Raw genomic sequence first — 144,179 nt, 5'->3', positions numbered from 1 at the left:
CCATATAAACCAAAAAAAGACACCACAAATAGAGACAACAAAGGATCACAAGATCATACTTTAAAAAAAAATCATAAAAAAGGTTATTTTTTATTGAATAAACCAAATGTTTTTTTTTTCTTTTTTTATGGATAAACCAAATGAATGTTGCATCAGCAAACTGTGGCGTTCATTTGACTGGGCGGGATTCGTCTTGCTTCAATAGACTCAACCCTCTGCCCATTAGAGAGAAGGGAGAGAGATATATAACCCCACTCACTGTTTACTGGTGTGAATTGATTCTCTTTGACTGTTTGGGACCCGAGCCGTTTTTCTTCTACAGTCAAGCCTAATAGCCTAATAGACAAGTAGTCTCTGTTACTCTTAATTGCATCTCTAATCAAACATCAAACATTTGAAAATGGGTTTAGCTTCTAAAACCTTAGTTGTTCTTCTCTTCTTCTGCACCTTCTTTCTCTCTCGCTGGGATGGTCAAATCTCGTAATTGCTTTCATTGTCTTTCATGTTCTTTCCTCTCAGTAACTTTCAATAATCTACATTCTACACTACCTCCCCTTCTTCGTCTCTACTCTCAGCAGCATAAACCCCGACGTTTGCTCTCTCTCCCTAGTGGCTAGTGCCAACATAAACTTAGAACCATATTTGCTCTCCTTCGCTCTCTTAAGCTGCAAACATGAGCTCACAGGCTTCCAAACAGTTAAAACCCTCTAAACCTCCAAACCTCTCGACAACATCTGCATCATCACCTTCATCAACTTCGAGATCCCCCTCCTCTATTTCCTCCCATTTCGCCATTATTGAACTCAAGCAGCGAATTCTCAACTCTCTCTCCAAGCTCTCCGACCGAGACACCCAACAGATAGCTGTAGAAGAGCTTGAAAAGATTATCCAAACCCTATCTCCTGATGGCGTCTCAATGCTCCTCAATTGCCTTTACGATGTTTCTAATGATCCCAAATCCGCTGTCAAGAGGGAAGCACTACGCCTTCTCGCTTTCCTGTGCACTTCTCACACCGAGTCCGCATCGACCCACCTCACTAAAATCATTGCCCACATCGTTAAGAGGCTCAAAGACTCCGATTCTGCCGTTCGGGACTCTTGTCGTGATGCCATCGGGGTGCTATCGTCGCAATACCTTCGAGGCGATGGTGATAGTGGGAATCTTGGGCCAGTCGTGTCATTGTTCGTGAAGCCTTTGTTTGAAGCAATGGGCGAGCAGAACAAGACGCTCCAGGCTGGGTCAGCAATGTGTATGGCCAGGATGGTGGAGTGTGCTGGAGACCCACCTATTGGCGCATTCCAGAAGCTCTGTCCCAGGATCTGCAAGTACCTCAACAGTCAGAACTTCCTCGCTAAGGCCGCGCTCTTGCCTGTTGTGGCAAGTATATCTCAGGTTTGGTTGAAATATGTTAGTTATTGAGTATCGTGAATCAACAATTCTCATTTTTGGGTGATCCAGTTTCTAAGATTGATAGTAGAATATTGTTTGGTGAATTGACTTTGACCTTTTTAGCATCTGCTAAGAAAATTCTTGTTTTCACAAGGCTATAGAACTTGATCGAATAAACTTAGACATTATAGGTAGAAGACAACAAGACTTGCAAGCAGATTCCTGTTATAAGAGAATCACTGGTGAGATGTATTTGGACAAACCAAGAAGAAGTCTCTGTACCCTCCATGATTGATTACTTTTCTGTATTTATTTTTTTTTTCCATTTTGTTTTTGCCGATATAATGATTTTTATATATACATATGGCTTGTATTATCTTGTATGCACCAAAGGGTGGTTGATAACAGTTAAATCTAAGGTACTTCCAGTGGTAACTGCAATTATATAACAGAGGAATGATTAAATCTAATGAAATGCACAATGAGATGACTAAAGCATATCAAGGAAACAGAGTTGCCATTTCTGATATCCTTTAATATGTTTTGCAGGTGGGAGCAATCGCACCTCAAAGCTTGCCAGTAATGCTTCAAAGCATTAATGAGTGCCTTGAGAGTGCAGACTGGGCAACACGTAAGGCTGCAGCTGATACATTGACTGCCTTGGCATCTCACTCAAGCCAATTGGTTGCAGATGGGACCACATCTACAATAGCATTACTTGAAGCATGTCGCTTTGATAAGGTACTCTAATCAAGCTATTGTACTTGATTAGCTATGATGATTACATTACGCAATTGAAACACTTCTGTTTTGTTCAACATTTCCTCTATTAAGATATATTACACTTATAAAAATGTACTTAGCTTATAAGTTCTGGTGATCTTATTATAAAAATGTATTTAGCTTAATCAACTCAACTCAAGTTAACTCAGCCTTAATCCCAACTATTTGGGGTGGGCTATATGATCCTGTCCTACCATTTTGCTCTATCAAGAGTCATGATTTTTGTCAAATTATATTCCTTTAAATCATTGTTTTAACATTTTCTGTTATAGAGCCTTATAATTGTATGAATTCTCTCCTCACTAGTGTAGTCATTGGTCATCTATATACATGACCAAATCATCTCAGTCAACTTTCCCTTGTACTGTCGGCTTGCCACTAATTGTGTCTACTCTTAAGACCTCTCTAGTGTGCTCATTTCTGATTCTGTGCCTTGTAATCTTGCCAATCGTCCATCTGAGCATCCTCATTTCAGCTAAACTCATTTTCTGAACATGTTGTTTCTTAATTGTCCAACACTCTGTCACATATCGCAATGCTGGTCTTAAACTGTTTATAGAGTTTTATGCTTAATTTCATTGGTACCTGTTGGTCATACAGCACACAGAATGCACCATCTCTTGATTCAACTATAATGCTATAATTTTATGGGTAGCATACTCTTTAGTTTCTCCTTCATTGTAGATGATTGATCCAAGGTACTATAGTTGTTTGGGGTATCTACTGATCATCAATCTTTACTGCACATTTGCACTACAACTATTACTAATGTTTTTATCAAAATTGCAAGAAATGTATTTTGTCTTAGACTCTTATCTGACTTGTCTTGAAACCTTTTGATTCCAAAGAACCTCTCAATTGTTCTAGCTCTGCATTTAACTCATCTTCAGTCTTATCATTCAAAAGTAATCAACCTACAGAATTGGACCTCCTCCTTTAGTGGCTGCATTCAGCCCATTTTTTTTCATTTTTTTATTGTAAAACTTTACATTTTAATATATTTAAATAGAATGGATGAGGATACCCAGTGCGCACATCAGGATATTAGTAGTTGCCAAGATGTGAAAAAGAAAGAAAGAATACAACAACAGGACCGCCCCAGAACCTAGTGTAAATGTCTTGACTCATAGCGACAAAGCGCCTGTTTAGGTGATTAGGCGTCCACCTAGGTGACAAAAATGACAAGGTGGGTACCTTATTAGAATATCATTCATATTACTAAATCTTACTAATATGTGTGCTAATACATTTCATATATATAATGGAATGGATTAATGTTTTACTATTGATTTTAAAAGATCAAAGGTTCTGAGAAGAGGTAAAATAGAATGTAAATTTGTATATGTAGTTTCCAATACTATTGAAATTCCTCTTACGTATCAACAAAAAATATAAAGGTTTTGAGAAGAGAAAAAGAAGAAAATAATAGAAATATAAAGAGGACTCTTTTTTGTTCAGGATAGTTCACATGGTCTTGGGAGATAAACTGTTCTCTTAGTGTTGTTTGGATTGGAAGATGGGCTAAAGCTCTTAGTCATATGTGCTAACATATAGACTCAACATTTGATGGCTCCTAAGAAAGTAATCTCTTGAGGAAAAATTGGTCAGGCTTGTTTTTCTTAATGTTCAAATCCAATTTACTTATTCAGTTATTTGGATTGTTGAAAAATGTACACTGATCAACCTGAAGGAAGATGATTAAAGTCAACTGATTATGTCAATCTTGGCCAAAAAAATATCCTTGCTTACAGCTACAAGTAATAGCTATCAGATACAAGGAGAATGGCTTATTTCCATCTTTATGTTAGTAATCTATATTTTCTGATAAGCAAGTGATAGTTTATAAAACAAAATTTACTTATTTGGATGGTTGAAAAATGTACACTGATCAACCTGAAGGAAGATGATTAAAGTCAATTGATTACATCAATCTTGACCGAAAAAATATCCTTGCTTACAGCTACGTAATAGCTATTATATACAGGGAGAATGGCTTCTTTCCATCTTTATGTTAGTAATTTATATTTTCTGATAAGCAAGTGATAGTTATAAAACACAGTATCTTAAGCATAACGAGTCCTCCTTAACTTCCAGTGAATGTCAATTAACTGGAGCAGATATAAAATTAAAAATTCCTGGTTAGGCAATATATGTAGAATATTTCCATTTACCCAGTTTTGAAACAAAATTACAATTGTTAGTTTGGTCTTCAGGTGAAACCTGTTAGAGATAGCATGACAGAGGCACTGCAGCTGTGGAAGAAGATTGCAGGAAAAGGAGGTGATGGAATTCAGGATGAACTGAAAGCTAGATCTCATGGCAAATACAGAAATTAAATTGTCTTCTCAAAGAAACTTCTTCAATTTTTCTCCTTTCACCTTCCATCTTTCTCTCTTTGATTTATTAATTTATTTTGTTAATACTCCAGATGGAAAAAGTTCAGAACTAGTTGAGTTGGCAGACAAGCCAAACCTGAAAAAGACAAATCCTGGTGAGAGAATGGTGGAACCTTCGTCAAGGGAGACTTCTAATTGCTCTTCCCCTTCTTTTGATTCTCTTTCCAAAGTGAAGGGTAGTATCTCTGACAAAACAGTTGGAATACTGAAGAAGAAAGCACCTGCATTAACTGACAAAGAGTTGAACCTGGAATTCTTCCAGAAACTTGAAGCAAGGGGCTCAGGTGATTTGCCTGTGGAAGTGGTTGTTCCCCGTAAATGTCCTAATTCTTCCAACTCACAAGATGAGGAAGAATCAGACCCAAATGATAAAGATTCTAGAGGCAGGTCAAATCACTATGGTAACATTGATTCTGATGATATTCATGGATCTGGCAGTGTTAAATTCCAAAACATGGGGAGAGGAACTGTTGGTATGTCTGCTAAACAACAAAACTTTGATGATGCTGCACAGGATAAATGGACTGAACAAAGAGTAATGAGGGGAAAAGACTTGAAAGCAAGAGGTTGTAATGCTGATGATAGTACTGACATTAGTCAAAAGGACAATTCCAGTGCCCATTTGACTTCCCCTGGAACTGATGACCATTCTGAAGGTCCTTTCATAAATAACAAAGGAAACTGGTTAGCTATCCAAAGACAGTTGACACAACTAGAGAGGCAACAAACTCATCTCATGGACATGTTACAGGTTGGTTGAGTAACTTCTGTTTGAGAAATGCTTTTTTGAACTGGTTTTCAATATTCACTAAAATATTTCCATATTGCAGGACTTCATGGGCGGGTCCCATGACAGCATGATTACTTTAGAGAATAGAGTTAGGGGTCTTGAGAGAATTGTTGAAGACATGGCACAGGATCTGACAGTGTCATCAGGCAGGAAAGGTAGTACTTTTATGGTGGGTTATGACGGATCCTCTGCTAGGTTGGTTGGCAAGTATAATGGGCTCTCTGATTACTCTAGTAGCAAGTTGGGCAGGGGTGGCAATGGATGGATTCCATTTGCAGAGAGGTCCCTTTCATCTGATTGTGGTGTTTCAGGAGTGAGGGGAAGGGATCCACCTTGGCGATCTGATGTGTTTGATGCTTGGGATTCTTGTGCATATGTTTCTTCAGGAAATGGGCATATCAGTTCTAGAAGAGCTCTAGGTGGTGATGATAGGTCATCTAGAGAAGAACATGACAGTGATCAGGTTGGCAACACAAGAGCTTGGAATAAGGGACAAGGATCTGTTAGGCTTGGTGAGGGGCCTTCTGCAAGAAGTGTCTGGCAAGCATCAAAAGATGAGGCTACTCTGGAAGCAATTCGAGTGGCTGGGGAAGATAATGAAACATCACGAGCTGCTGCAAGAGTTGCTATTCCTGAATTAACTGCTGAAGCTTTGGGCAATGAGATTATGGAGCAGGACCGGGACCCAATCTGGGCTTCTTGGAGCAATGTTATGGATGCGCTTAATGTAGGTGATATTGATTCAGCATATGCTGAAGTTCTATCTACAGGGGATGATCTTTTGCTTGTGAAGCTGATGGGTAGATCAGGTCCAGTACTGGATCAAGTCTCTAATGAGACAGCAAGTGAGGTTCTGCATGCTGTAGGACAGTTTTTACTGGAGCAGAACTTGTTTGATATTGGTTTGTCCTGGGTCCAACAGGTATGGATATCAAATATATTCAATTTCTCCAATAATCTGTTTCAAGTTTGTTTATTTTTTCACTTATGCTCACATGATTTAATGATCATTGTGATATGATCAAGGATCAAAGTATTGGTATCGGATATCATATTGGACAGTTTGGATACAGATACAGATATGGATATGCTTTGGAGACGCATGGATATGGACGAAAGATATGAAAATACATGGATATGTTATGAAAATTATACAAATTTTGTAAGTACATCAATTACACTAATTTTAAACGTCAAAATAACCACAAATAAAGCATAAATACATAAAGAAACATATTACTAATATAACAAGATACATAAATATCTTACAATTCTGTTGATAATCCAATAATCAAGAGTTCAGTACTCATATTATATAGTTTTTACAAGGTAAAACATGCACAAAACACCATTATTATGTTAATTTCTACAAGTCCAAGATACAAAACATATGCAATTATTATATTTTAATTGCTATAACAATTATTTTATATTTTTACTTTTCAACATTAACAAAAAGTTCAATTAAATATTAAATTTTGAAATGTTTGATGATATCAAAATTACTATCATATGAAATTTATAATTTTTCTAAGGTACATATTTATTATCATATTTTTACTTTTAATCTTAACTAAAAGTATATCAAAATTATTAAAATTTCTAAGATACATATTATTGAAATTCATAATTTTTAATTATTAAAGTAACGATTCCATTATTAACATTTTTATTTCCTATAGTTTTTTCTGAAATAACAAATCATTTTTTATATAAATTTAAATTAGTGGATTTGATAAATTCAATTTAATATTATATCCTTAAATATTTTGTAAACATTTTTTTTATTTTTTGTAAATAATAAATATGTTATTTTTAGTATAAATTAAAATATCAATGAATAATTTATTAACAAATATATAGAATTTGAAGATACATATAATGTACAAATTTATGAAATTTAAGTACTAAAATAATTATCTATTATTAATATTTTTATTTGTATAAATTTATTGAAAGTAAAAAACAATTTTTGATATAAATCTAAATTTGGTAGATTGTTTAATTTATTAATGTTTATAAAGTAGTGATTTTTAATATTATTTATTTATTTTAAGTTAGAATTATTGAACATAAACATATAGTATCTTGTATTTGTTTAGGTTCATATTAATGATAAAGTTAATAAAATGTATTTTAGTTCAATTAGTATCACAAATTGAATGCTAGCATAGTGGCTTAGAGTCATAGCACATAGTTGCATGTGTGCACTGAGGCTTGAGTTCGAATCCTCGTAGCGTCGCTTTTTAGACAAGATAATAGATGCGTGCGTGTATCCGCGTGTATCGATTCGTATCGGTCTGTATCGGCCAATACGGTGCGGTACACACCGATACACAAGGATACGGTGTTGATACGCACGACTGGACGTGTATCATACCATTCGTAGTGTATCTTGTATCCGTTCTTATGGATACCGATACGATACGCCCTGTATCGGGCGTATCGTGTCGATATTTTAATCCTTGGATATGATTCAATGACCTGAAATCTTTTTTTATTATTCATAAGTATAAACATACTCTTTCTGGATGTTTATACATACTTATAATATATCAGATTGATGCTGAGCTATGATTTTAGAAGAGTTTATAGAAAACTAAAAGCCTAGTTTATAATTTTTAACTTTTTTTTATCAGCAAAATAAATTCATTTATTAATGTTTGAGGTAAATACAATGTTTGCTACACTTTGTAGCCCAGTAAACTCCTCACAATGTAGCTCGCTCATACTTTTTAATTTCTCATCCCTTTTTACTACTACAGATTACATCATTGCCCAAAATAAAGTGGATCTATCAGCTCCTTATTTTGTTAGGATATCTGCCATCACATATCCCATTTTCTGTCTTTATAACCCAGCCAAAACTTGAGTTACAGATCTTGGCAGGAGAATCAATGTTTATAATTTTAAAATTTTAACTGGTTGGTTTCAGTAATAGTTTTAGTTGGTATTTAAAATAATGCATATATTTATTCTTCTATGATGGGCAATAGTTATGAACTAATTATTACAGTTAAATCATCCATCTTCAATGACACTTGATTAATTGTCTAGTAGTTATTATTTATTAATTATGCAGATATCTATGTTTACTTGAAGCATTAGATATTTTTCAAATGGTTTATAAAAATGAGACACAACTCATTAAAAATAATAAAAGATAAAACAAAAAGTAATTAAACCTAACAAAAGAAATAAAAGATAAAACAAAAAGTAATTAAACCTATCAAAAAAATAAAAGATAAACACAATATCTATGTAAGAGTCAGACAAAATTGTTCTCTTCTCTTTACAAGATGGAAATTTTACAAGGGAAGTGACATGAAGATTAGGAGTGGTCATGGACCACCGGCCTAATATATAGGACAGGCTTGGTTAGAACTTTTGTTCCATCCAAAGCCCAGGCCCAGAAATTTGTTGGCCAGACAGACAGACCAGGCTAGAAATGTCACCCCTAATCAAGATTAGGGACTGAAACTCCTCATGACAGACATGGTACAGGATTTACAATATATCTCTTGTTTCCAACTATTAGCAATGTGTTGCTTCTATAACTTTCATGCACTTGCACCTTACAAGTATCTTTTGCAGTACAGTGCAACTAGACTATGTTAAAAACATAACTTGTAATATATGGAATAGACTGCAAAAATGTTCAGTGTGAAAAGAAATGGATTTTTGACACTTAAGAGCAAGAAATACCATTGCTGACCTCAGCATGGCAAGGATGACATGCCGTATGATGATTGAGCAGCTCGAGGGAAGGGATCTGTATGGACTCTATTGAGAGGATGGTCCTCGGTGGCTAGCTACTCCCATAGAAGACAGTAGGTAATGCGAACATGGACAATATGTCAACAGTGGAGTTGGGAAGACTTAAAGCCAAGCTTTTATGGGAGCTGTGCTGTTAACACAAGCTCTTCAGGGATTGGTGGTGTTTTTAGAAATCAGACAGGAATTATTATACTTAACTATTCAAGTACAGTAGGTAAAGGAGCTTCCCGGAGGCCTGAATTGTTTGCCCTCCAACAGGGGTTACAACTGACTTATTGCTTGATTGTCAAAGGAGACTGCCAAGTAGTGTTTGATGGCTATCCTCAAGGGATTGATAAGCAAAAGGCTATCCTCAAGGACATAAGGCCCCTGGCTCCTTGGACACTTGATGAGTCAATGAGAATTTGGCAACCAGGTGACCAACATGAACTGCTCATTCAGGTGGGTTTTTGAATCTGCTAATAGCCTTATTGACCCTCTAGCAAGGACAGTGTTGAGTATAGAAGAACTAGCTTGGGGGCGGCAAACTTGGGGTTGTATTTGTGAACCCATAATGTATTTTGATGCTTGTATATGTTTGCCCATTGGTGCTTTTACTAGGCCTTCATTCTAGTCTCTTTGGAATGTTGGACACATTCTTCCATTGCTTTAATAAAATCAGTGATTGATGTTACTGATAGCCTATTTGAAACACCCAAACTTGCATATCGGGTGTTTCAAATGGCATGCTCCTCTATTATTTTTAGCTTTTTTCTTTTCAAAATTTGATAGGGGGGTCAGTCATACACTAGCCTATAGTGATGTGTAGACCTGTTCATGGGTCGAGCTCGGGCTTGGCTTTTACCAAAATTTGAATGGGGCCCGACCTGAGGCCTAAGCCCGACAAAGTGTAAGTCAGGCCCAAAGCCCAACCCGTGAATAGGTCTAGTGATGTGTAAGGAGGATATGAGAGGTGATGGACTTGCCCCCTTCAGGTTTGAGAATATGTGGTTGATCCATCCGGGCTTTATTGAGAAAATCAGAGAATGGTGGGAGCAATTTAATTCGTCAGTAGAATGGGAGGATATGAGATTCCACAAGAAGCTTCAATTCCTAAAATCCCAGATAAAGGAGTGGAACCATTTGGAGTTTGGAAGATTGGAGGAAAGAAAGCAGATCTTGTTGGAGAAGATAGAGTAATTGGATTTGAAGGAAGAAAGGGGATCTTTTGGAGAGGAAGACAAGGAAAGTAGATGGAGTTTGAAGAGGTAGATGGAGGATCACTTGCTTAAGAAGGAAATAAGCTGGAGACAAAAATCCAGGTGTAAATGGTTAAAGGAGGGAGACAGAAACACTAGGTTTTTCCATTCTGTGGCAAATGGTAGGAGAAGAAAGAACTTCATCTCAAAATTGGAGGTTGAAAGTGCAGTCATATCCCACCCGGAAGAAATAGCATAGGCCTTTGTAAATCATTTTAAATCTACTTTTAGAAGGCCTTTAAATGAGAGGGTTTGGAATGGCCAACTCGTAATGTAGAGAACAAAAAGTGGTTAGAGAAGAATTCTGATTTGGAGGAGATAAAGGAAGTAGTGTTCTCAATGAATAAGGCAAAAGCTCCAGGCCCAGATGGCTTCATAATGGCATTTTATCAGGATTGTTGGGATATTGTGAAGTAGGATCTTGTGTCAATTTTGAGGAGTTTCACAGAAAGGGAATAATTAATCCAAGTCTGAACTTCACATTTATTGCTTTGGTCCCAAAGAAGAAAGAGGCTTCACAACGAAGGGGTTTTAGACCTATTAGCTTGGTAAATAGTCAGTACAAAATAATTCCAAAAGTGTTGTCTCTAAGGATAAAGAAAGCTCTTCCTACCATTGTTGCACCCAACCAAGGAGCTTTTGTGAAGGAAAGGCAGATCACAGATCAAATATTGACTGTAAATGAGAGTCTGGAGAGCTTTAGGAAATCCAAGAGGGAGTGATCTGCAAATTAGACTTAGAGAAGGCTTATGACCTAGTTGATTGGTCCTTCTTGGTGGAGGTGTTGAGAAGTTTTGGCTTTGGAGACAGATGGTATAAATGGATCTGGGGTTGTGTTAGGAGTTGCCACTATTCTATCTTGGTGAATGGAACTATGATAGACTTCTTTCCTGCCTGGAGAGGAACAAGACAAGGAGATCCACTTTCTCCCTTTCTATTCACTTTGATTGCAGATGTCCTAGGGAGACTGATTCATAGAGTTGACTTAAGGAACTTAATAAAAGGATGGAGAGTATGAGGGGAGGAATTACCACTTACACACTTGTAGTTTGCATATGACACAATTCTGTTCTGTGAAGGTGGGGACATAAATTTGGATCGGGAATTTAAAATTGGCAATACAACTCTTTGAGCAGATGTCTAATCTCAAGGTGAACTTTGATAAGAGTTGTATGGTGGGAGCAAATTTGGAGGAGAGGGAAGTGAATATGCAGATGTGTTAGGCCATGCAATCTCAGATTGGCCTTTCAGTTACTTAGGCCTCCCCTTAGGAGATAATCCCAAGAAGGAAAGCTTTTGGAACCCAATATTGGAGAGATTTGAGAAAAGGCTTGCTTCTTGGAGGAAAAATCATCTCTTCTTAGGGGGGAGAATCACTTTGATTAGGTTTACATTAGCTAACCTTCTTATTTACTTCCTGTCAGTGTTTAAAATTCCCACAAAGGTTTCTAACACTGTGGAAAAGTTAATGAGGGATTTTTTGTGGGAGCCAAGAGAGGAGAAGAAAGATCATAGGGTGAGTTGGGATGTGGTAACTAGAGGTAAGAAACTAGGAGGTCTTGGGATTGGGAATATCAAGAAAAGAAACATGGCATTGTTGGGGAAATGGTTGTGGAGGTTTCCGCTTGAAAGGGACAAACTGTGGAACAAGATAGTGGCTAGCATACATGGGTTGGAAGACAGCGGCTGGGATCCTGGAATTATGGCAAGTGCTACAGCTGCTTCTCCTTGGAAAGCCATTAATGATCTGCTTCCAATTTTCTCCCCTTGGATCAGGTATGATTTGAACTCAGGTAATCAAATAAAGTTTTGGGAGCAACCTTGGGTTGGGGACTTACCTTTGAAAAATGAACCTATCTCCTCTTTCTTAGTTCCTTCAGAATCTACTTATGGTTTTGGGTGGAACATGGGCCTGAGAAAGGCAATTAGGGATACAAACTTGGGTTGTATTTCGTCTTTGTTAGCCATCCTTGAAAATGTTTTCTTGGACCCTAATAAGGAAGACACCAGATTTTGGACCCCTTCCTCCTTTGGTTCTTTCTCTTGTGCCTTGTTTTTTTTCAGCTTCTTGTTACTCTTGGGTTGTCCTTCCCTATTAAAGAGATTTGAAGCAAGCCCATTCCTCCTCGGGTTGGTAGTTTTTATTGGGAAACTTTCCTGGAAAGAATTAAAACAAATGGCTTGTTTCAGAGAAAGACCCAACTCTTGTTTACTTCCCAATAGGTGTACTCTTTGCAAAGTTGATGGGGAAACGGGTTACCACCTTATGGTTACTTGTCCAGTTACTAAAATTGTTTGGGAGTGGGCTTTTTCCCTTTTTGGATGTACTTGGCATCCCCCCTGTGAGTGTGCAAAGTTTGTTCTCTCCTTTGTTCTTTAGATGGCCTAAGAAAAGAGGGAAGATTATGTGGAGAAGCATTAGAGCAGAAGTATGTTAGTCCGTATGGGAAGAGAGAAACTCACGAATCTTTTCAGAGAAGGAAAGAACCACAGAAAACTTATTAGAACTGATACACTCAAGGGTAGCTCACTGGCTGAAATCTATGTAGTTGTTCTCAGATTATTCCATGGCTGACTTATTGAGAAATTGGAAGAGATAGCTACCTCTGCCCAATGTAAGAGGACTCCTAGGCCCTCTTGGTCCCCTCCTCCCTCTTGATTTATAAAACTGAATTTTGATGGTAGTAGCTTAAGGAATCCAGGACCTTCTGGGATTGGGGGAGTGTTCAGGAATGAGGATGGAGTTATTACTGCCATGTTCTCAGGCCCAATTGGAGAGGGTGACTCTCTTAGGACTGAGATTTTTGCAGTTCTGGAAGGGATCCAAAAAGCAAGAGAATTAAGCATCATATGTTTGGTCCTTGAAGGGGACTCAGAGGTGGTGATTAGGTGGCTGAAGGGAGACAACAGTGGTTTGTGGAGCTTCAACAATGAAAAGAAAAAATTTAAATGGCTGAGTAGGGATATTGAGGTGAAGTATAGCTGGGTGAAGAGAAGTGCTAACGCAATTGCTGATGGGTTAGCCAAGCAAGAGGCATTTAGGGAATCTCCATTTTGGGCTAATTTTTAGTTTCTTTCTTTTTTTTTTCTTTTTGTTGTGGGGGAGTTAAGACAGTTTACCTCCCCCATTGTAATTAAAGTATCACAAAACTTCTTCATTAATAAAGCTTATTGTTATTGATCGGGAAAAAAAAAAAAACACCCAATATGGGGTGTATCTTATCAATACTGTGAACTTTGCTGTCAACACAAGACAGTCACATTTGTTGCTGTCCTTTTTTGGTGTACAACGTCTTTAGATGCATTAGGCACCTGCCTACTTTTAGGGCCATTGTTACCCCCGTGTGTGAAATGGCTGCCAACAGTTCAGGTGGGAACAAGTGTCTGGCACATAACCTCTAGCAATCATGGCTTGGGAACTCCATTTCAATAATAAAATAGATTATTAAAGATCAAAAAGGAACTTCAGGAATCAAATTGTTGCACTGGTAGATCTTACTTGTTCATTAGACTTTGCCTAGGAATTCTAATTGCTAATAATTTTTTCTGACTTAAATTTGGAGTATGTGATGCTAAGAGTTGTGCCAAGTTTATTCATCAAAAAAAAAAAAGAGTTGTGCCAAGTTTTAGAACAGTGAGATTCCTTGGTTTTGAGATATCCTGATAAATGGTAACACTGTCAGACTTCATCTCGAGTGTTGGCTGTTGCAAAGGTTGTAAGCATCCTTGTACCACAGTTTTACACCTTAGCTTCCAGAGTTTTGCCATATTACACTCTTAAGAACTGAAATGCTGGAGAAAACTATATAAACAATTAGAGTCCCAAACAGGTTAAGGGGGAAAAAGGAACTACCTGAATACCATATATATACACCGATATATTTTCCTTGAGTGAAAAGAAAGATATGCCAAATATATCCACTTGGCTTTATGCTTGTTGAATTGGACGGGGATTTCCTGGTGTCATTGGGTAATTGTGAGACAGTGTGGATCATCCATGGAATCTGAGACATTTCATTAGGGACAATCAAGGCAAATACTCAATCAGATGGATGCCTAGGTCCACCAACCTGCTGTCAAACAATTTCACTATACAGGTGTTTCAAGTTCCATTTTGGACCTGATATTCTAGAGTAAACAATTGGTTTATCTTGTCCTATTTGTATGGTGTTGTTGCCCTACTGAAACTGCCCAAGTCTACTTTTTTAGGGTTATAGGAACCCATACTCTTTATTCTACTTTTTTTTGGGTTGTTGAAAAATAGAAGACAAACCAACATCCTTGTGCATTTACATGTTTGAGGCTACTGTCTCTGTAGTAGTGCCACCTTGAACCAAAGGTAATCTCAATTTATTATCTTGTGCTTAATTTTTAGGATTTTGCTTGAGGGCTTCATCTATGAATATTGAAATGTAGAACATATCTAGCAAGTAACTGAAATATGGTGAATGCTTTTTTATTTGCAGTCTTCATTCCATTATGAATGACCATACTTTCCTAATGAAACCTTCCTGTTATAACAGACAATAGTGAAAATATAGCAGCTTTTTCTTTCTAGCTTTTGGCTTGTGGAATTGAAGATCCAAACTGGCTTCTTATTACTTTCAGATGAATATCTTTTAGGAGCATAATATAGCTTTTCCTTACATTTATTTGTTTATTGCTACAGCATAGGCCATGCATATATTGATGGCCGGCCATATGCTCTGCTTTGAAGTATTGATACACCCGATATGCACGAACATATGTATTGGGTGTTTCAAGACTTCATATATTGATGGCCGGCCATATGCTCTGCTTTGAAGTATTGATACACCTGATATGCACGAATATGTATTGGGTGTTTCAAGACTTCATATTTTGACCAGGGGCCAGTTTAAATGTTATTTAACATTTAAAAATGCCAGATTTTGGAAAAGGTGTAAAGAAGGCATACTGTTTACCTGATATGATATGGTGCGTCCAATATGGGGCATACCCAATCGAAATTTTGAATCTTAGCCATATTTCCATATTTCATAACTTGCATTATTTCATTTTTTCATAGACAAACAACTAATCCAGCTCTAATCAACTTCCTGTCACCTTTGAATTTTTGAAGTTGGTGGATCTGGTGATTGACAACGGAGCTGATAGCTTGGGCATTCCAATGGAAGTCAAGAGAGTACTTTTGCAAAGTTTGCATGAGGCCTCTTCAGCAATCGACTCATCTGAGGACTGGGAAGGCTCCACACCTGACCGGCTAATGTTGCAGTTAGCATCCGCTTGGGGAATTGATTTGCTACAGCTTGACAAATAGAGTTCTGCAGCTGAGTGGTCTCTCAGCTTGGTGCTTGTATTTTTTTTTTTTTTGTTACTATTATGTCTATATCATTACTTGTAAATTTGGATTTACTTCATGTGTTTCATACATAATTTTAATAAGAGTGAGACAAGAAATGAAAAGGATTTTCACCAAATAACCATCGAAAATATGAAGATTCGTGCAAACCAAAAGCACCAAACAACCATTAAAAAAAAAAAAAAAACTAGCAATGACTTCTTAGTCTCATGACAAACCCTGCAACTAAGCTTCAAAGTATCAACACTTATCGGCCGATACGTCTGAACGGTTCAGTGGATAGAGGATACCTAAACTGGCCCCCTGAACCGGTTGCAAAAATAAATAAATAAAAAAGACTCAAAACACTTTGTCAATTCGCTCGATATGCCCATACCGGCATATCGGGCATATCAAAATTTTGAACCTAGCCTGCAAATTCAGAAATAGTTACTATATTTGGTGTGCTAATGTTTTATAAAATAGAGTGCTCAAGCTGATTCTCGTTGTAAGATAACATTACTAACTGCGTATGTTAAGAGTAAGACAAGATGTGCGATCTCATAAATCAATAACAAGAATTGAGTTGTCCTCCTTGGTTAAAGAAATTTAGAGCAAGTCCATTCTTCTTCGGATTGGTAGTTTTTGTTGAAATTTTTTCATGAAAAAAATTAACACGACTGATTTACTTCGAAAAAAGAGACCCACTCTATGTAAAGATGATGGGAAAACTAGTTACCACCTTATGGTTTCTTGTAAGGTTACTAAAACTGTATGAGAGTGGGTTCTCTCCCTCTTTAGGTGTTCTTGGAATCCCCCCAAAAGTGTCCAAAGTCTATTCTCTCCTATGTTTTTCAGATGGCCTAAAAAGAGAGGGAAGATTATGTGGAGGAGCATTAAGGCAGCTATGTGTTGGTCCCTGTGGGAAAAAAGAAACGAATTTTCTCAAACAATAAAAGAACCCTGGAAGAACTATTGGACCTAATACTTTTTAAGAGCTATCCACTGGCTAAAATGGATGAAGCTATTCTCAGACTTTCCTGTGGCTGACTTATTAAGAAATTGGAAAAAGCCAGCCACCTCTACTTTGTGTAAGAGACTCTAGTTCTTCTTAGTCCCCTCCTCCCTCTGGATTTATAAAACTAAATTTCGATGACAGTAGTTTGAGGAATCCAGAGCCTTCTGGGATTGGGGGAGTATTCAAGAGTGACGAATGAAGTTTTATTGCTTTATTCTCAGGCCCCATTGGAGGAGACTCTCTTAGGGCCGAGATCCTTGCAGCTCTGGAAGGAATACAAAGAGAGAGAACTAAATATAAGACATTTGGTCCTGGAAGGTGACTTGAAGGTGGTGATTAGTTCACTGAAGGAAGAGGATAGTGGTATTTCACAAATCCTCACATCATTAATAAAGTTTTGTTACTGATCATATATATATAACAGGAATAAATGTCACATATTCTAAACGCCGGTCGATGAGAATCGATCATGAGAGATTAAACCACGCTGAGGATAACAGATCATGAAATGATTGACAAACGCCATTAATCGATAGGATGACGAAGAATTTCACAAGGTTCGCTGCAAAAAAGCATTCGCCCATCAATCCATAGGAAGGCAAATGCCAGTACAAAATGATTGTACACCACCCTAGCCCTATTCTGATGATTAGGAAAATCCTAGCTTGCATGATGCTATTGCTATGGCGAATTTGCTGGTTTGACACCCTGATCAGGTTGATATATGTAGGGAACTATCTAGGTGCAGCATTTATGATGCACGAAAGCGCGAACGAGAAACAGTTGATAATGACCTTGGAACCTGGAAATATGTGTTCGCAGCAACTGAGATACACTTGAAAGCAACTCATATATACATTGTGGTTCTTCCCTATCCTCTTCAAACTGGCTAGAAGAATTACAAAATGCCATCAACGTGGCAAACTACCACATGAATTACAACATGCTGCAATTAAAGTGAATCAACCCCCAATACTACAACACCCAACTAACTCAGGACTAACACGGGCTCGAAGACAACTTTCTGTCTGATCCAATGATGCCAACAGAGCAGAACGCCTTAAAATGACAGATGCAATCATGGCAGTAGAAGTTGGTCTTCAACAATCCCAGCTCCATGTCACATCCTGATTCCATATCTGATCCCAGAAGAGGATTTCGGGGGGGGGGGGGGGGGCGTTCCTGAAATGAAATCCATTAACAGAAGCATTTTCTACTTTGCAGCATACCAATTCTGTGCACACTTAGCATCAACTGAAAGGTCAACTTTGAGAAAATTGATGCCATAGAACGGTTTGGACATGCACTCAACTACTATGCCCCTGGCCGCCTCTGCTGATTCGCTTGGTCCTTCCAGTATGACTTCATCATGAACCTACTTTTAGTAGAATGTCAGTCCAAGTCATTTTTGCCAAGAAATAACTATTCGACGACTACTAATGTTTCCACCATCTCAATTGTGCTTGGTATGCAAGTCTGGGCCGAAGGATGGGCATGGCCCTCATAATACATGTCAAAATCATACTTTCTAATATCCAAATAAATACAATATTTAATCTGACTTTTTTGGAAAAAAATGTATTTTAGACAGGTCCCATCCAATGGTGGGCCCACACATCAACTTGGCAGGTTACATGGGCTCTAATCCATCCTGCTTTCATACACCATATGATCTCAACCACATAATGTTGAGCCCAGTTGTGTAAGCAGCCACAATGGAATTGGTGCCACTTACCAGAGATTCCAAGTTGGGAAAAACATAATAAGTTCCATGGACGCAACACTGAAATAAAATAAAAATGCTTCGAAGTATGTAAAAACATCATTACAGTATTGGTTTGTGGTTACTGTAACAAAAATCTAAGATGTTGATCTCAGCATCACATGCAAGTTTGGGAAAATTGGGCAGGATATAAGACATGACAAAATAGGGTCCAGGCACCCAACATTCCAAACTATTGTGCATACAACATGAGTACACAGGTTTGCATGTGCTGCACCAAAAATGTTGAGTATCTAAAGAAACTATTAGTGGCGCTAATTTAATTAAATGCACCGCCTAAGCTCCTTGTATTTGGGCGGGGGGAAGAGGGAATTAACTCACCTGTAAAAGAAGTCTCCATCCAAGCTCCTCCAGGCGAGCATTTCTTGATATTTCTAACATAGCACACATGGCAACATCAGCGGCACTACCCTGTTGCAGTAACTAAAATTATCAGTTGAATCAAATGCTACATACGCACACAAGAGAGAGAGAGATGCTCTATTGAAGAAGCTGTGAATATTTGTCAGCATGAAACCTAGAGATGCAGAAGATAGAGAACCTGCACTGGGGTGTTGATTGCTGCTCGTTCAATGTGGCCACGTTGAGAGTTACTAACATTAGCCATGGATGGGAAGCAGCGAGCCCGTCCAAGCAATGTGTGAACACGCCTCTCTGTCTGAGCTTCCTGTTTACGTTTTTCTTGCCAACGCAAGACTTCCTGTCTTTCTTTATACCAGAGGTTTACTGTTTCTTTTGCTTCCTTGACAGAAACCTGAGAATGGATAGGAGGGATAGCTATGTTAATCATTTACACTTCATTAAAATTAGGAATTTCTCATTATCTCCAAGTTCACAGAAAGCTCACTTTCCAATCTCGAGCAAGACCAACTGGAGTTTTCCCATATGCAATAGAAAAGTTAAGCATTTTTGCTTTCCTTCTCTCAGAAGCAAAGGCATCCTGAAATGAGCATTCATAAGTAGACAAACTGATGATTTACAATAGGACTTGATTATTAAAATAGCTTCAGTTATTTCAAAAGTTCACATATATAGTTTGAGATATTCTTCAGCAAAAACAGACAGAAAAAGTAAGAAAAAACTATTTACAAGTTAAAAAGAACCAATTTATAATTATAAAACATTTTAAGATCCACACCATTAAATATGTTAACCCTGATGGACAACCTTGGGATAGTCCTACAAGTCCCTATCTATCTAATGACCAAGGTACAGAGGTTCACTTGGATTTAGAATGGGAAAACGGGTAAAAGAGGCTGTTAGTACTCAGGCAGGCAGAGTTGGGATGAAATTAGCTAAAAATAATCAAACACAAAGAACCAAATTAGAACTATAAAACATTCTGAGACCTAATTATTAAATCTGTTAACACTAAGAAGGACAAAATTAAGATAGTCCTACAAGTCCCTCCTAGCCAACAAACAAAGCAATAGTAAAGCTAAAAGAGATTGCTAGAACTCAGAATGGAAGATTTGGGATGAAATAAAAAAATAATAAATCACTAACAGCACCATCTGTGTTTCTTCCCCATCTCCTCTACCCACTCTTGAACATTTGACTCAATGTTTTAAAAGCGAGAAAATACAAAGGCTTTCTAGTGCAAGAGACAGATGCAAGGCAGAACAGGAACCTGAACAAAGCAATAGATAAAGAATATGCAAATTTGATTTTTAAAAAAATGTAGTAGCTCATCGAAATACTTTTCTTTTTGAAAAAGGATATCACAACATATAAAACAATTCAAATTCAAAGTAAAACCAAACAAATATGGATCATACCAAAGTGCTTCGAGCACCTAGCAAATCAATCATGTGAAGTTCTCAATGAGAATGAGTAAGCCCTTCAAGTAGCTTGTGTGATGTTAGATATTTTGCATTCCTAAATCCTAATCTTGGGAGATTGGGGCCTTTACTGAGGCAGAAGACCAAGAGGCCCAGAGGTTTGAGGACAGCAACTCAGACTCAACTTATTGGCCCGTAAATTAATGGGTTGGTTTTGTTATTTTGGTTATTTGGTGACAGGTCATTTTATTTTAACATCAAGGATCAGAGATTAGTTGTATTCTTATTACTTGTTTAGTGGAAATTTTGCTGCCTAAGATCCTATCTGCAACAAATAGGACTTTTTTATTGTTCCGCAACAACTAGTGTTATGTGCCTTAGGAGAACTCACCCCTAAAAGCTAGCTGTTAGAGGGAGGGAACCCAAGCACATATATACCCCACAACAGCTTCCCATACTACTGATGTGCGATACCTCACATTAGCACCCCATATTACCAACATGGGACAAATGGATCGTAACATCCCACCAACGCTCCACAGTCACGGCACCCAGGCAGGCTGGCTTTGCACTAGTCCACCTAGTCCCGGCTGAACACTGCAATACCAACGTCATCACCTGCGCCGCACGATTGCAACTGGGAGGCATAGTGTAGGCTCTGATACCATTTGTTATCTGCCATAGGAGAACTCACCCCTAAAAGCTAGATGTTAGAGGGAGAGAGCCCAAGCACATATATACCCCACAACAGCATCCCATACTACCGATGTGGGATACCTCACATTAGCATCCCATATTACCAACATGGGACAAATGGATCGTAACATAGAGCTTTAGATATTCAAAAGGTCATTGTTTTTCGTTTCTTTTAAAAAATAATAGATCATTACTAGTGTACCAGTGCCAATAAAAGGTTATTTAGAAGTTAAGAAATTATTACAAAGGATAAAAACATAGAATAATGTACCAAAAAACACATTTAGAAAAGCTGCTGCCTGTGTCACCTTACACCTCAGCCCAGGCATGCCTTATAATGCATTATGCACCTTGCCCGTGCACCTAGGTGTGCCTTGACCTTTCAGAGAATAACATGTTCCTCACTAAAAATGCTACAAGAGAGTAAATTATTGACTAACCCTGAACAATACAGCTTATGGGTTTTTGAAGATTAAGAAAGGGCCTGGATTTTGATCCTATGAATCTAGAACAAGTGGCGAGTTCAAGGGCCACAGAAAGAGTTACCAGTCCTGTGGCCCCATATCCAAGCATTTTTTCCATTTTAAAATATTTTTAATTTTTTATTTGAAAAAATATTGTATTCTAACATAGCCAGTAGCCTGAGAAAGGGCTACATGCTACAACACAATAACAATCCAGTATTCCAGTGTCAAAATACTATGACGTGTCATAATTTCATTGCAAGCTCCTATCAAAAAAAAAATTCATTGCAAGCATAAAACACATCTTTCAGGGAAGATACTAGTTTGCCATCCTGCTCCTTTTCTCACTCATCTCTCCTTCCATCACTTCTAATATTTTATATAAATAAAAGACATGCCAAATATGTCCTATACGTTTATATCTATTGCATAAACCTGCTGCATATGCCTATACTGTGATACCAAAGTTGATTTCTTATTGTCAATTTGTGAAGTAATTTTTTTCCAGATGACTATGGCAGTTTTCACTAAAATGGATTTTGTATTACCTTCAATAGAGGAACAGGTGGTTTCTCTTCACCAGGCTGAGGATGCCACTCTAGAAGAACACGCTTGTTTTCTACTGCTTCACGAATATGTGGATACATATTCATTGCTGTCCTTGAATGGAAATCTCCTCCAGCTTTGAAGGCATCCAACATGCTCTTACAATTTGCAAGATGTGCTAGAATTCTAAGCTCCAGCTGTGATTTAAAAAAAAAAAAAGTAATATTTCAATCATCATATTCATATGAATAATTACATATCATGAAAAGTATGTAGGTAGTTAATAAGTGGAACCTGTCCATAATCAGCAACAATGAGAGAGTTTCCAGGTGCAGCTATAAAAGCCTGCCTGATTTTGTAGCGGTCCTTCTCCAATGCAGGCTGGTTCTGATTTACAATAAACAGAAATTTGATGACATAACATATGGGAATCAAAGGGAGAGTAGATTTTCCTTTGTTTTATCTTGGTGAGAACAACAAGGATGATTATGGAGCAGGGAATTAGGAATATCAAGTGGAGACTCAAGATAGATTGTGCAATCCACACTTCAAACCAGAAGAGTCAAGATGCATCTTGATTTTAAAACTTGAATAATTTGTTTTAATGTAATCCAGCATTCAGAGACATGCTGGTCATTTCTAAGGAGAGCTACTCTCTATTTTGGAATTTTTGTTCTGGGAATAAGATAAACAGAAATTCAGAAAGTAAAGTTCTGTATTTTGCTAATGTCAGTCACTAATACTCCATAAATAGAAAAAAAATTAAAAAAACTAATAGAGTATTTTTCTGTAAATAAATAAAATAGAAAAATAGAGTATTAGTAAAATCCCACTCAAAATAGGCATGTGACTCATGAGTTCAATAGGCATAGAACATTCCATCATACTTTATACTTTTATAGCTTAAAATAAAGTTCAGTCAAAATGTTTCAAAATTCGACCAAATTTTCATTTAAAGTGAAATCATAAACACCTCTGCATTTGTCTACCACTCAGCACTCATTCCTCTCATTCTAATATCAAGTTCTTAATTACTACTAAGCAACAAGCAAGGGAAACAGCATGAACCTGCAAATTTGGTCTCCTGGCCGATAAACGCCCAGTCTCGGTATTGATATTTAATGAACAATGGATACGCCCATTCTTTCCTGATATGTGACTGCCCTGCAATCAAAAAACAGTATCATCACTAACCACCTCATGCACTGAAGTTAGAAACTTCCTACATAAGCGAAAATAAGAAACAGTAAGGCAAAAATGAAACATAAAGAGGTTAGAGATCTAATGGGGTTCAGAGAGAGAGTGAGAGATGCTGCCAAAATTATAATTAGGTCCAGGTTTTGTCCTTGATCAAGGTTCAACACTATGCCTCTAAAATAAATATGCCCTTCAATCATTGCTTTCAAGGACAATATCTGGTTCCCAAAAGAATTCTTGATGCAGCGCTTCATCCCTAATGCTGAGATTTTCCTAGTAAATGACAGCAACAAATAAAAGTAAAGGCTTATAGATTGATAAGTGATCACCTAGATGTGAAATCTGCATGAATCCTCAACCACATGCTTATACCAAAAATTGGGATCAGCATTCATTTATTTACTATGGAAAGCTTGGAATTTGAAATACTGGAAAATGGCTATAGGACCTTAAAGGGGCATTTTTAGTCAAATTATTTTAACTCCCTCATTGAGAGAAGAAAAGCTTCAATTTTCTTTGATAAATAAAGAAAACTTCAAATTTCCCTCATTCACCTATTCACTCGTTCAGAAGCCCCTGGTGCCTAAAATAGATCTAATCTTATTGGCAAGTGCAAAGACTATGGAATATTACAGCTAGGTTGACTTGGGTTTTTTTCTATCGAAGTAATGAAAAACTTTGGCTTTGGTGAGCAATGGTGCAAATGGATTATGGGGTATGTTAGGACCTGCCATTACTCAATCTTGGTGAATGGAATGGTGGTGGATCATTTTCCAGCCCTCAAAGGTTTAAGTCAAGGAAATCCTCTTTCACCGTTCCTTTTTACTTTAATTGCTGATGTACTTGGGAGACTAATTATGAGGGCGGACTCTAGAGGTTTGGTAAGGGGGTAGAGAGCAAACAAGGATGAAGTACAAATCATTCATCTGCAATTTGCTAATGATATAATCATATTCTGTGAAGGAAGAAACTTGAGCTGTGTGAGGAATCTAAAGAAGGTTGTACAAGTATTTGAGAAGATGTCCAACTTGAAAACAAACTTTGAAAAAAGTTGCATTATGGAAAAGAAGGAAATAATAGAACGGGCACAAATTTTGGGCTGTGTGGTTTCTCATTGACCTATGAATTATTTGGACTTACCCATGGGGGACAGTCCAAGAGATGGCAACTTTTGGAATCCAGTGGTAGAAAGATTTAATAAGAAATTCGCTTCTTAGAAAAGCAGTTACTTCTTACTTTGGGAGGAAGGATCACCTTGATTAGGTCCACTTTAACAAATCTTCCAATTTATTTCATGTCAGTGTTAACAATTCCACAAGGGGTTAGCAAAAGCCTAGAAAATTTTGATGAGGGACTTTTTATGGGAGCCAGGGGGAGAAAAAAAGGATCATAGGGTTAGTTGGAAGATGGTCTATAGGAGTAAGAAGTGTGGTGGCTTAGGTATTGGAAATATTCAGGAAAGCAATATTGCTTTGTTAGGTAAATGGCTGTAGAGATTGCCAAACGATAGAGACAAACTGTGGGCAAAGGTGGTCATTAGCATTCATGGACTTGCTGTTAAACCACTGAAGGTTGGGACTCTGGAGTTCAGACTAGGTTCAAAAAGAGCTTCTCCTTAGAAATCCATTCATGCCATTCTTCCATCTTTCTTGCCTCTTATCAAGTATAATCCTGGCCTTGGAAAACCTTGTCAAATTTTGGGAACATGTCTGGTTGGGCAATTCACCCCTAAGGGAACAATTCCCATCTCTATTTGCCTTCTCAAACCGTAGGGGTGAACATTCTTTCTTGGTTCTTTTTTTTTATCAATAACAGATTCATTATTTCTTGATTCATTCCAACTCAAGGTCTGGTCTTGGGTGGAATTTGGGTTTTAGAAGAGGCCTTCATGAGTCATAAATAAGTAATGTTTTGTCTCTTCTTCGAAGTCTTGAGAGAGTGATCTTGAATCCTTCAAAAAGAGATAGTCAAGTATGGACTCTTTCTTCCTCGGGTTCTTTCACATGTGCTTCATTCTTTAGGTCCTTAATACAACCGAGCAATAGCCTTGGAATATCTTTTCCCGTTAAAGAGGTGTGGAGTAAAACTGTTCCACCTAGAATAGGAGGTTTTTGCTAGGAAGTGTATCTAGAAAGAAATAACACCTGTGATTTGCTCCAAAGAGAGCTAATTGGTTATTATCCCCACACCGATGTTCTCTCAATAAAGCTGAGGTTGAATCTTGCTATCACTTATTAATCTCCTGCCCCTTATCTTATTCAATTTGGGAATGGTTTCTCTCTTTGCTTGAGCATAGGTGGAACCCCCCCACCTAATGTACAAAACTTGTTTACCTCTAACTTTGTTTGTTGGCTAAGGAAAAGGGGGAGAACCCTTTGGAGGTACACAAAGGTGGCTGTGTGTTAGACGATTTGGGAAGAAAGGAATCAAAGAATCTTCTCAAGAATTGAGAGAAGCAGGGGTGCCTTAATTGAAACCATTACTGTTAGAGTGGTAATTTGGGTTAATTTTTTGAAACTCTTCGAAGACACTTCTGCTGGTGACTTGATGAGGAAGTGATTTGAAATTGCTTGCTCGTCTTCCTTTAAAGTTATGATTAGGTCTTCTTAATCCCCATCTAATGAGGGTCTCGTAAAGGTAAATTTTGATGGAAGTAGTGAAGGAAATCCTGGTCCTTCAGGTATACAAGGAGTATTTAGGGACGAGGAGGAAAGAGTTATTGTTCTCTTTCAGATCCAACTGGTGTGGATGACTCTTTGAGGGCTGAAACAATGGTTGTGTTGAAAGGAGTGACTTGAAATACAGATACAGCAGTCCTAGGTTTAGTTCAAAACCTGTTCAAGAGAAGAAGAAGAAAAGAATAAGGAATGAGAGAAAGAGAGAGCGGAATGAATAGGTTCTGCCCCCCCCCCCCCCTCATTGGCTTTTATATAACTCAATAAAAAGATGATACAATGACAAAAATACCCCTGTCAACTGTGACAGAGAGAAAAAAAAACAAGTACAGCAGCCTGAAACAAAAACAAATAAAGATGGGAAGAACATTTCTGCATCTAAAAAGCATATAAAAACAACTAGGTATCCCTGTCTACCTCTACAGAGTGCGAAAGGCTAAGGAATTGCTTATCCACAAATTGGTGATTGAAGGGGACTCCAAGTTGGTTATAAATTAGTTGTAAAAAAAGGAGGATGCTGATTGGTGGGGCTACATCTATGAGAAAAGGAGAATAGAAGATTGTTACAAGGCATGGAGGTCATACTACGATGAGTGAAAAGAGATGCTAATCATTTGTTAACTTTTAGGCAATATTGTCATCTTTTTTTCTTTCTAGGGAGAGCTAAGAGTGTTTCTCTCTCCCTATTCTGATCCTTGTACTCCTTTGTTTTTATTATATGAATTCGGCTCTGATTGATCAAAAAAAGATTATGGAATATTACTCTGATGTTGTAATTGATCAAAAAATTCAGATATTGTTTTTCCATATTAATAGTGATTCCAAAATAAGTAAATGATATCAGCATGATATTTCCAATTCCCAAACCTTGTTCCTAGTGGGCAGATCCTATGGAAGAACAGAATTCAAGAATAGCCAATGAAATAGGGAGGAAGGAGAAAGAGGTGGATGGTAAAGAAATAGCTATATTACACCATTATATAACCATTCTGCCAGACTTGTAAAGAACTAAGGATATAGGTCATGTCCAAGAGGGAAGGGAAAAAGAAAAAGGACAAAGTAAGTCAAAGATGATGAAGTTGAACATGTTTTCACATCAACCTTGAAGATGAAGAGAATGTATCACTTGGTATCAAACCTAGAATTATTTTCTGAGCAGTCACCACTACTTAAATTGTTCTAAAAGAGAAAAACAGGAATAAGGAACAGAAAACTTATATTTAAGTGGAAAAATGATTACCTACAATAATATGGCCACCCACATATTTGATAAGTAATGATATAAAACAGAGAGGAATCATTTAAATGATATGCTGATACCCATTTACATATGTCATGTTTGAAGATATCAATGCCTTCATTATTATAGAGGGATGACAATACTAATTTATAGTACGTATCATCTATAAGACTAGGTAGGATTCTAGGTATCAGCTTTATGATAAAATAATTAAGTGTAAAAACATTTCAGTAACAATTCTAAAATTAAAATTCTGGGTTAGATAGCACTTTGCTACAAGGCACTAATGTTTGTATATTACACCTATTCTTTTCATACATATTAATGACATTTTTCATAGTTAACCATAAAATATACATTTCAGTATTTATCACTTATCATAGGACAGTTTCAACTTTCAAGTAGCTGTGGGCCTGTGCATGCATGCAATTTCATCTGTAGGACCTTGGAATATGAGACACTTCATAACAGAGGTTAAATCTTTCTCTACCTGCCAGATTGAACAAATCATTCACATGGGTTCCATAGACTAGCCAAATACATTATAAGAGAGCTTAAAATGGAGTGACTAAATATGAGTTTCACCATAGTCTCCCTACTAAAAGAGTGTGGATTGAGTGTATGCTTTTCTTCCCAGTGTCCCATAACCTTGCTGATCATTTTTCTAATAAGTTGAGGAACAGGTATTGTCAGCAATTGTACTGCCATAGATATTTATTTATTTATCTTGATAAGCATCACAACTGAAATGACTGATTTGACATTACAGTATATTTTTACTCAAAGCTAAATGCCATATCTGAACCCGAATTAGTCTTATATCCCTTCTCAAAACACAACAGATTTGGTAAGAAAAATGAAATTTGACCAACAATGGATCAAATATTCCCTCAATCAAGGAACCACAATCCTTTTTCATACGTACTGTATTTCATGCAAAGAGTGCTAACTGGTAATATGTATATAGGGATCAAAGTACAAATGGTGGAATAAATCACCTGCAATGGAAGAATGAAATTGGAAATCAAAGAATCAATAGAGCAGACTTCACATAACGCAGCAATGGCATGGCAAGCCTCCCTCCCCTCCTTTCCCCCTCCAAATGCAGAGTAAGCTGTTCCATAAGCAGATGCTTTTTCATTAACTGCATTATCTGTTTCTTCGAGTGGAGTTTCACTGCTTTCATCAGACTGAAAGCCATAACTATCATCAGTCAGTTCATATTCTGCTGAGACTTTTCCAGAAAGGTTTTTAAGAGCATCCCCACTAATTGAGGGCCAACCTGTGGCTGTATACATATCAGTTTGCATTTCATCCCCAATTTTAAATAGTGTAATATTACGAAATTTTGAGGGAGCCTTCTTGCCCTCTTCAATCACTTTGTCAACATTAGGCACTCTAAAAGTCCTCTTGACTGGAAGAAACTCATTATAGTCCTTTCTGTAATGCGGAAAAAAAAAAAAAAAAAAAAAGATGTGCCCAAGTAAATATTTCTCAAAAGCAGAAGTTTTACACAGATTATTAGCAAGACACACAGGCAGAACCTATATGTAGCCAGCAAGACAACAGGCATACTTTCACAAAAACAACATAGATCTTTCCATTGTATGGTATAGTAAATTACCATTTAATCACATTCAAAATATATTTTAACAATCAAATCAGCAAGGTTGTAAGAAATATCTATTTTTTCCAAAGCCTGGCTTTGATGACCTAGTACACATTCGCAGATGGGAGAGTTAAGTGCATAAAACTAATCAGTATCAATAAAGATGCCACTCTGGTGGAATTAACCATGGCTTTTACACTAGTGGGTTTGGATTTTCAGATTCTAGGACCTGGACCTGAAAAGTTGGTCTTGAACTAAACCTGGGAAGGGTTTGGACTGAGAACTTGGTAATCCTTGCTTGGAACAATGAACAATCCAACATGAGCCCAAACCAACCTGATGTTTACACTATGATTTGTGTGTTTGTGTCTCTATATAGCCTACCTAGTCAGGTAGGGTTGGGCATTGCGTCAGGCTAGCCCAACCTAGCCTACCTAGTCAGGTCCATACCCCATTGAAACTAGAGTTGGGCCTAGGCCAAAATATAGGCCCAATGGAGTTTGAACTAGGCTAAGGTCGACCCAGACCCAGCCTAAGATATGATGTATTTATGCTTTTTATTGGTATACATATATATACACATATTACACCTCAGTTCCCACGTTGCACTTCTCAAGTGACTTTGAATAAGAATTGAGATGTAAACTAGGGGTGATGATCATATATTAGAATATTTTAATAGTCTCATAGAATATGAATATTTGCAAATGCCTTTTTATTTGTCCAAATATTTTTAATACTTACATCTAATCACAGTTGAGACATTTAAATAAGTACAAAGTATAGTTCAAGTTTAATATCTTTTCAACCTTCTGCAAAATATAAATGTATTTTCAAAATTCAAAAATCTAATTGCTTATAGGACCAAAACCAGGCCCATCCCAGCCTGAGATCAGGATCCAAGCTGGGCCCAAGGCCTTAAGGAGGTTTAGATCTAGCATATGGCTCAGAATCACTTGGCCAAACCTGGGCCCAAACTCAGCCCAAAGTACCCAACCACAATACATATTTCAGGCCTTGGGCCAAGATCAGGCTGAGAATATTCTGAGGGCACTCTCTTGGAAAAGAAATTTTTGCAGACAGCCTTTTAATCCTCTATCTTGGCACAGTCTTGAAGAATTAAGTTTGCAGAGTTCAAGATGCACTATGTTAGGATCATTTTGAACACATTTGATGTTGTTTCTTAATCTTTTGTCATAGTTGAGGAATGTTTCTAACCATCTATGTCTTTTTTTAGATATATGGTGTTTCACCTATTCGCAAATATCAATAAATGACTTCTTAATTAGAGCAAATTAAATCAAGAAATTGCATACCTGTTAACAATACCACCAAAAAAGAGTTGGCGCAATTGTGTATCACTTCCTACATTCATGTACATAGCATCAGGGCAATACCCAGATGCCCACTTGCGAAATCTTTTCGCAGCAACTTGTTGCTCTTCTATGGCCACCTTCTCAATTTCTGCAAGATATGTTCGATCAACCAGCATTCCCTCAGTTTCCATTTTCACTAGAAGTTCACCAAATGGCCGCCAATATTCCTCATAGAAGTCATACATGGTTCCTCTTGTAAACCCATCTAGAACCCACTTCATTTTCTGTAGTTTTACTTTCAAGCTTTCGAAAAGCTTTAGGGTACTAATTGAATCCAAAGCAGAATAACAAATCCATGGTATCCTTTCTTCCCTCTGAAGCTCTTCAACAGGAGCGATCATGACAATCTTGCCTTCTGACCCATCTTTCTTTATTTTTCTCTTGCCAAAGATTGTCTTCATTGATATCTTACCAATCAGTTCTCCTTCTGTGCATTGTTGAGCCCCAGACATGACTTTTGGGTCTTTTGTAAGTGCTTCAAGAGAATATCCACCTTCTGTCCGTCTTGAAGAATCCCAAAGCCGTGCCATATGCATTGTGTCAGCATGGAAGCCAGATATCTTAATCCCATAGTTCTCTATAACATGACTGTCAAAGCTATAGTTATGCCAGACCTACAAAAAGGGATACCACACCATTGTATCATATTTGAATATCATCACCATCATCATCATCATCATCATCAAAGCCCCGTCCCATCTATATATGATCAGCTACATGAATCTTGCATAACCATTTTGTTATTGTAAATTATGAGTGCATACTTCATGCTTGCAGATGCTAGGAGCAAATACAAAAGACTAGCTTAGGGGCCATTTGATAACAACTGAAGTGACTGAACTGAATTGACTTGTCGCTTTGTCTGTTAGTTGACAAAATAATTAAAAAATAAATATTCCAGTGTATAATAATCAACCTATTTTCAGTTTCAGCCATTAAGGAGCTTACAAGTTACAACCCCCTTGATAACTTATTCACAAAAAGGCAAATCAATAATCCATTCGGTTCAGCCACTTCAACTGCTATCAAATGGCCAGCTCTTTAGCGAAAGAGCATGTGAAACTCTTGCTGGAGGGTCTAAAATGAAAACATGAAACTATGATGCAGGTATGAGTGTCAGAGTTAGCACAATTATGAGGCAATAAATTTGCCAATACCAAATAAAATAGGATCGAGGGGCTATCAGTGGGTATATTTTATATTTCAATTTAATTATGCTTTATGGTTGCTCAATTATAAATATTTACACTATATAACATAATAATCGATAGAAAAGAGAGTGGCTGCAATCTAGTAAGTTGGGAGCCTGGATTTATAGATAGCCCATAAGGGAAATCTTCAATATAACAAGGGAGATTGGTGCATGCTTCAAATGGACAAGAAGATCAGCTAATGGTTTAGCTGACACGTTGGCTAAACAAGGGACTGTGAGGGAGAGTATGTTCTGGGCAGTTTTGTAAGAAAGATTACTGGGGGGCTCAACACCCACTTAGGGGTTGACATCTGTACTTAAATCTGGAAAGTTATTTTTAAAGTTATATTAATGAAGTTACCGTTTCCAATCAAAAAAAAAAGAAAGAGAGAGAGAGAGAGAGAGAGAATGAACTATATGCAAAAGCCAATAAAACTGAATTAAAAAACTTTCATAATCTTTGAAAAAAAAGACTTAATAATTGACTATATGAAATTTATCAAGTGCTAAAAATTTAGAAATAAAAAATAGGGTAAATTACTTGAATTACCCCTGGGGTTTCTGACAAATACTTAAAGTACCCAAAGGTTTCAAAAAATAACTTTTTTTATGGGAAATGGTAACTTTCATTAATTCTTTAAAAACTTGGTACAAACCGCCACCTTCAAAAACAAGGTGACCCCTCATTAAAATTACAAACAGGCCCAAAAAAGGTTCTACCTACTAAGTACTAACTCCTTGCTTTGCTAAAGTATCAACCATTGCATTGGCTGATCTCCTAGTCCATTTAAACCAGACTTCAAGCTCCCTTGTTAATTGCATAATCTCCCTTATAAGTTGTCTAAGGGACCAGGCACCTAAGTTGTTTGCTTGCATCCAACCTATTACCAGTTTCAAATCTCCCTCCACTTCCAACTGCTGAAAACCCAGCCGTTTAGCCAATTTAAGCCCCTATAGGAGTGCCAGAACTTCTGCTCTAAGAGAGTCCCCCAAGCCTATCGGACCAAAGTAAAGGGCCAGCACTTTTCCTCCCCCATCTCTAAAGAAACCCCCAATTCCAAAGGGGCCTGGATTACCTACAGAGCTGCCATCAAAGTTTAGCTTAACAGCCACACATAAAGGGGGTGACCAGTCCTCTTGAATAGCTAAAGAGGGGCAGGAAGAAGTTGCTACTGTGCTCCATCCTTTAATCAAGTCATCTAAAGAGAAGTCCTTGAACAGATCCAGCGGTATCAGCCAATGTATAACCTTGATGGTGATTCCTTCTATGACTTCATGTGCTGATTTTTTTCCCTTGAAAGATTATGTTATTTCTCCCTTCCCTCACTGCCCAAACAACTACTGCCCTCGTTGTTCTCCACATAACCCTTCCTCTTTTCCTTGGCTGACAAAAAAGGCTAGATTCAAAAAGATCCACCATGCTTGTAGGAGAAACCCAACTGCACCCAAAGAGAGAGGAGAACCAATCCCAAATAAGAGTAACAAAAGGACAAGAGATTGGTAGATGATTTACCATCTCACCACTCTTCAAGCAAAGGCTACAAACATGAGGGGATAAGGACCAATTTGGTCTTTTTTTTTTCTGAAGCAAGTCCTAAGTGTTGATTTTTTTGGAGAACCACTTCCAATCAAAAAGCCCTCACCTTTGGAGCTGTACAAGAGCTAGAGCACTCCACACTTCTTTTACAGGAAGAGAGTAAACTAAATTGGAAGAGTGCACTAAAGCATTGAAGAAAGAAGACCAAGAAAAACAACCTAAGGACTCTTTAAACAAAATTCTATTATCAAGACAAGATTGGCCCAAAAATACCGAGTTTATAAGAGATAAAAGATCATCTACCAACCCGATTTCTGACTCCCTCAACCCTCTCCTGAACCCTAGATCCCATGACTCTCCAAAAACACGAAAGGTAGAGATGACTTTAAATTTGTTCAAGGACAAGGAGTAGAGGGTCGGGAACCTATCCTCAAGAGACTAGTCCCCGATCCAAACGTCCTCCCAAAAAAGGACCTTATTACCCGAAAAAGCATCATACTTGATGAAAGGAGAAAAGGCGGGCAAGATAACAACAATGTCTTTCCACGGAGAGGAGCGAGAAGCCCTTGGGTTGAGCCTAGCATCCCATCCATTAGTTGCAAACCCATGTATGCTTTCTATCACTCTATGCCATAAACTTTCTTGCACCTTGGGAAACCTCCACAACCGCTTACCTAAGAGTGTTGTGTTTATTAATCAAACATTTCCAATCCCTAAACCCCCTTTGTCTTTTGTCCTAGAGACCACTTCCCACTTCACTAGGTGATCCTTTTTTGACTCCCCAAGTTCCCCGAGGAAATCTCCCAACTTTTTCCAACTAATTTGCAACCTTAGCAGACACTTTGAAGGTAGACAAGAAGTACACTGGCAAATTTGCTAGTGTTGCCTTAATTAAAGTGATTCTACCTCCTAAAGAGATGTAACTCCTCTTCCACCCTGTTAGCCTCTTTGTGAATCTTTCCAAGACTAGGTACCAGAAAATTTCTGACTTAGGTTTCCTCCCAGAGGTAAACCCAAGTACTTTGCAGGCCAATGACTCCACTCACAAACAAACATCCTAGCCAAGGAAGACACCTCCTAATCTGACCTATTAATCCCAGCCACAGAACTTGTATTCCAATTCACTCTCAAATTAGAGACCTGTTCAAAACCTTCTACCAACAATTTCAGATTGACCATCTCCTCAAGCTCTCCCTTACAAAAGAGAATTATATCATCTGCAAATTGCAAATGAGTGACCACTACTTCTTGCCTCTCTACTATCCACCCACTAAAAAGATTTCTAGAGTCAGCGCTAGAGATCATATCACTCAAAACATCCACTATTAAGGTAAAAAGGGAGAGAGAGGATCCCCTTGTCTTAGACCTCTATTTGCTAGGAAAAAATCCTTGGCTCCCCATTCACCAAAATAGAGTAGTGCCTAGTGGCACTTGGCATGAAGCCACAAAACCTTTGATCCATCTACACCACCTTTCCCCAAAACCTTTGTTTCTCAAAACTTCCTGAAAAAAGTCTCAATATACCAAGTCATAAGACTTTTCCAAATCAAGTTTGCAAATCAGCCCCTTCTCTCCTTTTCTCTTTCTGTAGTCAACACACTCATTGGCAATAAGGATTTGGTCCACCATTTGTTTCTCATACACAAAGGCTCCCTGGTTTGGAGAAATCAGATAAGGAAGTACCTTTTTAATTCTTGAGGCTAACACCTTAGAGATGATCTTATACATGCTGCCAATTAAACTAATGGGTCTAAAATCCTTTGGGTGTCTTGCATCCATCTTTTTGGGAATCAAAGCTATAAAAGTAGCATTGACACCCGAGTTAATCCTACCTCTCTCAAAGAATTCTAGAAACACCTCCATTAAATCCCCACCTATGATTTCCCATCAATCTTGGTAAAAGGCCATCGTGAAGCCATTTGGACTCGGGGCTTTAGATCTTTCCATTGAGAAAGCAGCATCTTTGATTCTTGGATTTCAAAAAATCACTTTTTCTTAAATCTTGCCATTAAATTGAACAAAAAAGACTCCTTTGCCCTTAACTATTCTTCAAATTTTCAAAATATACTTCCATAACAGTCATGATTTCAAACGCAAAGGTGTAGATTTAGAAAATTCCCTGTATCAAGAAACTAAACGTCCACAGATCAATGTGTTGTGATATTCCAATAATCTCAAGTATGTTGTTGCTGTAGGAGCTGAACCAGGGGAAAGACTCAAAAAGTGATTTTTTTTTCATCTATGATTTACCTCTAAATAGACTATGGAGAGGTCCTCCATTTAAGGCCTTCATTTGGGGCTTAAAGCTTTAGGATTTAATAGCTTAACTGAGGCTTTCACCCTCAGACCCTGATTCAAGATGCAGATCAAAGTATGTTTCGGCTTGGATCCCAGATCTAAGTTCTGTAAATGGGAACGCATGCTTCATTAACAAGAATGGTATTTGAACCATTTTTTAAGCCATCATGTAGTTAGCTTTTAAACCTTTTGTTCTTCCATATTCATTTTCAATGTGGGTTTACATGGTTGAATGGATGCAGCAAATGTTATTGTGTTTGGTTCTGTTCAATTCACAGTAACTTGATGTTGTAGACTTGTAGTTCTCTCAGACCTCTGCTTCTGTCAATCTCTCTTTCCATCACTAGATTTTCAGAACGATGCAAATCTGTGAATTTAACATAACAGGGTGTGTTATGAGATCATAAAATTGCATGAGGTATGCAACCAATGCTTCTCTTCTCCAGAGATAGAAGGCCCAGCATGAGGGGTGACCTGTAAAGCTTGTTCACTAAATCCCATGTTCTGGACAGAGGCCAGACAGTCCAGACCCACTACGGAATGAGTGCCATACTGCCATTTAATTACTCCATTGAGAGCAGTTTCATGGTATACATGGAAACTAACAAACTTTTATTTTGGGAGAAAAAAAAAAAGATTTGTTTAAATAAAGGGCAAAATTGTGTTTTTGAAACATTAAAAGAGTCATGTGATGTCACATGCAAACAGAATGTGCGGGACAACTAATGAAGGGGCAGTATTTGTCATATTATAAGGATCTTTAAGTAGGTTTTGAAACCTTAAGACTGTGTTTGGTTTAAAGGAAAATGTAGGGAAAGGAAGGGAAAGGTTGGGAAACCTTTACAAATATTATATAGGCTTCCCTTCCTTTCCCTACCTTTTTCTTCAAACCAAACATAGCCTAAGGGTACTTTAAGTATTTTGTCAGAAACCTCTAGGTCGGGGGTTCTTTAAGTAATTTGTCCAAAAAATATATTAGCCTGGGAGTTGGGAATATTATAGGTTCACATCATGAACTCAATAAGGAGACAAGTCACATCAAGTTTCGAGGATAACCATGATGAGAATTTTGGATGCAATTTTCTGTTCTAGTTTTTCAATTGATTCCCAGGATTAATTAGCCAAATGCATACATCTAACACAGAGAATTAGAATCAAGTGCAATCTATAAGTATATATTAAGACAGAAGGGTGTTACGTGGCCTTCATCTTTTTTCTCCTTTTTTATAATTTTTTGTTTTTCTAATGGAAACTTAGTGAGTCATTTAATGAGGGTATAAATGACCCACTTTTTTTGAATTCTTTTGATATAGGAGGGTGCGTTTTTTGGTTTTTGTGTGATAGGTGGGTGTTATTTTTTCAAAAAGTCCTTAGCCTGTATTAGAGGGTAGTAATAATTACTTTTTGTAGTATAAGGATAATTTACTACTCATATATAATCAAATCAAGTATTATTAATGAGTTACACTTATTAAAAATATTGTTCATAAAACATAATATGATAATTATTTTATTTATAAATAAAGTATATAATTAAGTATAACTTAATTGATAATATAACATGAATTATCAAAACTTTTTAGTAAATTAAAATTAAACAAAATTTTAAATTTTAAATTAATATTTATTAATTTAAAATTCACTTAGCCTTAGGGGGTGATCACTTTCAGCCTAGCCCTGTCTGGGCCCATATATACATATTATATGACATTTTTATATACATATTATATGACATATAATATAAAATATTATATATACACTATTTTATACAGAAAATTCATAGGCTCGAATTTATGCCCAGACATATTCAGGCCTAAGCTATACCCCTTATTACAATTGCTAAGCCTAGGCTAGGCTCATGTAGGACTAGGTATGGCTGTACGGGCTTATGTTCTTGGCCTAGAACCTAGGTCTAGCCAAGCTTGGGCCATAACCATATGTTAAGCCCAGCCTCGGGCCAACTTGGCTTTGCTCATGATCATTGTTACTTAGCTTCCGTCCATTTTATTTCTAATTAATACAAGTTTAAAAAACAAAAAATATTAGTAAGAAATTATTAATTCTGAAATTAATTTTTATAATTTAATATCCATTCAAATTGCATTTATTAATAAAAATAATAAATATATTTTAAAAACTTTTATTGACTTTAAAATCAATTTAAAAATAGCAACATTAAATTAAAAGTTCTAATATAAAATAATAAAACTTAGTAAAAAATAATAAAACTAAATGCTACTATAAATTTATTAATGAAATTAATAAAGTAAGAAAAAATTAGTTTTAATTTTTTAATTAACAAAAATTAATTTTAACACTAATTTATCCAAATACATTATCAAAAATAAAATATTTGGATTGGACTCAATCTTACTTGACCTAATTGGGATTGTTGCAAGGCTCCTTTTACCACAATTACTTTTAATAAAGCTCGTGCATCACACAGGTCCCAACTAGTTGATTCTAAAAACAAACATCTTAGAACAATAAACAATTTCTTCTCCAAACACATGTCAAAATATAGCTTATATCCCCAAGCCAGGTCCATTTGTTTCAGGCTCTGGATTAAAAGCTTTAACCTAATTTGTGTGGCCAAGAAACATTTATCTACTTGTACAACCATTTTATTATTCACTAGTTCTATCAACCCCACCAGATGGTATAAATTAATTAAATGTTAAATCATACTAGTCAATATCCTACTGTTGCATATATATTTTGGGCTCAAATGTAATTTGTATCGGGACAGCTTCTAAAGCTGGTTTTCTTTCACAACTTCTTGTTGTAATCCTGTTTTCTTCTAATCTTCTAATTAATGAAATTATTTTTTTTCTGTGTTGCTCATTAAAAAAAATGTCCTACTGTTGCATATAAAGAGAATCTTGATAGAAGTTTTACCTTTTTAATGGAAGGATCTTCAAAGAATGGAGCAAATTCCATCAAAATATCCCTACCACCACCATCAAGAACATCTACCCAGATACAAGACTTCCCATTTCCAAAATCCACTTCTGGTCCAGAATAGATACTGAAACATATCACTTCCCCATGATCAACAGGTGTCTCCTCCTTTACATCGATATTGGCTACCTGTAAGTTTGAAAACATCAGCCAAAAAGACAACGTGTATAAGCTCAGATATGAATAGTTTCAATAATTTGGGAATATGAATGTGCTTTACAATTATATATCCATGTATAGACAGAACATTTAAATATATACTTGGGCATAGAAAACGTACCTCTGTGTCACATGCATGGACAAAATCCTTGTACCGTGTTGTAAGCATTCCAACAATTTCCTTTGCAACTGCAATACTGTCAACAACAAGAACCTTTTCATAGATGCGGGTAAGCCTCTCACGATGGTCTGCCATGCGAATATCAGATTCCCCTCCTGATTTTATTGGTCCACCAGGGATTTGAACTGGTTTCTTAGTGACAGTAGGAAATCCACCATTGGATGCACCGCTTTTAATTGCACCATCATGTTGTTGCCCTGCTAATTTGGAAGATTTTTCTTTACTTTGCTCCAAAGGCTTCTGGGAGAGTGATTCGTTAAACTGAACTTCCTTTGTCGCAACTTGTGTTGAAGATAAATTAATTTGAGTTGAATTAGCCAATTTAAGATTATAAATATTAGTAACAGCAATGTTGTTCTGGACTCTATTTTCTGGTTCATTTGGACCTTTCAATTGCAAATTGTGGTCAAACTCTGAGGTTGTCTTGCCACCACCCTTTACAGTACATGTTTCCCTTTCAATTGGTTCAAGAAGTGGGTTATGAGATGGTATATTATCCAAGACCATGCTCTCTACGTAAACTGAACCTTCTCCATGGAGAGGATCTAGGGGGGAATCTAACTTCTCAGAAGAACCCCCATCACTCAAGGCCTCAAGCTCAATTCTTTTAAGAACGTTCAATCTTGTTTCCCTCACTTTTCGGCTTTCTTCAATCCAGAGATGCTTATCACTGAACACTGTGGGTCCTGTAGCCCTAAAATTGGTAGTCCTATTATCATTGGGCCTACAAGGTGGAGTAACTCCCACTCCTTTTAACATTAACCCATAAAGGTTTCCAGGAGTTTGCTTCTCTCCTCCCTCTACTCCTGGCATTTTAGCCAGTCCCCCTGACAAAACTTTTCCCTCTGAACCAAACTGATTTGGGTGGTGAGGGTGAATCCGAGCTGGTGAAACAAAGGGGTTCTGCATTTGATATTTCCAGTGAGAATATGTATATGGGTAGTAATGTTTTCTTCCATCAAGATCAAATATACATGTATCATCCTTTCTAGCATATGGTCCAGATGAATTACTCAAGCCTCGTTTAAATTGATGATAATTACTGGTGATATTGCAAAAGCAACCATTCTCATGCTGGAGAGAGAAATTTTCCTTCCTGTCATCCAAAATAACATGACACTATGAGAGATTGATACATATGTTCAAAAAACACAGGAGAGAGATAGAGAGAGCACTAGCTAGTGAGTGACTAGATAACTGAAAGTATCTAGAAACCACTCCCTTTCTATCAGCAGATTTGCTGTTTCGAAGCTTCTTGTGCATGACATGTTACCCAGCTCAGTTCTTTATTTGTCCTTTTAACTAAAACAATATTGGTTGCAAATACTCTTTTACACCACACCCATGGTAACATGTCGTGCACAGGAAGCTTCAAAACAGCCCAGGCTGTTTTTTATGCCTATTAATTTCCTATTTCACTTTCACTTCAATCCACAGCCACTATAAGAAGTTAATTACAATTATCAAATTCCAGTTTATCTGTTCTAACTCCTTTATCTAGAAAGCTAGATACTTATATGTACAATTGAATGCCTAAGCCCCACTAGGTGGAATGGAAAGCACTATTTATTGGCATCATGGATTGAAGCCGATTAGCCAGCAAAACTGGAGGAATTTAATTGACTGTCATGTGGTTATTTCATGGCTTTTTTCTTTTGAAAGAAAGGTAGCAAATCAATTCAAGAAGCCATCCTTCTAGGAAGCCATCTGAACTGATAGTTCCAGTTGGCTGATTCCTTGGCAAAAGCAAGTGCCTTGAGGCAAAATTTTTGTCTGGGCCCTGGAGAACCCCAGGGCCAGGGAATGGTTGTAAATTTTATCCTAATTATGGTTGTATTTACGTAGCAGTTTTTAGCTGTTTTTGTATCATCAATGCTGTCAATCTTGTGACGGTGTTGTCTTCTCTCTTTCTATATCATGAATGAAATCCATTTCATTTATCCATCTTTTTTTATAAGCCATTTCAGTTATCTATGAAATAATAATAATAATAATAATAATAATAATAATAATAATAACTATCTATCAAAAAATTAATAGCAGTAACTACCAACCTCCTAATTGTTTACAACCAGCTGGAAACAGTTGCAAACAACAACACCAATAGCACCAAACCTGGGATCATTCCTTACACGTCACTTTAGCCCCAACTTCTTGTATGGACATTCTGATTGATGTAATGCTAGACTTGATAACTATCCTTTACCTAGTCTAGAATCAAATTTCTTTCAGATCAAATAGACAACTACATATCACCCAGAATTATCTTCCTGTAAATTATTCCACTTACATCCTTCCAGCAACTACGAGTTTATCATGACTTCTGATTCTACCTCGCATTATAAATGCCATGCCTCTCCTCGAACCGACAGTAACAAAAGGAAATTCGGCCTCAACTAAAACTCCATAATCACCAGAACGAAAATAGGAAAAATAACTACTTTTCCAAAGTAAACACAACTTGCAACCGTTCCAAGACGCAATCAACTAACCGAACATCAGAGAGACAGATGAAAGAGAAAAGAAAAGAAATTTGATAGAATAAAACAGGGGGAAAAAGAGTCTTTCTACGGTGGAACAGCATTTTTTTTAACTGATTTCCCCGGGAAAGCCCGCGAACCCACCTCATAATCGAACTTCAGAAAACCAAAAGAGTCCAACAAAAAGAACCAAAATGACGGAAAACGAACAGAAAATAAGTTTGAAACAAGACGGAAACCAAACCTATGTAAAGCTTTACTGGAAGCCGAGAAAGCGCGAGGGGAGGAAGCCATCGAAGTAAAGCGACGATAAGACGGAGATAACCAGGAAGGAGGAGGGAAACAGGGCTTCAAAGAGCCACTCTGAGTGGAAACCCCCATTGCCATCGCCTCTGCAACTCTCCCCAGTTTATTACAACCACTGATACAGGGAGCCGTCTTGGACTATTGTTAAAGCTCTGTAAATATTCTGCGCTTACAAGAGTTTACTCCCGCTCTGCGACTTTCTCTTGGTCTCTAGCAAGTAGAAAGCAGATGGTGGGGAAGGGAGGGAAGGTGAGAGAAGTGAGAACGATGCTCGTCGGAGGGGAGGAGCACGAAAGGCTAAAACCCTTCCCTCACTCCGAAAAACCCCAAAATACGAACATTTTTTTGGGGTTTTTATTGTTCCGTCCACCTCATAATTTTTTTTATGGCCGACAAAAATACTTGTATTTCGTGTTTTCTATTTATTATTTTGGGGTTTTTATGCCTCAGAATGTGGGCTTGTCAATGAGAAAAATAACGGCCATGCCATTATTATTACGAGTAACGAACTAACGATGGGGTGGGGTCACCCACGGGCCACGGGTGAATCACCCGTGATCTGACGACTGACGTGGTTAAATTTTTTCCCACGTTATAAATCAGAACCGTTCATACTGACGTAGCGACGTTCTTACTCTGCACTATGAAGTAATGAAATCTGAATAGGCTTTATCGGGGGAAAATGACGGTTCAGTCCAAGTTCAGAATTTTTAAGCTCAAAGTATAATTGGGGTGGGTGTCCGTTCGGAATTGATGCCAAGTCATGGACGCATTGATGTATAGAATGGGGATTTTTGACATTTTAAATGTTTATAGCACTGTATCAAAAATTTGCATTGGGCCTGTCTATACATCTGACAAAGGCTCCGTTTGGTTTGGCATGGCTCTGTGTTCGAAGCACGTTGCATTAACTAAGCGGCAGGTGATAAAGGCTTTAGCCTATGCCTAGGCGCGGCCCGGCCAAGCCTGTACCCCAAGCCTGGATTGCAAGTCTAAGATTATGGGCTTTTTGGGACTATTAAATCTAATGAAAGTTTACTTATTTAAAAAATTTTAAATTAAATAACATATATTACATGAAAAATATTGCACAACTCTATGCTTGATTGGACTTGGCCAGATTTAGCTTATGGTGCACAAAATAAGTTATGGGCCTATTTTAATTCTTAGGCTTATCTTGGTTTGGCTTACATATCCTTTTATAGATATTCCCACTCTTGAGTGATGTGGGACACTGAATAATACTCAATAGTGGCAAATCCCAAATTGCTCAAAAATGAGAATGGTCTTGTTTTCATATATATATAAAGCCTTGTTTTTAAGGGTGTAAATGGATCGAATTTGAATCAAATCAGTCAATATCTTAATTCGAATCCGATTAAAAAATCCAATATCTAAATTTGATTTGATATTTGACAGGTATTGAAAATTAATATTCAAATTCAAATCCGATTAAATATTCGAATATTCGATTCAAATCCGAACTTGACCAATTAATTATTTTAGGTAATTAATAACATATATAAAATAAAAATATTTAATCTATATTAGGTATGTAAATATATAAATTATTTATATGATTTCATTATTTTACATATAAATTATATAAAAAAATTAAATATTTTATATGTTAAATATAAGAATTAAATAAATCGATCAAATTCAGATATTTATTAAATCAAATAAGGTTATATTCAAATTCGATTCGAATGTGATTAGCTATTCGATATGGATATAATATCCGAATTCAACCAAATAAATATTCGAATTATCCGAATTTAATTTGATTATGTTGAATCTAGAATTTGAAATCAGTTTTCAAATAGTATTGACACCCCTACTTGCCTTGGAGGGAAGCTCTTGTACTTGAGTTGACTCATGTGTCTGCACTTTGCACAAGTGTTAACATATAAAATATAATATAGATATAAAATATAAAATATTAAGTGTATATAATTTATTAAATATGATGCATAACATAGTATTATTATGACATGCAATTATTATATTATATTATACAATATTGAAGGTTAGTTGGGGCCAAGCCTGACCCAAAATTTGTTGGGTTTGATGTGGGGCCATACCAGATTGGGTTTGTACACAAAAACCTAGGCTCGGCCCAGAAATCTATGTGCTGGATTAGGCCAGGTTTTTAGGTCGAGCCAAGAATGATCACCCCTAAGCTTCTTGATTTAAAAGCCTGTTTAAGACATCTGTAGTTAAGCACTTGTCCCCGTCTTCTAGACAAGTTATATGGAGTAGCTTATATTATAGTCGCATTTATCATGTTCGAATCATGATTTTAAAATTCGACCCAAAAATGAAACTATTTTGGCCCCCATTTTATGGGTCAATCTGTTAAGGCCGATTCCTGGGTCAACCAATCAATATTGGCTTTTTCATATTTTTTACGGAACATTGTTTTCATGGTTTTACACTTGGGGCCCAACTCAAAACGCGAGAAGCCATGTCTCAAAAGCCCTCCCAAATGGACACTTAATCGCGGGAAGCCACAACATCTAACATTTCCATTTAAGGCATATCTCAAAACACCAAAAGTTGTGTCTCAAACGCTTTCCCAAACAAGCACTTAGGCTCAATAGTGTTGTTGTAGAACGTGATAATTTGGGTATAGCCTAGGATGGACGTAGCAAGTCCAACAAGGAAAAAAATGGAGCTAGTCCTAAACAAGACCTTGTTAGGACCGACAACATTTTGACCACATGTGAATATGACATAAAATTAATGAGTTTTGGGTTTACCTTGATCATGTTTGTTTAGAAATCATATCGGCTTATTTAGCACAATTGAAATAATGTTTCAAATTCAAATTAGCCCACTTGTAATTAACATGTTTATGTACCTTAGTTTCGAGTTTGATGTCATTTATACATATTTGGGCGAAATATTACTATATTAGGTAATGATGATATTGAATGTTTTTTATAAATTTGTTTATTTAATGGATGACTAAATTTCTATTTATCATTTAATTGGTATGGATTAACCATGTTGAAGTAATGTTAGTTCAAATTATACGTGTCATTTAGTAAACAAATTAAGCGTGTTAAATTGGGTTATACAGGTCGTATTTTGTTATTTGTGAAATAAATATATTGTATTCATGTTTTAAAATTTGACACAATTGATTAATCATGTTGTGTTCGTGTCCACCCTGTTGGTGTGAAAATTTATTAAAATTTTCATGCAACATAATTCATTCAATCAAGTGATTGAGTTTTTATTATTTTTGGTAAGGCCTATTCAGTGAATCATATGGATTGTTCCCCTTAATTACATCTTCAAAGTAGATAATACTTTTTTATTCTAACATGGAGAAATTAATGCATAAAACAAAAGAAAAGAACAATAGGGTATTTATAAATAACTTTTTCATTTGCTTTCCTTTGCAAAAAGTGTACAATAATGAGAAAAAAGAAAAAGAAAATACAATTGAGAAGCTATACAACAATACATTTATCTTTTTCTTTTTAATACAAATAAAATTTCCTCCTCACTCCTTTATTCACAATAAACTATAATCAATCAGATGAAATTCTGATTGTAGACAACTTTAATCCTTAGAATTTTGTAGACGATTTTCATCCATCTACTCTTCATTTTGATTTGAAGGGAACCATAATCAGCCTTCGAGAATTAGATTGTAGATAGTTTAATCTATAAATTTGTCTTGAAAGAGGGACCATAATCAACCAAGTGGAGGCACCTATTTGTAGATGGCTTATTCCCCTTTATTCTTCATTTTCATTTGAAGGGAACCATAATCACTCTTTGATAATTAGACTGCAAATGATTTAATCCCTAACTTTGTCTTGAAAGAGGGACCATAATCAACCAAGTAGAGGTACCTGATTGTAGATGGTTTATTTCCTTCTATTTCCTTTATCAAAAATAAAAATAAAAGAGAGATAAAGAAAGATACATAGCAAAAAACATATATAGGAAGTATTCACATAGATGACTTTCTTTTTTCTACCTATATTAGTGAAACTTTTCCTACTTTGCCTTTCCTTGAGCACTTCTCTTTTATTTTCTCCTTATTTTTTGCTTTTCTTAAGAATCTCTTGTGGAAATTTTCACCGAAGAGTTTCTTCGTGCTTCTAACTTCCCCCTAAGGAGCTTAAATAGGGAATGGGGTAGTTATGTAACTACCTCCTCCTAGGTGAAGAGAGGGAACTCCCCAATTAAAGAGACTGGATACTTATTTTATAGTTTTAATGATTTAGCTGGCAGACTAGCCAACCCACATTCTAATTTATTTAAATATTATTTGGATTAAAAAATACCTTCAACACACCCATATATCTAAATATTCGTCTTCAACGACACAAACACTACACAAGAGCATAAATTACCACCCCTAAATCCATCTTGTAAGGCCTATGTTAACAAATTTTAAGGGGGACCCAACTATTAATCATACTTATAGTGTTGAACCCAATAAGATAGTATTAAAAATTTAAAGTCTTAAATTTCAATGCGTCAAAAACCTACCATTCTAATAATACATCATTCATAAAAAAAAAAAAAGACAATAAACTTGCTTGTTTTAAAATGTGTGTGTGTTTTTTGTCTTCTTATTTGGTATCACCTATCACATATATTGGTGTTTAGGTAGGCACACACTATGAGCATGTTGAGTAAGCACTTGGATTTTGTTTGACACCTACCCTTAAAATAGCCCTAGACTACCCTTAGAGAAATGTGTGTGTTTTGTGTCTTCTTATTTGATATCGCCATATCACATATCTAGGCTTTTTTTCGTAAAAATGTCTAAGCGTTTATGCTTCATTTTTTTATACATAAATAGGCATAATAATGAATGCACACCAGACCATGTAGGCACATTGCACACACTATGAGAGCATTGAGTAAACACTCAAATTTTTTTACACTTGTTCGTTAAGATACCCCCAGCATACTCTTGAAAAAGATTAAAACCAACTTTTGATAAAGTGTAGAATATTTATTGTATACTCATATATTGTACTTAGAATGGATGGGGGCCCTAGTTATATCCTTTAACAAAATGAACACTTCATGATAGATATAAACCTATTGTTTTTTTTTTCTCCAATTGCTAGCAATAATATGTTGACATGACATTAAAGAAAGTCTATGTGGTAGCAACAACAATGGTAACAAATAAAAACAAAGAGAGAGAGAGAGAATGCAAAACAAGAAAACCAATATGCCAATGCATCAATGTTTTTCTCAAAAAACATGAATTAAGAAATAACACCGGTTCTAGGCACCACCAAAAATCAGTTGTCAATCAGTGTCATTTGAAGGGATGTCCACTAAGCACTCAATAAATTTTGTGAGGATTGTCTCATAAATACCTCCGCTTGTCCCTGAAAATATTTAAAGCAAATTTCTAAAACAATTGCCAAAATATTCACAGAGTACTTATTGAGTGTGCTCAAATAGATCCAAATTGCAACTTAAGAACAGTCAAACCTGCTTAGCTAAATCTTTAACCCAAACCCATTTGGGATGGCTTTCATATAACAGCTTATGGCTTTATAAGGTGAAGCCCACCTAGGCAGCCCTTAAAGGCTTAAACTAGGTAGGGATCTGCTACCAATAGTGTTCCAACCTGTACATTGACAACATCTCCAGTGTCAATCATGAGGAGATGTTCCACCCAGCAATAAAGTTTCCCGCTAAAGCTTATTGTCATGACTTGTCTAACCCTCTTCCCCAAAATCCAAAAAAATAAAAGGGCGTGCTTTTCATTTTTTTTTTAAACTTTACCCCTTACAACTTAGTTCAATCTGTACTGCTTTAAAAAGTAGGAATAGCTTCAACAATATTTATGGAATTTTCTGATGAAAAAACTTATCCCTCTATATTTAAATGTATTGATAAAAAACGGGGACAAATAGGGTGGTTGGTTATTGATATTAAATGAGTTGAAAATAGGTAATTTTAAGATTTAAAATACATTTAATTCTCTCTCAATAAATCCAATATTTAAAGTATTAATTTGCATTCACCTTCATTGAATCATATATTTAAGGCTTTTTTATTTTTTCTCGTCATTAAATTCTATAATTAAATCCATACATAATAAATTAATAATTTCAATAACATAACAACTTATACTTTTAATATATACCAGGAAAAAAAATAGTGTTTTCCTCTAGGTGGTGGTAAGAAATTAAATCATTTGGGTCAAATGGGTTAATCCATGATGCCACAATTAAATAATAAAATTAAAAAAATATATAAAATGCAAAAAATATAGAAAATAAAAAATGGTAAGTTTTAACATCATATATTTGACATATTAAACAATAATAAGTATGATAAGCAATCATTTAAAAATCGACCCGGAGGTTGACTCACTTTTGCCTTTGGGTCATAAGTCACCAATTCGACTATCAAGGTCAAACGAGTCAAACCGCTCTATGCTAATGCTATATGTGTGTGTAAAAATAAATACTTTATCAATAACTAGTATAATTATATTTTACATATATCATAGTTATGTTTTACATATATTACATATAATATATATTATTATATTATATTACATATAATATATGTACCATGTAACATTCATTTATGTTTTTTAATTCATATTTTAATTTTTTATGATTTTTTATATTTTTGTAATTATTTTTGTGTATTTCTTTGTTTTTTTGTAATTTATATTATTTTCTTCATTTTGAGGAAAAAAGTGCGTAGGATAAGAGAGATGCCATTTATGCTTCCTCCTTCCTACTGTAAAGTAGGGGGAATGGATAAGATATACAATATGAAGAGAAGGGTTTAAATGAGAGAATTGGGGTTTTAGGATTTATGTCTTCGCTTCACGTGTGAATGATGACATTTGGCCTTTGTCTCTTGTTGTTCTGCTTGTAAACGGTGGAGCTGTTATTTGCATATCTAATGGCTAGCATTATGATATAGGTTAATCCTGATTCATTTATATTCATATTCAAATCAAACATCCATTCAATTTATATAGAAAAATCCGGATCTCCTGCCAACAAAATGTATTCCGAACCCCTATGGCCCTACAAAGTACAATCCCTACGATATTATGTTGGTGGGGTGTCAGATTACCGGATTGGCCCGATGATCATCGAGAAAAAACACCTAAAATGAATTAATATAATGAACTTAAGAGCATTTTCTGATCCAATACAACTTATTACGTTAACAGAGACAATTGAAAAAAAAATAGGGAGAAAACAAAAAAAAATGTTCACTTAATCATCTGATTGTTCCTTGATGAAAAGAGAGAGGTTGAAAAAATCCATTATTCCCTTCAATTCAAATTTGTGGTTTGGGCAAACCATCTGATACTTGACACGTGTTGGCTCTAATCAATGAAGAGGTTTGTTAAGTAGGTACTTTGGGAAAAGATAAGATAAGGCGAGGAATAGGTTCCACAATAGTATTATTGTTATTTTATTAGTTTTGTCCAATTACAAGTGTTAACCATTAATTAAATAAAATAAAAAAAATAAAAAAACATAACTAAAGGTAAAAATGGAAAGTAAAAATCAAACTTTAAAATAAAAAACATGATAAAGGGTAAAAATGGAACATGAAAATTAGGCTTTTTGATGAAACATTGTCACAATCCTCATTTTTATAAATGAAAATGATGAGATACAGAGATTATCCAATTACAAGTGTTAACTGTTAATTAAATAAAATTGAAAAAATAAAAAACATAATAAATGGTAAAAATCGAAAGCATCATTTTTATAAATGGTACAAATATATAAAATTCAGGCATTTTAAGAGGGGATAGGATTGAAAATATAAAATCAGGGAGGGGTAGGATTAGAAATATAAATCAGGGTGTTGATGGACGCTCATCCATTATTAATGAGATTTTAGATAATCACCGTTTAAACAATAAGCACATCAAAATACGGCTGCTAACGGGTCAGATCGAATCAGATACAGGTATATCCGAATTCGATTTGTTGACATTCAAGTCCGAATCGGATCATATTTATCAAATATCTAGTGGATTCGAATTAAATTCAGATTATAATTAGATATTAAATAGTATAGATAAATTAGACTACAAAAAACCACAATATTATATGTTATTAATAACATGAGCTAAAAATGATTTTAATAATATATTTTATGAACAAATATAATTGAAAATTACTTGTATAAAACTTGAACATATGACAATTTAGTGAAAATACAACATTTGGGGCCAATTTCAATGATGCATATAATATACTTTGTAGTATATTTGAACATATGTATTTAAATAAAATCAAATCGGATAGGGGTATATCCGTATTTGATCCAACCACTAAATATCTATGTGCTTTGCACGTGGGAATTCTAAGTCATGATAATGATAGTAATAATTAAAGGTGTAAAGTGGACTGTGTCGTGCTGGCACATAGGCCGTCATGGGTTGTGCCACCCCTCCCCGGTGAAAAATTTGGGGTCGGCCCGGCACGACCCGATTTACACCTCTTAATAATGTATCCAATTTTTTTTTTTTATAAAATTCATGTATTTTTTATTTTTTTTATTTTTGTTTTTTACTATTAATTAGATGCAGATTGCAAAATCCGAATCACCTCATATTGGGTTGAAAGTTTTGGGTATCATTCACAACCCACCCAAGGTTCAAAGTATCGACACGTATCGGCCCATATGTATTGTTCTAAGACCCCTCTAGTACACCCCTACAGTGGGTGTATTGGGGGTCTAACCGGTTCAGGGGGTGGATGAGCCCTAAACTAGCCCCCTTGAACCGATTGCAAAAAAAAAAAAAAAAGGCATCAAAAGCTGTTTTGATTTGCCTGATACACCAATATTGGCATATCAGGCATGTTGATATTTTGAACCTTGAGCCCACCTATTGGGCGATTTTTTTTTATAATATTTTATCTTCTTAGCTAGTATATTTTTATTGTTCATTTATCAAAAAAGTATAAGATTTAAAAAGAGGAAATTGAATGATGTGAAAATTGTACTTCAAACTATATTTTAAAGCTCATAATTAAATAGTGATTAAATTTGAAAAGTGAATATTTTAGTAAAAATACAGTCCAAAATCTTATTCATGACCCCTTCTAGTATGACCGTGTTTACAAACACCCCCTTGTACTATGACCGTCAGACAAAGACCCCTTCTGTTTGAAAAAATACTGTTCATCTTCCACGACGTCACATACATGAAGAGCAACGACGGTAAACGTCGAGCACCTTACTGGAAAAACAGCTTGAACTTCAACCCAACAAACTAGAGATATAGAGAGAGAAAAATAAAAAAGAGAAGCAGAGAGAAATATAGATCGAACTGTGCTCGTCTCACCTACATAGGACAATAAGCATACGACTAGTCCCAGGTAGACAAAATACAAAGCATACAACCGTCACCGACGATGACGACGATGCTTCGGCGGTGGTGTCGAGTGTGGACCTGCTTCGCTCTCGTTGTCATTGTCTTCATCAGCACAATGAAGCACATTCGGCTGAAAGAACCCTCAGCTCTGATTAAAGTGATGCACAATGGAAACCCTCAAGTAAGGCAGCGTTCAAATGCCCCGGTGCAGATTTTCATCCTATTTACCCTACCACCGCAGAAAACTAGCTAGTGATGACTTATGTTGTATATTGTGCTAATTAATTACATACTTAATTAATCCAAGGAAGAATCCGCCAGTTCTTACATGATGAGAGATTTCCTCCATCGAACACCTAGCAAGTTAGAGGCCTCTAGCTGCAACTACTTGCCCTGTAACCTATCAGCCTCGTTGAAAGAAAAAAAAAGGGAAGCACAGTGATGATGGAAATAAGAGAATCAAAACATAAAACGCAAACACGAATGCACCCCAATGGTCGTTATGTAGCAATAATTAATCAGAGGAAGGCTTCTCTGCTGGTCTATATCTTCCTTTACACTCTTTTTGTCGTCAAGTTCTTGTTGTCGTATGCATGTTCTCTCGAGCCTTTTTGACGAATCTGCACTCTAATTGCGGGCTGTAGACCACCATGCATGGTTTTAGCGAAAACAGAGGAAAGCGGGAAGAGGAAAGGGGAAGGGGAAGAAGAGAAATCGGGGGGAGAGAGAGAAATGTGAAGGAATCTAACGTAAAAGGGATTACCGTTGTTGTTGTTGTTTGTGTATAGTGAGGTTGGGGAAGATGAATAGTGTTTTTTTTTTTCAAATTGTCCGAATAGTTATTAAAAGGGTAGTATGGGGATTAAAAATTATTGCAACGGCGAATTTCAATGGAAACCTAATAGAAGGGGGTCTTTGTCTCATGGTCATAGTACAAGGCGGTCTTTTTTCACAAAACAAAGTATAGGGGGTCTTTGTTATAGACTCCATAGTACAAGGGGTTTTTTGTAATTTACCCTTTTTTTTGTAAAATTTATGTATTTTTTCATTTTTTGTGTTATTTATGTTTTATTACTTCAGCACAAGAACACGTAACATAGTTAATTGTGACATTTAATTATTATTATTATTATTTTCATTATAAACTATTATCTCCACTAATCAGGAAATAATTTAATTTTTTGTTAGTTTTAGATTATGTGTTTCATTTTAATCACCAATAAAAATAATTATTGTTTATTACACTAATTCTTTAATTTGATTAATAAAAATATCATAAATGTGTCTATTTTTTCTACATCTTTGTAGTTTTCTATATTTATTTTTATTTAAAAATTTTATTATCTAACTATGGCTTCATGGACTGGTCAATTTAATTCAGATGGTTGAATTGCTTAGTTTGGGTAAATAATGGTTTTGTTTTTTAATAAGTTTTTAAATATATGGGTTTATATTGCTAAAAGTACTGGACATAAGAGTTAATGACATGGGATTAAATAAGGTGAAAAGCTTTAATTGAAATTACATTTCCAACCTTCATAATTGAAATCATTTTTTTTAGTAAAAAAAGTTCTGCACCCTCATTCATACTTTTTTTTATCATAGTATAGATTATAAACAAACCAAAATCAAATCAGGCTTAATAGGATCGAATTCGAATTTGGAATCGGATAATTGGATACCATTTGCAGCCCTACTTCCAAAACATGGGTAGTTGTTTCAAGCAACAACATTGATCAACATTCCATATGAGATATATCCAAATAAAAAGCAATAAATGGTATACCCATAAATTGCAGTGGAGAGCAAGCAAACAGTCATGCCAACATTTATTAATTACATGGGGCAATAGGAAAAATCCATTTTCCATATTTAAAGATGAGGACTTTGTAAAGGATATTGTTATCTTTGAAGACAGGCGTAGGAATCATATATGATGTGGGATAAACTGCGATGGGATTCCCTGCAAAAGTAAAAGCTCTGCAAACACTCTGAAAACATGGGAATCCAATCGCACATTGGGAACATCTCTCAATGAATTTAACATACATGTATGTGAGACATCCTTAATATGTCTGGATGCTATGTGAGTAGAGTTTTTTGTTTGAAGGAGATCCGAACTCAGATAAATCATTCAGGTATTGCCACACTCACTCAGAGACCTTCATACCTTCATCCGCGGTGGTGTTTCTTCAGGTAGGAGTCTTCTCAATTGGAAACAGCACAATCAAGTATTAATCCTCCTCTTCCTTAGAGGGCAACATAAACAACTGCAACCAAAGTGTATCCAAGTTCTTAGAAATAATTAGAAAAGGGAGGATAAGGAGCTATAAGTGAAGGCGATTGATTGATGATAGTAGCAAATGCACCCAAGATGTTGGATTAATCGGGATAGGTTATGCCGTTTGGATTGAAAATTATTGTGCACCACTAGCATAGGTGTGGGGTAAAAGAGTGATTGCTATCAATTTTCTATGGAGTGGACTATGTCATGTAGGGAGAGCCCTATGGATAGGATTGCAGATGGTCATTATTTTTCTTGAATTAAGGTGGTTGGTCATTTCTAGAAATTTTAGTGGATTTGAAGGTGTATCCAATGGCAAATGCATGAAAGTCAAATGAGAAGAATGCAAACTTTGGGTTTTAGTTTTTAATTTTTTTTATTTATTTTGCTTTAGGTTCTATTTTACTTTTTTTGCAATGTAGGGCAAGAGCTGAAATAAAAACGAACATCATGCATTTGCACCAGTACAAATGAAATTGTACTGCAAACCAAGGTTTTTAAAACTGGACTGGACAGGGAACCGGTTCCTGGGTTGAATGGTCCGACATTTGGTCTGAATGAATGGCCTGTTTTGACAAAAAAAAATAAAAAAAGGCCAACCATTGTCTGGTTTGACGGTTCGATCACCCAGGTCAACAGGTTTGGCCAAAAAGAGGGTTTGGGGTGAAATGGATGACCGATTCTCGGTTTTTCTGATCCAACCATCTGGTCCAGTCCGGTTTTGAAAACACTGTTGCAAACAAACCAGGCAAAAGAACAACTCACTCATATGCATAAATTTCGCATAAAATCTCAGCCCAGCTAAATGCTGATAAGGTTGAAATTCTTGGTTAAAGCTGGGGTTACAGAAAATGGCAGGGGTTTATATTTAGACAAGGGAGCTATCATATCTCAAGTTTCTTTATACATTGTCCTATTGCAAGATACAAAAAGATGCAGCTTAACCATTCCATATGACTTGTAGGTAATCATCAAACTGCATGTAAATGTGTTAACTGTGAAACATAATGTACAGACTTTTTACAGACCACAACTGGAGATACAGAAAGCAATTGAAACAACCGCCCATTTAGGGTTATGGGTTGCTTCAGAATGCATCTAAACTGCAATTTCTTTGGTCACGCTCCACTGGGGCTGCACTTCAGGGGGTTCAGTCAGACTTTTCTTCTTCCTTGTTTTTGAAACTAGAGGATTTAACTTCACCCACCTCATCCCCATCCCCATCCCCATCCTCAACATCAGCACTGCTATTTCTATCAGGAGAAGGAGGGTTTGAGTCATCAGCATCTTCACTAGGAGCTGCTAGATATGCGAGAGCTGATACAACATCACTTATCAAAGGTCTAACGCTGGCTTCCTCTTGAAGACACATAGCTGCAACCGCAAGAGCTTGGTAAAGACCCTTAACGGGGTAGTTCCCTTCAAGCAATGGGTCAGCCATTAGTGTAAACTTCCTTCTGTCCTTAAACAGTGGTTGTGCCTGCAAAACATGAACATGTACCTCAGTTATCCAGAAAAAGGCTCATATCAAATAGAAAGAAAACCCACTACTACATGAAATTGTAACCCACAAATGGCATGGATGGAACAAATTGAAAAGAAAAGTAAATAGAGTTGATCCTTGTTTTCCCTTAAAGTAAGAAAGTTGGACACTTACTTGTCTGTAGTTAAGACATCTTTCAATCTCAGCCATATGGCATCATTTTGATTTTAGTATCAGTGCTCACAGACTAAGGTAAACAGTTATAATCGGTAAAGATATTTTAATTTTGGCATGAAGTGTTTACTATATGGATAATTAATAGCCAACTTCTTAATTCATGGTTCTTCTAAAGGGAAGTGAAATCTCTGATATTTCATATATTTTCACTCTTAAAAGTTAATAAGGATATGATATTAGGAAACAAGCATCAGTGATGCAACAACCAGTGGTATATTTTCAAGAAAAGAAAAACAATTATAGTAGCTAGACTCTTAATGAGATAGAATTCTTTTAGGACTATCATAAGGAGATAAATCCGTTAGGTTATGTTTGGTTTGATAGAAAATAAGAGAGACAGAAAGTTGAGGGAAGGTTCTTAACAAAATTTGTGAAAAAGGACTTCTTCTAAACTTATGTGTCTCTCTTATTTTCCGTCAAACCAAGCACAGCTTTAATTTATTCAGTTTATGCCACTAATTATTGTTTGTCAGAGGTTGGACTATCAATTATTAGCATAGCAGATATGACTGTTTGAAAAACTAAATTCACTGGAGGTACAAACCCAAATAACAAGGTTTTGTTCAGCCGTAGGTCTTGAAGTATCAATAGCTCTTCTCCCTGTGATGATCTCCAGAAACACAACTCCAAAACTGTATATATCTGACATTGTTGTCAACTGTCCTGTCATTGCGTATTCAGGTGCACAGTAGCCATAGGTCCCCATGACTCTTGTGGAGACATGACTCCTGTCACCTGTAGGGCCTAATTTGGCGAGCCCAAAATCAGAAAGTTTTGGATTGAATTTTTCATCCAATAATATGTTCGATGCTTTGAGATCACGATATATTATTGGGGGATTAGCAGTGTCATGCAAGTGTTCAAGCCCTTTTGCTGCACCTTCAGCTATTTTCATCCTTGTAATCCAATCCAGAGGTTTCTTATTTGGTGGCAAATCTGCAAAAAAGTAGCTTACTTAAAAATGACCTGAGACAAACTTTATCAAATGAAATATTTGAAAAAAGCAGGAAACATAAGGTGCTTTACTAGTCTTGAGTAGACAGAAGTATGCTTAGCCAATTGCATGAATCTATTTCATGGCTACCACACAGTAGAGATCTTACAGTCGTCGACCTTGTAATTGCAATTAGGTTTGTTTATATCCAAATCCTAGATTTCTTCATGATATAAGAGTTGCAGAGGCAAAACATAGATTATTGGAGCATACCAAGAAGGTGACCTTCCAAAGACCCCAATGCCATGTACTCATAGACTAACATCCTATGCTGACCATCAGCACAATACCCAATTAAGTTCACAAGGTTTGGATGGTGGAGAAGACTCAGCATCAAAACTTCAACAAGGAACTCTCTGTTTCCTTGCAATCCGTTTCGGTCAAGTTGCTTGACAGCCACATCCTGAACATGATGTATTATCAGTGAAACTACTTTGATAAATCACTTCATTTTATATGTGATCTAGTGTGAGAAGGGAGAGTAAGCACCTGGTTAGTACTCTCAATCCGTCCTTTATACACCCTTCCAAAGCCACCTTCACCCAGTAGGGATTCAGGCTTGAAGTTCATAGTTGCTGCAGCCAGCTCATTGTAAGTGAAGACTTGAATAGTGGCTTCCCCATTTCCCAATTTAAGTATTTCTTCTGCCATATTCCTCTGCCTATCGCTGTCTGCATAGCAATAATATATGTAAGAGTTAATCCAGATGAAATCATACTCTCTTTTGTGTATGGTTTACAAGGTTCCTTACCTTTACACATGAAAATGGGAATCACTAACATAGTAACAGGTTAAGGTATCGGTCTGGAAGCTGTAAGGAACGAGATAATTATTTTTAGTTTTGCTTAACAATAAAAAACATAGTGTTATCACCTAAAATAGATTCATAATAAACATATTACTAATTGATGTTTTTTCTGGATTTGTTTGGACGGCAAATCCCATTTTAATAATATAGGTTTTATGATTTCAAGTTCTAGGAAAAACTCAATTTAAGTGATACCATTTTATGTGGTTGTTGAAATGTCCCATGATTCATCTAAACCTGCATATATAGAATTATAAACAGAACCATGGACATTGAGGGGATGTACATAGAAAAAAGAAAGAACTAATGGAGATTTCATAGCCATCTTAAAGAATACATAAGATTTAGTATTGATCTACTGCATATTTGTATTTTTTTCTATTTGAGAAAATAATATATGACCACGACGACGATGAACTAGGAGGAATGTTGACCATTGTACCAAAAGAAAAGGGCCTTCTCCCCATATCAGAGAGGGACACAACCATACGGGAATACAATTCAAGAGATGAAACCTAACCTAGGCATATTCAGACAGATAAAATCAAACACTTTAAACAATACCAGAGAGGGCAGCTGCCACTAAGATTTAGATAATACAACCAGTTTTGTATACCAAAAAGAAAAACTGCTTCAACTTCATGATTATTTGATAGCACAAGCACAATTATATTGCTAATCAATACAAATTAGTAGACCTAAAAATCAATTTAGAAAGGGAAATTGCCTAAAACTCACCATGAATTTCAGCATTCCTCTTAAACTCACCACGACTTTTCAAAATGTCTAAAACTCACCATGTCACTAACTTGACATTAAACAGACTAATGGGCGTTAATATATTACCATTTTAACATTCATAGAAAATATAAAATATACAAAATAAATTAATGGGTGTTAATATATTACCATTTTAATATTTAGACATAAAAAAGGAAAAAATTCAAAAATAAATTTTCAAATATAAAATACATAAAAACATAGAAATTACAAAAAATATAAAATATTATAGAAATTGAAAACAAAATAAAAAAATATTTTCAAATTATATAAACTATATAAATTGAAAAACAAAATCAGAAATAAAAATTGTAGAAAAAAACTAAAAAAATTGGTCACAAAAAAAAAAAACAAGAAAATTGAAAACTGAAAAATACCATTTTTCCTCTAACTCACCATTCAAGGGTACTTTGGTTATAAAAATTGTTATTTATGCTGACATGGATACTTCTGTTAAGAAGCATTAATGGTGCACTAATGGAAGGTGAGTTTTGGAAAATAAAAACTTACTGACATGGTGAGTTTTAGACATTTTGAAAAGTTATGATGAGTTTAAGAGAAATTTTGAAAACTCATGGTGAGTTTTAGACAATTTCCCATTTAGAAAAGGTAGTAATCATTCAATGCTTAGAATTTTGTAGAGGAAAGTTTCAAACTCATTAGGATGAAAGTAAAGTGGATCAAGCACATTTCAAATTCATTGACAACCGTCTGAAATGAAGTTAAAGGGGGAAAGTTTGACATCATACTGGATCGAAAGGAAATAGTTGCGATCAAATTGGCTAATACATTCCCTTCTTTAAATTCCCGCTTGCTCTTCTTCTTGAACGACTTGCAGTTGTTGTCGACTTCTTCTCCAGCTTCATCTCCACCTCCACATCCACAACAAGGGAAGCAATTCATTTTCCTTTTCCCTCTTCGCCTTCTACTCCAACCCACGCAGATTTAACTACCATAAAAAACCCTAATCACTAAATCAAAATTGTCTAATAGGACCCGTATAGACCCGTATAGACAGGAAACGATCTAAGCCCAAAACAACATGAAAGCAGAGCGATGAAGGCGAGAAATGGAAAAAATCATTTGCAATTGGAAACTCAGAAGGGAAGCACCTAGAAACCGGAAAACTTTTGTCCAGGAAGAACAAGTTTTCTGGTTTCCGAGGAGCAAATACCAGTCACCAGAGCGTTCGTGTTGCTTAATCTCCCCAATCCCATTGAACCAGGAAAAAAATGGCTTTGACACAGCAATTCTGCTAAATTTAGTCACCCTAGCTTTTCTAGAGAAAAGACTAAAAAAATCCGTTTTCCAAGGAACAGGCGGGCACCGTTCCTCCTTTCCCTTCTTTTATAAATTAGTTACGGTTGAAGGAAGGGATAACGGTCATTGAGCTGAAGTTGGATTAACGCGGCAAAAGTGTATTTCGCCGCGAGATTGCCTTGGATTCCAATCCAACGGTGGGTCCAGCAGACCTAGTTTACGATTTTACGTAGTATTTTTCAATTGAAATTTCTTACCACGTGTCTAGATTATACACGTGTCTTTTTCAACTAAACCCACGCAAAAACCTGGGCTCAGGAAGTAAATTCACAGTAGCTCAGAAGTCAGAAAAAAATGCATCGTTAATGGCGGTTTTCAAGTCACTCAAGACGATCTTCAGAAACCCTAAATCGCGGTCTTTTCTAAGTTTGTGCGCATCTGCAACTCCATTTCCATTTCCATCTCCATCTCCTCCGCTCTCATCGGTCTTCTCGTCCTCCCCTTCGTCCCCTATCTTCCCCGTTTCGTTGAATCCGTTCTCGTTCGCTCTTCGCCTCACTTCATCCCACTCGAGGTTTCTTTCCCCGTCTTGTAAATGGATTCCATTTCCGGGACCCCTTTTTCTGTCTTCTCCACCATGGAAGCTTTCTCAGTCTGCTACTCCTCTATATCTACCTGGCCAAGTCGTTGTGGGAAAGAAGTCTCTAAATCTCATTCATAGGAGCTTTCCTATCAAATTAGGGTTTGGTTCGGTTATTCCCCTTCCGGATTTGGTAAATGGGATTGATCAAAAGAAGTTGCTGAGTGGAGATAAGATCGGTGGAAATTTATCCGAGGGCTTTTTTAATTTGCCGAATATGATTTCTATGAGCAGATTGCTTTCTGGTCCTTTCTTGGGATGGTATGTTCCCCTTCTCCCCACCTCTGCCTGTAAGTATTTATTAAAGTTTGTCTCTACTTACGCACATTGCCGGTGAAGGGTTTGGTTGTTATATGGGTTTGGGAAAGGGAGGTTAAGCTGTGGATTATACAGACTCTAATCAGGTGCCATTGATAAAAGCTAGAAATTTACCATTAGTGATTGGTTCGACCATTAGCATCTCTAGAGATGATTCTATCTAATTCAGAAGTGAAAGGAACATTATAGAAAAGTGTGTCCTGGTCTACAAGATTGAAGAGCAAGGAAAAGAAATTAGCTTCTTGGTTTTGTTTTGTTTTCCTTGCTTAGTTTCCCTAGACATATAAATCACCTCATACTTTTCAAATTAGGTTCCTGGAATAGGAAATTTATTCAATTACCATATGTACTGTCAAGGGTTTTCAACACCCTAGGATCGTCAGTGTGTAGTAATATTGCCTGGCACGTAAGCCCGTCAGACCACTGACACATGCCTGTTATTCATGGTATATTGCTGAGACAGGTTTCATACTTCTAACAAATCCAAGTGAAGGGTCTTCCAAACGATCTCTGGATTGCTGAAACTCTATAGATGCGGTTGTGACTGTTTATCATATACGAGCTACATTCCATGAGCCCTCCCCCTGCACGCATGCGCACACACAGAAAAAAAAAAGGATTTGGGGAGTCAACGGATATACTTTCATTTTAATTTTTATAATACATTTTTATTTTTGTATGACAAATAAAAGTCTATCCACCATAAATCTATTTACATAGTTATCCACTGGAATTGGAGAAGGGAAGGGATGATAAGGTCAGTGAACAAGGAGATTGAGGGGGAGGTGTATTGCCGGCAATAAAGCTCTTTGCTGGCATTGGTCCAAATGGTGTTAAAAAGGTCAAAGGAGGTGTATTTCCATTTGCTCCAAAACATTCGAACTTGACACAAGTCAATCTCTCGGGGATAGGGTGTTGGTGATTACAGAGAGGGGAAGAGGGGCTTGGTCCAGAATCTTTTTTAAAGAAGATGAGGTAAGCTGGATTGTAGGTGCTTTGGAAAAATTACTAGAAAGCCATAATAGACTTTTTGAACCATTAAGACGAGCGGACAGGGGAAGGATAACCTCATTTTCAGTTGCTGAAAATAGATGGGGAAGATACATAAGGCTAAGCCAGTGGGAAGGAGTGAGAAGAATGAGAAACATTTGTATTCCTGAAGAAGCTAACACTTTAGGGTGGGAAACGATGTCAAAAACATTGAGTTCATTTCTCGCCAAAAAGGAAAGACCAGAAGTTGTTCCCCCCTCGACAGAGGAGTTTCTAGTCTTAGAGAAAGGAAGAAGCAGAGTGATGGTGGTTGGAGGAAGAGCTTTCATATCCGTGGTCCATAGACTTGGTCTGTTTGGAAATTGGAAGACAACCTTCATATGTACCAAGCCAACGGATGTAAGTTGGAGAGATGTGGAACTGGGCATTTCAGCAAACCTGCATTCCCTGATGCTGTTAACTCTGAAACCCTTTGAAACAAACAAGGCGGTGGGGTTTTCCCCGTCAGAGGAGACAGTCAGCAAGTGGACGAGGTTGGGATCTGTGTATGTGTATGGGAAGAAGGTGTTGATTGATCGGTGGTGGCTGAAAGTGAATGAAAACCTTGCAAATCTGAGTTTTGATGGTTGGATAGTGATACACGGCCTCCCCTTTCATCTGTGGACAGTGGAGACGTTTAACCTAATAGAAAGTCTTTGTGGAGGACTGGAGGTTATTGACAATTGCACGAGAAATTTCCAGGAGCTTCTGTTTGCCAGGACTAGGGTGAAAGGGAGAGAGTGTTCACGATACCTCGAGTAGTTCCCATTCTTGATAGAGAAGTTTGGTTCCACTGTTCAATCGAGGTCGAAAGGAAAGGAAGAAGAATGAGCCTAGGGAGGAAGAAACTGAGTCAACTTACCAACCTGAGCCCAGCACACATGGCAAGTCAGGGAGAGTCACATTGCCACCTACTAACCAGGTGAACTTGAATGGAGTGCACGATCAACCTGCAATAGAAGAAGTTACGTTGGGAAGAAGCAAAGCCAAGTGCAGTAACTGTTTTAGGAAGTTTGGTGGTAACGTGGAGGAAGCTTGGGGAACAAAAGGAATGTCCACTCAAAATTTAAATTTTAAGCAAAAAAGCTGTTCAAGGAGAAAAAGAAAGCTGGAAGCATATGAGCAATCCCAACAAGACCTAACCTGAGAGGGAGATCTGAGCCTCTTTTTTAGTTCCTGACAGACCTGAGAGTTTGGGCCAAATAAAGACAAAAGCCCATTTTGTTCAAGCTGATGAGATCGACAACCCCCCTGCTACTCCTCTACTCTCTGGAGAAGGCTTTCCTGAAACATCTCTCTCTAGTGGAGGACAAGTTAGGGGGGTCAATCGCCCGCCCACACCATTAACTTCAGGGAGCTCAAGTTCGGAGAGGGGAGAATTGGAGGTGGAGTCTGATTCAGAGTTGAGTTTGTATGAATCCGAAGCATATGTTGACAGTCAGGAGGTAGCTCTAGAAAGAGTTCAAGTATTGTTCAAGAACAGAGGAAATTGGGGAAGTATGGATGTTTTGAAGCCAATACAGCTAGTTAATCCTGATTACGATCAATCTGAAGACATACACCGAGAGAAAGGAAGAAAGCTGGAACTTGCGGCAAACACCCTTCCAAGCTCTTCGATTGACCCCTTAGTTTGTGACACTTTAGCTATTTCTTCTCCTGGTTTCTCTACCTCTGAGCCTCACTCCAATCCCCTTGTTTCCTGTGTTTCAGGTGAAGGTGGCATTCTATCCCAGCTGCTGGCAAGTCTCTGCGATCAACTCAATTCATGAAGAGTTGCAAGATAATCAACGACATAGAGAACAGTGGGCCAGGCTCGAAGCAACAGAGAGAGATAAAGGGAAGTAGTAAAGGAAAGAAATCGGAAGTAGGAGGGAAGAAAGGGACAAACAGAAAGCTCCAAAGACTTTGATGGGGTTTTGTCGACCAGGGAGTAGGACCTGAAATCAGTATTAATAAAAGGTTAAGTAAGGGAAAGGCTGTCGTACACAAACCATGAAGATCTTGAGTTGGAACGTAAGGGGGCTGGGAGGGATTATGAAGAGAAGCTTGGTTAAGGATACCCTAAGGAAGGAAAACCCCGACATAGTAATTTTACAAGAAACAAAGAAAGAAATCATTAACAGAAAGTTAGTTAAAGCAATTTGGGGAACCAGAGGAAGAAAATGGGCAAATTTCCCAGCAACGGGAACAATGGATGGAATTCTTATTGTTTGGAAAGAAGAGGCGGTTACTAGATTAGAAGTAGACAAAGGGAAGTTTTCTTTTTTTATCCTGTTCACAAACATTTCTGACAGGAGCAATTGGATTCTGACAGGAGTGTATGTGTCTAATTCTCCATCAAAGAGAGGAAGATTATAGGTGGAATCAGATTCTTTACATGAATCGGAGGACTTGCCTTGGTGTGTAGGTGGTGACTTTAATGCCACGAGGTGGGTTAGCCAAGCAAGGGATAGGGAACCTATTATTTTGGGCTAATTTTTAACTTTCCTCCAATGTACTCTGTTGGTGGGGAGTTAAGACATTTTACCTCCCCCCTCTTGTTGTAATTAAAATTTCACATAGTTTCACATCATTAATAAAGTTTCTTGTTACTGATAAAAAAAAGAAGCATGAAGGAGTTCTCGAACTTTATTGCTAGACACAATCTTAAAGACCTCCCTCTTAGCAACGACTCCTTTACCTGGTCTAATATGCGGGAGTGTGTGGTAAGCAATAGACTGGATAGGTTTCTTATATCCAATGACTGGGAGGAACTATACCCCAACTGTGTGCAGTCTATTAAGCCCCATTGGATATCTGATCATTGGCCGGTGACTCTACAGAATGAAGTATTCAGGAAAGGAAAGGCATCGTTCCAGTTGGAAAAGGTGTGGATTACTCACTAGGACTTCCAACAAAAAGTTTCTAAATGGTGGAAGGTATGCAAAGTGGATGGTTGGGCAGGATTTAGGTTTCATCAGAAGTTAAAACACTTAAAAAGGGAATCTAAAAGTGTGGGGTAAAGAGGAGTTTAAAAAGTTTGTGGAAGACAAAAATAAACTAACTCAAGAGCTAGATGATCTGGACCAATGAGAGCAACTGGGGACTTTGGATGAGGAGGGTAGAAGCAGAAGAGAAACTATTAAAAAGGATTGGGAGAAGCTTATAAGAAGGGAAGAAATCTTTTGGAGGCAAAGGTCTCGAGTGAGATGGTTGAAGGAATGAGATAATAATTCAAAGTTCTTTCATAGTTATGCCTCAGGGAGAAGAAGGAAAAACTATGTCTCAAAGCTGAGAGTGGGGTAGAAAGAGACAGAGGACAAACAAGAAATTTCAGAACCCATAGAGCAGTTTTTCAAAAGTTAGTTTGTACTCAAAAGACTGGTCCTGTAGGATTCCTTTTAATAACTGGGAGGGACCTAAGTTGTCGGTGGACAAAAAAGTTGTGGCTAGAAAGAAGCTTTGAAGAGCAAGAAATTAAGGAAGCAGTGTATGGATTCCCTATCATTTTCTTTCAGTTGTGTTGGGATACAATCAAGTCTGATCTGTTGGAGGTGTTTTCAGATTTCTACATTTTGGCCATCATGAATAAGGTAACAACTTGACCTTTATCGCTCTAGTTCCAAAGAAAGAGGGGACCTTGGAAGTTAAAGACTTCAGATCTATCAGTCTGGTGGGGAGCTTATACAAAATTATGGCTAAAGTTCTTGCGACTAGACTAAAGGAGGTGCTGAAAGATTTAATTTCAAGCAACCAATTTGCCTTTGTGAAAGGGAGACAAATTATTGACAATATACTTGTGGCTAATGAATGTGTAGAAGAAAGAAGACAAAGTGGCAAGGTAGGGGTGGTAATCAAGCTGGATCTAGAAAAGGCCTATGATAAAGTGGATTGGGACTGCTTGTTGGAGATTCTAAACGTAAGAGGCTTTGGAAGGAGATGGGTGAGATGGATTAGAGGTTATATAAGTTCTGCTTGGTTTTCAATCCTAATAAATGGAGAGCCAACCAGCTACTTTAATGCAGACAGGGGCCTGAGACAAGGGTGTCCTCTCTCCCCCCTATTCTTCACTTTGGTAGCTGATATCCTCAGTTATTTACTTCAAAAAGCAAGGGAGAGAAACCTGCTGAAAGGGTTTGAGGTAGGTAGGGAAGAAATCCAGATATCTCACTTGATGTTTGCAGATGACATATTCTTGTTTTTGGAGGTGGATTGGGAAAACATCTCCAACCTAAAAAGGGTATTAAACATTTTTGAGGTGGTGACTGAACTTAGAATTAACTTCAACAAAAGCAGTATTGTAGGCATAAATGTAAATGACTCTCTGCTGGAAAGGTTCAAGGAGCTGTTAGGCTGCAAATTGGAGAAACTTCCTATCACCTATTTGGGAATGCCTCTTGGTGGGAATCCAAGGAGTCAAAGTTTTTGGGATCCAGTGGTAGAAAAATGCGAGAGAAGACTGGCTACATGGAAGAAAAGCTACCTGTCAAAAGGGGGTAGACTCACTTATCAAGGCTTCCTTTGCCAATTTGCCAACCTATTACTTGTTGGTTTTCAGTATCCCGGGCAAAGTAAAAAAGTAAGATTGAGAAGCTTCAGTGGGATTTCCTATGGGAAGAAGGCGGCGAAAAGAAGGGTCATCTAGTTTCATGGAATCAGGTTTGCAAGCCCAAGAACCTTGGTGGTTTGGGGCTAGGACATATCAAAGAAAGGAACTTAGCTCTTCTTGGAAAGGGGTTATGGAGGTTCCCCTTGGAGACAGAAGTGTTGTGGACAAAAATCATCAAGAGCAAGTACGAAAGACACGCCAATGGTTGGGATAGCAAGGTCCACCCAAACCGAGTTAAAGCGTCTAACCCATGGAAGGGTATTTCTTCTGTTTATGACCTCTTTATTGATTTTGTAAGATACCGGGTGGGAAATGGGAATAGAACCAAATTCTGGACTGATTTATGGTGAGGAGAGGACACCTTTGCAAACTCCTACCTTAGAATTTTTAACCTGCCTTGCTCCAAAGAAGCCAAGGTAGCCTATAGCCTCAGCCATCTCCCTCAGGAACCAGTTGGAATCCGAACCATAGAAGGCCTCTAAGAGAGATAGAGCTTGCTGAAATAGCAAACTTGCTAAACTCTCTAATTGAGGCTTACATCCCTCCGGCCTCCCCTGACCAAAGGATCTGGAAACTTAATCCTGCCGGAAAGTTCTCAGCTAACTCCTTTTTTTTAAGGCTCTAGTTTCAGAAGATCAGATCACTCCCTTCCCGGCCAAGAACATTTGGGAATCACATGTTCCCCCTAGAGTTTCTTTCTTTGTCTGAGAAGCCTGCTTAAAGAAAATAAATACTTGTGATTTAATTCAGAAAAAAACTTAGAGGAAGGTTATCTATCTCCCCTCATGTCTGTCCTCTTTGCCTTGGTGATGGTGAGACAGCTAACCACATTCTTCTCCACTGCCCTGTCACGAGGAAGGTTTGGTGTTTCTTCCTAAACTTAGTTGGTTACAGCTGGGTTTTCCCTGAGAAGGTAGTGGACCTCCTGTGGCAGTGGAAAGGCAAAGGTCTAGGAAAAAGAGGAAGGGTATATTGGAGTACAGTGACACATGCAGTTCTTTGGGGTATCTGGGAAAAAGGAAAAACAGAACCTTTGAAACAAATTCAGAAATGTGGAAGACCTAATCTCTTACATAACTTTCCTCTGTAACCTTTGGGTGGTTAATTCTGAAGCTTTCAAAGGTCTGTCTCTAAATGACCTCCAAAGTAACCCTCCAGTCATCTTGCAGTCCTCTCCTAGATCTGAGTCGACCATGAGAAGCCTTATTAGGGAAGATGGTGGGATGATCCTAAACTTTGATGGTAGTGCCCAAGGATCTAACGGCCAAGCAGGTATTGGTGGTACCAGTCTTCTGTGGGGAGAGGGGGATCAGCTGGGCTTATAGTGGTCCGATTGGGAGAGATGATGCTACAAAAGCAGAGTTCTTGTCAGCACTAACAGGAATATGGCTTGCTAAACAGCTAGGTTTTTGCTCCTTAACTATAAAAGGGGACTCTGCAAATACAATAGCCTGGCTAAGGGCTTGAGATATCTTAGAGTCATTGAATGTAAATCTGGTCTGGATTCCCAGGGAGCAAAACACCGTTGCATACAGCCTTGCAAAATCAGGGGTTTTTGGGGAAAGTTTGTATTAGTGACTTCTGCTTACCTCTATAATTCTGCCTCAGCTGCTTTAGCTTGTAGTACATTCTCTTATGTACTTGTTCCTGTTTTAATTCAATAAAAGTTACCTTTGCTCAAAAAAAGGGGCTGGTTCTTTTAAACAAGTTGGGGGCCTGTTGTTTGGACAAGGATTGATAGGTTGGGTTGATATTGTGGGAGGGTTTAAGGGTTTGACGGGTGATTATGGGTGTTTTCTTGTTTAGTTTTATGTCTGTTTTGGGTGATCTCTCATCACCTGGTGGTGTATACTATTCTTATGTTTTAATAAAATTTTCTTTTCTATTATCTTGAAAAAAAATCATGAAGCATTCATATACCGAGTAGCTGTTTCTAGATGTTCAAATTTTTGCTGCCAATCAATTTCCCAAAATTATTTTGTAATAGGCTATAGCATTGAAGGTTTTCACCCATTTAAACTGTTAATAAAAACATCTAAATAAATATATACAAACATATAACAGCAAAGTAACAAATATCTCTCTTCTTTCAAGACACTGGTTTTGATTGCAATAGATTTATTCTTAACAAATTTGTGATGCAGGATGATCATAAACGAGTGGCATCTTTCTGCATTTGTGGGGTTGGCCATCTCTGGAGCAACTGACTGGGTATGGACTCAACATACATTATTTCAGATCATGGAGTAAATAAGGTTTTACGGAATGTGATTTTGATTCCCTATGTGAGTTTCTTTTGTAGTTAGATGGCTACATGGCTCGGAAGATGGGTATTAACTCGGTAATTGGGTCTTACCTCGATCCTCTTGCTGACAAGGTCAGTATTAAAACTTTCACGTTCTACCTAGTGGTTTTGACCAATTAATCTGAAATTTAGTTGGTACATTTCTCGAGTCACATGATTGATAGCATTTTGTTAATTGTTCTGTATTCTGATGGTACAGGTGCTGATTGGCTGTGTTGCGTTAGCAATGGTGCAAAAGGACCTCCTCCACCGTGAGTAGTCTAAATATATGTTTTTTATTTGGTGATAATTAAGTTTTTGAAAGTACATTTATAGGGGCCGATAAGTAGCTTGATGGCTCTGTTTAAAATATGCCAATGATATTGGGCAAGGTTGTTTGCTTTACTGTTCTGATCCATTAATATAATTCAGGGAGTCTGAAAATCTGTTCTAACTTTTCACTTTATTTGACTGTTAGATGTAGTCCAGTAGGTGGTATACCTCACCTCCTAAACCATGTTCTAGTAGAGCTATTTCTGGTTGTGGTTTTCCAGTGTTTTCTCTCCTTAACAAATTAAAAACATAAATGCCCTTAGCGTGTGATTTCTCATGTTGATTGCTCCTTGGGTGGCTTATAGAGGGTGCTTCCAGTATCTGGTCAGTATTTCATGGTCACCATATCCTCGCCTCTCAGTGGGTGGTATATATCCCAAAGTAAGCTGCCTAACTGGTATATGGATTAGTATGGACTTTGTTCAACCTCTAGTCCTCTTTTTTCCTGGGAAAACAATGCATGTCTTCCTGACCAATTAATATTATTTTTGTGGTATTTTGCATATTTGTGTTTTTTACGAGGATCGATCTGATTATGATTTTTGTTGTGAAGCTGGTCTTGTTGTACTTGTTCTGTTCCGTGATGTTGGTCTTATCAGTGGTGCAGTCTATAAAAGAGCTAGTACACTGGGTTGGAAGGTGAGATTACTAAATAAAAACATGAAATCTGGTCTTCTCAAATTTTGATATTGCTGCCCTTGCACTTCTAATCTTTTTCCTTGTGTTAGTGGGAAAGTTGGTCTGATTTCATCAACCTCGATGGCATGCGTCCACAGAAGGTAGAACCCCTATTCCTGAGCAAGGTAAACCTCAATCCCAATTCCCTTTCTCTTTCTCAAGCAGATCATTTAGGATACAATGTTGATCATGAATCACATTTTTAGTTGCTTTTATAGCTTGCATAGTATTTCATCACAAATAATGATTTGGACAATTGTATGCTTCACAGAATTTAAGTTTTAGCATCGCGGCTGTCTGTTACCCTTGTTTTGTAATCAAAACATGTTTATGATGCTTAATTCTGCCAATCTATGAGAGCTTTGATCAGTCCCTTTGGGGCTTTTTGTATCAAGAGCTTTCCTTTTATTGTATGTTTCTTTCATCATGAATAAATTTACCATACCTTTTTTCAAAAAAAAAAAGATTATGGGGTGGAGGAACCTAAAGAAAATAATATTTTAATTCAGAGTACTGATGTTCTGTGACAACTTAAGATTCTCCTCGGCAAAATAGTAACATGACAAGTAATGAGTATCCAGATTGCCTTACTATCAATTGAGCCTCAAGTTAATTTCAACCTTCACCAACCAAAATATGAAGTCGCAGACTAGAAACTAATTAACAAAATTAGGAACAAATTGATAAAAAAACCAGGAACAAATTGCTCATGCCATCGGAGCAGGGCATAGTGGTCCTATAATACACTGCTTTCAGTATTAAATGCAGCTTGAATAGAAGAAAAATAGCTTCCTCATTATTCCTTTTCTTTCCAGAGCAATGGGCATCAACATCATACATTTCCATCCATGTGCTTGCATGTTCAATCCTGCATATTCATTCAGAAAGAAAAAAGAAAGTAAATATAAATAAAGTGATTTTTTACTTCTTTCGACATTTTACAGATGAAGAAAAGCACAAAATAGGAAAAAAAACTTTTGGGTAAAAATGATAGGTTTGCCAGGAAAAAAAAGCTCATAGATGTATGGCAAGAAAATGCTATGGTCTCCAATTCCCCTTTCCAACCCTTTCCGGTCTTTGATGTGTTTTAAACCTTGTCAGTTATGCCAAGTGATGGGGAGAAATTCTAGTTAAGAAGTAATTAGGTGATTACTTTACATGTGAGAGTTCTCGTTAACTTGACAAGGAAAACCTGATGATTGAGTTGATTTGGTGAAGTCATGAGCCATCCATGAGAGCCAGTAGGCTATAACTTATCAGCTGAATTGGTAAATTTGCTTGGTTCCTTATTCAGGCATGCATTTTGTGGCAGGTCAACACAGTCTTCCAGTTGGTCTTGGTGTCTGCTGCTATTCTTCAACCAGAATTTGGCACCCCAGCAACCCAATCATGTATAGCATACTTGAGGTAATATAATTGATGCATTTGTTCTATCTAGACTCTTATTCCATTTAAGGTATCAGAGATGAATAATCTCATCCCTCAAATTTGACAGTTGGTTGGTTGCTTCAACGACGGTAGCATCTACAGTAGCCTATGGAGCACAACACATGCGGAACAATTCAGCATCAGTTGCGAGGGGGTCATTTTCAAGGAGCAGGTTCCACTGACCTGAAACCTATTCTGTGCATTGGAAGAGACTTAGCTACAGCCAAAAACAGATTTTGAGTTTGACGCCAAGAGAAGGTGTGGTGGTGCTGGGATTTTAGACTTTGGATCATATGATCCACATCTAAACAGAAAAAAGCAGAAAATGCAATATCCTTGAATAATAAGTCCCATGAATTAATTTTGGTTTGAATACCAGCATTTCTTGCAATCTGGAATCATTAATGGAAGGCTTATGTTAAAGCATTCTTGAAAGCAGCATTCAACAGCGGAAACCGGACAGAGAGCCCGGTCGTTATCGTAGAAGAAATAATTACTTCTGGAGCAGAAACCGGGGCGCAGAGGTTGAAGATACAGCATCTTGTTGAAGTCATGCTGTTTAGAACCTTTTGGTGTAGATATGAGAAATTGAACTTTGGTTATAACTTATAATATATGGGACCTCTCTCTCTCTCTGTGACAAGGTTCATTAGTCTCATTTTGACGCTATTCTGTTTGTTAATTGTCTTGGAGGTCCGCTTGCTGTAACTCTGTATCGTATATGTGAACACATCTGCCGTTCTTTTGCTTGCCATCCATGTGGGCAGTGTGGCTATTCGTTGGTGATCTGAAGTGTATGAAGGAGTCAAGCATGCTGAAATTTGACATATAGATTGTAGGACTACTGGGTTTAATCAAAAGAGGTGAGATTAAAAAAAATCCGAACGGTTTTGTGTTCGTCTCTGTCCAATCCAAAGACGCCTACGGAATAATTTGGAAGTTTCTGGATGGGAAAATTTGTTTTTGTGATTTTGGTGTACTTTGGCGAGGTCTACGGTGGCTGTATGATAGAATTTGAGGAAATCCTATCGGAATGATAAAGCTTCAACTTCGATCGCCAATGGCAAGTTGTGAGAAGTTTCCCTGTCTGCTCGCTATGTGGTTTCCCGAATGATCCCCCAATAAATGGAGTTAGAGGTTGCGCCATAAATGATTATGCTTACTATTCCAATCAATTAGCTGAACGCTTAATCTGTTCAGTGGGTTGTGGAACCAACGATGAGGTTTCACGTTAATAATAAATTTATGGGCCCTGTAAAATGATTATGCTTACTATTCCAATCAATTAGCTGAACGCTTAATCTGTTCAGTGGGTTGTGGAACCAACGATGAGGTTTCACGTTAATAATAAATTTATGGGCCCTGTAAAAGATGTGGATCCCACATTTAAATATTGACATGAAACCTTGGTTCCACGGCCTGATGAACAGCTAAAGCATTTAGTTAAACCTTGTTCGGCCCATTGTGTCTATGTTCCATACCATAAAGAAAAATTATAAAAAGGGAAATTATTTAAAACTCACCACGACTTTTTTAGCATTTCTCTTAAAATTCTTCATAACTTTTCAAAATGCCCAAAGAATCCCATGTCAGTGACTTTTTGTTTTCTAAAACTCAACATTCATTGGAGTACCATTAGTGTTCATTGATAGAAATTGTCCACGTCAATATAAATACATTTTTCATGATCAAACTGCCCTTAAATGACAGTACAATAGTGGGTGCAGGTATAGCTATGAATTCTTACACTAGCACACGGAAATTGGATGTATCATTGGTCAATACAATAGTGGGTGCTCTTTGAGAAGCTATGAACCTCTTCTTTGAGCTTCGAACTGCACTGCATGATCCAATGAGGGTGGATCTGAAGGCCATTTACCATTCTTTGGGCCGCTGGAAATTGCATCAACGATGAACTTGGCAAAGAGCCCTGACTATGCCTTTGAGCGCCGAAGATGGATTGGCTCAAGGATGATGAACTCCATTATGTTGCTAATCTTGATGCAATTGGCTTTAGATCTTACATTTCTAGGCCACATCATATCAAGATGTGTAAGGGAATTTGCATTTGAAGTCATCTATGGTCGAGAAAAGGCATCCAAATAATTCGATACAGAATCTAACAAAGACAAGGATGACAAGGGAAGATTGAGATGGTGAGTAGTAGTGAGATGCGGATTAGATATACATGATGACCAACATGGTTGGAAGAGTTCAAGATAACGGAGATTGACTCAGACTGAATCATACTCTCATCACCACTTCTTGATGATTGAATACTTCTAATGTTACTGGAATCCATCGCTCTGGAGAGTTTTAAGAGAGCAATAAAGAGAAGAGAAGAAAATGGTAGGAAAGTTGAATGTGTAAATGAGAAAATGTGTTGCAAAGGTGGTAGGGATTTTTATCGATTACAATCCCAATTAAGCAAAACCTGCAAAAGAACCCATGAAGTAAATCAAGAGAGATCTTCTAGAAAAGGTCAATAGAGAGGAAAACTGATTGGCAGTGAGAGAATCTAGCTTGTCGGGTCCTCTGTTTTACTTGCATGGATTTAGTTCAATCTTGGGGTTTTTTGAGAAAGGAAAAGAAGTGAGAGAAGCGACTTCAACTCACGGTTCCTCTTGCCGGCTCCTCTGTTGGGTGGGGTTCCACTCTGAGTTTGAGGGCGCTTAAGCACCCATCTTACAATATTCCACCGTCACAACCACCAAATCAACAATCTGCTTTTGTCTCACTGGCAATACGAAAACAGTCACCACCATCAGATACCAGCATTCATTTCTTCTCTGGAAGTGATTATCTTCTTTGTCTCAAGCAATGTTAGAAGATGCAGCGGCGGTGAATATAAAATAAAGGGTAAAATAATATTCTCCCAACATCCATTGGTTTATTTAACGTCAAAATACTGACACAGGGTTCTTTGGACGTTTTGAAAAGTTGAGTTTAAGAGGAATGTTGAGAAGTCATCGCGAGTTTTAGACAATTTTCCTTACAAGAAAATTAAAGATAACAGAAACCCCGTTAATTTTGCATGAGAAAATCATACATTCATCATCCAGAGTCAACATCTCAAACTGTTGGCGTTGCATTTCAAGGCATCTTGTAGCCTTGATTGGTAATGGAAACTCCGGTCCTGAATTGAAATGCAATCAGCAATGCCTCGAGAAGATGTTCAGGGTTCAGGCTAGCAAAGGATTGTCATCAAACCAAAATGAACTATTCTAAGGCTCCAAATCTTCAAACTACGTTATTCTGGACTAGAAAAAAGTTCTCGTAAATATTTGACAATCTGCAAAGGTGAACTCCTTCCTGTTTGACATTTAAGCAGATCCCATCAATACTTGTTTCTCTCTACCAGTGGATTATCTCCGTAAGATCTGCTGCAATTCTATCCACACATCAATATAACTGTATTTTTAAGTTCTATGTGAAATATAAAAAAGTGTAAAAACCAAGCTACAGAAAGCAATATAAACAAATATCGCAGTGGTCAACTCCAAAATTCATTGCAAATGCCCAGTTCCAGTACTGTAAACCATGTCGCAAACAATAATCTGGAGGAAATATCGATGACAAAATTTGCTACAATAGTTCTTTTTCATGTTTTATTTTGACCTTCATCTCCTTATAGATCATTGATCATTCATGGAACCAGTGCATACTAAATCATCCAAAACAGCCGTATGCATATATACACATAACTCCTAATAAAATGGACCTGAATTCATGCCTGTCGAAAGCAGCACCAAGGAAAGCTCTTCATAATTGGATAAACACAAGACCAAAATTCTCAGTCTTTAACTAATTAACTTTTATTCATTAGAACTATTAGTTCTCCTTCAAATCAAACAGTATAGACAAGGAACAATAAAACTCTTAACAGTGTTCTTTTTTTTTTTGATAGGTAACTCTAACAGTAGCTCAAATCAAATCAACCTAGTCATGACTTGCATCAGATAAATTGCAAAATAAATAAATCATGTGAGAAACATTTGATTGAAGTTTTTCAAGCGGAAGACTCTTGAGGAAGACGATGCAGGTGAAATGGCTCCAATGACAATCCAGAGACCCAGTCACCTAACCTCTCACCATCCACTGCAAGTGCCCACAAATGCTCATAAAATCCAGTTTAGTGCCATAGCAATTCCAGTCACAGCACATCATTTTAGTTGCCTCTCATGTACAGGAATAAATAGTTTAGCTTCGTAAGTTCAAATGTTAGTTCTACAAGAAAATGGACAGAAGTGATGCCACAATGGTACCACAAACATGAAGATCTCTCACTTCATTGACTTTGACAAAATGGCGTGAAAAGGCCATCATCCAAATCAACAATAAAGCTATTGTTTCATTTTCAGCTTTTTAACTCTCAACTCTCCAGTCATGGTTATAATGGCCTTCATAGACTTAAAAAGAAATAAATGATACAGCTGGGCTCGGGTAATGAATGATTAATCAGGAATTTTCTATAAATGTACTGAATTGATAAATAACAAGCATCGGGCCGTCCAACCAGAACCTAGTAGATTTTCCTGAATTTTCAAAACCCATTCTTCATATCTTTCAGAAAATTGAAATTCATCCAGGTTTTAGAGACCAAAAGGGTTTTCACCAACGCATCTGGGTCATTGGTGTAATTTTTCTTTACAAAACAATTCAGAGAAATCACTTTTGTGTGTGTGTGTGTGTGTGCGAGTGACAGAAAATTGAGCCACATTCGTAATTGTGTATTTTTATCCCAGTTCTTTACAAGTTACAATCTTATCCTTTTTTTAGTAAGTAATTACAAGCCACAACCCTATATTTATCTATTTTTTAATAAAAGATTGTTGAAAGACACAAGCAATTTCTTTTTATCTTATGTGCCTGTGGCCGCAATTGGAGGTGGTTACTCGTCTCATTGGCTCAAGGATTGCAAAGAGAAGTTAGTTCATTAGTTGTCCTCCTTTGGAAAGGAGAATTAAATGGGACAAAAGGATTGGGTTTTCACCAATGCAAAGTTGCACCGTTGCACATTCTCTCATAAATATTACGTGAATCTTGTCCCTTTTGGTAGTTCAAATAAGATGAATCTCCAGATACCTTTCAAAAGAAAAGAGAAAGAAATAAGGATGCAACTTAGGCAGGCTTGGGTTCAGCGTTTGTTAAAATTTGAAGGGTCCTGGCTCCAAGGGCTTGCACCAGATGCAGTGTACAATTTTTCAAATCAGGTACCTGCCTTGCACCCCCTAGAAAGAAAAAGAAAAGAAAAGAAAAACATGTAAAAGAAGAAATCTCTCCTTCCCTTTTCTTCTTCTCCAACTACTCTTGCCAGAGGTGAAAAGAAGCAATAGCGTTTAATGTTTGTTGCAAGTCTTTCTTTTGGCCCCTTTTTAGGCTGGTTTATAAAACACCATAATGGTGGATTAAAATACAAGATAGGACTGTGGTGCAGTATTCAAAGATTCTAAGTTCTCATCACTTTCTTTTCTTGGCTGCCAAAGTGAAGAAAAAATAGTCCAGATAACCTTGTTTGCAGAAGATGCATCTGCTCTAGCCCAGCCCAATATGTATGTATCTATGCATGTATGTGTGTGTGATAGTTTGTATATATTATGTTTTATTTTATATTATATACATTGTAACATATATTTTATACATATGTAATATGTCATTTGGTATAAAATATTATAATATTAAATATAATGTAATATAAAGTCATAGGACCAAAGCTCGGCCAAGGCCATTATCACCCCTTTTCCTGTGCATTGAATACACACATAGAAATGCATAAATAATAGATAGGCAAAGGCCACTCAGAAGGACTCCAAGGAGTTAACCTAGTGCCTCCCCTCTACCAAAGGGTGTTGTTCCTAGGGAAGTTTCTTTGATCATAATATATAATCAATTTTTTTTTCCAATACTTCCTATTGCAAGATGATCAACTTTATGGATGATCAGATTTAAAAATTCATGGAGTTTGATGTGACATTCACCCTCTTTTTCCTTTTTATTTTTTACTACCCTTGAGGTATGTAAGCTAAATAACCAATAGGGATCAAAAAGAACATAGGAGGGTTTTTTAAAAATTAATAAACAAAAGGGACTGGGTCTGGTATGGATTTAAGAGAATGAGAAAAACAGCCTACACATTTGGTGAGCAATTTACAAGGGCAGATTAGAGGTGTAAGAAGGTCATAGCAATTGAAACAAGGAAACAATCCCTAACATTTCAAGATAACTGCATAGGCTTAGAACAGAAGCAACGAAAAATGAGGAACATCATAGAGGATAAAAGGGGAACTAAAGAGAACTAGGGGAATCAGTGTGTAATGGATAGAGGGTAAGAGTAAGAGATAAGAAGGTCAAATTGGAATCAGTAACAAAGATACACAAGATGCAATAAATAAATATCTAACTGGAAAACCTAATACAATCAGCACCATTAAGTTCCTCAAGGAGCCGGCACCTTCAAGCTTAGTGTTGACATCAAACCATAAAAATTGTAAGAAGAATTCAACTCATTAATTCTCTAGTGCTTTCACCATCGGAAACTGGTCATTACAACATTGACAAGACTTTTCAATTAGACGTCAGAAGCAATGGGAGATTCACGCGCAAATCCTACTAAGAAGAGGGAAATCGAAGGCAACTCCAAAAAAAAAAGGAACACTGTTTGCAAAACTTAACAGTGGAGTGGAGATATTAATCTTCTTAATAAGTGCAATTAAATGGAAGAACACTTGCTAACAAAGAAAAGAAATTCAAATCTACCAAAATCTAAATGATTTTCTCAATCACTATCAAATCTTTAATTTTTTTATCAGTACAAATCTTCAACTAATTTGATTGAGAGAATCTCCCAATCAGCCTATTGGCTCCACTTGAGGGACAAAGTAAAAATATTGGGCTTGTATGAATAGGCCTAAGTTCATTGGTCATAGGCCCAACTTAACAAAACTTAGCTTACAAGTGCAACTTTATAGGCTCATCATATTGGGCTGGGTTCGTGTGCATCTGTGAAAACCTGATTGGTACTCCATAGTGACAGTCACATGAACCAAGGAAAAAAAAGCATGGATTTGACTTTCCTATTCTAAGACTAGCTCCACATCGCCCTATTACTCCAAGGAACATCCCATACACAACCACAAAATCTAGCTGTTTTCTTTTTCTTTCTTTCTTTTTTTGGCAGGGGGGGATTTCCTACTATCATGCATGATTTCATGTTATTGTAACTTCTAACATTCAATGAATGTAATACTGCTGCATATAAAACCATAAAAGTGCTAGTTTCAAATTTAATATATTTAACATGTCCTTGCGAAGAGTTAAAAACTAAAAACCTTGAAAAATTCAGAAGTATAACTTTTTGAATTACACTAAAGAGGAAAATCAGAAAAAGATTATGATCTTAAGATGAACTGTTACTAACATAAATCCTAATTACATTAAAAGGAGGAATAGAGAAAGTGACGAGTCATGAACACAAAAAACAACATGGTCCATTTAAAATATCACCCTTATCTCTTGACAGTTTCAAAGAACGAAGATAAGAGAACTAAAAGAGAATCTTCTCAAAGGCTACAGTTTCCAGGCAAAATCTGTTAAGACATTCATTCACCTCTTATTTCACGGCATTACTTTTACTGTGGTAACCCTTCTTCAATTTCCTCCCACATATTAGCAGTTTTGCCGAACCTCTCTTTCATCTGTCCAACAAGCTCTCGTGCCTCTTCAACTTTGGAACTGCTTGCAAGCCCATTCACAAGTGTTTTCATGGTCGTGAAGTTAGGAACCCAATTCTTGGCCAAACTATCCTTGCAGAGCTGGAGTGCAGTGTCAAAATCCCCTCCTTGGCAAAGGTAATAAATCAGAGTAAAGTAGCAATCACTCTGTGGGACACACCCCTTCCCACTCATATCCTTAAAAAGTCTCTTGGCTTCCTCCAAGTCCCCTTCATTACAGAACCCATAAATTAGATGGAAATAAGTATTCGTATTTGGCTTCATACCCCTTGCTAACATTCCATCAAATAATGCCTTAGCCTCAGGTGATTTCTTCATTTTACACAGACTTTGGATTCTAATGTTATAAGTACTGACACCCTGATGAACATCGTGCTTTTTCATCAATTCTAACACCTCGGCAACATCTTCGTACTTCTCTTCTTTATAAAATCCCGCAAGCAACGTCCCAAAAGAAGTTGCATTGGGTTTACAACCCTTCCGACTCATCTCAGCTAAAATAGAATAAACTGAACTAGATGAACCCGACTCACAAAATGATTTAATAACAGTATTGTAAGTATCAATGTCAGGAGTAATTCCATAGGCTCTGGGGAATTCAAGGAAAATTCGACTTACTTCATCGTGCTTTTTAGCGACAATGCAAGCAAAGAGGAGGGCGTTGAGAGATTTGGTTGATCGAGGAATACCCATTTCGTCCATTTGCTTGAAGGTGCGGATGGCGTGATCGAGCATTCCAGCTTGACCATAAAGGACGATGGCATGGGATAGAAAGCGCTCATTCTTTAGGTCCGAGCGGGTCTTTAGCTCCTCAAGGAATGACCGGATGCCCTCGAAGGAGTTCGACTCGGTGAGTTTGGAGATCGCAATAGAGAATGCGATGCGGTCGAGATGGAGTTCGGGGGTGAGTGAAGCAGCGCGGCATATGTCGATGATGCGTTCTGGGTTTTTCTCAGACTTGAGAAGGGCGATAGCGGCCCGAGATTTTTGCTTGCTAGTAAGGGGAGTTGTGGAGTCTGGACTTAGGATCGATGAGAAATGACGCCGATGGAGAAGAGAATTGATTCGCAGGCGAGCAAAGGAAGCCATGGGCTTTATAGTCGGCTTTCTGAGACGTTGATGGTATACACAAGTGAGATTGTCGGTATACACAACACTTCACAGTTCGACCATGGAAGTAGCAGACAGTGTAATGGTTAGGGTTTTGCACCGGGTTTTACTGAAGTAATCGGGACTCAAGTGAGATTGTCGACAGCGAGATCTTTCTCGGAATAGAACGCCTAAAATCCATCCTTCAAAAAATAATAAAAAGCGTAAAAGGTATATATAAGTTGTGGAATTGAACCCGACGTGAATCGAACACGCAACCTTCTGATCTGGAGTCAGACGCGCTACCATTGCGCCACGGATCCGTTGGGTTCTAAGGAGCTGGATAAGATATAAATCATTATAAAATCCTAGCCAATTGGTTACCGCCTTTATGATGCCGATTTATTTGCTATAAGTTTTTTCCGGCATGATATAGTACCTATAACAATTAACAATTATTTACTCCTAATTTATTGAATCTAATTGTTCATTATAGTAAATTGAATTAATTTACTTTTAACTTTAGTTAACAACAACTCTGGTGGGGGTGGGATTTGATCAAGGCCTCCGCTAGAAACCTCGTGAGAATGTAGAAAATTAACCATCATTAAGTGGCGTTGTTAATTTAATTTAGTGTTTACGTCATTAGGTTAGTGTTTCACTAAACTATTGATATAATTACTAGCATTGCTGATAAAAAAATCAATTTACTCATTAATGAGTAATTATTTAATACGCAAGCCATAATTCATATTGGCAAACCAATTTAGACATGGCTGCTCTGCCCATTATCCCCTTATTTGTTCATTTTAATGACTGAAGTGTTTTCCAAGGTTGAGTAATAGTCTTAGCTCATATAAAAAACCTCAGGGTACTTTTAAGATATTATATTATTCTTTAGCATGGTTTTTGAATGGTTGTTGATTTGGACAGTTAGATCACTTTGATTTGGGAACTGTTTAAGCAATCGATTCCATTTTATCCCAAATCTGGTCCCTTGTCAAAAATTGTTGAATTGGTCAACGATCTGTTGACTTGGGTGTTTGAATTGTCGACCTATCAACCTGTTCAATAGTATTTGTTTTTGTTTTTTTTTTTAATTTTTAAATTTGTATTATCAGAACAAGCATTTGTTCGAAATGGATGGTCAATCGTCGACCTGGAAACCGATGGCCAGAACAGTTCCGTTTCTAGGTCATTTTTTAAAACCATACTCTGTAGTGATGTTTACAATCTAGTTTGGTTTGGTTTGATTTGATTTGGAGAAGATCTCAGACCAAACTAATAGTATAACCCCCGAGATGGAAGACTATGCGTTTGTGAAGATATCATGGAAATTTGGGACTTCAAACCATATTGCTTCAATTCAAAACATTTTTTAGCTAAATTGTGAACCTACTTAAAATAATCGAAGTAATATGGTGGGAGAATGATGATTGACTACCCGAACAAGAGGATGGACAATAGCCGCAGGAAATAAAGCAATCTAGTGGCCATTAGCTAAAACATGATCCAGTTGATGTCGATAAGATCTCCATTGTGGACCCTAATAACTTAAATCCAATAGTTGGCAGTTAGGCCCCATTCGCTTTTTGGTAAGTTACTTACCCAGGTAAATACAATTAACTAGGTAAGTTTTTCCTGAGAAACATACTTGGGTAAGTGCATATACCCATGTTCTTTTATTTCTCATATAAATAAGATAATGACCATTTTAGCCATAAAAATCCATTATTAAAAGGGGCATTTTTATCCCATTCAAGTGTTGGTAATTTTCTTTTCCCACCTAGGAGTTGGGTAAGTGATGCCCAAGAAAATAAACTTTTCCTAATTCCCACATAAATCTCAAAAAGGAACATGAAACACCCCCTTCTCAAAATCCCATTGACCAACTTCCCCCTTCTCAAAATCCAAAAAAAAAAGCACCCCCTTAATCATAATGCCTTTAGTGAAGGACAATGACCACCCTACTTTTCACTAGCATCAATAATACAGTTGAAATTGCCTAAAACACAAATGGGCCCATTCTAGTAGCCAAAAGTGGAGGATAAATGATACAAAAAAATTCTCAACGATGGATCCTAAGTTGGGATGTACATAACAACAACACAAATACCATTCAGCAAAGCATGGGCAATTAAGAACTTCTGCACAAATATAGTTTGGAGAAGAACCAATAATATGCAGTTGAATGGATTTGTCCCAACAGAGCACCAAACCTCTTGATCTACCAAGACAGGATACGCTATATTTATCAAATCGTAGGAGTTTCTGACCCTTCTTAGATACAACACAAATACCATCAGAAAAGTCTTGTCCCTCCCAGTGAGTTTCATTCACCACTATACAAAATGCTTCGTAGCAAGTTACCTTCCTGACTATTAACGAGAGGCCCCTTGTAACACACCTACTTCCATGAAAAAGTCTTCTTTCGTGCTTCCCATGCTTTCCATAAGATGGTGGACTTCAATACAAAATTCTGCATATTATCATCACCTTTCACCTAAACATATGCCACCCATGAACGAATCTAAGCAACCACAGGAGTTCACCAGTTAAATTAATTTGGTCGCCAACCTGAAGTAGAACCCAACCACAAAACAGATGCTCTGGGGTTTCAGTGACAGACAATACAACCAAACGGGCATAGAGCAGAAAAGAGTTCCATTTTAATTTTACCTATGAAGAGAGGGCCATCAAATAGGGGTGTAAACGGATTGAATTCGAATAGTAATATCCAAATTTGAATCCGATATCTGATTGATATTAAAAATTAATATATGAATTCAAATCCAATTAAGTATTCGACCATTCGATTTGGTTCGAATTTGATTAATTAATTATTTTAGATAATTAATAAGTATATAAAATAAATATTTTATTGATATAGAATATATAAATATATAAGTTATTTATATAATTTAATTATTATATATATAAAATATATAAAATATTTTATATTATATATAAGAATTAATAATTGATTGAATTCGGATATTTATCTAATCGAATAAGGTCATATCCAAATTCGAATCGGATTAACTATTCAATATGAATAGGATATTTGAATTCGACCAATTAGATATTCGAATTATCTGAATTTGATTCAATTATGTCAAATATCAAATTTGAAATCAGATTTTCGAATACCATTGACACCCTACCCCAAATACTTGCCATGTTGGGATAAGCACTTAACCTTTAGAAAACGAACCAACATGTTGTGAATACAATGATGCACATTTTTGCTAATATAAATACTTGACTTGGCACAATCTCCTTCCCAAAAACCATCAAGTCATTCTGCCAAACATCATATGAGAAATAATTTAGACATCCACGAGCAATTTTAATTCCTGATAGCTTATTCTTTTCTACAAGTTTAAACAACAAGAGAGACAAAGCATTCATGAACATGATAAATAAATATGGTGATATGGGGTCACCTTGACGTAACCTGTGCTGCGGATGGAACGTAGTTGCTGAACTCTCCCCATTAACCATAGCTAAAAAGCAAGGAGTAGAAATGCAGAGATGGATAAGATTAATGAATTTCTCATGAAACCCAAGCGCCCTCATCAAGTCAATAAGAAAGGTCCATTATACTTTATCATAAGCTTTAGATATGTCAACTTTTAAAACAAAATCATCACATTTGTCTTTTTCTTCTTAATTAATTTAATGAATAATCTCATAAGCAACCGATACATTATCAACAATTTGCTTGCGTGGAACAAATGCAGCTTGCGAAGGAGAGATAATTTTACGCAAAAGAGGCCTTAGTCTGTTAGCCAATAATTTTAAGAAAAATTTATAAATTATATTGTAAAGGCTAATTGGTCGAAAATCTATTGCAGATACCGGATGAGGCACTTTGGGTATCAAAACAATATTCGTTTCACTAATATCACCATCAAGCATGTCACCATTAAAAAAATGCATGAATCCATGAAGTAGCCACTTTGTGCTAACACTGCTGGAGGTTAGGTCCATTGCCTGGACCAGCATTGGGTAATTAATAACCTTTAGGAAAAGAAATTCACCATGATTTTTTTTTGATTAAAAAAAAAAAGAAATCCATCATGGATTTTATAATGATGAATATTGGTTCAGAACAATTATGCTACAATGTTGGTGTCATAATTAACTTAGTGAAAAAATATACAATTAAAAGAAAATAGTGTGCTGAGTCAATTTTCTTTAGACTTTGCATTTGGTTTCCATGACTTTTATTTTCACTAGCATTTGTTCTAGAAAATTTCATCATATGATCCTTATCTGTAGGATTTGGTATGGAATTATGATATCTATCATTTAAGAGGGTTGAGGACATCAAATATTTGGGAATGTTATTCTAGATGTATGACTATCTTATCACTACATCAACTATAATATGAAAATTTGCATGAACAACCTCTTGGTTGGAATGAAGAGTAACAGCAAGATTGTGCCTTCAATCACCACCATAACAAAATTTGTGACATGAGATGGGGTGTTTGGTTGAAGATGACCTTAGACCACCTCTCAAATATGGCAGCCTTCTAAGAGATGATAAAAGTTGAGATTTGGGGGGTGTTTTTTTTTTTGGATTTTGAGAGGGGGAAAGTTGGTCAATAGGATTTTGATTCCTATTGACCAAGAATCTCATGTTTTTTTTTTTTTAGATTTATGTGGAGATCAGGAAAAATTTATTTTCCTGGATATCACGTGGGTGGGTAAATAACTTTTCCACCTTGGGGAAAGTTGCCACTACTTGAATGGAACAAAAATGCCCCTTGTAATAATAGGTTTTTATGACTAAAATGACCATTGCCTTATTTACATGGGAAATAAAAGAATATGGGTAAATACACTTACCTGGGTAAGCCTTTCCTGAGAAACACTTACTTGGATAAATACATATTTACCCGAATAAATAATTTACCAAAAAGTGAACGGAGTCTAATTTTTATTGTAGCTTGAACATGGCCAGAGCCCACCTTGACCTGAGCCCGGCCTGATATGTATGTATTCATATGCAAACACATATTTGTAATGCATACTACTTTTTTGTTAAGTCATACATATATGTATGCATTTATATTAAATTTTAGCGTGAGATTATTGATGGACATGAACTTGGCCTGAGTCTGAGCCTAACCTCAGTGCATAAAATTTCAGTTCAGGCAGGACCCAGGTTGGATATTTCGGACTTGACCACGAGATTGTGTCAGCTTTAGGCCATAGTTCCAATTCTTAGGGTTGGGCCTGGGTTGAATTTAAACCCGGCCCAGCCTGCCCAACTTACGTCCCTAGTTAAACGTTGCTAAAAGTTTATGACTATTGGCATAGTTCAACGAATTAATATTCAATATTCATTCAGACTTTTTGATAGTTTTCATAGGTTGTTGGCTGTCGTGTCGGTTTGGACCAGTGGTAGATAATTACACTAGTGGTTCAAATTTGTTAGATCTATAGGCTTTTTCTAAACTCACAGATCTAAGAATAATTTATGTCAAACCAGTTTTTTCTTAATTTTTAGTAAAGTAAATAATAGAAAAAATAATTTATTTTATACTTTTAAATGATTTTCATGGTAAGAGAGAGTTATGAGATGAATATGTTATCTATCAATGATCTATTAAACTCGTTGATCTAACAATGATTTGTGCAATGTTTGGTATCGTGTTGTATTGTGTATTCATTGCGTTTATGCATCGGAAATCGGCACAAGTCTGATGCAACAATTGTTTATTATATTTGTATGTATATATAAAGTTAGAAGGTGCACATCCTAACATATCACAAAAACAAATGAATTTCAGGCCCCAAGGAATACAACCAACTTGAACAATACCACTCGATAAAGCATCAAACACCAACTAATCAGCTGCTTGATTTGTTTCTCCATACGAATGGAGAAAGGAAACTCTAGAGATTTAGTGAGATCACATATGAATGCATTCAACAATGATATTCTTTAGTTTCCATGGGAGGTCCATTGTCTTCACCAAATACTTGATGATGAGCTTCGAATCTCCTTCAAAAATGATAGGGAAATGTTTGAAGTTGATGGCAGTGTTGATAGAGGATAATCCAATACAATACACTTTAAGATCAAGAACCAGTCCAAGATGATCTTTAGCAAGAGTTGAGTTTATCTACTAATAAAACATGTTCCAACACCCTCCCAACATGATTTAACACCACACCTCACCATGAGTCTGGACCAACCATAAAAGTGGAGACCGGATCCACTCCTCATATGCACATCTTACCATGCATTTGGAACATCTCCCGTACTTATTAATGAATATTCACAGGAGATGTTCCCAATGCACGGTGGATGTGCCTGTGAGGTGCCCATTTGTGAGGAGCAGATCCCGTCACATAAAAGTGGGACTTGTGTGCTATACTGGTATTAGATCATATTAGGATGGTGTTGGAACATATTTTGTTGGTAGGTGATCGAGATCCCTCTAGCAATGCAAGAAATGGAACACCAACCCTTCAAATTACAAAAGGCATCCAAAATAATTTTAATGAACCCCAACTTTAGAGAAGTCTAAACAATAAGCTTCTAAACTTTACAGACATTAATAGATTCACCATTATCGCAACTAGAATTAGTCTCCTAAAATTAATGGAGAGCTTTCTCTAGGATCGGAGGAGAGGTAGATTTGTTGTTAAACAAATTATCATTTCTGTTCTTTCAAATAAACCCTAGTAACACATTAACACCACAATTTTTTCTTTAACAAGACTACAAGAGGATCCAATATTGATTCATTAAGACCATAAATCCAGGCCCACCAAGTCCTCACCCAATAATCATTTAGGGGTGCAACTTGGGTGGGGCCAACTCGAGCCCGAACTGGCCCAACCGAAATTTGACATGGGTTGGACTTGAATTTTTCGGTCTTTGGGCCCAAGAAATCATGCTTTTCTGTTTTTTTGGATTGGACCCGGGCCTAGCCCTTAGGTATCCTGAACCTGGCCCAAGCCCGACCCAACTAATATATATATTAAAGTAATGATTTCAGGCCAAATCCCCCTACACTTAGACATTTGACCCACTTACATTCAGACACTTGTGATTGTCATTCCAAAGATTTAAGCAAAATTGACACGTATCAAATTGTGATTAATGGTAGTTCAAGAATAGAGCTCATTAGACATGTGTCAAATTTTGATTAGTGGTAATTCAAGAAAAGATCCCACTAACATGGGAGTGGAGCCCACCACCATGGAGAGTTGTGAGAAGTGGGAAGCTCCCACTTTCAATCCTTTCCTAAAAAAAAGGAAATTGTACTATTAATTATGGTTAACTACTAAACTAATTAATTAATTCCAGCTATTGATTACTAATAATAATTACTGTTAACTACTTCTAATTAATTAATTCCAGCTATTGATTACTAATAATAATTACTGTTAGTTACTTCTAATTAATTAATTACAGCTATTAATTACTAATAATAATTATTGTTAATTACTAATTAATTAATGTTAACTATTTCTAATTACTTAATTCCAGTTATTAATTACTAATAATAATTACTCACTAATAATAGTTAAATACTGAAAATAATTTATTATAATAATTACTGCTATTACTTAATTGCTGATAATAATTAATTAGTGATAATGTTGCTCATTATTAATTCAAAAAATAATTACTGTTAATGCTTAATTACTAATAATTTATTACTAAAAATATTGCTCATTATTAATTCGAAATGATAATTGATAGATATTTTCATAATGGTAATTAATAATTCATAAAATAATCATTTTATATTTATATTAACTCATATTAATTATTTTGAAAATAAATATTTAATGTTAATTATTTATATTATAATTATTATCAGAAATTATAATTCTACATTTATATGAAATAATTAATTATATTATGATAAGTAATTATAATTAATAATATTATATTAATTAATATAATTATATTATCATTATCAATAATTACAATTAATTATTACTTCAGAATGTTAATTAATTAATGATAATTAATAAGCATTTTAATAATGTTAATTATTAATTGGGATATAATCATTTTATATTAATATTAATTCATATTAAATATTTTATAAATATATACTTAGTGTTACTTATTTACATTATTATTATTACAAGTAATTATATCTAATACTATTATTATTCTCCAATAAATACTTCATTAAGTGAAAGTTAAAATATAAAGCTTTCAATTATTCAATATTGATAAACTTAAAGAATTATAAAAACAAATGTTATTTTATGAATTAACTAAAATCATAATTATAACAAATTAATTACTTAATAAAAATAAAAATAAAATAATAATAAGTAATAATAATACTTTAATATTACTGATTTCAAATCCAAAACACAAATAATAAGAATATATTATTAATAAATAATAAAAAAATAGTAATATAATAATTATTATTATTGATTTCATAATTATTAATATATTATTAATCTATTAATAATAATGATTATTATTAAAAAATGTTAATAGAAAAATTTAATTACTTAAAATTATTTGCTGAAATTACCCATTTTAATTCGGACAGAAATTTAATTATTAATTTTTTTAAAATTATTATTTACTGAATAATTTTAATTACTCTTTGATTTAACGACCTTATTTTTGAATAATTGGTTTTTTATGTTCAATTTTTTTTTTGCAAAAATCCAAATAAATTTCATTTGCAATGCTAACCATTTTATTTTTCTCTTATCTGTTTTCCAAAAGAAAAAAAATAATGATATTTACCTATTTTTATCAAATTATATATTTATCAAGTTATTGTCATTGATGATGACGATGATGATGAGTCAACTTTTTGAAAGAGAGGGGTACTAATAATAATTAATGACTTCTAATTAATTAATTTCAATTATTAATTACTAATAATAATAACTCATTGAGAATAATTAATTACTGATGATAATTTCTTATAATAATTACTTTTAATACTTATTTACTAATTGATGAATCAATTTTTTGGTGATGTATCAATTTTTTGTGTTAAGTACCTCGTCATTTGGTATGCTTCCAAGTGGTCGATGACTTAGAGGCAGAAGTGAACTTTTGCTGAATGAGGACTTGGATGCCAAGCTGACCAGGCCGAGCTAGGGGCAGATTAGGTGCCGAGTTAACTGGGCCAAGTTGGGCAGGTTAGGTGCTGAGCTGACTGGGTCGAGCTAGGCAGGTTAGGTGACGAGCTGATTGGGCCGAGCTAGGCAGGTCAGGTAACGAGTTGACCAGAGTGCCGAGCTGCCTATTAGGTGTCGAGCTAACCAGAGTGTCGAGCTACCTATTAGGTGCCAAACTGACCAGAGTGCCGAGCTAGGTGACAAGCTAACTAGAGGGTCAAGCTGCCTATTAGGTGACGAGTTGACCAATGGGTCGAGCTGCCCATTAGGTGACGAGCGGACCAGTGGGTCGAGCTGCCCATTAGGTGACGAGCGGACCAGTGGGTCGAGCTGCCTGGTGGCGAGCTGGATTGATTGTTGAGCTTCATCATTCTTTAGAGACCTACAAGGAATCAATGTCAGAGGACCCCGGGCAGCTAACTTGGCAAGGTTGCTCTGATGCTTAAGTCAATACTCTCATAGCAGACTGCGAGCTAAAAATCACAAAGTATGAGAGCTAGAATATGCTTACTTGCCCCCCTCATGTCATTGGGGTTGGTGCCTTTATGTAGGCATTATTTGGCGTGGGCTTCATGCACCGTATCCAAGATTTCCGCGAGGTCATCTAAGTGGTATGAGATTCCCTAAGGTAATCGCCATGCATGATGACCACCCTTCGGATCGTTCGGCACGTGGGCCAACTTCCAAGGATCGTGGGAGTTTGGATATGCATGCCGAATTTGTCGGCGAACACGTCTCGTAGGCTGCCAAGTCGGCGCCTGGGCTAGGCTGCTAGGTCGCACTAGGGCCAGGATGTCAGTTCGCGCCTGTGCCAGGATGCCAGTTCGTGCCTAGGCCAAGCCGCCAGGTTGCGCCTGGGCTAGGCCGCCAATTTGCACTTGTGCCAGGCCGCCAGTTTGTGCCTGTGCCAGGCCGCCAGCTCGCGCCAGGGCCAGGCCGCCTGGTCACACCTGTGCCATGTGTCACAATATCATTGGAGGGCCAAATCCGCCCTCATCATTTGCCCCCCACTCCCGAAATGAAAGTAACTCGGCGAAGGGAGTAGATTGCTCCTTTTGGCCTGAAATGACTAATTTGATGAGCTCATAAGCGTCGATTCAATTCCTTAGGCTCTGGGAGCGACTCGCACTCCACTCTCCTTACCCTTGATTTTGCCCATGCTGAAGAGGCGACTATGTCTTTTGTGGTGCCAAAGTCTTTGCCAGTTCGGCACTTTAGCCCTTAGGCTCTGGTAGCGACTCGTAGTCCACTCTCCTTGATCTTTGATTTTGCCCATGCTGAAGAGGCGACTAGGTCTCATGTGGTGCTAGAGTCTTTGTCAATTCGGCACTTTAGCCCTTAGGCTCTGGTGCCAAGGTCTTTTATCGGCTCGACACCTTAGAGTTACGGTTGCGCTGCATCAGCCTCGTTAGTGACGTCGGTTACCCACTCCTACAAGAAGCTACTAGGAGCTTGACCTACGGGGGCAGCACTACTGACTTTAGGTCACCAGTTCGCACGGGAGCCTTGGAAGGCTCGACCAGCAGGGGCGTCCATGCAGTTCATTGCTGCCAACTCCCACGGGAGCCACAAAGAGCTCATCTCGTAAAGGGTACCTCGCGAAGAGGACTGATGAGGCTTTACCCAAGTTGAAATAAAGTTGGTAGAGTTGCGTAGTCTATTGGCCATCAACTTCCTGCATAGTCTTTGAGTTCATAAAAAATGAAAAGTAGAAAGTGAGAGCTTTTAGTTTCTGAAAGGTGAGAACGTAGTTTTCTGGAAGAAGAGGACTTAGCCTTTTGGAGGATGGGAACTTAGCTTTTTGTAGCATTTCCCATAGACGACGCCAATTGATGAATCAATTTTGTGGTGATATATCAAATTTTTGTGCTAAGTACCTCGTCATTTGGTCTGCTTCCAAGTGGCCGATGACTCAGAGGCCGAAGTGAACTTTTGTTGGATGAGGACCTGGGTGCCAAGCTGACTAGGCCGAGCTGGGGGCAGATTAGGTGCTGAGTTAACTGGGCCGAGCTAGGTAGGTTAGGTGCTGAACTGACTGGGACGAGCTAGGCAAGTTAGGTGACGAGCTGACTGGGCCGAGCTAGGCAAGTTAGGTAACGAGTTGACTAGAGTGTCGAGCTGCCTATTAGGTGTCAAGCTGACCAGAGTGTCGAGCTACCTATTAGGTGCCGAACTGACCAGAGTGTCGAGCTGCCTATTAGGTGACGAGCTTACCAGAGGGCCAAGCTGACCAGTGGGCCGAGCTGCCTATTAGGTGACGAGCTGACCAGTGGGCCGAGCTGGATTGATTGTTGAGCTTTGTCATTCTTTAGAGACCTGCAAGGAATCAATGTCAAAGGACCCGAGGTGGCTAACCTGGCAAGGTCACTCTGATGCTTAAGTCAATAATCTCATAGCCGACTGCAAGCTAAAAATCACAAAGTATGAGAGCTAGAATATGCTTACTTGCCCCCCTCATGTCATTGGGGTTGGTGCCTTTATGTAGGCATTGTTTGGTGTGGGCTTCACGCACCGTATCCGAGATTTCCACGAGGTCGTCTAAGTGGTCTGAGATTCCCTAAGGTAACTGCCATGCACGTTGACCACCCTTCGGATCATTCGGCACGTGGGCCAACTTCCAAGGATCGTGGGAGTGTTTGCCATGCATGCTGAAATTGTCGGCGAGCACGTCTCGCAGGTCGCCAGGTTGGCGCCTTTGCCAGTTCATCAAGTCGGCGCCTGTGCCAGGCCGCCAGTTCGGTGCCTGGGCTAGGCCGCCAGGTCGCGCTAGGGCCAGGCCGCTAGTTCGCGCTTGGGCTAGGTCGTGCTAGGGCCAGGCCGCAAGTTCGCGCTTGTGCCAGGCTGCCAGTTCGTGCCTGGGCCAAGTCGCGCCAGGGCCAGGCCGCTAGGTCGCGCATGTGCCAGGCCGCCAGCTCGCGCCTATACCAGGTCACGCCAGGGCAAGGCCGCCAGCTCGTGCCTGTGCCATGTGTCACAATATCATTGGAGGGCCAAATCCGCCCTCATCACTAATATTAACTAATTACTGATAATATTTCTCATTATTAATTCGAAATGATAATTAATAATGATTTTCATAATGGTAATTAATAATTTGGAAATAATCATTTAATATATATATATATATATTAACTCATATTAATTATTTTGAAAATAAATATTTAATGTTAATTATTTATATTAGAATTATTATCAGAAATTATAATTCATACATTTATATGAAATAATTAATTATATTATTATTATCAATAATTATAATTAATTATTACTAATAATAATGATTTCTGATAAAAATTAATTACTGATAATTAATTCCTTAATTATAACAATGATAATTATTACTTTGGAATGTTAATTAATAAGTATTTTAATAATGTTAATTATTAATTGGGATATAATAATTTTATTTTTATATTAATTCATATTAATTATTTTATAAATATATAATTACTGTTACTTATTTACATTATTATTATTATTATTATTATTATTATTATTATTATTATTATTATTATTATTATTATTATTATTATCATTATAGGTAATTATAATTAGTACTATTATTATTCTCCAATAAATATTTCATTTAGTGAAAGTTAAATTTTAAACTTTCAATTATTCATTATTGTTAAACTAAAAGAATTATAAAAGCAATTACTATTTGAGGAATTAACTAAAAATCATAATTATAACAAATTAATTACTTCATAATAATAATAATAATAAATAATAATAATAATAATAATTTAATATTACTTATTTCAAAATAAATACACACATAATAAGAATATAATATTAGTAAATAATAGTAATAATAATATACTTAATATCATTATTTATTCTATAATTATTAATATATTATTAATCTATATTACTCAATAAAGACATGGAATAAAAAAAAATCAAATTACCAGTAAATAAATGAACTAAAATCCTATGAGTATTCTAATTGACTTGAATTTGACACATCAACTGGCCCAAAATTATAATTTCAACCTACATTTCCTATTTCTATCTCCCAATTCCCGTATAATTCAAACATACCATTAGGTTATGTATAGGTTTCTCTACCTTTTTCCTAAAGATAAATTATAGCCTGTCTACGTGCACTGTGGGGAGTTAGACTTAAAATCCATAACCATGATTGACCAAAAGAAGTGTTGCCACCTAACTTGGAGGTGACTTCCATACTAAGATTAGTCCCATTATTCTCCTTTCTTTCATGTTTCCTTTGTTGGATGGGCTTTGGAGTCCAGATTATATTATCAGTTGACTATAACCATACATGATGATTTGATTGTAGTCATATATTTTTTATCTCTTACTTTAGAGGATGGATGGATTTGCAAATGTTGTTTGGCATGGATTGTTTTTCTTAGTAGCTATTTGAATGATTTTCTTCCTTCTTTGCCTCTTTGAATGGATATCATTTAAATGCTTTTTATTCATTCATATGTTCCTAAATATTAAGCATTACTGGTGATATTGTTGTAAACATCCATCTAATTTTACTATTTTATAAATAAACTAATGATTTCAAAGTTGTTTATACTTTTTTGGGGGTGGGTTCTCAACATGACATTAATCTTTTATTGTTAAATAGTAAATTTCAACTTAAATGATACTGCAGTTGCCCCTTAGTATGGGGTCATTGTCTAGATAAAACATAGTAAGTCTCTTAAATCAAATAAAGAGCCTACCCTAAATGTCTATTATAAATAAATAAAACAATGAAATAATTCAAATTAAATCAAATAATTACTTGCTGAAAATTACTAGATTAAGTAAATAATAATAACGACCAATTATTTATAGAAATAATTAATAATAATAAGAATCATCAAATACTTAATTAAGTAAATAATAAAAAATGAAATAACAATCATCAATTATCATTAATGTTTATTCAAAGCATGCCCCATAATAATTACCGAATATAGTAATTAAACCTTAAATAAGAATCAATATTTATTAACAATCATTAAAATTATTAAGCCGAATCATTTAATGTTTATTCTTAAATGCAAAATATGAATTAACAAATCTATTATATTATAATTATACTCGGTTGAAAAAAATATTTTAAGTAAATATTTAAATAATTACAAATTTAGTTATTATTATTACAATATAACAAAATTTTAAATTAAATACTAAAATAAATTAATAATGATAAGAATGGTTAAATTAAATGCAATAAATGGTTCAAGTTGAATTTAATGACCCGTATACTTTTATGGGTTTGACATATAAGGGTCAATTTATGTGGACCCGTAGACTATATGAATGTCTTAAAAATGGCAATTTATAAATAGTAATAAAAATGGTAATAAAAATCATTAATGTTTATATATATATATACATATTTGCATAAATACATATATAATTTTAGAGTAGGTTTTTTGACCAACCCGAGTCCAACCCGAGTTCATCAAATTACAGTGCTGGTTGAGATCGGATTGGAAAAAATCGAGCTTGAATACGGGCTTGGTCCAAACAGATCGACCATAAACCCGGCACAACCCACCTGACTTGCACCCCTAAAATCATCATCAGTTGGCACAGGGAAGTCAGATCCCACAGGCATCCAAACTTGTTTAGTAAAACTGCATTTAAAGTATAAATGCTTAAAGATTTCATCTTCCCCCCAGTGGATTCATGCACTATCAATATTAAAACCCTTGATGATAAGCTTATTTTTAGTAGTAAGCTTACCACAAAAGACCAGAAATATGACGACTTTTAGCATTCGGGGAATCTAGTTGGCAAACAAAATGCAAATATAATCAATCGCCTATATGGTGACGATCACAATAAATCCACTAACACCCACTTGAGACTTTGAGAGATTTGAGTATAATTTACAAATGGGAGCCACTTCTAATTATCAAGATATAAATGGCATAACACCATCTTAAATAAAAAAAAAAAAAGAAAAGAAAAAAAGAAAAGAATCACTTCATTTCACTTGACATCCAAACGCGAGACTGATTTGTTTACTTCAGATTAAAACCCAGTAATCCGAGTCCTGCTCTTGACAAGCATTCAAGGGAGCAAGATCTGATTTCCACTTTTAAATTACCATTTAGGAGGAGGGTCAAGAGAAATATTAAGATTGGGGAGAAATCAACTACTCCACTTGATGTATCACTTGGCTAAAATTGTGAAATCATTTCCTTTTAATGCAGTACCGTAGCCCCACTAAGCAGGGTGTAAACGAATCAAATTCTAATCGGATCAGGCAATATCCGAATTCGAATTTGATTAAAAAAAGTTAATATCCGAATCCGATTCGATATCCGACGGATATTGAAAATCAATATCCGAATTTGAATCGATTAAATATTTGAATATTCGATTCGAATTCGAATTCGATTAATTAATTATTTTAAATAATAAATAAATAAATAAAATATTTTATTGATATAAAGTATATAAATATATAAAATTATTTATATAACTTAATTATTATATATATTATATATAAGAATTAAATAATCGGTCAAATTCTGATATTTATCGAATCGAATAAGATCATATCTGAATTCGAATCCGATTAACTGTTCGGTAAGAATAGGATATTCAAATTCAACCGATTAGATATTCGAATTATCTAAATTCAATTCGTTTATGTCGAATATCAAATTTGAAATTGGATTTTCGAATACCGTTGACACCCCTACCACAAAGCGACTTCATCCAATTTAAAGTGGGATCACATAGATCGGCTTCTATCAGGGCAACCCTATGCCTATACCGTAGTAACAACGTTTTGCAACCTTGCATTGGAAATATCTCCCCATGAAATACAGCACACAAGTAGAGAGATATTCTCAATGCAAGGCAATAAAGGTTGCGGGCTTTGCCTTGAGTCCCTGACTGAAGCTGACCTCAGGACCACAACAATACATTGAGGGCTGTGACTCACAGTTTAATCCAACACTATTTCATTGAGAGTAGCTTATTTTTGAATTATTGAGATTTGGGGGTCATTTGGCAAGTGTTTCTAAATAGATCTTTTAACAGCCCAAGAAGATGCATTGATCTTTTGGGGTATTGTCTTTAAAGACCAAGACTTATTAGGTTTGCATCATGGTCTATCTGGTTGTTAAATAACTAGAAAGGCTATTTTCAATGCAAAAAACCGAAAAACTTCATTTGAAGTTTTCTAATTTTTGGTCTTTTCGGTCTTTAGGCTTTCCACACACCCATCTTCAGGTCTTTCGGTCTACACAATACCAACTGGAAAAGAACATTTTTTAGTCCTTAGAACTTCCTGTAGATCGAAAGATATGCCAAACACCATCTAAAACTAGCTTCACCTTTTATTGTATTGTTTGAGCAGCTTTGACAAAGCTATTAATCCAAAAGGCTGGAGGACATGCCAATATGTTATCGTTCACATAGAAATATTCTCAATGCACGGCTGTAATATACTCTAAGATTGGTGTGAGACGCGTTTAGTGGGGAGCAAATTTATATTCCTATTGGACCAGTCTTGCATGGAGATCCCATTTCCGCATTCTTGTACTTTATTTCATAGGGAGGGAGTTCAAATATATATTTTCAATGCACGGCTATAATGTAATATAAGATTGGTGTGAGCAAATTCACATTCCTATTCGACCAGCCTTGCATCAAGATCACATTTACGCACTCCTGTACTTTATTTCATAGGGAGAGAGTTCAAATCTGTGCCCCACCCAGTTTCGCCCCACAAATGCCCCACACGCTCAATGTGCGCCACCTGTCCCTTCACACGGTTCCGCTAGTAGCGCGTCCGTTACCCCTCTAAAAGTCTCAAACCATTTCATTCGAAAGACTAGGGTATCTCAGAGTTCCTTCTCCCTCGTCAGAGTTCCCTCCCTTTCTTCGGCACCAGCGACCTACAACGACAACCGGCGGTACTCTCCAACTCACCTTTTCACACGTTTTTTATTTTTATTTTTTCTGACATTTTCGTTTTCCAAAGATCAGAGAAACCGGCGACAGAGTTAAAAGCGATAAAGATGCCAAGCTCTTCTTCATGAATACCTATCTATTTGCTGCCTACACAATTCTCAGCCTCATCAATGGCTTCGCCAACTACTTATATGGCTTTGGTTTGTCCCGTCTACCCGTCACAACTGGTGGTTTGATAGGTTCCACTCAACTGATCTTCACAGCAGTGTTTGCATTCCTTCTGGTTGGGCAAAGGTTCATGTTTTACTCCATAAACTCGGTTGTTTTGTCGACCATGGGTGCAATAGTTCTTGCCCTCCATGCAAGCTCTGACCGCCCTGCTAATGAATCCAATACACAGTATTACATGGGTTTCGCTATGACAGTCAACACAACTCTGATTAATGGATTGACGCCTCCTCTGATTGAGCTCATGTACAAGAAATTGAAGCAGGGCATAACCTATTCTTTGGTAATGGAGATTCAAATTGTAACATCCATCTTCTCCAATGTTTTCTGCACCATTGATATGCTGGTCAACAATGACTTTCAGGTCCCTCTCTCTCTCTCTCTCCATGGGGCTCTTGAGAGGGATCCCAAAGAGTTCACTTTTGGTTGGTCATTCCATGGGCACAAGCATCCTTTGGAGGAAATGGACACAAAATCAGGATTTCCTCGAGAGGCCTAAACACTCTCTTTCGGGTTTGATGTTCAGGCCTAGTCTTGTGTCCATCCCAGGGAGATCGAAACAATGCTTGCTTCTTTCATGGAATGAGCCAAATTAACCCCAAATGACCTTGAATTTCCACTTGGAAACATGGTTTGAAGGATTGATATCACTTAGAAAATTGCCAATGAACGAGGTATAACCTATGGATAACCGGAGAAGGAGAAGAGAACTCTGCTGCCAGTTTCTCTGATTTCTGGAAAACGAAAATATCAGAAAAAAATAAATAAAAAATGTGTGAAAAAGTGAGCTAGAGAGTAACACCGGTTGTCGTTGTAGGTCGACGATGCCGGAGAAGGAGAAGGGAACTTTGAAATACCCTAGTTTTTTGAATGAAATGATACTCTTTCGAATGAAATGGTTTAATACTTTTGGGGGGTAATGGAAGGGGCTAACAGACGTTCCGTTAGCCTCGCATGTTAGTCCCGCACGACCCGTTAGCCCCGCACGTGCTACCAGCAGAACGTGTTAAAAAACAGGTGGCGCACATTGAGCATGTGGGAAATTTGTGGGGCGAAATCGGGTGGGGCGCAGATTTGAGGTTAGGGAGAGAGAGGGGTTAAGATAGTCATTCATAGGAAGACGAAATTAGCACCGGCGGGGAGAGTTCTGCAAGGTGGTACGACCAATGCCTTCGAATGCGGGAAGCCGGAACCGCCACCTCTCTCTCTCTCTCTCTCCTTTCTCTCTCTCTCCTTTTTCGGAGGAGAGACAGCAAATAAAACCCCGGTTGATATCTGAACAGAAGCTTTGATTGTTGTAGCCAAAATGATAGGATGGTTGAAACAGTTGCAGGCTGCCTATGGCACTTCCTTCCTATGGCTTATCTGCCTGGTTTACTTTACTCAGGTATGAATCTCTTCTACGTAACCAGGATTTCTTTCTCATAGATTTAGACGATATGCATGTGATTCACTGTTCCGAATTTTGTTTCTTTTGCTTTGTTGGATGTATCTAAGTCATGGGTTATTGGCTTTTGAGGCTTTGTTGAGTTGGAGGTTGGAACGATATTTTGTCTTGAAACTTTGATGGGCTGAAAGGATTTAGGCTTTCGTGGCTCGGGCTTCTAATATTTATCTGGATTTGGTGTCTTGAATTTTCTTTCCATGATCTTTAACTTTTTTAAATATTGTCTGACTTTCTTCGTTGTTTTTGATCTGTTTCGGTATAACAGACTGACTGAAAAGGATAGACATAAACAGGAAGTGCTGACTGTTACTTTCCATATATCAACATCCTTTATGTTGCATGAACACTTAAGAATGGGTGCCATGTCCATGTCAGACACTTCAATTTTTCAAACGAATTTGTGTGGAACACCTTGGCCATGCTGTGCCCTTCCCTTGTCTGTGTAGAATAGTGTAATGGCTATGCATTTGCATGAAGTTTCATATTGTGCACGGGATGTGTAATGGCTATGCATTTTACGTTGCCATTGAGGAAATTGGTGTTTGGTTGGGAACAGGGCGGATGATTGTCATGTTACTGAAAGTTCTGCTGATATCTAGCCATTTCTTGCTTAGTCTTTTCACATAGATTTTAATTCCCTTTCCCCTGAATGTTTGCAATTGGTAGGGTGCTGCCAATCTAGATGACACAGAATGACAAGACTGCAAGCTATGTATATTGATTTTCGTTTTAAAGTCTATTAGGAGGTTATTATGTTATCTGAATAAGTGCCTCTGCGGGTGGATCTTTTATTATTTTAGTGTCGCCAAAGGGAAAATTTTTCAATTGTTTGATTATGTGAGCATTGAAATCCTTCAATTAGAGGAGCCATTGCAGCCAATTTATCATTGTTGTGGTTGACTGTGTTGGAATGAGCTTACAGTTCTCAATATTCTAGAAAAGTATTTCCAATTGAATCAACCCTTCATTGGAATTAGATATTTCGTGGTACTAGGCTGAGTCTACTTTCCTTCATGACAGTTTCCTGAAGGTGCATCGTTTTTGGTGCAAAATGCATCTTTTATAAGCCTGATGTATCCAGTCATGAGTTAGTTGAGAAAGGAAGAAATGGAGGCAAAGTTAAGGATAATCTTTCATTAGTCTCATAAACCTTCTCTTGTCAGGATTGGAGGAAAAAAATAAAATGACAAGGTTGAACTTCTTCCATTTCCTGTCTTTTCTTCTAACATCTTCTATTGACTCTTAGTATACAAGCATAGAATCCGGTGCTCCATAATAACTTTATTTATTTATTTTGGCAGCTCCAAACTATGTCCATGTTGTATGGCTATAGGATTTCTTTGTATGCTTTTGAGAGTATACTTGTTAATGTCATCATTGCTGATTTGTTTGTCCTATTGGGTACCAAATGCTATCACGTAGGCTTTACTCAAGGTAAATTGCAAAGATAACAATATACTGTCAAGGGATCTGTATCTGTTAAACCCAAATAGGTCGAAACATAATCTCTCTCTAGATATGAAATTTATAATATGTGCATCCTGGAGCTTCATTGCATTTCCTTGTGCAATCCAATCATCTGGATATTAGGAATGGGTATTTTTGAAGAATCGAAATATATATGAATATGACGATTTTCTAACTACTGTTTACACTATAATTGTTTAAAAGAAGCATACTTAACATACCTGTCATCATGTCTGCTATTTGATTGTGTTGGGACCCAAACACTCCCTCCGAACCCAACTGTAGGAGTGGAGCAGGCCACCACCGAACAACATTTCACTAGAAGACAGAGGCTAGCGTGACACGCGGCAGAGCCTCCCAGTTAGTTACACTCAGAGCCTCCCAGAGTTATTTACACTGCCACCAGAAGATATTCTCTCCATGATTGCATACATGTAGGGCAGCTATATAAGGCCCTGATCATGTAATAAGTGGCGTGAATGAATATCCCTTTCATTTCTCTCTGAGTCATTTTCTTCCTACCTTTCCCCTCCCCCCCCCCCCCCCCCCCACCATCTTCTGTTTCAGGAGGTTAAGCCACCCTCGAAGGGGCTTCCGAGGTGAGCGGTAACTCATCAGATTGCTTCAGACGGGATGTAAATTCAAAGCCAACAATCGTTGTACTGGATCTGTCTTCTTCTATAAATATTCAATGATTGCTGCACTAAAATGGTGATTCTATATACTATATAATATTAGGATTAAACTAGGCTTTCACCCAGTTTCCAGGAATTAGAATGATAGGTAACCAATTATTCCTTTCAATACCACATGCCTTAATTGGGTTGTAACCTAGAAGAACAAATATAGACCACACCATGAGAGAGTCCACCCATCACAGACTCCTCATGGTTATAGAGCTTAAAATGGATAGAGGTCCATGTGTCTATATCCATTACAATTGAATGGTTGAGGAGATCTCATCCACACCATCCAATCTAAAAACACCTGTGTCTACAAGGTTAAATAGAAAACAAAATAAAAAAAAAAGAAGGATAAAAATCAACAAAACCAAAATCATCCTACAGTTTTCAAGCACAATTCCCGAGCTGCATCTATGTTAGCTTTTGTTCTTATAAAGTTACTTTCAGAGTTGTTATTCTAAATGATGCTTACATATCTAAATTGACCACATATAAGTTTCTCCAAATTTTCTTACTTACATGTATTTAAATTATTTTCTTTTCTTGAATACAAATTGTTGTATTTAAATGTAGGGTTTCAGATCTTTTGTATGGACGGCTGTTTCTTATCAACTAAAGGACAGGCTTAAGTTGTCACCCTCGGCTTCGCAGTTTGTATTTTCAGTTGCATATTTCCCATGGAGTATAAAACCATTATACGGGTAATGTCTGTTCTTCATCCATGCCAATCTTTTATATAAACCTCTGTAACTTGGAAATGACAATTCATTGGTGTTGTGCTAAGAAATGTGTGTTTTACCTGGCAAGTTTGGAGGCCCAAGCAACAGATTGATAAAACTAAAAGTGCATATTCATGTAAAGATAAAAAAGGAAAAATTCGGAAAAGTAAACTATTTCAAGAAAACAAAAGATAATTAGTTAATAAATCTTGGTGTTAGGGTTGTATCTCTTTTTTATCTACTGGTATTTTTTTATCCATTACTTTTGTGGATTATTTTCTGAAATAAAGTTTAGAGAAAATTATAAAAGGTATGATTTAATTACCTATGCCAACTTAGGACAGTTCAGGAAACTGTTTGCACTAATTTCCTTTATAAAGTTATGCCTGATAAGTCCTAAATGTAGAGCAAACCTCATTATGTGTTACTTGAATATTTTAACAATCTTTATATTCTTCCTCCCTGTTATTAGGAATGAAACTTAGCCTTTTAGAATTACGTTATCCAAAACCCAAAAGGATAAATGATTAATTATATAAAATAAAGATAAAAATGAAATAAAAGGAAAAATAAAATATATTTTGGCTATGTAGAAATTTACAGAACAAAGGAAAAATAAAGAAAAAATTACTTTTATCTTTGATGAGATTCTCCTAAACAATAATAACAATCAATATAAAGGTCATTGGATGTCTAAAAAGCCATTTTAGAAATAGTTGAGCAATGGTTGGATATAAAGATAACCTAGGACACAAGTTTCTATTGAAGGATTTTTTTTTTTTTTTGCAAATCATCTATTTCATATTTCTAATTCCTTAATTGTAAGCAACAATTTAAAAGCGCCCTTATTAGCAATTTTCCCAGAGTTTTATTTATTTATAATCACCAGACACTACTCAACCCAGCCTTAATCCCAACTATTTGAGGTTGGCCATACAAATCATGTCCCACCATTTTTCTCTCTCAAGAGACATGTTTTCCATAAAATTGTTAGTCCTTGTATAATTCCTTACCACTCAAGTACACATTTTCTTTGGTCTTTCCCTTGCTCTTTCAGAGCCTTCTACTTGCAGTATGTGTCTCCTCACTATGGTTATCCATACATATGACCAAAACCTCTTGGTCAACTTCCCTTAATCTTGTCTTTAATTGGGATTACTCATAAGTCTTCTCTAACTTGCTTGTTCTACATCTGTCTTTTCTGATCTTTCCACTCATCCATCTCAGCATTATAATATCAAATATTCTCATTCTTTGGGCATGTTTTTCTTGATTGCCCAACATTTCATCCCATATAGCACTGCTGCTCTAATAGCAATCTTATTATAAAATTTTTCTTTCAGCTTCTAGTCATTGGAAACTCATCTTAATTTGACCTGTTTTTTCATGTGGTGGATTGGCTATCAAGAGATCAACTTAAAAAAGTTAAAACAATAAATGTTTTGGTCACTTAAACTCTGGATGCACCAATTTTGCGTATCAAGAGTATCAATACTGTGAACCTTGGTTGCACCTTTGACATATCAAAAGGTGTATCTTTTTATATCTTGTGATACACATACTTCATCCCTTCATGTATGAGTTATTACTGAAGTTGAGAAATTAATTAATAAAAATTTTTTAGTAGTAACCATGATGGGGTATAGTATCCAATATCTCTCCTCTCTCCAGCTCAAGCCCTTGCTGTTGTATTTACATGCAGGATATTATCAGACTGCATCCCTATAAGAGGAAGGAAACGACTCCCATACTTGATCATTGCAACTGTACTCTCTCTATTACCATGGCTAATTCTAGGGCTGAAAGCATCTCTGAGAAGGTCAATGGGACTTCTCACGATCTTCTTAACAACTCAAAACATAGGCTCAGCCATGGCAGATGTTGTGATTGATGCAATGATCGCTGAGGCTGGACGGTTTGAGAGGTATTCAAATTTTCTCTGAATTTCCTGGTTCTCTGGATATGTGAGCATGGAGGCACCCAATGACTAGACTGTAAGAGAATCTTCCAGCAATATGTGGATACATGTGCACATGCACAGGATTTGGAACCACCGTTTGATAGTTCCTCATTGGAGGTCACCCATTCCACCTTAGAACAAGATGAATTTGATTTATCACATTAGTTTGTCTCTGAAGATAGTAAATTTTCCTGAAAAAAATATATAGTAGATGGTGATCTCCTAAGTGACAGCCACTGGCTGATTTATGCCACCCCTAACATGTTTGCCCCATATACATGTATGATGGTTGGCCATGTTTATGGTCTCCCAGACAGTAATCTGACATTGTCATTTATCTTAGAGTGATCTAACTTGAAAATTTCTATTGCACTTGACCAGAGCAGCCTTTACTGGAGATCTCCAGTCAATGTCTTGGTTTTCAATGGCCCTTGGAGGAATATGCGGGAATTTGTTAGGAGGATATGCATTAAAGAACTTACAGATACCTACAATTTTTCTCCTTTTCTCTGCATTTCCAACCATACAGCTCTTATCATGTGGTTTGGTTAAGGAGGATTCTGTAGGCACCAAAAATTTTCCAGGTCTTGCTAACCTAGAAAGATCTCATAATGGTGGTATTTCAGATGCAGATATCTCCACAGTCAAGAAGCATAGTTGCACCTCTTCAAGGAGAAAAAAGAGCCATAAAAGCAGAAAAAAAAGGACAATTGTCACAAGTAGATCTGAGAATCTAGCTAAAGATGGCTCCTCAGTTGCATGGTGGTTTCAATCTCTGAAATCAGCGTTTTATAGTTTATGCAGGACGTTTGTGCAACCTGATATTTTGAGGTAGTTTTTGAGGAATTCTAAGGCATCCTTGTACATAGACCCTAAGGATGACTAACCAGTGGCATGTAGGTAAGTTTGGTATGCTGAGTGGTGATCACCATCTAGTGGCCCTTCCCTAGGTTATCACCTATGCTAAAGACAACTAAATCAGATGATTGTAAACATCCAATCTGTCAAATTGTTTTTGAATGGTTGGACTATTATACCAATAAATTTGATTTCACTATATGCTTAAGATCATCTGTTTAAGCTATGGACTATTGAGTTGGACTCATCAATCTACATGTTCTCTGAATATGCTTCCTCACCACTGGCAGGCTTGCTTAGGGTCAAAATATGCTTTAGATCTTTCTGTCTCTCATACATTTGGTTTATCTTTGTAATCATGGGTACTTTTTCTTAAACGTGATTATGTTTCTGGAAGAACAGACCAATGGCGTGGTTTTTCTTAGCCCATATTACCATTCCAAACCTCTCAACAGTCATGTTCTACTACCAGACTGAGTGCTTGCACTTGGAAGCATCTTTTCTGGGGACTGCACGTGTTGTTGGATGGCTAGGACTTATGGTTGGAACATTCACTTACAATCACTACTTGAAATGCATGAAATTGAGAAGAACTCTCATGTAAGCAGTTTAGTCCAAAAGTGTCATGCTTAGTTCTCATTTGCCAGAAAATTTTCTTTGCTTTTGTTCTGTAATTAGGAATATAATTTTCTGACTCCAATTTCTTGATCACAAAATGCAATGCAGGTTGGCTCATGTTCTTCTGGGTACCTCAAAACTTTTTGATGTTGTCTTAGTATCTCGATCAAATCTTGCATTTGGCATATCAGATAATCTTATGGTGCTTGGCGGATCTGCACTTTCTGATGCAATAAATCAACTGAAGTATGCGAACAGTACTTCATCTATAATTTTCTTTTCTCCCTAGTTATGAAAAGTCCTGGTTTGGTTAAAAGCATAATATGAAGATCTTGCATTAATTTATGAACATTTTGGATGTATCCATTGGTCAAATTATGTTTGGTGGGTGACACGGACCTTGGTAAGTTGGGTTAATCTGAACTATACCTTATTGTTTGTTGATGGGCTCATAGATATTATTTCTTACTTGATTACGCAGGTTGATGCCGTTCCTGATCCTTTCTGGAAAGTTATGTCCACCAGGGATTGAGGGGACCTTGTTTGCCCTCTTCATGTCTATAAACAATCTTGGTGCAACATTAGGATCGTTCTTAGGTGCTACTGTGGCCTCAGCACTGAACATATCATCTGGCTCTTTCGACAACCTTCTACTGGGGATCATCATCCAAGTTATTGGCATTTTCATCCCAATTGGCTTCTTGTTTTTGATACCCAAGGAAACTACAGGGATGTCAACTTAGATAAGAAAAGTTGCTTGACTTTTTCTTCACTTTTGTAAAGTCACTGTCCCATGTATAGAAAAAGAGAGTTCTAGCAATCTCTGCATTGTTGTTCTCCAGATGTCAGGGCACACACCACATACAACATACAGACAATTGGGATTATCCTGCTCCCTGATAATTTCCCATCTATCATCCAGCAATAGCATGGATAATTCTTTTAAAGGATAGATGAATTTCTGGGACACAAGAATCAGACTGGCAAGGAGCAGTTAAACCACCAACTAAATACTTCATTTGGGACAATCTATTGGCAACTATTAGAATCTGGGAATCGTTCTAGTAAACAATTTATTAGACTTAATAGAGCATCTGATCCATATTAATATCGTCTTCGACTTTTTACAGAAGTTAGCTTGCTTATGCAGTCCAAGTGAAAGGGGTGATAACCCTTGAATCTTATGGAGCATATATAATGTCCTCCTAAACGTCCATGGACTTGCTGAAATAGCCGGATGGTCACCTTCTACTTTCTTTTGGGGAGTTGGCATTTTTCCATATGTACACATCTGATACTGCCAACATGCTCATTTTTTGCTTATTCTTAGAGTTTTGAGAAATTAATATATTTTACATGGAGAAGATTAGAACTCAATGTTGTCCTCTAATCCTTCAAGCTTTATCTTATTCTTTTTGTATATTTTCTTTCTTAATGGCCACCGGGAGGAAAAGTTGATTGCACCTTGAACAGAAAGACTTATTTCTATATTGGTTTTTCCATTTCATTTTTCTTTCAATTGAGAAAGAATTACCTGGCGGAAATGGATGGTTTATTTTCTGTTTATTCCTGTGGGGCACGTATATGATACATAGGGTAGACTCATTCACAGGGTGTTTGGTTCCGTTTACATTTATTTAGTAAACATTTTGTAGTTGTGTGACTGTAAAACTGAAAAACACATTCAATGAGGGCGTTAGCAAAATGCCAATAAACTTATTTAGGAAGTTCCAAAATGAAACTTTTTGAAATGGGAGAGGCACATAAAAATCGAAGTTTGCAATACACAAATGCAATTAATGAGGCATTTGTTGATGGGGCACCTATGTGGCATCGTCAATGAACGTAAATGGAATCAAATATATACTAAGTGTTTGGTTTCGTTTTCATTTATTGAGTAAACGTTGCCACATATGTGCCATGTCAACAAAGGCCTCATTAATTGCATCTCTATGTATTGGTGTTTATAAAATCAAACATTGATTTCTGTGCGTCTCTCTCATTTCAGGAAACTTCATTTTGGAACTTTTTGAAATGGGTAGGTGTTTATTGGTATTTTGCTGATGTATTGGTTATTTATCATAAACGCCCTCATTAATTGCTTTTTTCGATTTTGCAGCCATACAAGTATAAAATGTTTGGTCAATAAACGTAAAGGGAACTAAACACATGTTTCCTTTTGTTTTTAATATTTGAACTTTGAAGATTCAAGCACGAGTTTCCTTTTGTTTTTAATATTTGAACTTTGAAGATTCATCATTCAAAAACAAAACTAAAAACATAGTCCGCTTGTAAGTTTTACAGTTATAGCTCTGCACTCAACATTCCCAAAAATTTACCAGAAAAAAGTTGCTAGCCATGTGACTGTTTGATGCGTGCATTCCCATTAATTATCACATCAATTTCCTTTGCAGAGCTCTCAATGAACAAAAGTATTTATGCTTATTTGATTCTTGCAACTTAAACCAAATTGGGATTTAACCTTAAAAAGAATTGTAACATGCCACAGTTTTGGTTCCAATAAGAGGGAAAAAGCAGAGGAAAAAGAATGGCATCCGAACCTTTCCTCTTTCTATCAGAGCCAGGTTTCAGTCCTGCGACCTGTGGGTTATGGGCCCACCACGCTTCCGCTACGCCACTCTGATTTATTGCTTGATAACATTAAAAAAATATCATTTCTATTATAACGAATTAAGAACCCGCTCTCATAGAAAGGAACACCTACCTAAGCTTTTCTCTTTCTATCAAAACCAAGTTTGGTTCCTCGGATATGTGAATTATACACCCACCAAGCTTCCACAACTCTAATATAATCTGTTGAGTACGGTAATTCCACAACTCTAATATAGTTTCAGCTTTTTGGGGTTTTTTTACATAAATACCCCTCCTAACAGCTATAAACAATAGGGGGCATTTATGTATTTTGCTTATGGAGGGGAGAAAAATGACATAAATGCCCCCAACAGCTATATAACTAGTTTAGGAGGGATTTTTGAGTAAAGTTATAAATAACTTTATAATGACCAAAATACCCCTCACAACAACTAAAAAATAACTAATTTTTAGGGTATTTTGGGCAATTGAATTATGTTTAATTCATATAAATAGCCTTATCCTCTACCAATCTCGATGCCGCACGGGTTTCTTCCACTGCAGAACTACCCCTGTGACAACTAGGTGCCATCTTAGGTGCCAAATAAGCAAAACGAAAACACAACAAACAGTTTGGATGGGCTCTTCACAATGCAAACCCCACAACCCATTCCCTCCTAAGGCTGCCAATGGATTAGCTCATATTCGTTAAAGGGTATATTTGCTTTGTTTCGATAAGAATCTGTCATATTTCCAGAATATCGAATTTGAATCTGATTTCATTTGGACTGTAATAAAAAACTTGATGAAGAGAGGTGTATAAATCTAGCTCTTGCTGGATCGAATTTATCATCGAACTAGAAAGGACCCCGTGTGATGCACAAGAAAAATCTGAAAGATTTAATAATTTTATTTTTCATTTAATGTTGATTTATAAAATTTAATAATTGTTAATTGAATATGAATAAATATTTTTTAATAAATTTAGTTTTATTAATAATTTATAGTAATTTTAATAAATTTTATTCTTTTTATTATTTTAAATGAAATTTTGATTACTTTTAAAATAAATAAAAATAATTATAAAAGCTAACATTTTTATTAATTCTACTAATAATTAACAATTATATAGGAATGACAATAGGGTGGATTTAGGGCAGGGCACCCCATCCCCACCTCGTCCCCAATGTCACGCAGGTTCAGGGCATGGTAATCACTCCTCAATGTCGAGCGAGTTCAGGGGCAAGGCACCCCACTCCTCAGGGACCCGTGCAATGCATAGGAAAAATTTGAAGGATTTAATAATTTTATTTTTCATTTAATGTTGATTTATAAAATTAATAATCTTTAATTGAATATGAATACATATTTTTTAATAAATTTAGTTTTATTAATAATTTGTAGTAATTTTAATAATTTTTATTCTTTTATTATTTTTAAATGAAATCTTGATTACTTTAAAATAAATAAACATAATTATTAAAGCTAACATTTTTATTAATTCCACTAATAATTAACAATTATATATGAATGACAACAGGGTGGATTTAGGGCAGGGCACCCCATCCCCAATGTTACGTGGGTTTAGGGCAATGTAACCACTCCTCAATGTCGAGCGAGTTCAGGGGCAAGACACCCCACTCCTCATCAATGATGGAGAATCTTCGAATCTCTTTGCCCCGTCCCAATATTGGGCAGGTTCAAGTAGAGGTGTAAATTAGGTCGTGCTAGGTCGGCACGACACGACTCGCATGTGGCCCGCACAAAGTGCGAGTCGTGCTATGCTGGCCCACGAGGCATCCTAGGCCATGCCTCCCTCCTTTGGGATAATTTAGGGGGTCGGTTTGGCATAACCCGTGGCTCGAGCCCACATGGGCCCATGCCGTGCTATGGGTCGGGTTGGTCCAAGGGCCAGGCCATGCCGTACATCAAGCTAATGTCAAGGCAAGGCACCCACTCCCCATCCAAGATTTTAAAAATTAGACCAAATAGGGAACCGTTTTGGGGTTGAACAATCTGTTTGTCAAATGGATAGCCCGCTTTGACAAAAAAAATAAAAAATTAAAAAAACAAAAAAAGGCAAAAAACTATTGTCTGGGTTGACAGTTCGACTGCCTAGGTCAACGGTTCGCTAACCAAATAAATGGTTTTGAGGAGAAATAGTGTTCGGTTCCTAGTTTTTCGGTCTAACCATCTAGTTTGATCTAGTTTTGAAAACACTGTCCCCATCAACCCAATATTCAATTTGATGATAGAAATGATCAAAATGATATATTGAGTATCAACCACATGGTAAATTTATAAAAAGACACTAAATTGTCTTTAATATTCAAAAATGTAATTTTATGAAAATTTTGGAAAATTTATTTTACTTGTGTAATTTTGAAAATTTATTTAAATTTTTATTAAATAAATTATTTTCTTTTTAAATGGTTTACCTACAGAATTATACTAATTTATCTTATAATTTATAATATTCTAATAATTTTCAATAATTATTTAGTGCATTTAAAATAAACTTTCAAATACTTTATATCTTTTAATTTCAAAAATGTTATTTTATGAAAATTTTATTACATTTGTGTAACTATGGTGATTTATTGATTTTTTTTAATTGTTATAAAATATACGTTTTTATTTGGTAGTTTACTAACAAAATTACACTAATTTATCTTTTATTCAATATAAATTAATTAACAGTTTCATTTTCTAACATTATAATATTTTGTTCCCCCATTTGTATTTGGTTATTAATTATAATAATAACAATAACTAAAATCTTATACTTTTAGATAGTTGCTAAATACAATTCTCAATTTTATAGAAATTAGTTAAAGAGTTTTCAGTTTCTATAAAATGTTGTTAATGAGTTAATTAATAATAATATTTATTAATTTTTGGTAATTTACTAACCGTATTTATTAACTTTTGGTAATAACACTATTTAATACTCATTGAATATGGGTGAGATTAAATATTAATTGTATTTAACTATTTATTAATTAATATTATTTTTTGTATTTCCTTTGCATTTTATCATTTTTCTAAATGTTTCATAGTATTTGTTTATTTTTTTGTAGTTTATACATTTTCTTGTATTTTTTGTTATTTATTTGCAATTTTTGTGTTTTTCTATAAAATCTTCAGTTTTTATCCAATTTCTATTTTTCATATTTTATATATTTTCCAAATTTCTGCATTTTTCTGCAATTTTCTATGTTTATGTGAAATGATACTTTCATTTAAATTTTTATTTTTCTATAATTTTTTTTTTATGTTTTACATGAAATATATCTATCATTTTCAATGTTTTTGTGCATTTTTATTTTTATTTGAAAAATATTTTTTGAGCCTTTTATCATTTTTATGTTTTCTTAGTTGGTATTTCCATGTTTAATGCATTTAAATTAGAAAAAAATAAGGATAAAATACAAAAATCTCTCTTTTGTCATTAACCCAACAGAAAACGGTAAAGCGATGCCCAAATTTTTTCTAAGTATCCATTTTACCCTTTTGTAAAATGGGGACTGAAATAACTTACGGCATAGAGACATATAAATAGGCACAAGTTCCTTCATGTTGATTTGGTGGACCCATTGCCAAGACAAATTTCTCCTTTGTACTATGACCGTTGGTTTCTGCGATACTCCTCCTTGTACTACTGTTGAAGGAAGACTTTCCATTAATCCAGTTATAAAAGATTGATGACAATGCAGTTTATCTTAATTGTTCCTATAACGAAGGTTTTAAATTTCGTAACGTATCGATCGATATGGGCGATATCGTTTCCAAAGAGATCCGATACATGGAAGATGTCTAATTAAATGGTTTTGTATTTTTTCGTCCGTATCGAATTGATACAGGTCCGTACTGCCCGATACATACCCGAAACGGGCCGATATGCATTATGTTTCAGCTGAATTTAATTTCTCTTTCCTTTTTAAATTTAAATTTAATTAATCCTTGAAGTCTGAAGCAAAGGTAAGAAGTTTTGAACCCAAGTCATTTGCTTGCAACACTAATTAATTAACCATTATGCCAACATCAATTACTTATTAGAACAAAATACTTTTTTATACTTAAAGTAATCTTTCTTGTCTTGGTGGATGTTTCCCAACAAATGTTATAAATTTGATTATTAATATTTATATAATAATAAGATGGATACAAGTTAAATTTATTTATTAAAAATTAAGGAATATATTAACTTGTATACATAATAAATATCATCTAAACCTATATATAATAAATATTAACTAATAAATGACTTCAAAAAAATATTAACTAATAAATATTAGTATGTATACACATACATTTTAGTTCTTCTATTATTTTTCAATGGTTACTAATTATATCCCAATACTTCATATAAATCATTAAAGAATGATTTTTTATGTTTGAATAAATTAGTTATAATCACATAAAGCTCATTTTTATTATTGTTCATATTTTCTAAAGATTTTTTGAATTTTCTAGTGTATCCATGCGAATCTTGATTTTTCGTCCATATCTATACGTTTCTAAAGTTTGTATTGATACGTCTCTTAAAATTACCTTTCTGATACTTTGAACCTTACCTATACCCATCTTGACGAAGAAGAGAAGTGAGAAATGAGGAGAAATTATATCAGTCATGTGTGCCTGATCGTTGGTGCTTGGTTGGAAATCTGATTCTTGACAACAAGCGACAGGAGCAGAAGAAGCGAGTTTTTGCTCTTGATGGTGGTGTTATTTCTTAGGCCTTACTTTCTCATCCTCTATCATCTCTTAGGCCTTACTTTCCATCCTCCTCTTCCCCTGTTCAACCACCACCATCACGTTTTTGCTCTCCCACTCACCCTCTCTTGCCTCTTCCTTTTCCCTCTCATTCTCCACCTCCTTAGCTCCTCCCATATCCTCACTTTCATCTCCCTCCTCCCATAAGAGAAAAAGGCTTGAACATCTGAGCATATCATCGTCGTTAGAGTTAGAAGAGCACGAAAACAATCAGAAGTTCATGAATATAATGGAGTGTTTTATTCTTCTTCTCTTATGCTGTTAGTTATTTCGGGGGTGTTCTATAGTGTGAATGAGAAATTGGAAATTGGTGGGTGTAGATTGGTCCACACCACACCTTGTGGCAGGGACCAATCCACACTACACCACAGTCCACAGATGTTCTGAACTGTGGATAAGTTGTGTGGATTTGACTAGTCCACACCCATAGTGGTGTTTTGTAGGCGTGGTGTGGACCAGTCCACACCACACTTTTTGATTCCATATATCTCATATACACTTGTGAATGATCTACACCAACATTTTTAAAAAACAACATTGAAACAGAATTATTCTGGCTATCGGTTTCTGGGTTGACGGTTCGAATGGATGGCCCATTCTGACAAAAAAATTACAAAAAAAATAATAATTAAAAATAAAAATATGGTAAAAAATCATTGAACTGGTTGATGGTTCGACCACTCGGGTCAATAGGTTGTTGACTTTTTCAACAGTTTTGGCCAAAAATAGGGTTTGGGGTAAAACGGAACCGCTTGCTTGGACGGTTCCCAAGCTGAACGGTTCGACTATCCGAGTCAATAGCGGTTCGAAAACCTTGACCTATATAGTTAATCATAATTATCTAATTTTTGCATTTTATATGATAAATATATTGAAAAATGCATCAATGAATTAATATTAACCAATAAATATTAATTTTTCTATAAAAATAATAGTAAAATAATTTAAAAATATTTTAAATATTATTTTATTGATAAAACATTAAAATTAAAAAAATAAAAAATTAAGTAAAATAATTAATATTTTATTAACAAAAAATATTAAAATGTGAAGCAGACAATAGGGTTTCAGGCTTTGAGGGAAAGTGTGAAGTAGGGGATCAAAAATCAAGTGTGGATGGTCCCTAACCACGAGATTTTGCCATGAATGAGAAATTGGGGTGTGGACCGGTCCTATCTATAACCTGTAGAATAAGTGTTCATCTCATGATACCGTACACGGGATGAACACAATGCCAAACACCGCCTTCAATACCCATTAAATGGGTATTTGGAAAAAAAATATATGTATCGATTTAACATTTTTGTTTGGGCCAATGATGAAAGAAAGGTTTTTGTCGAATTCTTTAGAAGTTTAGTGGAGATTTTTGTTTAAGTGAAACTATATAGAAAGTTTTATGATTGTCAGAAATTTCAGGGGAGGTTGTTATATTAAATGTCACAGTTTGGATTAGGGTGAGTCCAGAACCCATTAACATGAATAAATATAGGTTGGAGGGTCAATATGGATGGATTGAATCATACCGGTATGGGGAGATTTGTCCATGCATAGGGGATGGGCTGTGTGGGGCGTGTTCTGTGGGAGTCCATCGGAATGAGTTCAGCTTCTTCGGTCAGTGCAATAAGGCCCTTCACAGTTTTAGATTGAATATATTTCCGTACGTACTTGTGTGATTTATTGTATGGGAAGATATTTTCAATACAAAAATGCCGATCTCCATCCGAATTCACAAAAATAAGAAAGAAACATCCCCACTCCCAGTTCCCTTTTAAAAGTGAGTTTCACCCTTTCACACCGGCAAAAATTACAAACCATCAGCACTCAGCGGCGAACCAAACAAGATTCAAAACAACAGAATCGTCTATGTGGCATCGATGGGGTTCGTCACCTCATCCACGTTGGCTGTAGACTTGGAATCCGTGCAATCAGGATTTGGAAGCTGTGGTTGATGACTCACACTCACTCACTCGAAGACACGGAGTACAGACTACTGCGGGAGTAGGGATACCGACAAATTCACAACTTTTACTCATTAAAAACAAACAAGGCCCAACCCAAAGGGCAGGACCAGCATTTTCCATTTCCCTCGCGTCTTCATTCTGAAATGACTATAATACCCTTATGAAACCACTGTTCGTTTGCGTTTCGTCCCTTTAGGTAAGGTAATTGTATTGTAGCCAATAAATCGGTGGACCCAGGACTGGAGGTGATAAATTCGATGCAAGGGCAAATCAGTAACTATGTGATGACAGAGACACGAAATAAGAGTTTAGCTGAGGTACAAGAAACGCTGAGTTCTGATTTCTCGTGCTCTTGATGGTGGTGTTATTTTTCTGATCACGATCTTTCTCTTCTCTGCAGCTATTCTGCAATTCCAGATCTTTTTGGAATCTACTGTTTCCTCCCTTTTTTGGCTTTGGTTTCTGTAAGAATCAGGCTCGAAGTTAGGGTTTTCATTTCCCAGTTGCCCAATCCCTGAAATCTACAAATGGCTCAAGCTGTTGAAGAATGGTACAAGCAGATGCCAATCATCACTCGGTCATATCTTACAGCTGCAATTGTTACAACCGTGGGATGTTCGCTCGAGGTATAGATTACAGTTATTTCATCTACTCTTTTTTTTTCTATATTTATATTTATGTTTTTTTTTTCTTTTTTATCTTTATCTACTCTATTATGGTTATTGAGGCATTAGATCAAGTCTAGGGTTTTAGGTTTTCAATTTCTGCTACGAATTTTATTAATACCTTGTTTTCTTCACGTGAAAATCCTCCTTCCGGGTAACTGGGGTTGATCAAATCGAATTTATGTAAATTGGGTTGTTTTCAATTCGGATGAATGGTACAGCTCTGGGCTCTTTTCACTTCTAGGAACTTCGTTTTTCCGTCTATTTTCGTTTTTTTTTTCTTTTGTCGTTTAATGTTACATGAAGGAATTTATAAATTACGAATGAAAATTGTTTGATTTTTGCTACTCTATTTCCACGATTTATGTACTTTTTTTACTTTACTTTTGCAGATAATCTCTCCTTATCATTTGTATTTGAACCCAACTCTTGTCGTTAAGCATTATGAGTTTTGGCGGCTCATCACAAATTTCTTCTACTTCAGGAAAATGGGTAATTGCAGAATTCTAATTTTGAAATATAATTTGTCTCGTACTAAACAACATTAAAGTTCCTGTGGAATGTTGTTAGTCTGTTTATGTTTTCGTGGTTTACATTGTTCATCCGAGGTGAACATCTAATTGGCAGTTTGTGATAGCGATCGCCCATTTTATGGTTTAACTCTTAGCCTGATGCATTGTTTTTCATTGAATTAATAATCTCAGCCTCGTTGGGGGCTTCTTTTTGTGTGTCCTGACCTCTAGCTGCACAAGGTTCACCACAAGAAACTATGCTTCTTGTGATCAGATACAGATGGAACTATCCATCCGGAAGAAATGATACTATCATTTGATTTTCTTCTCTTTGAACTAAGGCTCAGTTTGGAAAGAGAACAAATATAAATATGTACATTGCAAATATAAGGTTTAGAAATGCAACATACAAGGTTTTGTACTATTCATATTTGTATTTGTAGAGAGCCAAAATGTTGACAAGTGAAAGTGTAAAATTGGATGAGGAATTACAGAAGAGTTTATCAATCGTAAATAATTGAAATACTGCACCAAATAATTCATTGTGGTTTTGTTTCGTTTTTTATCCATAGTGGGGGTTCCTCTCTTCCTTCATCCATATCCATTTATGTCACTGTTTGCCTGCCAACGTGTTTGAATATTCCGCCTTTTCTCTCATAAGTAAGAAATTGATCACCAAATATACCTTGACATGCTCATTAAGTAATTTTTGAGTCACATAAATTATAACATGAAGTTTAGCATATCTTAATCTATTCATTAGGAAAAGTTGCTTATTACCTTATTATGCATATCCGTGATTATTCTCATTTATCTACACATCTTTTACCTGAATTACCACATTTTGTCATGACAGACTTGGACTTCTTATTCCACATGTTCTTTCTTGCTCGGTACTGCAAGCTTCTTGAAGAAAACTCCTTCAGGGGAAGAACTGCAGATTTCTTTTACATGCTCTTGTTTGGGGCAACCGTCTTAACTATCATAGTACTTGTTGGTGTGATGATACCTTTTGTATCAGAGTCTTTTGCAAAAATTTTCTTCTTAAGCAATTCATTGACCTTCATGATGGTCAGTTAGTTCAACATTTTCTTTCTTATACCTTTCTTTTGGCTAAGCATTCTTTTGTTTACGTTTACTGTTCTTTATTTGTTATAGATAAGTGTGAGTATTCTTACAACTCTCTTCTCTACAGGTTTATGTATGGAGCAAGCAGAATCCTTTTATCCATATGAGTTTCTTGGGACTTTTTACTTTTACGGCAGCTTACCTACCATGGGTAAGTAATGATCAATTATGCTGCAAGATAACTTGTAAAGCAGGAAGTCACCTTATCTACCCTTTCAGAGCAGTACATAAACCATTTTAGATAAAAAGATACAGCCATTACTATTAGAGGATCGACATAGAAATTAACCCTAGCTTGTTTTCTGAATTCCATTTGTTTAAAAAGTAAGAAGTTTCCCACACTTCTAATTCATCAATATGGGCACTTTGTTCGCCCACTTATACATCAGCAACCTTCTATATAATATTTTGATCTTTGAATCCTGTTGGAAAGCCATCATTGTGCTATTTTGTCCTTAACTTGTACAAATGGAAGATAATGGTGGGACTATGAAGTGCCGGTGATTTTCTTTGCCATGTTTGCTTCTTTCCTTTTATTGAATATGCATTCACTTTGGCCAGTCTCTTTAAGCATCCTGAACTCAGCTAGGATATTTTACAACATAATTTCTATAAATGGCATTCCTCAAATTAAAGGTTTCTGCAAAATGCTTACACAATGAGCAATACTTAAAATTAGAATGCTAACAAACTGGCAATCTCCCAAGGGAATGGAATCAAGAAAGGCTTTATATGAAAATTTTGTCCTGAATTAATCTAGTTAAATTCAATATGCCTGACGTATTTCTTTGAGGGAAGACTTCTACAGTGCTTCACTTATTCTCACTATATGGATTACTATTCGTATGCTTATTTGTCTCCTGTTCTAGTTCTATGCCTTTCTGGAATTTTGGATTATTGAACCTGGTAAATTGGGAAAATGATAATGCAGCGAAAATTAATCACATCCTGTCTCCAACTTGTACCATTATCATTTGCAACTTGGGTGGTTAATGTAACACTTGATTTTTTTTTTTTTCCATTCTCAATTACAGGTTCTTTTGGGATTCTCTGTACTGGTTGGCACTAGCGCTTGGGTGGATTTGCTGGTATGTTTCTTGACCTCACAACCCACTGTGATATGATTAGTGGATATTTTTCTGTGCCATTGGCTCAGATAAGTGATTTTTCTTACACATGGCATTTGAGGTAGCATGAGATCCTGTTAAGGGCTCACAAATAGGATCTCGTCACAGGTCGGTCAACGGGGAAAACCTCTTGTTTCCCCTTGTTCCTCCCTTTTCTTGAGGAACCTATCTTTGGCGTCTTAATGGTGATTGTTCAAGAGATCACCAACTCTCCTCTACTTTGTTTTGACTGAGAAATTCGATGCCTTTATTGAATAGCATTAGCTCCTTTAAATAGGAAATTACAAGAAGATAAGAATCCTATTTTTTGGAAGACTCCCTACTGATCTATACTACTGAATTTAGATAAGAACACATAACAGATAAGACTCCCTACTGATCTATACTACTGAAAACAGATAAGATAGAACACTGAATTAGATAAAATGAGAACACTGAAATAGATAAGATGATAACTGAATTAGATAAAATGAGAACACCCTTTACTGCTGCTGTCGGCGGCGATACTGCTTCCCAATAAAAGTGTCCATAACAGATCCACCTGTTTCTGTACCTCAGCCTCCCCCCAGATGCACAATTTAAAAGCTTTAGCCTGATAGTCCTTTTTTTTTATTGGTTAAAGGCTTTAAGCTGATAGTGTTCTTTCTCATGGCCGAAGAAGAATGTTTTTAGTTCCTCCTTTTAATCTAAACACTCATCGTTAGTGAGGTAGTGTTTTACACGGCACCATGTTGGGATCATGTGTATGAGGGCACTGTCCATGTGGCTAACCTGGAGTTATTTTTATTTATCTGTTAATGGAATTACCACGTTTGGCCCAAAGACTGAAGACCTTTTCCCTTTTAATTTAAAATTACATATTCTTCCCAATTAACATATTTGTCTGCAATCAATTTAAGCTCCTCAGAAAAGAAATGAAGAATTAGATGCCTAGAAATCCTTAGCTATCTAAAATAAACTAAAAATAAAATAAAAATAGTAACTTTGATTCGGAGGAACCAACTGCTTGTGTTTTATTAAACGTTTTTTTTTTTTCTGAAGTAAAATCAGCACATCTGATAACCATTCCTTGTTAGTTAATTTTGTTTGGATTTCCAGACATACCATTTATGATAAATGTTCCTTTTTCAAAGATGAGGTGCATGGAATAGAAAATTCTGTGCAACCTATAGGTGTGTAAATAAAAAATATAAAAAAACTTGTCAAGATTCAGTTGTAACCATTTGTTATTTGTCCAGAAGGACCCATTTGCTGTTCTACTAAAAACCGATTCCCTGCCTCAGGGCATGATAGCTGGCCATGCATATTATTTCCTGGAAGACGTATATCCACGGATGACTGGTCGTCGCCCACTGAAGACTCCTTCGTTCATAAAGGCACTGTTTACTGATGAAACTGTTGTGGTAACTCGGCCAGCAAATGTGAGGTTTGCTCCCCCACCAGCCGAGGACGATCACCAAGATTAGTCTAAATGTGAGGGAACGGAAACTCCGTGGGGTGTAGCCATGGTTGAACTTTTTCTTCCCTTGCAGATGGAAAGCTGCAGGTGAGCTCCGTAATCCACTCAGGTGATAGGCACGGAGGTGATGTAATTGTGTTTGTGTTTTCATTCCATACTTAGTTAAATTAACAACGTTGGGATGCCAGGTTTAGAACGTTGCCGCTATTGCTGCTAGGTAGATTTGAAGATTGAATCCTGGAATTCAAATCTGGGAGTGGAGGCTATCTAGTTGTACCTTCTGTAATAGTTGACCCTCTGCAAAATTACATCCATTGTGTATATTTGTTAAGATTCAGGGTATCATTCGATGTGACACTTACAATTTAACAATAGAATTGTTTTCGTTGCTTCTATAGCCTTGAACAAGAAAGTCCAATTTTAGCCACCATGCATCGTATGATCGTAGAAGTTGGCTGAATAGATTCTAAAGACCTTTGTTTCGTTTTTTCAGTTCACTTCGGGCATGAATAGTTTAATGGTTCCATGTTCAAAACTCAATCCAGTATTATACTTCCGATTGAACCAGATAGATTGCTTTGACTGTTGGTTTGGACTTAGAGTCTCATGTGGGCAGTTGGGGTGAAAAGAAGGGAGAATGGCAAATGGTAGCGAGTTATGACTAGTGGAAGTTGTTCACTTTCAAACCCATAGGCCATAATAGAAAAATAAGAGCAATGCCGACCACCGAGTCGACTGTCGCCCTTTCGGCCACCACACACGACCAAGGAGCAAGGACCCGACCGACCACCGACTGTGCAAGTGTAAATATGTAACCACTAATTAGCGAGTTATGACTCTCGACCCTTCTTGTACTCTTGTTATTTATTTGAAAAGGGCTGTGGTGGACGAGCGAGACCGTAACACAAGCATCAGCCTACGCAAGGGTATGCATAAAATAAATATGAAACAGAGAATGGCCAATGGTATTCGGATCCTGGCCTTATTTCATCGTATGCACAAAAGGATACAAAGGGTGGGATTCCTAATCCTCAGCTCGGGTCTAGGGACTTTAATCTCTCGCCCCATAAATTCAGCAGAGGCAAAGCCTTATCAGTTGTCCCAAGTTCCCAACCCAACTATATGGGGTGTCGGACTCGGATCTGTTTCTCCCTGTTCTTGTGGTCCACATGCCTCCTTCCTGCAAAACAATTTTTTAATTTTTCCTGGACTGGAACATACCATAAATTACGGTTGGATTTTGCCGGTGGATTCGGATCGTTCACTGAATTGAAATGATAGTAACATTCAAAGGCCCGGTCAAATGCCACACTGAAAGATCGATTGGTGACAATGCGAGGTCATTAGCTCGTGATGCGGTGCAGATGTCTAACCTCCAACGTGGGAATGAAAGCAACACCTCACGTGGTTAAAGTATCAATACGACGCCCAGTGAGTAGCCCTGTTTAATGCTTTGCCATCATTAACCATACCTCCTGCCCCACTCGAATTACCCCTCCATCCATTTCGATTTCAAATTCTGTTTTAATCCAAGCTCGTACAGGACTAGTATTTTACACTTGTTATGTACCATTAACCAAGAAGCAGCAACTAAAATCAAGTTTAAAAAACCAGAAAATTCACCATCGTAGAAGAAGGAAATTCATTTCTAGGAAGATTCAACTACAGAATCCAACATGAATCCCACATTTCAAATGGCCCCAATAAAACAATTCTCCAAGTTCCCTACTGAACCTAGAAAAAAATAATAATTTACCCTTCAAGACCCACACCCACCAACAGCAGAGTGCCAGGTCGAAATAAATACGAAGACCCCTCTTTATTTGTCAACCGGATGGAACTCCAAACCAGACACCATAGCTCTTCAAAATCAATGGTTGTAAACTGATCAACGAATCCTTCTCCCGCAAGCTGCAAAGAGCGCCACATATTTTACATACAAAAGTACTGCCCTGGCAACGAGCTATGCCAGAATAATACATCTGGATCTTTCTTCCACTATGCCTCTTTCTCTGTCTACTCTTAAGCCGCAACTCAAGATGTGTTTTGAGTTTGTTGATGAAGAACAAAGGTAATCTGTGACAGGACTATCGGATTGGGTGATACTGAGCCGATACCCTTTTAGGAGGGAGCTTGCGCAGGATGTAGAGGACAAGTGCTGAAGGTAGGATCTCAGCCAACTGGTTTTCGGCAATAGAGGGTCAGAACATTCTAAGACTGAACTGTTTCTGAAAAATTGGGTTATCAAACAAAGAAATTTGTACATGCTTGAAATTTTACCATGTAATAGAAAAAATCCAGAATGGGATGATCCAAAACATCTAGAGATGCACCTGAATCGAAGGCAGATAAAAGAACCTGCAATTTAAGAATTAACAGAACCATGGTAAATCCAACTCCATGCAGCACTATAAAACTTTTGCTAGTCGAACTCTTTTATCTTTTCTTATCCACAAGAAAATTTAGCAAAGCAAGCCTTGTTTGAGCAAACCAACTATAAATGAAGAAAGTAACAACATCATAAAAACTAGGCACTGAACCAGATGCCTAGAGCAACACAAAACCCAGTACAGGGCCATACAGCACTGTTAATCTCGTACATCTAGTGACAAGCTTTTTTTTTTTTTTTCTTTTCTTTTTCTGGAGGCATGTTCTTACGCATTGTGACTGCTGGACATTTTATAATGCACCTTTAAATGCTTTATCCCTCTTCATGGACACAGTCTGGGACCGAAACAGCAAACTCATGTCCCATTTGGAACATGATGCTTTGGATGATCTGCTTTGGAGAAGTCACTAAAAAAGCTTCAGCAGAAAGCCTTCTTTTTGGCAGGACAGCCAAATTTGAGCTTTCAGGGTCTCTCACCAAACATTGCCACCTCATAAAGCCAAAAGATGCCACAGGGAAGCCCACCCCAAGGATTTAAAATATTGATATTTGCATATAGATATCGCCGATACTCCACCTTTTTTTTTTTTTATAAGCATTAGAGGGATAAAAGAAGGCAACCAATGTTTTAAAATTTTAAAAATATCAGTGTATTGGTGTATCCATAAGTATCTAGGTGCACTGATATGGATACAATACGTCCAATACGGGGCATATGGTACCTTTTATTTATTTTTTATTTATTTTTGATGAAAATGGGGCATATGGTATCAATATTTTAATCCTTGGCCCACCCAAATTGACACTCAAATTAGCAAGTAGCAACATAAATCACCATCCAACAACCCTTCTATTTCTTTCTCTTTGGGACAGGATAAAATACTTGAACTACCTAGTGCCATTTGTGCAGATTCAAGCACACATTGTCGAGGTGTATTACATAAAAATAAAAAATAAAATAAAATAAAAACCTTGAGCACTAACTCAACAGAACAATCCAACTTAAGCAGATTCTCTTGTTTTACAACGAGAAAGAAGGTAGCAAGTCACTCAGATTATTTACGCTAATTCTTATGACACTGAAGAATCTTCTTAATCAAGCCAGTTCAGGTGTTGTCCAAAGTTATTAAGCAACCTCTCTTTTTCTTAGTTGATAGGGGGTTCAGAAGAAACTACTCAAACAGAAGAAGAGGGAAGAAAAACATCTTCAATTACTCCATTCTCAAATGAGCATCACGAAAATATCATGTTTATTAGTTTTTACAATTTTACTAATGGAATTAGCAACTGCAACACATGTTAAAATTCAGGGAAATTTGTTCAAAAACCTTTGTAAAATTCCTTCTTGAATTTTTGCATTTTTTTTTCTTCAGTGGCAGATCATGTCAGTAGGATGATAAACTTGGTATTTTCATGTGATTCACTAAAGGGTCAATAGTTCTCAATCAAGTATCTCCATGCCATATCTTTCTTAAAAAGCAGGTTTACTGATTCACATAAGAATGTAACACATTATGCTTGGAACCATGGTACTCACCAGAAAGGTTCTTATAAGAAAGCAGGTGAAACATATTGCTGTAACAAATCCAACCTGCAGAAGTTCAATCATGTTATAAGAATGAAAATACTTTGAAATTAAACTAAAATTCCTCTTCCAGACAGAAGTTGAAGTAAAACAATTACAGACAAAGATTATTTCCTCAGCACCATGTAGCTTGATATAAAATATTGGAGAAAACTCATATATATTTATCAATGAAGAGTAGCTCCAAAACAAGCATGGCTTTAACATAAGAATCAAGGAGCAATAAAACAATAAATTATACTTCTATCGGTTTAAAAAATGACAGCATGTTTTGATTACTATCTTTCTCATTTCATTATCTTCTCTAAAGGCTAGAGCTCTGTCTTCTGACAAATATTAGACCTTTCATACCAAAAGATTCAATATAACTTATATGAAAGTGACAGCTAGCTTGCTGGTAAGGTCTCTAACTGGTTGTAGTGGAGGCTCTGCATAGAATCCAGCCTTCACCAGGGATTGAGGGTTTAAGCATTGGGGGAGGGCTACCCACTGTTTTAGCCCATTTACCTACCAAAGAAAGAAATAAGGAAAAAACATAAAAAATAAAACAAAATAATGGAACTTATCCTTCAAGGTGCAAGCCTCTAATACCCTTTGGCATTCCTTCAGAGGTTTCATGAATGATAGTAATAAAGCTTCCAAGCTACCAAGTAATTAGAATAGAAGCTATAGGAAATAAAAAAAAAAATGAAAAATATTATCTGATGCAATCTGGGTCTGAAAGTTGCGTTATTTTTATAATTCAATGGCCCACTTGATAAGGAGAAACAGATACCTCATGAAGCTTCTTTCTCCGCCCTTTAGATTCAATAGGGAAGCGCCTCAGCATGAAAAATAGTCTGCAAGCAAACACCAGATACCATCACTTAAGTAGAACCAAAAGCATCTGTATAGGAGGACCAGTTCCATTAAAAAAAAAGGAAATAGAGATATGTGCATATGTATAGATACGGTAGACTGAAAAGACAGAAGGCACACCTTCCTCCATACAGCAAGAAACCTAGTGATGCGCTAATGGATACAACTGGACAGAAAATGAAACAAGCATGTACATTTAGCATATGAACCAACAAGTAATACATAGATTCATGATTGCTAAGTGAAGTCTCAACTACTATGCTGATAATTGCAAGAACCTTATCATATTCATGGTTAGGCTAACCTGCGATAAATACATTTCCTATGGCCTCCACAGTGCTGTTGTCATTTATCCATAGGTATATCCAAATACAAACCTGATACACATGTTTCAAAAAGCCTATTAGCTCAATTTGTCAGAGTATCATGTTATCAACACAAAGGTTGTAGCTTTATATGTTCAAGTCCTACATAATCTAAACTGTTTATACCCTGAGCACCAAATGTACAACCTACAATATACTAAATTATGTAAATATCAAACTGAAGGTTAAGTCATCAAAGATAGTAAAAGGCCAAAGCAAGAGGTGGCACCTAGGTTCAGGCAAGGCACACCCCACAAAATGAGCCTCTCTTGTGAGACTAAGCATGCCTACACTTCATAAGCAGAAAATAAGTTGTTGAAAACCTTAACATGAATCTCCTAGATAGATAGATGATTAAATTGGGCAGTCGAAGAGAATGCAAAAGATCATATGGTTATGTTTATCGAGTTAGGTTAGTTTGGGCCTAGTGCATCAGCAAGGAACAATCAAATACAAAGCCAAGAACCCTGCAGGTAATGGGAACATGTACTTGCTCCCACCCCCAACCACAAATGTTTGGGAAGAGAGAAAAAACATGGACAAACAGAAAATTAGGGAAAAGGTATAATCACGACAAAAAATCCTGCAAAAATAGTCCTTACTTTTCAGGCTTATATTAAGGAAATACAAGGCCCTATAAATGAAATGAATATGCATAGGCTTTATGTTAAAAAATAAAATATAGAATTAAAATGCAGCAATCATAAACAGAGAAATAGCGTATACTGCAATGTGAAACAAGAAAACATCAATTCACCTTGTTCCCTTCTAATGAACAGGATAAACATCTTGGTAGGAAAGTACTTGAAATTGCAGGTTGTTTCAGACCCAGATTGGGCATAAATCAGAAAGCTCACTGGTAATCAGATCACTGGTTTAACTAGTGGTTTAATCATTTTTCTGGTAAATATGAACAAAAAACCAGGGCCCAGAAAGCTCACTAGATCACTGGGTTGGAGTATCTAATCCAATCCAGCTCTGGCAACACTGGATCATTGGAATGAAATTTTATCTGCCAGTAAAGATGCATTGTTTTGCAGGTTGTGCAAGAAAAGATAGAAAAAAGGCGATGCATACCTGTATCAAATATACTCCACAATTAACCAAAATGTATACAAGCCTGAGCTTATCTGTTGGAAGACTTCTTGCCTGTCAATCATTAGGAATTGAAAAGAGTCAGAATTATTTCTACACTTATGGCCTAACACAAATTCAGAAGACAGTAAAATACCAAACAAGCGTTTGTTGGTCTGCATCCCATCAATGAAAACATTTGAGCAATACAAACTTCAGTAGTTACTATTCTTTCAGTGACATGAAGGAACTAAACCCTTATAATTATTAACCAGTATCACTTTCCACAGTGAAAAATCCCTGGGCATTTTCACTTGCCTGATGATATATCTCTGCCCAAAATAGGACAAGGAGTGTGTATGTAGAGAAGAACAGAAGTCCAGGAAGATCCAACAACGCCAAAGTAAACACCTGGTTCAAGAAGCACGCCTCTTATCAGATGTCATTGTCATCTAGTGCAAAATCATCCATACATTCTCTTAAACTACATAAGACTTGTGATTTGTAAGAATGAGATACAGTATAAATAATACATAAATAGTAGGGCTTTTGTTTTATTAGCCATTGACTTAAATGCATACTTCAGCTTTAGAGAAGAGCTACATTTTGAAGCCACTAACAGGAACAAGATCCTAGTGGCACCAGCCATATCATATCTCCATGTGGATTCAGTTATTTTGTCTCTTCTTTTTCCACTTTCAAAAACAAAAGCAACCCATATGAATAACCTCCTTTCTTTCTTTTTTTTTTTCGGCTACCATTTCTAGTGTTTAAATCAGATTTTACATCAATAAAAATAATGCACAAAAAATCATTAATTTTGTTGGTCACATGGTTCTATGATTGGTGTGGGCCGTGTGGCCATCCCCCTACCCCAATGGATATAAGTGATAGTGCAGTATTTGATTATTAAGTTGTAAGCACAAATTTGCTTTCTTAACTGAAGAAAATCCTGCTTCCCTTCCCAATTAATTGATGAAAACTCATATAACAAAGAAAAGGAAACAAAAGGAAAAAAATAATCTGACGACTTTCTATTTTTGTCAAGCAACCCCTATCTGAGGAAACCAATCTTGTGAAGATAACAAAAACTTCAACAGTGTAGCATTAAACAAAGTTATTAGAAATGAATTGTAATCCACGGCTATCAAGTTAAAATGACGATTTCATTTTCTCAAAAAAAAAAAAAAAAAAAAAAAGAAAGAAAAGAATCGTAATCAAAACCAGGAAACTTAGAAGTTAGTGGGGAGCAGCATCAAGCTCACCTTTGGCTTGAAAAGAAATACTTGTTTGTGAAACCCAAACACAATTGCACGCACTACAGTAAACAATCCCATGGTTAGAAGGGGGGCAAGATAAAAAGGAAAATAACAATAAAAATAAACATCCAAATGACAAGGTAATAACCAAGGCATCTAATCTAAAATCACCTCCGTTAACAATGAAGTTCATAAGATGGAAAATCTTCTGCGTAGTCCAGCCATACTCTGGCACTCTGAGTTCAATCCGGATTAATTGAATCTGCATAGCATTAACAACAATGGGAAAGGATGATCCCTCAAAAAGACATCCCCAAAAATAATCGCTTAGGACAATCACATTCAGCATTCTAACTTAGATGCGTCGTGTAAGTTCAACTAACTACTCAACCATCTTCAAACCCTAAATTTCAAATCTTCTAAAGTTCCGGAGCTTCTGCATTGTGTAGTAACTAGTAACCAAGAAAAAACAGAAAAAAGAAAATTTCAAAATTTACGCAATAATCTTATTTTTCATGGAGCTCCACCGAAATAAACAAAAATTAACAATGGAATCTCGTTACTTGAAATGAAAAAAAAGAAAGGAGAAACTAAACCAATTATCTGCAAAACAAGAGTTTTAATTAAAACCTGAAATTTACTACGGCAACAATGCCGATATCAGGAAATAGTAAAAAAAAAGTAAACTTTGTTTTAGTTCAAATAGAAAAATACTTGGAAAACAGCCAAACAACGGTTCAATAAACGGAGGCAGCAAATCAAAAGAGAAGAAAAGACTGACCAGAGCAACCAAAGAGACAAGGGCGTAAGCAGCACAGAGAGCGAAGAAGATCCCATCTTGCCAACTAGTTGACTCATTGATCTCGTTCCACCAATTGGAAGAAGCGACTCCAAACGCCATCGGTGAGACATTGAGAGTAAGCCTCGTCATTTAAATTTATTTCTTGGAGTCTCTTTGCGTGAGAAGCTCTGCAAAAAAAGTCAAAAACTGTGAAACAAGGAAGAAGATGAAGAAGAAGGTGAGAATCCAAGAGATTAGCAGACAGACAGCGAGAGATAGTAAAGAGAGAGAGAGAGAGAGAGAGAGAGAGAGAGAGAGAGAGAGAGAGAGATCTACCTGACGGTCCAAGTCTAAACTCAACTAGAAGGAAAAACTGGCTTTGCCTTTGCTCCACATCCACCACCTAAGCTTCAGCGTTCGGCTTGCCACCCAGGGAAATCGAGAGAGAGGTTTGGTAGTTGGGAAATAAAATAACGTGCGAACAGATCCTTCATCCCTCCCTTTGTCATTCAATTCAATAATTCGCCGCAGCTGTAGAAGCAGCTAAGCCTCAAGACCAACATTTTGAGGATGCCCTCGGCTTTGTCGAAAACTACAAGAGTTACCACTTTACCAGTTTACCACCATTAGTATCCAATGAGCGCGCTCCCATCGGAAAATTGGGTACAAACGACATAACTACGAATGAGCCACTCTTGTAAAAAAAGGAAATTGCTAAATGGGTTTCATTCCTTTGGCCTCTGAATATATATATCTATATCTATATTATTAACAAATGGACTTTTTATTAGACATTTTACTCTTTATCTAAGTAACATATAATGGGCATAAAAAAGGATATATATGTCATTTATTCACTCTAAAAAAGACATAATTTTGTCTTGAAGATACACAAATACAGTACATATTTACTATAATTTGGTAGATAGCTTCTAATATAAATCCAATTCCACCCACGGACCCACCTAATGAGTCGCTTTCTAAAACTAGTTTCATTGAAAGATCAATTTCATGACTGAACCAAAACATATTGGGGCTTTATGGGGTTTTAACCAAATATAGTTTTTTGGCTTTTTTATGTGAGGCCCGCCTTACAAAACCCGGAAGCCACTGCATGAAAGCCCTCCCAACAGCATTCAGTCATGTAATGCAAAATAAATAAATAATTCAATAAACAAGAGTCTGTTTGGTTCATCCAAATAGGGGTTAGAAAATGGAATCAGAAGCTCATTCCGGGTGGAATGGCATTTTCCCATTTGAGGAAATGGCCATCCCCCTCCCCCTTTCTCTTGGGAATGAGAATCCATTCCAACTTATTCCAAATCTAATTTTGATTCCTAATCCAACTGCAAACCAAACGGCCCAAAGATGGCTCATCCTCACCATGACCCCTTATTTGGGTGACGATTCAATGAGAATACTATAATTGGGCGACATTTGACAAAGCATTTAACCCAACCATGCCATTTTCTTCTCCTTTTATCTTTTAGGTTGATTGTAAACTTGCAATGCAAACCTATGGTAGTGTAAATAATTTGGGTGTAAATTCTGGTTTATTTTTATTTCAAATGAGAATACTATAATTTATTTACCTTATTTTATTTGATTATAATAAAAATAAAGTAAAATTAGAGTAAAACTCAAAATAAAAATAAATCAGAATTTTCATTTTTTTTATTTTATTAATGTAAATAAAATTACACTCAAACCAAACTCGGCCTTAATTTCTTTGTAGGCAATTAATTCTATCTGCGCTATTTTATGGTTACATCAACTCGCCCAAGTTTTAATTTTTTAATTTTTTTTTCTTTTCCAATCAATGCAGGGCAAAGATGATGGGATGAACATGTGATGACAGAAATATAATTTAACCAACCACCCTATTCTTCATTCTTTTTCAAAGGGAGTTGATAGAGAAGACAAAGTACACACCACATATGCTTAGTTATGGAACATGAGTGCACGGGGAACCCAAGAGAATTCACATGTGCTCCCGATCTCGGGGCCTCGCATTAATAGATAAACATATAATCATAGATTTGAACAAGTTTGAAAGAAAAAAATAGAGGAATTGGAAAAATGAACTCAGGGTATTTGGACCAAAAAGATTGTTTTCTCCCTTTCATCCTTTCATCTTATGGTGAATGGCCCAGTAAAAAACTGCCACATAAGTTCAATGGTTCATTAATCAAAATTAATAATTAAAAAAAAACCCATTTTTGAGAAAAATAGAACCCTGATCGATTCCCGATTTTTCTAATCCGACCGCCAATCCAGTCCGGTTTTAAAAACAATGGTCCTAAGCCTATCCACGGACCCGTTATGTTTCTGGACTGGAGGGACAATTATGTCTTGTGTGGAAGGCTCAAATTAGACAATGAAGCTGTATTTTGTCACCATCATGATTCAACCGGGGCCGTATAATTGCGAGTGATAGAAAGTTTGGAATTTAGAGGTTTGGGCATTTGTACTCTACTCTTTGTTTGAAATGAAAGCCTTTGAAATTTGAACCCCGGAAAGGCTGAAACATACAGCACTAAAGTTTGTTGTTTGGTTAGAGGTGAAAAGAAGATGCTGCCACAATGGTTGGCTCCTGCCCTTTTAAATATTTGTGACGATCCAGATGAGCTCTCAAGCCTGTTCATCACTCAGTTAGAGAAGCAAACTCATCTATTAGTTTGTGTTGGACCTGTTTTGGGTTATCGGGTGTCAATGGACCTGTTTTGGGTTGGATCCCATCTAAAGCAAAATTAATTTAGATGGATTAGATGAATTTGGATTATCTGAAGGCCTTAGCTGTGTAGTGGGACATGAAAACAATGATAATATTCCAGTCCAGATTTAATGCTTCAAAGTATTTATTGGGTTGGTTGGATATGATCCATCTTTAATGGATTTATATTGGATTGGGTCAGGTTGAACTAATATCCAGTCCATTGATAGAAGATAAGAATACAGCTGTTAATGGACCAGGTAGATTGGATTGAAACAGGTCTAAATTAAAACTAATTTGAATAAATTGGATTGTTTTAAACATTGAATTGGACTAGTCCAAAATATTGATTGGATTGGACCTGGTCCATTTATAATGGACTCACATTGGACTAAATCAGGTCCAATTGACACCCCTACCCAAAAGCCAAAACTTTGTTTTGAAAGCTTCAAACATTTGACAAATCTCTCCCTTCTTAGCTTCAAAGGCAGAAGAGTTAAAGGGTCTTCCTCTTCTTATCTCCAGCACTGACAGGCTGCAAGGCACATTGCAGTTTGACCACCCACCCTCTTCTTGGGGTCCGGATGTAGTAGGCACATTAGGTAAGCATAATGAGTGAATACGTAATAGCTATGTGACACATGTCTCAATTAATATGTCTTTCATCCAAACGTTTTTGTTCCATTAGACATAAATTATTCATTATTTTATTATTTTTGTCAAAATAATTAAAAATAAAAAATAATAAAAGATGAAAATGTAAATGAATCCCAACTCCCAATACGTTTAGATTTTCCTTTTTCATTGTTTTCCTTTTTCATTATTTTGATAAAGATAATAAAATAATAGATAATCTATGTCTAATGAAACAAAAACATTTGGATGAAAAAAACATTAACTAGAACATGGGTCACACAGCTATTACGTGTTGATATCGATTGAGCAAAAACCCTTTGACATTAACTGGCTAAGATGAACAAAAACATTTACCTCATCTTCTTCACCGAGAGGATTGAGAAACTTAGGAGGATTGATATGGATCCAACACTGCAAGCCTTGACAATTGACATAGTCCTCGTTGAGCCAAAACCCTTTGACATATTGCAGTACAAAATCAAACCCAGAGTCCCATACGTTACAAAATTCTACAGGGAGAATCGGTGCCCAGCTATCGCTTGTTAGAACTTTGAATTCTGCCTTCACCACCCATAAGGGTATAATCGAAGTTAAGTCCAACAGTTAGAGCCACTTCACAGAGAGAGAGAGAGAGGTAGCCAGCCATATGGCCCATATGACCTGATCATCTTATCTTGTTTGTGATAATCCAAGAAAGGGTATTTCTAATTTTAGACGCTTCTCTAAGATCGAAAAGATGGGCGACCAGCTCACCACGTAAGCTAAATTGGACCGGAGCGTTTAATTGTCATTCTTTTTTTTTTGGGAGAATGACGGTTCAGGCCAGGACCAGAATTCATAAACACGGGTGGGGTAATTGACCTTTTGAAATGTTGTAGATCTGCAGTGGAAATCAAAATTTTGCAATGGTCCTGTCCGTACTTCTTCATTCTTTGTATTTGTCTCTTGAATGTTGAGTGAGATGCTGAGATCGGTGGGACTGGGAGATGATGATGACTTTACTTTAGTTTTTCAAATATTTTACCCAATACCCAGAGGTGCTGGCATGGCAGAGCCCATGGGCGGCCCACGGGCTATGCCACCCTCCCCGGTGAAAATTTTGGGGGTCAGCCCGGCACGGCCTGGGCTCGTGCCGTACCACGGGCCTAGGCCGGGTCATTTGCTTGGGTTGTGTCAAGCTAGGCCACAAGGCGGGCCTTGGGCCTGGGCTGAACTAGGCTAGACTGAATTTTTTTTTTTTACTTTTTCTGTTTTTGTTTTGAAAATTTTTATTTCTTTTTTAAGTAAAAGTATAAAACTAAGATATTTAACTTTCCTTTGAACTTTGGAACTATTTGAAAAATTAAGAAATGAGAAATGAGAAATTTAAGTTATCTAACACAAATGAAAAAAAAAAATACTTAACCAAATAAGAATGATGGAATAACAAATTGGAAAAAAAATAAGAATTTTATTTCATTTAAATTTGAATGATACAACTTACAAATACAATAATTGGATCATTGGATACTTGGATGAATGAAATATGAAAATGGAATAAATTAATAAAATATAAAAAATACAATATAGTTACAAATTGAAAATACAAAAATACATTATTAAAAAATTAAAAAATAGCAAATAAATAAAATAAAATAAAAAAAGTTACAATAATTTGAAAAAAAAATAAAAAGTTCTATACAACTAGTCAACTTCATGAATCATGACTTTCATCATCTGCTTCGGGTGAAAAATAAAACACCGGAGGGGTTAGTAGATCACGTGTCATGCGGCAAGAACTGGATAATTTTTTGAATGCTCACTCTACCATGCTAAAATATCAAAATTATTTGCTCACTCTACCATGCTAAAATATCAAAATTATTTGCTCCCTCACCTAAACTAGAAAAATTTGCTTGTAAATAAAAACTAGAAGTAGCAAATTTCTATCTTCTACTTATTAAATAAAAAAGTTTTTCTCTTCTACTACTGAGCTCAAGATCAAAAGTAGAAGATGTTGTATAAGTCGTAGGAATATTTCCTATTGTTTCATATTCATATAAACTATACATTTCAAATAATAAATTTTTAATTTCTTCTTTTTTATTTCCAATTTCAATATTTATATTTTCACAATATGTTTCAAGTAAAATATCTAAACCATCTTTCCTAATCCTAGGGTCTAATATTGTAGCTAAACAATAAAGGGGAGAAATGTTCTCCCAATGTTTTTTAAATTTATTTTCCGGTATTTCAACAATACATTTAATATGTGGATTATTTCTATATTTTGAAAAATAATCACTAATTATCATTAATTGATAAGGCAAATTACAAATGGATGGATAATAAATACCTAATAATTCATTAATTGCATCATAAAAATGTTTTAAAAAATCTCTTATACCAACTGTCATTTCCCAGTCTTCCTCAAACATAATATCATTAGGCATTTTGCACTATAAAAATTAGTAAGAATTTGTTTATGAGAAATGCAACTTTCTAACATAGCATAGGTAGAATTCCACCTATGTTTTACATTTAGTATAAAATGTTTATATTTCAAACCATAATTTTGACATAAATATTTAAATTCTTGTTTTCTTTCCCTTGAACTTTTAATATATTTAATACAATTTCTAATTTTAGAAATATGAGTAAAAATAATATTCAAGGCATCTTGAATACATAAATTTAAGATGTGACATGCACATCTGATATGAAATAATTTACCATTTAAATATAGTTTTAATTGAGATTTTAAAATATTTATTGCATAATCATTATTGTTGGCATTATTAAAACTAATAGAAAATAATTTATTTTCTATTCTATAAGCATGTAAAGTATTTAAAATACTTGCAGCAATAAGGTCAGGACAAGCCTTCATATGCTTAGAGGCTAGGAGTTGCCCGATGAGATGGCTCTACCAAGGTTAATAGCACTAGATCAAGACCTCAAGTGACATGGCTGAGGCACTCGGCTGGCTTTGACCGGTCCATGGGAGGCATCACTTACGTGCTAAATGGGGAAGGCCATGATGAGAGGCAATTTGGCACCGATGAGAAGGGACTCCTGTATGCCGATGATGTGGGCACCTGTGTGGCATGATGATAGGCAACCGCTTGGGCCGGAACACACCCATGCGCTATGGGCAACGGGATAGCTCAATCAGCTTGGGCAAGGGGCTAACATGGTTAAGGGTCATGCTTGAGATAGGCCCGCATGCCAAGCCTCTCTTGAGTGCCAGTAGCGCAGTGCCGGTCCATGCACTATCCCCATGAGCATGTGCGCGCCCATGAGGAACCCTGGTAGCCAATCTAGCCATTAACCAGGGTCACCCCGCAAGGGATGATGGTCTAGGAGTGCCAAGGTTAGGCATTCAAGGAGGTCGACCACCCCTCCTCAAAGAATACGTTAAGCTTTTGGTGGTCTGCCTAAAGATAACATCAATTCTCCCAAAAATCTTACAGGCGAAAATGACAGTGATGTCCCTTAACGTAAGCTTGCCAAGCATAAGCAAGGCTAAGCCCGTGCCAGACTGTAATAGGCTCCCCCACTCAATCCATTGTCATCCTTGACAATGGCTCTTCTTGTGAATGGGAGTCTGTGTCCCGCGCCATCCACTTTTGTGCAAGTTCCAGGGTTCGCCTGGCCAATCTGGGTCTCGCCTATATTGGTGCCCATTTATGGGGATAGAACCATTTCACCAAGCCGGCCTGCCTGGACTTCACCCCTTATGTTGAGGTTACTCAAACCGCGCAATGGCTATGCCATTGAAATGTGAAAGAAGGGCCCTCAAAGAAATTGGATGTGATGCTACTAAACACGATGGGATAGGTCTACTCCTGCTGTTGGCGATGTGTCCTAGGTACCCTTTCACCATGTTGGCTTGCAGACTTCACCTCATCGTGTGTGGGTTACTCAAACCTAGTCCATGGCTTATGCTCTCTTGGCCCTCGAAACTACACTTCACCATGCCGGTCCGGGCTACCTCTTCACTCCAAGGGGGCCCCAATGTGCTGCTGCCTCTTAGAGATCTGACTGCAATGTGTGCGAGTGGTGGCAACTTTTACCCATGATGTTGTCGAACATGCACTCGCCTTGTGATGTGTTGTTGTTGCTGCAAGTGTTCCGCCTGTTGATGAACCGAGCATGTCCTCCGATGAATTGTCGGTGTAGGGCCACCATGCTCCAACGGCTAGTGTACCCACATTCCTATCATTCCAATATTGTGGCTTCAACCAAGGACCCGTTCTATGCAAAACTGCCACTTTAGTGATATTCATTGACCAACCGTCGACACCAACCAATTTCGGACTGCTATCCCTACCTTAGTAGTGTCTCAAACAAAGCTACGGAACAATGGCTTATCCATCATGAAACCAAGATTTAGGCGCACCACCCAACACCTCACCAAAATGAACAACAACTGATGTCCGTGAGGAAGCATGGCACTCCCCCACTCAAACCACCACAATATGCCTTCCACGAAAAAGCACACGTGTTTGCCCCCGCATGAGCACAACAATCAATGTGTTTGCCTCCACAAGGGTGTTGTTTTTGGGGTCATTGGAATGGGGACACGAGTGAATGGCCTCTTAATAGGCCTGATGTGCACTACTTGCTTGAACCCGAGTGGAAGTGCCTAGGGACCGCACCCCACGATGTGCTGCTTGTCGAGATGACCGCTTCAACTGGCTTTGTGCTAATCTACTTAGACAACTGTGGCAGCAATTGGCTAGCTCACTCTGATACCAACTGTCATGGGGGTAGTTCTGTAGTGGAAGAAACCCGTGTGGCATCCAGACCAAGGTAGGCCAGGACAAGCCTTTATATGCTTGGAGGCTAAGAGTTGCCCGATGAGATGGCTCCACCAAGGTCAGTAGCACTAGATCATGACCTCAAGTCGCATGGCCGGGGCACTCGACTGGCTTTGACCGGTCCATGGGAGGCACCTCTTACATGCTAAAGGGGGAAGGCCATGATGAGAGGCGACTTGGCGTCGATGAGAAGGGACTCTTGTATGCCGATGATATAGGCACCTGTGTGCCATGATGATAGGCAACCGCTTGGGCCGTAACACACCCGTGCGCTATGGGCAACGGGATAGCTTAATCAGCTTGGGCAAGGGACTGGCGTGGTGAAGGGTCATGCTTGAGCCAAACCCACATGCCAAGCCTCCCTTGAGTGTTAGTAGCACAGTGTCGGTCCATGCATTGTCCCCATGAGCATGTGTGCGCCCACGAGGAACCCTGGTAGCCAATCTAGCCATTAACCAGGGCCGCCCCGCAAGGGATGATGGTCTAAGGTTAGGCACCCAAGGAGGTCGACCACCCATCCTCAAAGTGTACGTTAAGCTTTTAGTGGTCTGCCTGAAGATAACATCAATTCTCCCAAAAATCTTATAGGCGAAAATAACGGTGATGTCCCTTAATGTAAGCCCGTCAAGCATAAACAAGACTAAGCCCGTGTTAGACTGTAACATAGTGGCACTTATATATAATAAAATTGAAAAAAACAGTTTATACTTTCATGCCTACAATGTTTTTCTCGATTTCTAAGGGATAAGTGCAACAGATATATAACACCGTGGTACCAAACGTCATCTTAATTGTGGTTAATTCTAATTGTTGTTTTTTTGATAATTTAATTCTAAAATTTTCACAAACTCTTTTGTATTTTTTTTGTAAGTTTTAAATTTTATTTATTTTTAAATTTACTTGAAAGATGTTCCCAATCCATGTGGGGATGGGCTGTGGGGCATGCTTTGTGGAGAGCCCATTTCACTTATGTGGCAGCTAATGGCTTTTATGTATATAATAAAACAAAATAAACAATTGTTGCATTGCACTTCATGTTTACAACGTTTTCTTTCCCAATTTCCAATGGATAAATGCAACAGATATGCAACGCTATGGATAAATCGGTTGACCCATTTGACCAGATGACTCAACAACTTACTCACAATTCAGATAGAAGCATAATTTTGGTTTTTAGATTGATTTAATTAGTATAAAAAAATCAATAAAGCTCATTTATTTAATACATCTTAAACAAACAATTTAATGAAAGGGATTGGGAGTTAATATCTTAGACATAGGACTTAATGAGGGGAAATAAAATGAACTTAAAATTACTAATTCAAATTACATTTTTGTCTCTATAACAAAAAGAGACTAATTTAAAAATATAAGGGCATTTTAGTAAAAAATTAAACTTTATTCCTACTTTTAATAGTAGTATAGATATAGATATAGATATAGATATAGATTATTATTATTATTATTGATGATGCACGATCTGGTCAAGTCCTAGTTGACGGTTATCTCGCCTTCAACAAAGCTGAAGTTGCCTGAAACAAGGAAGGAACTGGAGACTTCCAGGGAGAAACCCGGTTGGAACGCTCCGAAGCTCAAGTTAGTGCTCTTGAGAAGGCAAGAGGAAAACAATGGATTCCAAGACTAGAAAGCACAAAATATCACATACCCTCTTCTTTGTGAGATGGGGGCCTTTTATAATCACCCTGTACACTTACTTCCATGCCTCTTCCAATTCGAGCATCATTACTGATGGAGCGCGATCCGACCGGTCTTAGCTGTTCGCGGCCTTGCTTCTGAATGGGGTAGCAGGGAACCTGAAACGGAGGAGATGGGGAAGCTCCGGGGGGAACCCGGTGTAGAGGCTCCGAAGCTCAAGTTAGAATCCTTCAAAAGCAAGGTAATACCAGATAGCGCAAAGTTTGCATACCTCTGCTGTCGGGGGGTAGGGGGCTCTTATAATCTCTTTGTGCACTCATCCCGGGGCCCTTGTCAGGTCAGGTATGATTACCCTTGTGCTTGTCAATTTGGCCGTCGTCCTTTCTGCTGAGACAGAACCGTCACTGCCTAACCGTCATCTAACTGGAGGTGGCGGTGGCAGGTGGTCGTTTAGGGTGCTGTCGCCAAACGTCAGATCCAAAGTCAGTCAGGCGCGGCGTCCTTGGGCACGAACTTCCTTAGTGTCAGGCGTGGTACGACTTGTTTGGTTTTGGTGCCAAGCGATGTGAAGTGCTGAGCGAGGCGGTCTTGAGCTCGGAGGTACCTATAGGGCAGGTCAGTTTGGCAGGTGTATCCCGAGCTGTTACAAGGTGGGTCAGTTCGGCGAAGTGTATCCCGAGCTGTTACAAGAGGTGTATCCCGAGCTGTTACAAGGGTCAGTTCGGCGAAGTGTATCCCGAGCTATTACAAGAAGTGTATCCAACCTGTTACAAGGTGGGTCAGTTCGGCGAAGTGTATCCCGAGCTGTTACGCGAAGTGTATCCGAGTTGTTACAAGAGTCAATTCGGCGAAGTATAGCCCGAGCTATTACAAGGGTCAGTTCGGCGAAGTATAGCCCGAGCTGTTACAAGGTGGGTCAGTTCGGCGAAGTGTATCCTGAGCTGTTATGAAGGGTGAGTTCGGGCCCCCGGTAGGGAGTTCAGCCCGCTCGTGTCCCCTTGTTCCCACCTAGGCTTGGCCCCTTTTGCCGAGTTGTTGTTTTTGCCACATGTCACGTAATAGAGAGGTCGGGCCAAATCCTCCTTCATCAATTGCCCCCCACTCCTTGCGCCGAGGGTCTTGCCATGGTGCTGGGAGTTTTCACGAGGTAGCAGGTGGATTTGTCCCGTCCTTCAAACCTTTTTTGCGCGAGATGCTTTTGCCAGGGTTCTTTCGGTTTCCGAGAAGGCTGGAAACGTGCTTACTCAAGAACGCCGGTGGTTGTGACATCGTGCATTTTAAATTTCAAACCGATTCGCGCCGCTGGGACATGACAGCGGGTCATTTCAAAAAGGCGTGCCACTGCTGTACGTGCGCGGGCGACTGTCAGGGAGACGTGCGGCGCGTCAGTTTCGGAAAGACGCGTGTCGAAGCGACGTCGGTTTCAAAAAGACGTGCGCTGATGTTTCGCTTTTTTCGGAAAGACGTGCGCCAATCACGTCTCGACCTTAAGGGTTTGTGCGGTCAGTAAGAACATGGGCCGTCGGATCGTCTTCGGTTTGCATGGTCGATTCTTGGTTACTGTAGCTATAAATAGTGGGGGACCCCGGTCGGTTTTGTCACTTCTGCGGTCTGTCTACTGAGTTCGCGTCCAAGTCTTTTCCAGCTCGCGTCAAGGCTGGTTATACAGTCTTCACGATTCTTTGGCTTGTTCTTCAAACTTTCCGGTGAGTACTTTCCTGAATCCATCTTTTCCCCAATGTCTAGCTTTGATAGGTCAGACGATTCTTCGAGTAGGGCCGACGTAGGTTCCACCAACTGAGCCGTGTCCCCCGATTGCCTCAGTGATCCTGAGGTGGAGCTTGAGGACTATGAACCAGTAGGCCGAGTCGCTTCGGGCGGTTTGGCGTCTACCTCCCGCCGAGGTCGGATGCTAGACAGGTTTGGTCCTTCGACCATGACGCCTGAGGGGCTTCAATCCATACTTCTGTCTTACAATCTTCCTGAGGGGTACACATATTTTATTCCTTCGGGTAGCTTTCCTTGGGAACACGGTCCTGTGATTTTTCGAGAGCAGCTCGCTGCGGGGTTGCGACTTCCTTTCCATCCCCTTCTCGTCGAAGTCATAAACCACTTCGGTGTCACCATTGGTCAGCTTCATCCGAACTCTATTCGGAACCTGGTGGGGACAGTTTCCCTTTTTTGCGAGCAAAACTTCCCCTTGGACTTAGAGATATTCTCCTCTATCTTGATGCTCAAGAGACAAGCGGGTTCTCTTCCTGGGGGGAGACGGGCGTATTACTTTTCTCCTCGCCAAGGTTTTAAGCTTCTGCACGATCTTCCTAATAATGTCCTGGCGTGGAAGCGAGACTACTTCGGCGTGCGAAGTGCACAAGGATGGCCCTTTCAGACTGGGTGGGGTGAGGCCGCTCCCGATTTAGGCATAACTCTCGATAAAGAGACGGTGAAGGGCCTCTGGCAATGGGCACGGCAAGGCTTAAAGTGCCACCACTACTTAACGGAGGCCAAGCTTATTGCATCCGGCTTGAGTTCGGGTAGGTTTCTAGCTATGCGGTTCTTGCTTGCTCTGTTCTTTTCGTTTTTTCTGATGTCGAACTCGTTTCTACAGGTGTCATGGACGCTGAGAGAACTCGTGGGGGGCGTTTGTTCCAAGGTATGAAGAGGAGGAAGCGGGTCGCCAAGCGAATTCGTACCGAGCTGCCCCTGGATGAGGAGCCCCAAGTTTCGGACCATATGTCGGAGGATCTGCCCAGGGAGCCCGAAGTGACTCTACCGGTGCACGAAACTGCCGGGGCGCCTTACGCTGATACCACTCATACGGGCGCTCCTGCATACTCAAGTGCTCCTGCTCACTCCGGGTCTGCTCATACGCGGGCTGGGCCCTCAGGCTCGGGAGCTCAAGGGGAGTTTAGGAGTGTGTTGACGCCGAACTACGCTCTTCAGAAGAGTAGGGACGCTACTTTCCCTGAGGAGGTCGTGGCGTGGACCGATCTTCCCTTGAATCAGGTCGCTTGCCGCGCCGTAACACATGCCATGGTGGTAAGTTAGATTCCGTCTTCCTTTTTTATTCTGTTGCTTCTGCTGTTATTTGCTCACTTGTTTCTTTTGGTAGGTGAATTCTTCAATTCATGCTTTGGCGGCTGCAGAGGCAAATACCCGGGCTGTTGAGGCGGCTGCTTACGCTGCTGAAAAGGCTGCTCGCATCGCGATGGCCAGGCAGGCGAGGTCTCAGCGTGACGCCGAGGCCATGGGGGTAGTTGTCAAGCATATGGCGGACTTGAAGTTGGATTTGCAGCATCAAGTCGAATATCTTCAAGAGGACATCGGGGAGAGAACACAGATTTTTTCCCAAGGCATTGAAGACGCCAAGAAGAAGGCAGTTGAAGACTACATTGCCTCTCTGCGTTTTGACGATCTGATGGTGGACTCTTACAGGAGGGGGTTCAAGTTGAGCCGGTGGATGATCTGGAATACGTACCCCGACCTCGATGTAAGTGCCATATCCACTTCGCGTATAACTCAGGAGATGGCCAACGCTGTCGATGGCGAGCCAGACTCTGAAGGAGAGGCAGGGCCTTCAGGTGTTGTTGAAGTGCCTTTGGCGGTGAAGAAGTGGCTCCGGGCATGTAAATTTTTTTTTTGGTCCTTTCTGATGGCCAATGTACTGTTTCTTGCAATGGACTGTCTTTTTCCCCGTGTTCTTCTTCCCGAACTGATTTTGTCTGCCACTGTCCGGGTTATTAAATTTCCGCGGTCTGTTCTGCCGCGAACTGGTTCTTTGTCGAGCTGATAATATGCTCCTTTGCTTGCCGAAGTTCCTCTTGGCTTGCATCGTGGCACATAGAACCTGATTTCGTCCACTTCGCTTGGTGGTTTTATGGGTAGTATCGCCTTAAGTTCACGATGTTCCACGCTCGAGGTACTCGTTTGCCTTCCAAGGTTTCGAGTTCGTATGCCCCCCCGAGCGCTCTTTTTACTTTATAGGGCCCTTCCCAATTAGGTCCAAGCTTGCCCACGCCGGGTTCGGGTACCATAATCTTACGAAGGACCAAGTCGCCGACTTGGAAGCTTCGTTGCTTTACTTTGCTATTGTAGTAGCGAGCTACCTGCTGCTGGTATGCCGCTGTTCGGATGTGCGCGAGGTCCCTTACCTCGTCCAGTAGGTCAAGGTTGGTACGTAACTCGTCTCCATTCGTCCGATCGTCGTATGTTTCTAATCGCAATGTTGGTATTTCGATTTCCGCCGGGATCACTGCTTCAGTGCCGTAGGAGAGGTTGAAGGGGGTTTCTCCCGTGGCTATTTTTTCGGTAGTTCGGTGAGCCCATAAGACACTTGGTAGCTCTTCGGCCCACAATCCCTTAGCTCGATCCAGACGTGCTTTCAGTCCGCGCAGGATGGCTCTGTTCATTACTTCCGTCTGACCGTTTGCCTACGGGTGCGCGACTGACGTGAAATTTTTCTGAATCCCCATGTTCTGGCACCACTCTTGGAACTTGATATCCTCGAACTGTTTGCCGTTGTCGGAGATTAGTACACGAGGTAACCCGAACCGACATACTATGTTCTTCCAAAAGAAATTCTGTATGTTTCGAGCCGTAACAGTTGCCAGAGGTTCGACTTCTATCCACTTCGTAAAGTAATCTACTGCAACAACTAAGAATTTTCTTCCGCCTGTTGCTGGTGGGAATGGCCCCAGGAGGTCGATGCCCCATTGTGCAAAGGGCCACGGGCTGGCGAGGTATTTGAGGTCGGAGGCAGGTTGATGGTGGATATTAGCGTGCTTCTGACACTTGTCACATTTTCTGATGAGCTCGACAGCTTCTGCCTTCATCGTTGGCCAGTAGTATCCTTGTCGAAGTGCCTTTTGGGCGAGTGCTCTGCCCCCCAAGTGTCCGCCGCACAGGCCTTCATGAGTGTCGCGGAGTATGAACTCGGCTTCGGCAGGTCACAGGCAACGCAAATAGGGGAGCGTGTACGACCGTCGGTATAACCGTTCGTCTATTATGACGTATTTGGCCGCCTGGCGCTGCACCCTCTTGGGCGCATTGCGTTCTACAGGGAGGGTTCCGTCTATCAAGAAGCTCGCGAGAGGATCGTTCCAGCTCGGCTCTGCCTCCAAGACGGGAGCGACCTCCTTTGTCCCCCCGAGAATACTAGGCCGAGGTAAGTTCTCTATGTACACAGTTCTCATATTGTTGTAACTTGTACTAGCTAACCGGGACAGGGCGTCGGCCTCAGTGTTTTCTGACCTCCGTATTTGCCTGATGATGTGTGACTGGAAGTTGAGCAGGGCTTCTTTTACTTTGGCCAAATATGCAATCATGGAGAGATCACGTGCTTTGTACTCGCCGGTAACTTGGTTCACCACGAGCTGAGAATCGCTGCAGATGACCAAGTGTTTTGCCTTCACCTTTCGCGCTAGGTCCAACCCGACGATAAGTGCTTCGTACTCTGCCTCGTTGTTGGATGCCGCGAACTCAAAGCGTAGTGCGTATTCTAATTTTGTGCCACCCGGGCCGCACAAGACTATTCCAGCTCCGCTGCCTTGCCGGTTCGAGGAACCGTCCACGTGAAGGATCCAGGGCTCCTCATCCCAGTTCGCGCTTCACCTGACAAGGAGAGATGCCACACTGGCTGCTACTTCACGGGGTTCGGACTCTATGGGCTCAGGAGCTCCGGGTTCGCCCGAACTGGGGACCTCAGGCTCGACCTGTGGGGCTTCGTGGCTGAAAGTGCACTCGGCGATAATATATGCCAAAGCTTGGGCCTTGATAGTGGTTCTCGATTTGTACTGGAGGTCGTACTCGCTGAGTTTGATGGCCCATTTCGTCAGTCGACCGGAAACCTCGGGTTTGAGTAAAACTTGTCTAAGAGGTTTGTCAGTAAGGCGATGACGGTGTGAGCCTGGAAGTATGGGCGGAGTTTCTGAGCTGCTATTACTAGGGCATATGCTAGTTTTTCTATCTTCGGGTACCTTGACTCTGCTCCCTGCAAAATTTTACTAACATAATAGATGGGTCGTTGGACCCGGTCTGTTTCTTTTATTAGTACCGAACTGACCGCCTCGTCGCTTGCCGAGAGGTACAGTTCTAAGACCTCGCCCATCTCGGGCTGAGCTAAGTTTGGCACACTAGCGAGGTAACCTTTTAGTTCGTCGAACACGAACTGGCAGTCCTGGGTCCACTCGAACCCTTTGCCTTTGATTGCCTTGAAGAAGGGTAGCCAGCGGTCTGCTGACTTAGACAAGAAGCGGCTTAGAGCGGCTATGCGGCCGTTTAGCCTCTAAACCTCTTTTACTTTCCGAGGTGGTTTCATATCTAGAATGGCTTTTACTTTGTCCGGGTTGGCCTCAATACCGCGCCGATTGACAATGTAGCTTAGGAACTTGCCCGAGGTGACGCCGAAGACACATTTGTTGGGGTTCAACTTCATGCTAAACTAACGCAGGATTTGGAAAACAGACTCTAAGTCTTGTATTAATTCTTGTGAAAACTGAGTCTTGACGACCATGTCGTCTACATAGCACTCTATCTTCGTACCAATCAGGGGCCAAAATAGCCTATTTGCAAGTCTTTGGAAAGTCGCTCCGGCATTTTTTAGTCCGAAGGGCATGACTTTGTAGCAATACAGGCCGAACTCGGTTATGAAGCTGGTTTTTTCCTCATCGGATGGGTCCATCCTAACTTGGTTGTAGCCCGAGTAGGCGTCCAGGAAGCTTAGCAACTCGTTTCCCGATGTCGCATCCACTAGGTGGTCAATTCTGGGGAGGGGGAAGCAATCTTTCGGGCAAGCTCGATTCAGGTCGGTATAGTCGACGCACATGCGCCACTTGCCGCTTGCCTTTTTTACCAACACTGGGTTGGCCACCCAGCTCGGGTAATGGACTTCCCTTATGAAGTTTGCTGCGAGGAGCTTCTCGACCTCCTCGTTGACTGCTCTCCAGCGTTCTGGGGCTAAGTTGCGTTTCTTCTGTCTAACGGGTCTGACTACAGGGTTAGTATTAAGTTTGTGAGTTATCAGTTCGGGGCTAATGCCGGGCATGTCGGCCGCGGAACAGGCAAAAATATCTAAATTTTGAAGTAAAAAACTCACCAGTTCGGTTTGTAGGGGATCCTCGATGGAAGCTCCGATTTGAAGTGTGCGAGCTGGGTCCGTAGCCGAAGTCGGGATTGCGACAGTTTCCTCCGTGGGCGAAGCTCGTTCCTCACCTTGCTCCGTAGACCGCTCCAGTTCGAGGTCGTCGGCCGCCTTGGTTTTTCCCTTCAGGGCAGCAACATAACACTTGCGGGACTCGAGTTGGTCGCCCCGCGCTACCCCTACACCGAAGTCCGTAGGGAACTTCATGGCCAAATAGTAGGTGGAGACCGCCGCCCGTAGGACATGCGTGATCGGCCGCCCTATTATGGTATTGTATGGGGAGGGGGTCGCGACTACCAGGAAATCATGGTTGAGTCTGACTGCACAAGGCCATGTGCCGACTTCCACCGGGACGGTTACTTTTTCGAGGGGCCTGACTTCCTCTCCACTGAAACCCACCAGGGGAGTGTTCGCGGGCTTCAGCTCGCTCCTCTGTAACTGCAGCTGGTCAAATGCTGATTTGAAGAGGATGTCCGCTGAGCTGCCCGAATCCACGAGTACGCGCCTGACCTCAAAGTCACTGATCCTTAGATTAATGACAAGTGCGTCATCATGGGGGTAGTGGACTCCTCGCGCGTCGTTCTCCATGAAGAAGATTGGTTCTTCGGTCTTTGGTCTCTTTGGGGGGTTCCGTTCTTCGAGGGCCGCTTCGCGAACTGAAGTCCGGGCTGCTGCCGAGGTACACCCCACTACCACCGAACCTCCCACTATTACATGGATGGTTCCCCGAACTGGCCTCTCTTCCAGAGGCTGCTTCTACAACGGTTCGGTAGGTCTGTGGCTAGACTCGGGGGCATCCTTTTCGTAGGGAGAGCTCAGGTTCCTCCTTGGGGAGCTCGGGAATCTTTGACTCAAAGCTCGGGTTGTAGGTTCCCCCTTTGGGGGAGCTCGGGACTTCTCCTCTCGGAGCTCGAGCTATGGGCCCGTTGTCGTGCTGAGTTGGCGCTTCTGCCAGGTCACTCTTGGTTGCTTCCACGTGTCGTACGACTAAGGGGTGTGGTTGAATATTCCTCCATCAATTGCCCCCCACTCCCTATGCTCGAGGTCTTGACTGGCGTGGGGAGTTCAAGGGATGACAGGTGGATTTGCCTCGGGACACTTTGGCCTCGGTCTGGGACTTTTTTGGTCTGACCTGCTTGTGTTCTTGGCTCAACAGAGGTCGG

At 37.5% G+C, this 144,179-nt stretch overlaps 8 protein-coding genes, 1 non-coding gene and 1 pseudogene across 21 annotated transcripts; 5 read left to right on the top strand and 5 right to left on the bottom strand.

Moving 5' to 3' along the window:
• Positions 1-272: 272 nt before the first annotated feature.
• LOC148875423 (microtubule-associated protein TORTIFOLIA1-like) lies at positions 273-15,833 on the top strand. Of its 3 annotated transcripts, none has more exons than XM_088970063.1 (7): positions 278-1,393; positions 1,940-2,131; positions 4,387-4,453; positions 4,602-5,320; positions 5,400-6,281; positions 6,433-6,521; positions 15,476-15,833. In XM_088970063.1, the coding sequence occupies exons 1-7, from the start codon at positions 674-676 to the stop codon at positions 15,489-15,491; spliced, it is 2,685 nt and encodes an 894-aa protein (XP_088826189.1). In that variant the 5' UTR covers positions 278-673; the 3' UTR covers positions 15,492-15,833. The 3 variants fall into 3 exon arrangements, with proteins under 3 accessions (XP_088826163.1, XP_088826189.1, XP_088826217.1); XM_088970091.1 differs by having other exon boundaries at positions 6,386-6,521; XM_088970037.1 differs by lacking the exon at positions 6,433-6,521 and having other exon boundaries at positions 273-1,393.
• Positions 15,834-17,483: 1,650 nt separating this feature from the next.
• On the bottom strand, positions 17,484-41,550 carry POLGAMMA2 (polymerase gamma 2). Of its 2 annotated transcripts, none has more exons than XM_088964680.1 (12): positions 41,132-41,550; positions 38,348-39,503; positions 38,005-38,196; positions 30,020-30,693; positions 28,093-28,534; positions 23,051-23,146; positions 22,277-22,369; positions 21,985-22,179; positions 19,343-19,435; positions 19,037-19,249; positions 18,817-18,906; positions 17,484-18,087 (listed from the first exon to the last, which is right to left on the bottom strand). In XM_088964680.1, the coding sequence occupies exons 1-12, from the start codon at positions 41,272-41,274 to the stop codon at positions 17,926-17,928; spliced, it is 3,549 nt and encodes a 1,182-aa protein (XP_088820806.1). In that variant the 5' UTR covers positions 41,275-41,550; the 3' UTR covers positions 17,484-17,925. The 2 variants fall into 2 exon arrangements, with proteins under 2 accessions (XP_088820806.1, XP_088820807.1); XM_088964681.1 differs by having other exon boundaries at positions 40,462-41,522.
• Positions 41,551-53,708: 12,158 nt separating this feature from the next.
• LOC148875421 (putative serine/threonine-protein kinase PBL23) lies at positions 53,709-58,460 on the bottom strand. Of its 2 annotated transcripts, XM_088964678.1 has the most exons (6): positions 57,893-58,358; positions 56,307-56,366; positions 56,045-56,226; positions 55,769-55,958; positions 55,106-55,497; positions 53,709-54,321 (listed from the first exon to the last, which is right to left on the bottom strand). In XM_088964678.1, exons 2-6 carry the CDS (start codon positions 56,335-56,337, stop codon positions 53,992-53,994), a joined length of 1,125 nt encoding a protein of 374 aa, XP_088820804.1. In that variant the 5' UTR covers positions 56,338-56,366; positions 57,893-58,358; the 3' UTR covers positions 53,709-53,991. The 2 variants fall into 2 exon arrangements, with proteins under 2 accessions (XP_088820804.1, XP_088820803.1); XM_088964677.1 differs by lacking the exon at positions 56,307-56,366 and having other exon boundaries at positions 57,893-58,460.
• Positions 58,461-58,708: 248 nt separating this feature from the next.
• On the top strand, positions 58,709-70,455 carry LOC148875420 (cardiolipin synthase (CMP-forming)-like). Its single transcript, XM_088964679.1, has 8 exons — positions 58,709-59,304; positions 67,123-67,189; positions 67,281-67,355; positions 67,483-67,534; positions 68,149-68,234; positions 68,324-68,398; positions 69,586-69,680; positions 69,769-70,455. The coding sequence occupies exons 1-8, from the start codon at positions 58,769-58,771 to the stop codon at positions 69,881-69,883; spliced, it is 1,101 nt and encodes a 366-aa protein (XP_088820805.1). The 5' UTR covers positions 58,709-58,768; the 3' UTR covers positions 69,884-70,455.
• Positions 70,456-72,704: 2,249 nt separating this feature from the next.
• On the bottom strand, positions 72,705-78,727 carry PPR336 (pentatricopeptide repeat 336). 5 transcript variants are annotated; one of them, XM_088964672.1, is made up of 2 exons: positions 77,308-78,727; positions 72,705-73,081 (listed from the first exon to the last, which is right to left on the bottom strand). In XM_088964672.1, the coding sequence occupies exon 1, from the start codon at positions 78,518-78,520 to the stop codon at positions 77,330-77,332; it is 1,191 nt and encodes a 396-aa protein (XP_088820798.1). In that variant the 5' UTR covers positions 78,521-78,727; the 3' UTR covers positions 72,705-73,081; positions 77,308-77,329. The 5 variants fall into 5 exon arrangements, with proteins under 5 accessions (XP_088820798.1, XP_088820801.1, XP_088820799.1 ...); XM_088964675.1 differs by having other exon boundaries at positions 72,705-73,013; XM_088964673.1 differs by having other exon boundaries at positions 72,705-73,092; positions 77,308-78,721.
• Positions 78,728-78,771: 44 nt separating this feature from the next.
• On the bottom strand, positions 78,772-78,843 carry TRNAW-CCA (transfer RNA tryptophan (anticodon CCA)). The gene has a single exon. It is a non-coding gene; the product is annotated as a tRNA-Trp (tRNA).
• A 16,535-nt stretch (positions 78,844-95,378) lies between these two features.
• LOC148875417 (purine permease 1 pseudogene) lies at positions 95,379-96,287 on the top strand (annotated as a pseudogene).
• On the top strand, positions 95,471-104,962 carry LOC148875416 (putative folate-biopterin transporter 4). Of its 2 annotated transcripts, XM_088967857.1 has the most exons (8): positions 95,471-95,562; positions 95,636-97,175; positions 99,959-100,086; positions 101,807-102,028; positions 102,446-102,895; positions 103,325-103,522; positions 103,649-103,786; positions 104,022-104,962. In XM_088967857.1, exons 2-8 carry the CDS (start codon positions 97,095-97,097, stop codon positions 104,281-104,283), a joined length of 1,479 nt encoding a protein of 492 aa, XP_088823983.1. In that variant the 5' UTR covers positions 95,471-95,562; positions 95,636-97,094; the 3' UTR covers positions 104,284-104,962. The 2 variants fall into 2 exon arrangements, with proteins under 2 accessions (XP_088823983.1, XP_088823988.1); XM_088967862.1 differs by lacking the exon at positions 103,325-103,522.
• An 8,085-nt stretch (positions 104,963-113,047) lies between these two features.
• On the top strand, positions 113,048-118,172 carry LOC148875415 (derlin-2.2-like). 4 transcript variants are annotated; one of them, XR_016105023.1, is made up of 8 exons: positions 113,048-113,186; positions 113,270-113,495; positions 113,927-114,026; positions 114,903-115,117; positions 115,242-115,325; positions 116,209-116,262; positions 117,585-117,847; positions 117,949-118,172. XR_016105023.1 is itself a non-coding variant. In XM_088964670.1 (7 exons), exons 2-7 carry the CDS (start codon positions 113,397-113,399, stop codon positions 117,765-117,767), a joined length of 735 nt encoding a protein of 244 aa, XP_088820796.1. In that variant the 5' UTR covers positions 113,048-113,186; positions 113,270-113,396; the 3' UTR covers positions 117,768-118,172. The 4 variants fall into 4 exon arrangements, 2 of the variants coding, with proteins under 2 accessions (XP_088820796.1, XP_088820795.1); XM_088964670.1 differs by having other exon boundaries at positions 117,585-118,172; XR_016105022.1 differs by lacking the exon at positions 113,048-113,186 and having other exon boundaries at positions 113,191-113,495.
• A 1,216-nt stretch (positions 118,173-119,388) lies between these two features.
• Positions 119,389-126,623, bottom strand: LOC148875414 (tobamovirus multiplication protein 1-like). Its single transcript, XM_088964668.1, has 12 exons — positions 126,408-126,623; positions 126,072-126,259; positions 125,462-125,552; positions 125,297-125,349; positions 124,350-124,442; positions 124,035-124,106; positions 122,897-122,969; positions 122,713-122,758; positions 122,510-122,573; positions 121,687-121,740; positions 120,041-120,118; positions 119,389-119,940 (listed from the first exon to the last, which is right to left on the bottom strand). Exons 2-12 carry the CDS (start codon positions 126,219-126,221, stop codon positions 119,848-119,850), a joined length of 867 nt encoding a protein of 288 aa, XP_088820794.1. The 5' UTR covers positions 126,222-126,259; positions 126,408-126,623; the 3' UTR covers positions 119,389-119,847.
• Positions 126,624-144,179: the final 17,556 nt, after the last annotated feature.

Source organism: Nelumbo lutea, chromosome 1 (assembly GCF_056320005.1).
Source record: "Nelumbo lutea isolate HS-2025 chromosome 1, American lotus-T2T, whole genome shotgun sequence".
NCBI classification, from domain to species: domain Eukaryota; kingdom Viridiplantae; phylum Streptophyta; class Magnoliopsida; order Proteales; family Nelumbonaceae; genus Nelumbo; species Nelumbo lutea.
This window is presented reverse-complemented; position numbering and strand designations above follow the sequence as displayed.

Coding starts and splice junctions, on each gene's coding strand:
- LOC148875423 (XM_088970037.1), top strand. CDS start 674: ATGAGCTCACAGGCTTCCAAACAGTTAAAACCCTCTAAACCTCCAAAC. Junction 2,132..4,386: donor AAGCATGTCGCTTTGATAAG/GTACTCTAATCA, acceptor TTTGGTCTTCAG/GTGAAACCTGTTAGAGATAG. Junction 4,454..4,601: donor GAAGATTGCAGGAAAAGGAG/GTGATGGAATTC, acceptor TTAATACTCCAG/ATGGAAAAAGTTCAGAACTA.
- POLGAMMA2 (XM_088964680.1), bottom strand. CDS start 41,274: ATGGCAATGGGGGTTTCCACTCAGAGTGGCTCTTTGAAGCCCTGTTTC. Junction 30,694..38,004: donor AAGATCCTTCCATTAAAAAG/GTAAAACTTCTA, acceptor CCCTTTTTGTAG/GTCTGGCATAACTATAGCTT. Junction 18,088..18,816: donor GATGGAGACTTCTTTTACAG/GTGAGTTAATTC, acceptor TACTAAAAGTAG/GTTCATGATGAAGTCATACT.
- LOC148875421 (XM_088964677.1), bottom strand. CDS start 58,046: ATGAATTGCTTCCCTTGTTGTGGATGTGGAGGTGGAGATGAAGCTGGA. Junction 55,498..55,768: donor TTTGGAAGGTCACCTTCTTG/GTATGCTCCAAT, acceptor ACTTTTTTGCAG/ATTTGCCACCAAATAAGAAA. Junction 54,322..55,105: donor AACAAAACCTTGTTATTTGG/GTTTGTACCTCC, acceptor CATGTTTTGCAG/GCACAACCACTGTTTAAGGA.
- LOC148875420 (XM_088964679.1), top strand. CDS start 58,769: ATGGCGGTTTTCAAGTCACTCAAGACGATCTTCAGAAACCCTAAATCG. Junction 59,305..67,122: donor TCTGGTCCTTTCTTGGGATG/GTATGTTCCCCT, acceptor TTTGTGATGCAG/GATGATCATAAACGAGTGGC. Junction 67,356..67,482: donor TCGATCCTCTTGCTGACAAG/GTCAGTATTAAA, acceptor CTGATGGTACAG/GTGCTGATTGGCTGTGTTGC.
- PPR336 (XM_088964672.1), bottom strand. CDS start 78,520: ATGGCTTCCTTTGCTCGCCTGCGAATCAATTCTCTTCTCCATCGGCGT.
- LOC148875416 (XM_088967857.1), top strand. CDS start 97,095: ATGATAGGATGGTTGAAACAGTTGCAGGCTGCCTATGGCACTTCCTTC. Junction 97,176..99,958: donor GCCTGGTTTACTTTACTCAG/GTATGAATCTCT, acceptor ATTTAAATGTAG/GGTTTCAGATCTTTTGTATG. Junction 103,787..104,021: donor GATGCAATAAATCAACTGAA/GTATGCGAACAG, acceptor TTGATTACGCAG/GTTGATGCCGTTCCTGATCC.
- LOC148875415 (XM_088964670.1), top strand. CDS start 113,397: ATGGCTCAAGCTGTTGAAGAATGGTACAAGCAGATGCCAATCATCACT. Junction 113,496..113,926: donor CCGTGGGATGTTCGCTCGAG/GTATAGATTACA, acceptor TTACTTTTGCAG/ATAATCTCTCCTTATCATTT. Junction 114,027..114,902: donor CTTCTACTTCAGGAAAATGG/GTAATTGCAGAA, acceptor TTGTCATGACAG/ACTTGGACTTCTTATTCCAC.
- LOC148875414 (XM_088964668.1), bottom strand. CDS start 126,221: ATGACGAGGCTTACTCTCAATGTCTCACCGATGGCGTTTGGAGTCGCT. Junction 121,741..122,509: donor GGAGAAAGAAGCTTCATGAG/GTATCTGTTTCT, acceptor GAACTTCTGCAG/GTTGGATTTGTTACAGCAAT. Junction 119,941..120,040: donor TGGATTTTTTCTATTACATG/GTAAAATTTCAA, acceptor GCCGAAAACCAG/TTGGCTGAGATCCTACCTTC.